The sequence below is a fragment of the Toxotes jaculatrix genome, chromosome 16, assembly GCF_017976425.1.
Source record: "Toxotes jaculatrix isolate fToxJac2 chromosome 16, fToxJac2.pri, whole genome shotgun sequence".
Classification (NCBI taxonomy): domain Eukaryota; kingdom Metazoa; phylum Chordata; class Actinopteri; family Toxotidae; genus Toxotes; species Toxotes jaculatrix.
In genome coordinates, this window is record NC_054409.1 from 12,598,762 (window position 1) to 12,720,657 (window position 121,896).

A 121,896-nucleotide genomic window follows, 5' to 3' on the forward strand; every position below is an offset into this window, starting at 1 on the left:
GAGATAAATAACTGCTGCCACTGCTGACTAAAATACTGGTTTCATAATAAAAATTGCTCCTGTTTCATCCACAACCAAACAATTTTGCTCAGAAGTTTTAATGGAGTTCCCTGCAGATCCCTGAATATGACTCACTGACAAGCATAAATGCCATGCCCAAGGTTAAACAAACATCCTAAAAGCCTCATTTAAAATAGATGAAGTCAAAGGAAGCCTGATGTTCATTAAAAATCTAAAGCTAGAAGTACTTGAACAACAAGCAATTACATTTTATTTTCTCAGTTTGAAACGTAGCACATCATGGTGGCTTAATGACAAACAAGCTTCTTCAACTGGAGGAACCAAGTTCAAGCCCCCAATATGGCAATTATCCACCCTCATGGAACGTCCTCAGCCAGACTCTGAATTCTTATTAGTTCTAGCGGCGCTGACCTGAAGACAACCCTGCACTCGGACCTGACCGTGGCTGGTGCACGTAAAAAATAGAACATTTTCCTGAAGGAATTTTAAACAGTAAAACATCATTGTTAACACTGTTGAGAAACACCACTAACTGCCTCCACAGCATCAAGGTGAATTATCCATTTAAATTTTGAATCATAATGCAGATGCGCACACAGACACACACACACACCTCGGTGCCCACCCACATGTAGGCACCCACATGCAAGCATCTTAACTATTCTGTGTCTGCTTTGATAGACAGTCTCTTTAACCTTACTGCACTGCCACTAATGATTCACAGCTCTCCGTTATTATACCACAGCCTCATGACTCGACTGCAAAGAAACGCATAATGAGTGCATGGGCACGAGCACCGACATACACAAATTAAGCTTATCCAGTTGATCTACTGCTGGAACTATTACATATCCATTTCAAATAGTTTTCTGTGTAATATTTAACAGATATATCATTATTTTTCACGGTCAGGTCTAGACAGCTGATGTGCTACGTGATGTGGCTGTTGGTGACATTAAAATCCAGGAGCCTCACAATGTGCTGGGAAACTCTTAGGTATTAATTGACACCCAATTAAATACACACACATCAGCAGGAGGTTGCTCCTTTAAGTAAAAAAAGTGCACATTTCTCTGAAATGCAAAGATTTTGTACCCCTTATTACACCACTGTTTTCATTATAGTTAAGAAAAAGCCAAAGAGGAGGACAACATTTGCTGAACTGCAGAAATAATCTGCATGAAAACTTTACAGTGAGGAAATGTATAATACAACTAATACAGTTCCGTCAGCCTGCTCTTTGCTTCCTCTGAGGAGACATGAATGCAGTTATTAGCATATCTCATGTTAATAATTATCAGCATTCACCAAATAATCCAGAAACATTTTATGATAAATCAGCTGATTGATCAGTCAATTCACACACACAAAAAAAGCCATAAATGCATACATATTTTCTCAGCTGGTCCCATTACTTATTCCAATTCATTTCAGCAGTCATTCATCACTGGTCCAGAGGAGACAGACATGAAAAATATGTTTTTTCCTCAGCAGCTTTAAGTTCTGCTGTTTTAGTGCTGAAGGCTTACAGCTTCTCAACTTTACGGCTTCTACTCCCAGTCTGCCTTGTCGTAGCCACAACATTATGATAATTGTAGCATCTGAATATTGTGTCTCGCAGCAAGTCTACTGGCAAAAGGAGGCTTCAGTCATTCAGTTTTACATCAACGGGAGGTTAAAACATCAATTTACTCATCTTAGTCTGCTACCTGAAGTGTTCTATCATCTTCAGAATATTTCCCAGAGAAATTTAGCCCACTTTCTTTGGTCAGATATTATAATTATTGTAAAACTCATTGCCCAGTGTGGACGTGGACTGACTTGAGTTTGTTGGCTGCTATTGAAACACATGGCTGCAGACCACTTGCACTGCTGATGTTAAAAATCCTGATTAGAAGTTGTCAAATATCTTTCTATACCATCAAATCATGTCACGCCGTATCATTTAATAGTGATGCAAACACTTTTGTGTGGCTTAGTGGGATGTTGTTTGATTATGGAGACAGTGTTTGATTGTAATTGTTACTAACATAATTCATACCTAATGTATTTTGCATTCACACTGTCAGCTCTGCTTAATGGCCTTCCCCATTAGTCAAGTTAACATTGTGATGTTAAAACCCAACATAATATTCATTAATCTCTGTGTCATTGAGTGTGTGTGCCTGAGTGAGTTACACTGTTATTTGTGATATAGTGTTCATGTAAAACCTTTCATTTATTTATTTATTTAATCTTAATCTTAGCCTTATAAACCCTATAAAAGTTGAACGTCATCACTTTTCTCTTGTTGGGGACTAATTAAAATAATCGTCTACAAAGACAGCAGAGCATTGCATATCATGATCATGGTGATGTCTTACTTCACCCTCTCATGTGTGTCAACAGCTGCAGTATAATGCTTCCAAAAGTAGTTTGCACCAACAAAAGTTTTATCACTCTTTTGTTAGTATAAAGGTTTTTTTGTATTTTCAGTTAACCAAAAGCACAGGTAGCCAATGATTTCGGGGGTCGGCATGATTGAACAACATCTTTGAAAACATAAAGCAGGTTTTTCTAAATGTTGTCTCACCTTCAAGAAGTCAGAAAGACTGTCCAGTCATGTGTCAGTGTTTTTGATCTTGTCAGAAGTCATACTTTGTGAAATAACTTGTGAATATACTTAGAATCTGTGATTGTGCAGCAGTTCATACAGAGGCACTGTTGGACGAGGCTTTTATCTCAGCTTCAAGGTTGTCTCAAAATATATTTCTTCACATGCTTTCATTTCTTCAAGGCCACAATTATTTAACTAAAATAATTATTTAAATGATTATCATTCAAGTAATAAAACCATAGTGCAAAAATTGGCAGATGAAAGTGCAACAGACTGACATAAGAGATAATTTTCTGCATGCACATTCACATCTTAGAATAGAATAAGAAACAGTAAGTAAACATCATGTATAAAAACACCTTACAGTACAATACACCACGATTTAATCCACTTCGCTTGCATAAACACTGGCGCAGTTCTTCGATCACGCTGTGAAAAGGCCTCCCTTCAACACGTCATTCACTGAGTTTCCATAACACTTCACTATTGACAAGAAACTCACCTCAGATCTCCTGGCATAAAATACCATGTCAGTCATATGTGAGTGCCTCGAGGGTCAAAGCAAATATAAAACAGTCGTTTTGTTTGTTTGATTTTTATTTGTTTATTTATACGGATGGAAAACAGGATTTATTAAAAGGCTTTCCCCACACTGATCCTCAGAAACCAAGTCATGTTGTCTAAACTTTATTCAATTTTTATCTTTTCCAAAACACTGTACTTTTTTTTTTTTCCACATTCACTCTTGTGCAGCGGCACAGAGAAAATACACATTGTTCTTACAGAAAAGAGTTTTCTTCAGTTGTTTAAAATGCAGTTTTGTCCTGTCCTCTATAAAACTTTACAAAAAGAGCACAGGGCATTAGAAAAAATAAAACTCCAGCTATTCATCCCAGCATGCATTGGGCAGAATGCAGAAAAACACCATGGAGAGGTCACTGGTCTACTGTAGGTCAAAGGAAATTCAGTTTTGATAAATGCAAAGCCAACATTTGTCACCCTGGGGAAGTTTGACTTAGGAAAAGTCTACTTTGTCTGCCATTTTGCAAATGCATTTATATATAATGTTTAGATTTTACTTTTCACCTTCAACTTGAAGTTCTTCTGAATCAATGATAGCAATAAATATGTGATAACTGCTACATGGATAAAGAGCCAGCCAGTAAATCAGTGTCTGTTGGCCAAGGACTGATGTTGTATGTGCTGAGAGTGTATTTGTACGACTTCCAGTTCACAGTACTTGTTGTCCGTTGTCAAAAAAAACTGCTCTATTCAGACAGAAAAGCTGAAATTACGCAGAGCAAGAGAAGTGCCACTTCACTATGTTGAGTGCTGTACTCCTCTTAAAGCAAGGGCCTCATTTTAAAAGCCCCTCCAGAGCTGCGTTCCACCACGAGATTGTTTTACATGTGTTACAGTGATGAGAGTGTGTATTTATGTGTGTCTCCTCGCAACAAGAACCTGAGCTACACCGAACTGCTGCTGCTGCCGTACATCCATTACCATAATGATAAAGCATTATCCTTATTCTTACCACCAGGATAAAAGCTATCAGTTTGGGTATTCACCTGTATCCTTGTCCCCTGCAAATACCAGGGAGGTATCCATTCAAGATTTCAAGTCCTACAGGAGGGTCATTTTTTAAAATCTCCCCTTGTGGGATCAATAAAGTTTATGTTATATTTTATAGGGGACAAGCCTGCCAGATTTTCTTATGACCCCAACACAAAGACACTTTGATTGATACCTGCTCCTGCTCCTGCTCCAAAGACATAGACCAAACAGGAATCAGAGTCAGAAGAACTTTTGCCTGTTGAAATACAGATTTTAGTTTAGTTCAGTTATTCTGCAAATTCCCTCATATAATGGCATGAAATGGATTTTTTAAAGATTAAGTCAGTTAAAGGAAAAGACTGGTGGGAAAACAGCTTCAGAGTCAGTGTTCCCTGCTTCCTGTCTTTATGCCAAGCCAAGCTAACTGTCTTCAGTGCTAACAGCTGATTTCAGTGGAAACTCGCTTAAAAATATGATGTGAGATAACATCTCTTGCTAATTTGCACTTCTGTATAATACCATCATTTAACTATTTATATACAGTACATAAAATGAAAACAAAAAAATAAGTCAAGCCAAACTAAACAGATTCTGACGAGCTTCATCATTAGCTCTGATCCCTTTTCATGTTACTATCATAAATCTATCTCTAATTTCAAAGTCTTTTCATAAAGGTTGTTGTGTAGACTGTGGACTGGGGTGTCTTAAATAGAGATGCTGGAATAACCTCTCTCTTTTAAACTCTTGTAAAGTCTGTGTATTGTGAGGAAACAGCCAAGTTAAATCATTTAAAAATGGTCAACTGAATGTGCTGCCTCTCTCCCTGCACTCACTAAACAGTCTTTTTTGAAAAGAAGTTGCTAAAGTGAAAGTTGATAAGTTGGCAACAATGACCGTCTCCTGGGCCTGGCTTCATATTTATATATGAGGGTGGTATCAATCTTCTCATCTAACTCTTGGCAAGAAAGCAAATAAACATATTTCGCAAATTGTCAAACTATTCCTTTAAGTACTTCTATTAAAAATCTACACATACTGACACATAAGTTACATTACAAACAACTTCAAGACTTGCAACAGATGATACATTGCAAAAAAAAAAAAAGGAAGTAATCACTCACCATGTAAGGATAATGTAGTGTAAGAGAAAGAGGGGAGGAAATATCAGAGGTGTGTTTGTGAGAGAGGCTTGTATCAATGAGTTTCCGTCCTTGTCCTCTAAAGATGAGGTCTATGACTGTCGGTGTTACAGTGGCTGAAGCAGGGAAAGCAGCCCCACACTTTCTCCCACCTCGCTACAGTGACTGCTTTAATAGAAAACATGGTCTGTGTTAAGAACACGTTCGTCTCATTGGTGGGACCTCAGCGTGAGCCATCAGTGAGAGTCATCAATGATTTAGATCAACAGCACTCTCTCCTCGCTCCTTAACAGGATCCGCAGGTGTGCCGGAGCTATCATTCATCACTGAAACGTTATCAGTTCTCGTCCAGTTTCCTACGGTGGCACCACAAGCAACGGTCCTTCACTCCTCTCTGCTTCCCTAACAATGTGTAACATCTTTTTATCAATCAGACTCACTGCCTGGTAAACTATTGTGCTGAGGGAAATGTAATTAATGAGCTGTAATAAAAAAAAAAGGATTTTTCTCCCGACAATAAGCCTTTCGGTTCGATTCTTGTCAGATTCCACCCTGGGTGCTGGAGGTAGCTGCTTAGCAAAACAAAGTCCTCATTCTTAAAGCCAGCTTGGGTGACCGTGTCTTCAACTGGCGGAAGCAGCTGTCAGCAGGCACAGCGCTCCATCTATTTGAATCAATGAACAAATCTGACATGTGGGTGCCAAGCCAGAGGTCTGGAACAATGGCCAGAACTGAGAGAGGTGTGGCAGAAGTGAAACAAACATCTGAAAAGTTTGCAGACAAAGTAAACCTAAGGTACACACACAGCACCAGCTGCTCTTGCGGGACAACAAGGGCAAGTGGGATGCAGTTGTTCAGCCTGACTTCCAGTACATCCTGTACAGTGACAGTCAATTAAGAATTGCTACCCTCTTAACCTTTGCTGAGAAGTTGCTAGGGTCCAGAGTGATGTGTCCAGTAAGTGTCACGAGTCAAATATTGGGGTTTAGTTTTGCTGCTGAGGATACAGTTAACAGTTTTTGCCTTTGACTGCTTTGAAATGGCACTTGTGCAGTGCAACTCCAGTTCTCTGAAAAGACAGGTGGACCCCCTCTAAACAGCTTCCCTGCTGTTCCATGAGCCAAGAGAGACTAGCATTTGGTCAGAGGGGCTAATCCCCTATGGCAGAGCATGCACATGCAAATTTTCACTATGCAGAGATGAAGAGATGAGTGGCCAAGCCGTAACAGGCCTGTAAAAGCGTGATCATTGAACTAATCTTACAGTCTGTGCCTATATTATTTTGCTTTCATGACATGCATATTGATCACAGAATGCATTTCCATTTGTTGTTAGTGGCAACAGTGTGATTACACGCTTGATTAAATCTGTGGCTACAGCCCAGTTGTAGCACAGCGTAATGAAATTTGACATCCTGGCTAAAAGGGGTCTGAATGCAGACTCTGCTGCTGCGAAAAAAAAAAAAAAGATGAATGTCCAAAGTTTAACATCTACCGCCTCCTTCCTCTCTGTTCTCTTGAGTCTGAATGAACGCCAGCAGGAAAGGGATACTTAAATGAGAGAGGTCAAAAGGTCGTAGATCTAAAGGTTGTAGATATACATATTTCATCTTTCCATATCAATGAGCCTGTAGCGCAGTTCTGATGGATACTTGTGCCCAGCAGGTCTGTGATAGTGATTTACTGTAAGTAATTCTAACTGTATACAGCAACAAACTCATGTGTTTGTTTATTCAGGACTTTGCCCTTTAGTTTTCCATTACAAGGATTTATAATAACCTAAACTTTTATAAAGTTGTGGTTCTCCTTTGTGCTTCAAGTCTATTTTACAAAATGGGGCAAATATGAGCTGAGTGGTTTTCCAACATGGCAAGAAGTGCATCAAGTCACTTTTAAGTGATAAAATGTGTGCATTGTAATGCATTGCTCTTTTGTACACCTTCTAATGTTTGACAGCCTATTTACACCATGTTATGTTATGTTAATATGGCATGTTTGCATTAATTGGAGAGACTGTATCAGACTTCAAACTGCATAGCACTTGCTCGCTTCTCTGTGTATATGTGAAGGTGCTGGGTGGTCTATTAAGTTTCATTTATTAAACATTATTAAGTGTTAACACAGGGAGGGCTAGTTAGCTTTACTTTCTTTCCCTCAGTTCAACAGTGCTATGTCTCTGACAGGTAAACAGCTGCACCATAGGGCATGCGGCAAAGCAATGCATCAGTGAAGCAGTGGTCTAGTCACCCTGCCCTCCTTCTTTTCTGCATTCTCCTTTCATCTGCTCCTCACGCTTCCTGATATTCCATCGCCCATGTCATTCCCACAATTGGTATTTGTCAGTGTAAGCTGCTTGCCTTTGAAGGCCCGCTGTGTCTCGCCTGCAAGACAATAAAAAACATTGACAACTGGTGTTTAGCAAGTAGAGCAGTTCAAAGAAAACATCAATCCTACCTCATTTGCATAGTCTCTGTATGTGAGACAGTACCTAAGTGCCGCAAGGTTACAAACCGTACTGCAACCAAAGGAGTTCTGAAAAAGTCCTGGAAAGTACTCAGATGAACAAAAATAATTTCTTGCAGGAGTAACCACTTAAAAGACACAGGAAAAAATGTATGGAAAAGAAAACAAAACCTTGTGTTTTAAAGAGACAAGCACAGAACAAAACACATCGTCCCCTAAAAGGCTTGCTTATAATTCATCATGGTACATGGGCTCTCTACACTGAAGTGCTTTCTCGCTTTCTATGGAACAGACAGAATTAGGGCATGGAAACACCCTAAGGAGTCCAATTAAAGGCTCTAATATTAGCAAGTAACAGTAAAAACAGTGGGATTAATAGCTATTTAGTTATCCAGCTTAATTACCAGCCTGCAGCTTATTGCGAGTCCTTCAGAGCCCAGGTTTGCTCAGTGGCATGTTGAAAGACCTGCGATTCCATCAAGTCCATTTTCTCTTCTTTCTCTGGACATGTAATGCAGGAGGTGCAGATTTGGTCAAATATTACACTGTCTACTCTCCAAATAGTTTATTAACTTCCTTTATTTATTTATTTATTTATTATTTTGGTGGAAGGGAAACAATGTGACACAATGAGAAAACAGAGTGTAATGACAAATGGAGAGCAAGCAGGAAAGAGAATGAGACAGAGATTGTTTTAAAGAGTGCCCATAAGGCACTGCCCATTACTTACTCAGAGGACTTTACAATGCCAAAAGTTTTGGCTCTGACAGTTTTGCAGGCTGTGTTAAAGGCTTGAAACGTCCTCCGGGAGTTTTGCAAACGCTGATAAGGGAAAAAGATACCAGGAGGTTCTGACTGGGCTGTACTGGCTGCCAGCACCTTGCTACTCTATTTGTCCAAAATCTGCGAGGGCTGGAGGAATGACATCCTTGAAGGGTAATAGTACCATACCCCACCACAATAAAATGCCTAAAGAAAGGGTGATGAAAAAGCTTGCCTCTGTGTTGTAGTCATGAAAGTCATCACTCTGCCCAGCTCATTTTGGGCATATAAACAACAGCAGCATAGTGAAAAAAGCACCTGTGTCATCTCAGTTTAATGAATCAGTTCATCAAGTACAGCCCATAACCCTCTACTCAGCTTACATATACTATCTTTATGATGTGTGACATAGAATTATTACTTTACTGAATAAAGCTTGTAGACATTGAGTGCAAATACAAGTGTGCTGATGAGGCTTTGAGGCCCTTGTACAGTGAAATTCTGAACCAAATTCATGAATGTTAAACCTGCTGTGACCTTCTCCCACCTGAATATCAACTAATTACTAACTAATTGAAAGACAGCCAGTGACTCACAATGTGGTAATCACAAGGTAAAATTTGCATGACAAGATCTCTTTGCTCTTGACTTGTAAAAGAAAGTATCACAAAAAAAAAAACAGAAGACATTCCACAAAGTCAAGTCTAGAAATGTCATCCAAGGGTCTGATACAGTGAAATATGATATTTAATGAGCTTTAAAAGTTACTTACTCCATTGCACTGTGCAGGACCTCTTTGCCTCTTGGTTTCAGCTTTACATTTTTACTGCAGACCTCTTCTTTCACTCCAATCTGTAGGTTCTGTGTTGGCTGAGACTTGAAGCCTTTTCAGGTCACTGCAGCATCTTGAAGTGATGAATACTTTGCGACATGGTGCATGACTCTGCTAGAAGCATCCTAAAGGAACACTGTGACCATGAAGGGATAAGCCTAGTCTACAGTGCAGCTGAGGCACACTGTGGCATTCAAACGATCCTCACCAGGTGTTAAAGAGTCCAGGATGCCAAGAACCACTCCCACACCATCACAAGGAAAGATGGATTCTTTTTTTTTTTTTTTTTTTTTTTGTTTGCTCATGCCACATTCTGAACCTGCAAAACGTGAATTTTTTCAGGCAAGGTTCTTCAGCTGCCAAGAGTGGGGTGTATGTTCTGCTGCTGCTGTGGCAAATCCACTTCAGATTTCACTGAGTAATGTATGCTGAGTTGCATGGATCACACATCCGGCCCCATGTAATATTTAGTCAAATTAAAAGGCTGTATTTTTGCATGTTGTGACACATTCTTTAAAGTAAATTTGGCTGGAACTCTGCACTAATTAGCTAGATTATTTAAATGAGACCTCACTGATTTTGTAATTTCAGGCTGCTGTTATTTGAGTCTGAAAATGTTTCCTTGTTTACAGAGACCTGTACTTAAAGTTATTCCCTTTATTACATTAAAAACGAGTGTGTGTCAGCAGCAGGGTTCACACACATTGTCAGGATTGGTACAAAAATATTTATTCTGGAGTTTTAAATTAAAACCCTGCTTTAACCTTTTCACTAATAACACAGTGATAAGAAAAAGTTACACACGTTTATGAAAAAGACATGCTCATTGGAGATACAAGGCACTCTCCGAACAACACCGGATCTTATTATTGATACGATTGTCACTTAAGAAATCTGTCAGTCTGGTCTTTGAGATTCATCCCATGCACACAAGAATAACCTATCTTAACCTTTTCCCTGATTACTTATTCATATGAACACAGTTCAGATAAATGTGCCCTGCTCTGGGCTTTCTAAAATATTCCATTTCCTCTTTTGATTTCTCCCTTAAATTAACATTAATGGAATCATCAGAGTGCAAGTAAACAGAGTGCAGCGTTTCTGTGCTGCTTGAGTGCACACGGATCTGTTCCCGGTCTTTCTGCTGTTTATCCATCATCTTAGCATCCACTGTGTTTTTAAGCTTTAAACAACTAACTTTATTTGATGAGCCTTTATGATTTTTCTTTTCTTTCCGACACAGGGATATTGACTGGCCATCCACTCAGCTCCTCATTTTGAAATTCCATTTGGCTTGATAAATAAATAATGTTATTCTCCACCCCATCCTCATCTCCCCCAAGTCCAGCTTATAAATTCTGCTTATTAATGTGTTTGTGTGCCTGTTCAATGGATGTGAGTGTTTGTTTCAGCCTGCTCAAGGGAATAAATAAAGAGAAAAGAAGTAATACTTTTGGCTGTTTCAGTCAGTTGTTGCATGAGAGAAATCATCCTGGAGCTTAGAAAGACTGCTTTGTGGGTTTAGTGGTTCAACAGCATCAACCACATCCACTGAAACTTTTGAAAATATTCAGATCCTTTAACCTTTTTCCATACTTTGAAGTGTTCACACAGTTGTTCCTCTTTAACTCTGTCAGAGGGGGCTGTGGATGTGAGGGCTTTAACAGCCCCACTCAAGGACATTCAGAGACTTGTCCCTAAGCCAGTCCAGCATTGTTGTTGTTGTGCTTAAGGGCACTCCATTAGACGATTTTAGAGCAGGTTCTCCTCCCTCTTTAAGGGCCTGTGGGTCTGTCATACATCCAACATAGAGACTGCACCATTCAGGGGAAGCATGGTCCATGATGTACTGCTTGGCAATCGAGCCAAAAAAAAAAAACATTTCCCTCATGGTCCAGGTCCTAAAGTGCCTTGCAAATCCCAGTTGTGCAGCCATGTGCCATTGAGTGCCCCTCTACCGCAATTTCTTGATTGATGCAGTGTTGCAGAGGAGCCCAGATGCGCTGTTTGAGTGGCTGTTGGTTTCTTCTCTGGCCAACACTCTTCTTATCTTGTCAGAACTAGAAAGACAGTTTTAGCAATAATTCAAAGTTTCAGACTTTTTACATGTTTGTGATCATTACAATAATGAAGTTCTCCATGCTCCTGGCAGCCTTCTGTGCTGTAGCAGTTTCTCTATTCACTTTGGTTGTGATGATCTCTGGACTAACAAGAATTCCTTGTACTTCAAGACACGTTTTAACTCTGAAATGAACTTTGCTTTTGTTTAGATACATTAATACTTTCTAAATCATATCCTGTCAACTCAATATACCTTTTTTTTAAAACAATGAATATCATGTGCAGATTGATGGAAAATAATGCATTTCTGATTAGATCTAAAATATGTTGAACTGCAATAGGAGTAAAGAGGCTGAATAAAATTTGAAGTCAATATTTATATATCCACAATCAGCCACCCAAACTGAATGGCAAATTCTGTGGCAAATTCTGTGATGATAACCCACAAAAGAAAACATTTCGAAGAGCTGCCTTTTTAAGAGGCTCCCATTATTACCTGACCTGAGATACAAAAGCACGGTGGGCCCCACAATAGCATGTGATGCATTTAGAAAGATAAATGTATCCTTCAGCAGGGTCAGACCTTCAAAATGTCTTAGATTTAGTAAAAAATAACCCACTGGCAATCTTTAAGCAGCTTCTCTGGGAAGTTTTTGTTCCCCACAAATCCAGAGAATGTCCTTTGTGCTTTCTTTGAGGCACACTCAGTTGGTGACTACATTTAGAAAGCCATAGGTTCCTGTTGAGATATATATCACCTTCAGCTGCCTATATCATTCTTATCATTCAGAAATCTCAAATAGTATTTCCTTTTTAGGATGATGGGACAATTTATAATGATTTTATAACAGTACCAGATGTTGCCAGTGTCACAGAGGAAAAGATCTGTACATTTAATCCATCAGATACATTTGTTGTGGTTTTGTATACACATTTAATGCATACCTAATATTTGCCTCAGTTTACTAGCATACATTTGAACAGCCACAAATAGCCAGTGGGCTGACTATAGAGACCTAGAGGATGCATCAACCAGTTAGAGCTAATTTCTGCTTAGCTACTAGTTGGCATACTATACACTGACCGGACCAATCTCAGAGCTTACTAGAAACACCAGTTCTTTCTGTCCCTTGCCTCTGGGATCTCTCCTTTTTCCTCATCTCTCTATATTCATGAAGTAGAGTCCTATAGCTGCAGGACAGGCTTAAATGTTTCGTCGACATGTCTTAGCTTCAGCCCTTTGTGCTTAGGGTGAACTTGCATCTTTTCATGCACATTAGTGTTTTTCTCTTGATTGCATGGGCAGGCACATCACCTCAAAAATTACTTTACATTTGCCCTAAACATTTTTACAAAAGGAGCCAGCAAATGTACCACATACCTCAGTGATTAAAACAAAACGAATCCATCAGATTCATTTTGAGAACTGAGAATTCTTGTAACTGCACAAAGTGGCTCCTACAATTGCAATAGTTTGAATAAACAAGTTTACCATTAGTTCAAAACAAGTTTTACTTTGGCAACTTTTAAATTTCCCACAGTCATATCCTAACCCCAACAAAGGCAAAAACTGTATGCTGAATACAAGTACATTGAAAGCAAATTGGTGACACTGGTTCTGCCCCCAATTACGCTTTCCCCAATAAACTGATTTAGTCCAAAATTGGTGACACAAAACAGACAAATACACACACAAACACGCACACACAGTCTGTCCTCCTGTCTGTCCCGGTGACACTCAATTTTACTGTTCCATTAAACACTGGAGGGCCTACAAAATGTAATGATTTATTTAAGGCCAAGCATCACTGAAGCACACTTAAAGCCCTGCTACACAAATACAAGCCTATTTTGTAGAATGTACAGCCTGAAAGAAATGTTCATTTGTGCATCAAAGGGCAGCGAGAAGTATTTCAGCAGGGCAGCACTGAGGGAAGTATTATCCTCAGTCAATCCTAATCATATAAACTATCTGGCTGCATGAATGTAAGAAAGGATTAATTACAGGATGAACGAGGATCCATAGACATTCCCATTTTTCAATTTAACTGGATTATCATCATCTTCTTTAGCTCCATGAAATTGCCTAAGCTGCCCAGACTCTGATACATATTTGCCCAGACACTTATGTGCCCTTCAGTGAGCAACAGAGGAGAGGCAAGCCATTATCCTCCACAAGAAGATCCCACATCCATATTCCCCTTCCTTCCTTCTGTCTCACTTTTAATCTTCCTCTGCCGCCTACCTGTTTTCACTTTTTCTTTCTGTCTCTTTCTCCCATGAGCTTGTCCTCCTCCCTTGCCATTTCTTGTCATTGCTCTTTATTTTTCTCTTTCCCCATTTCTCTCTTCCTCTCGAGTCTCTTCACTGTCCCACACCGCTGTCTATCATTCTCTTCACCCATCTCATCCTCCCTTTCCCTCTTTGCTGTCATGGTTTCTGTCCCCGCTGCCTTCATCCATCCTTCCACGTTCATCCAATCTCTCAAATTAATCTGGTTAATGGGCCCAGTCATTGTGCAACCAAGCACAGCAAGTGCCACAAAGATGAGCATGTACTAACCTGCAAAACAAACAAACAAAAGCAGAAAAAAGAAAGCAAAAACATGCACCTTTGCACCAACACATGCATACATACACGCATATGTGTGTATGGAAATAGAAATGTTCCCGTAACACACTCCCAGGAACATTCAAACACATGTAAGTAACCAAGTAAACTAATTCAACATTATTTATCTCTTTGCTGTTTCTCTGATGATATTGCCAGTATCCCATAGGAAAAGGGCTTTGATTTATGTGTCCAGTGATTTGATTGGGTAACCCTTTCATGGCACTTTATTAATTAGCAGCTAGAAACAAGTAAATGGCAGGGCGGAGCGTACCAGAAAGGATTTGTGGGGGGTTGGGGCTTTTCCCTTAATTACCCAACTAAATCTGGCATCTGAGGAGACAGGAGGGGCATCAAAGAGCATGTGTAATAAAGTCCATAACCTACACAACCTAAGCAGCAGGCAGAGAATTTCACCATCCTTGCAACTTTTCTGCAGATACTGTATCTCTCTATGTTGCAGAGGCTCCTGTACTTTGACTCAGTTTACATGGGAATGGTAGACCTAGGTAGAAAAATCATCAAAGGTGAAAATTACAGTACATTACTTTTAGTCCTCTAGCAGAATCTGAGTGTTCCTGCTGTGTGCTCAAAGCTTTTTGAATAATTCCTTGTCTTTCAGTTTGCTTTTTCCTGTTGTGCATTTCCTATGAGCCACTACACACTTAATTTGCCCCACACAGGAAACATTGGGGGGTAATTGAGGGGAAAAAACAAAGCTCTATGGGACTGCTGAGAGCTTTCCAGAATAAGAAAGAAAAGGTGAAGGAAAGACTTCCTGTCCATTGATTTTCTGCTGCTTATCTGGGACAAGGTAGTGGTGGCAGAAGGCTAGGTAAGGTAGTCCAGTTCTCCCTCTTCCCAAGCAACAGCCTCCTGCTCCTCCTTAAGGTTTTCCCAAGCAAGATACCAAGAAACCCAAAGCCACACTTATCAGACGCCTGAATCACCTTGGTTCCTTTGGATGTGAAGGAGCAGCAGTCTCTATGGGTGAGCCCAGCCACCCTTTGGAAAAACAACTTATTTTGGCCCTTTCTATTCACAAATGTATTTTTTCAGTCACAAAACTCATGACCGTAAGGTGAACATATATCAACCAGTAAACTGAGAACACGTTCCCGCTCATCTCCTCTTTCAGATCTATTGTATGTCTTGGACACTCAGGTGAAGAAAATCAACTGATCCTCCCCTGGTGTTGAGTCGGTGGGTAAACTCAAATGTGTACTGAGGGTGGACTGGGAACATCTGGGAGTGGCTGTTGTCCACAACGTCTTTCACACTCACCTCCAGGGGAGTTTGTCATAAATCCCTGGGGAAGTTGGGACATGGAATCAGAGTGGTAAAACGCTTGAATTACTGCTGATTTCACACTGATCTACTTGCCAACCTCATTCTCCAGTTCCTGGGAGTCCCTGGGATACTTCTTCACTAGGGGGCAGAAACTCATTTGCAACCAAGAGGGAGCAATCCACGATTTTCCAGCAGAAAATCATGACCTTAGACTTGGAGGTACTGGCCCTGATCCCGACCGCTTCCCAGTCACCACACTAAGCTGTCAGTCAGATATCACTGGATCCGACCACTTGCAGACAGAGAATACCCTCTTGCTCACTGGAGAGAACCATATCCACTTGTTGCCTCTCACTGTGGGCAGCTAGGGAAAAGGAGAGTCCATCCCCTCTCCTGTAGCTTGTTTCAGACCCAATACTATCCTTAGAGGTGAGCTCAACTACCTCTAGTTGATACACCTCTTGCACTAGCTTTAGGCTCCATGTCCCTAGAACCAGAAAGACTCATCCTCCCTCCAAACAGATAAGGTATGGAAGCCACCAAATATCACAATACTCTTGTGTGCGATAAACTCTCTGAAAATCAGGAGGTTCTGCATATGAAGTACTTCCAAACAGAGTAGGCTTACATTAGCCACACATTCCACATAGCCAGCACCACACAATTATCCATCCTATATGTAGCATAGAAATAAAACATATAAATGAAAATATTTTGAAACCTGTGCTCATGCCACACCCACAAACCTCAGCACAACCCCACCGAACATGAACCGATCTGCCAGTACAATTTTCTCTAAATCAATTCCAGACCCAGCCACATCTGAAAAGCTTGAAGTTTTTTTTTTTTTTTCCAGCCAAATAGCCAGAGGCTTCAACCTCAGCGCCTGAACTTTCAAAATCATCTGCTGAAGTATTGCCCCAGACAGGAATCCTCTGAGGGAGTCCGGCCACAGTCATGGAAAACAAAGCAAACATGAAAAAAAAAAAGATCACTATGCTATGCTGTCATAAGAACATTACTGTATGTGACCGTTTGCAGACACTTTGACCTGTGGTTTTGCTGCAGTCCAGTTTTTCTAGGTCTCCTCCTTTTGGATTCGTAAGATAGTGGAGTTAAACTCCAAGCACCAGAGTTTATGTGTGAGCTCCTACCACAGCATTCAGATTAATTATGTTGTCACTGTTGATGCTTTCCAATTTAATTCTGTGTATAGAATATAACTATGTAGTATGTAACACTTCTGCTCACGGTGTCAAAAATGAGATTTTTGGGTTTTCAGGGCATCCTAGGTGTTAATTAACACTCCCTGTATTCTGCACACTGGACAGCCCTGCTGTCACCCAGGACCTCTACCAATTAAAATACAGACTCCCAATTCTCAGTTTGTTAAGACGGAAGTATTGTGAATAGGATGTGATTAAGACCTTGTTTACAGGCAGTTGCTATCTTTTCATACGATAAAGATTAATTCCAGTATTTACACTCATTTTTTAAACCTTTTAATAGAGCGCAATGTTATTTACTATCAGTTTGTGACAATTGAATTAGTTTGTGGCACATAATACATCATGTAGTAGATAAATATCTCATTGGTAATGAAAGTTTCAGGTTTATCTCTGAGTCTGTGAGATTTGTATCACCATTCACTAGCTGCTTAATCTAAATGTTACAGATCAAGCATATCATTGATCATAAGGATTTTACCAATGAATTTATCTAATCACCTTCATACTTTCCATTGTCAACGAATGATGATTTATATCATCCTACAGGAGGGTGTTGGCGAGCATTAGTAAAATGGAAGCTAAGCAAAACAAGGTCTGGAAAGGAAAACACACAATGTACTGTATGTTTACATCGGATTAATAAATTATCTGTTGCTGACTTTAATCTGAATATCTTCTGTAGGTGCTTGTGTGTATGCCTTGGTTTGTTTATAACATGACTAAGAAATGTAACCCAAGGATTACCTTACAGATCATGATCGTCTCTAAGTTTATAAAATTGCTTACAACAAGAAGCATTATGTTTCTGTAACATCTGCTCACCCCCAAATTAAATTTTCTGAGTTAACATCCTCAGAATGTAACAAATGAAATTTACATTTACAAATGGTTCACGTTGATCACTTATCATTCATAAGATGTCTTCAAATTGAATTCATCATTGCTGAAAAAAAACAACAACAAGGGAGTTTTGCAAACAATCCTGCTCTGATGTGGAGAAACTATGCACCAGAAGATTATTCAGGCATATGGCAAAACAAGACAGTGCCTCTGCGAATGGCTACATCTTTGTGTATCCGTCCCTCCCATTCTCTGTTATATAGTGGTGTGGATGAGTTTCGTGGCAACCCTGCTGCGTTACTGAAAGCTCAAGTCAGATCACAACTAAACAACTAAACTTGCATCATCAGTCCCCAGTTTGATCACTGTCTAATGAGCCTGGAAACAGCTGTTAACACATGGTTTTTTGAATAATAGATGTGATGGGCCGGTGGCTCCACCACCAGTGTAGCATCACTGGCCATGTGTGCAATGAATCTGAGATACAATAACAACTACATGAGGCATCTGCTGAGAACAAAAGCAGAGAGGAAGCCATCGTTGCTCCACAGATGCTCCAAGAATCCGCACTTATCTGGTCTTAGTCAAGATATTAAGGCGATGTCAGGTCTGTGGCGTGATGCAGCCACACACTGTAAGCAGACATATAGAGATCACGCTGTCTTGTGTGTACACACTCACAATCTTTGATTCCTCAAGCCCTTAATCCCAAGATGAGTTGTAGTTTGGTTCACTGGACAAGTGCCTTGATTTGTAGCATGTGTCATTTCGTGCCTGAGTGCATGTGTACCCTATTACCGCGACTTTATCTGAAAATAAGCAAGTTCATGATTGCATCTGTGCTTTCCTCTTGGAAGGATCAGCGGCCCCCAGGCTCTACGAGGAATACATCATCCTTTATCCCATTCCCTGGTGCTGGTGTCTGCTGGAAGAACACAGTCACTCCATATCCCACTCATCTAGTCCCTGTGATTAAGTGTCTTTTTGTACACTTTGTACAGGAGTTCTTTTTCCTGCTGAGGGGAAAAATGGAAATCCCTTATAGGTGAGAAGTTGTTAAATGAAGCCCTGTCAATTATGTACCCGTGGAGCAAAAATACATTTCTTTGTAATAATCGACTCGTGGGGGAATTTAGTGTTCCTGTGCTGCACATATTCAGGTTCAACTGGCAGAACAGAGGAGTGCTCATTTGGCTTATGAATGTGTCATCTTTCAAAATGTATGTCAAAAAGTTGTCAAAATGTTCTCCTGCCTTTAAAATTCTTATTTAGTTCATCATTTATTTCTTTTTTAATTCATTTCCTGGGTAATTTGTGCCATGGTGAACAATATCAGGTTAATAAAATGACAGGAAATAATTAAAATCTCAGAGAATCACATTTTGTTCTGTTTAGACCAGAATGAGCCATAAATATGTATTGGAGAATGAACATTACATAGAAATAACTCAACTCATACCTAAACATTACATATGACCACTAACTCTTCACGAGTGCCTTCTAATCTGCCACTTCTAAGGGACAAAAAAAAAAGACTTGATTAAAGCGAATGACAGTGTTTGTGTGTATAATTATCCCCCCACCTATACAGAGCATTTTAGCATCTTTCAGTCATGTTTTTATGACTGCAGCTTTGACTTGTTTGCTTGTTTTCACTGCTCTCACTGCTCTCATAGAGTTGTTTCCAACTGCAGCGTGATGCTATTTACAGCGAAACGCTCTAAAAGCCCACTGTACTCCACCTGTCCAGCAGAGCAACCAGTGGCTGAATAAAGTGAAACAATGAGCAGCTAAAGAACTTCATATTTCCCTCAGGAGTTGGTGGAGTGAATATTGGACTTACTAGGTAGCCAAACACACAACTCCAAATGAATGCTAATGTTGCTACATACTGTATCTTTTGGGTGTGTAAATAAACAGCTGATTCCTAACACATTTGAAATTTCAACTTTTTAATGTGGTAATGTCAGTGCTATCTTTACAGTTTGTTGCAATGCTCCCAAGTCTCAGAAATGTCCATACTTGTCTTCCACATTTGTCCTCTGGTATATATATATATATAGAAATACATCTTGTCTCACACACTCGTCTATCTTTTTCTAGAGCTACACCATCTGTTTAACAGGAGAAATCACAATCAAACACCTTCAAGCTCCATATACTCTCCTGCTTTTTGTTACAATCTAACCAAATCACCATGAATGTCAACAAGCAGCACCTCGAAATCAACAAATAACAGCACCAACTCCCTCAGCCCCACGCAAAACAGCCATGCCTTTATACCAACGTGTTATTAGTGAGCTCATTCATCTGTAACTCAGCGCCAGCTTCAATTGGGATCTGGCTAAATAGAGTATGTGTTTCACTTCAATAGCAGTAAACATAGAACACTTATTCACCTATTTCATTTTCTAAAATGTATCGATCCCTTGATTCCCACGAGCCCATGCGAGCAATCCATCAGAAGTCATCGAGGTTATTCAGCCCAAATTACAATTGATCTTTGAAAAGTTGACTGCGAGACACCAGGGAGTAAAGGACATCTTTTCCAGCTCAAGGAGAGCTGCTTAAGAGAGTAATATAGGACGAACTCATGCTCTGTCAAGTGAGCACCTCCTCAATTAGAGTTAAGCTTAGACATCAATGGGATCAGAGGAGAGGATTTGACTGCTCTTCTCCCTTCTCTCCATTCTAGCGGGATGATCTTGCGACAGCCAACTTCTGCATGCAGCCCTGTTTCACAGAGGAGATAAAAGCTATTGTAGTAGAGGCTGGCCACTGGTCTTATGCATCTGCAGAGACCTTCCAAAGACTATTTATATAAAGATGCACTTATCTGTCTGCATTAAAACCAAGGTATTCATCTCTGCCCAAGGATTTGCACTTAACATTCTGAAACACCTGTTTAAGAGACATCACATGTTTTAACTGAGGCACGGTTCTTAAAGCAAACTGCTTCCTGTTCTCACAAAACCTGCTTGTGGAGTATAAAAATAACTGCATTTTTATTCTAAGCGTGCTGTTAAACCAATGTTTGAAATTCAGATTGATTCATACAAAGACGTGCAATGCTTTCATTATCTTTTGATTACATTTCCATTTAGAATTGAAAATGATTATCCCCTTTTGCCTGCCAGCAACCACGACAGAAGCCAGATCTGAGGTAGTTCCTTCAAGCCAGGCAACATGATGCAGTCTTGTCCATGGACACTGATCTCTGGTAAAAACAAGCAGCTTTGGTTATTGTACTAAACACTGTTGTTTTTGTGGTGGGATGACAATATCAAGAGAGATATAAATTCCACGTTAACAATGTTTTTAAGTCAGGAATGGCAACATCGGACTGCATACACTCTGTCCACCACTTTGATGAAGACCGAAATATCTCATCAACTACTCAATGAAATTTTTAAAAAGGCGTTCCCCGTAGCCAGAGAAAGAATCCTAATTACTATGGTGATCCCCTGACTTTTCCTCTAGCGCCACCATGAGGTTGACCTTTGTGGCTTTGACTGAAATGTATCAACAACTATAGGATGGATTGATGCATTTTTTTAAATTACTAATCAATGAATAGTCCACTGTGAGAAAACTATAACACCGTTTCTTTCATCAGTTTTAAAAGGATAATCTACTTCATCCTGTCAGACTGGATGTCAGAAACGTCTTGGGTGTATTATGTATTCATTTCTTCATTTCTAATGCATCAACTTCCCTTCCAATCTTGTTGTTACAACCATTACAATCACTCCACATTAAGGAGGTGGCACATCATCTCTGCTACTCAGAGATGATAAAGGAGGCTTTTCTTTAATCCTTTTCACACAGGTTCAGAAAGGTAAAGTGAGCAGAAATACAGTCTTGTGAAAAGAACATTTTTAAATCAGACATCTTAAATTGCACCATGAATTTTAGGCATACTATTATAAAACAACAACACTTGACCTCAGTTGACTTGATGAGCAATATTTTTCTTCACAACGCACATCCTGCATCCCGCCCACTCAACCTACCTAAAAAAAATAATAAATAAAATAATAAAGAATAATTTTGTGTGTGACATTTTGATTGCAGTAATAGCTTGAGAAATCGGAATCATGCCATCTCAGATTTTCAAATCCCTGCTCTCATCTCTTTTATTATCACTTGTCAAAATTTTAACTCTCAAGTGTGAAAAACTGCTGCTCTTCCCAGCTGTTAATGCCCCCTGAGGCTTCCTGCCGCTGAGGCTTTCCACCCTCCAGCTTCTTCTTACCTGACTTCTTACCTGGACAAGCACAAAGGTGGTCAACCGCCCCATCTCCATTAAACAGCAGTCCACAGCCTTCCCTGAGATTTTCTATGGAACCATCTGGTTTGTCTCCCATGCACTGGAAGAGACAGAATGAGGCTATATGTCGAAATATAAATATTTATTTGTGACCATTTTAAAGAATTACCTCTTCAATAGGCACAAATAGTCTTAGGGCTGAGCGCTACAGATAAGGTGGGGAAATTAGGTTTTGAGAGACGGACTAATGCATTGTTTGTTTGGGTCTTTTCGAGCAATTTGTTGACAGTAAAAAATATATAGAATAATACCTACTTTATCGTAAAAAATCTCTATTTGAATGTGTTGACTCAGCCCTTTCCATTCCTCAAGAACACTGCAGAATGTCAGTCTGTTCTCCCCCCGTGTCTCTACTACATCCCCTCTCCACTGGCTGCTTGTGTCAACTTTAGACCTCTGGTACTGGCACGTATTCCCAAAACCTCCAGGCTATAGTGAAGTCTTAAACACCAGCACTCTGCCACTGTCAGCCACTTGTATATCTCTTCTCTGCAATGAACTGATCAGTCGGCCCTGGTTGTTCTTCCTCCTGGCTCCCCTGTGAAGGCGTGACCTTTTTTACTCTATTCACAGAAGCATGGTCACTCCTCATTTTCACAGTATACTGAAAATATTTCAAGTTCTACAAATTCCTCTTCCTCTACTCAATCAAATAAACTTTTTTTCCAAAATCTAATCGCTGTAAAAAAACGGTCTCTGTGTCTCTCTGTAGCTAATTAATTTTACCCCATAGCTCTGACATTATCGTTCTATAATTGTGACCATTGAACTCCCATAAACTAATTAAAATGTTGGTATTCTCAGTTTAAGCAGTTTAAACTTATTCCACAGTTTCACCTATTTAAAGTTTCTCTACCTGAGAGAATAATCTGGATGCTAAAGAGAGAGATTCATAAAAAATGTATGGGTATAACCCAGCAGTTATGTTCTAAAATGCCCACCTGTCAGTCAAGAATCCAAAATGAATTAAATCAGCTAAGAGCAATCCATAGAGGGTATTCGTGCTAAGTCCTGCGAGGAATGTCATTCAAGTCATTAGTCAGTTGGGACTTAATTAATTAAGTTTTTTTTTTTTTTGGCAGACAAAATGCCCCATATGAGCTTAACACAAATTAGGAACATCAGGTTTCAGGCTGGAAAAATGTTCAAAACCTCAAAATGTCCATAGAACTGGCATCAATGCTAAAAGAGAATTTAGACATAGATAGATATAGGATCTGACTGAGCCTTTCTCTGTTTGACAATTAACCATGAATAAAACAACATCCATACCAACTGGTATGGTTTTGGAAGAGAACCAAGATGACAATGCATCCCAGATTAAAGTTTTACGATTCTTTGTCTGGGTTTGTCTGGTGGATCCGACTGACTGCGCAGGCTCGATCCGGCTGGCAAAATAAAACACCCCAGGGAAGGTAGAAAGGGATCAGCCAAGAGTAACAGGACAGCGGGTCATTACACACAACAATTGTCTTGTGGGCCGTGGAGCTATAGTGGAGAAGTGCTCTCAGAGAGGTAAACGTGTGTGTGTGTCTGTGTAGCATTGTCACTCTTTAGCAAAAATATGTGCATCATCGTGGCTTGTTAGCACATTTTTTTTTGTCATTGCCCAAAACTAATGAACTCTGCCCTTGAAACAGACTGTGCTGCTAACAAAACACACTTTTTCATGCATAAATTTGCCACTGTAAACACATATTGTGGGCTGTTTATTCTGAGTTAGTGGAAACAGAAAGTAGTTTGCTGTTCATATCATGCAAGTGAAAAGTGAGTGCTCAGACACTGGCACGCTGGTTATGAGCCCTTGCCTTTAACACCACAAGTGCAAAAATTTCATGTCCAATCGTTTCACAAAAGCTATTTGTGAGCAGTGCTTACACACAGATCACATTTGGTGGCAGTGCCATGTTTCACAAAGGAAACATGCTTGCAAATTGCAGATTAATTCGCAAGTCCCACAGGACCCTTGCTTGCTTGTGCAAGGAACACAAGTATGGTGTCTGCTTTTATTAAGAAAACATATCATAATGTTGCAGTAGTGTATTTTACTCAAAATGTAAAAACAGAAAAATATACCACCTGTGCTTGAAGTGTATTTATAATTAACCTCTGAGCTGTATCTGCTCTCATTCAGAGCGTAATTAGTCATGGAGTTCAGATTAAGCTGCTCAATCCTCTTTTATTGAAAAGAGACACTTTAGACATGCATAATGTTCTTGACTCAATCAACAGACAGAAACATCAGGCTTAAAAATAATATTTAGGTAATGAGCAGTATGTGAATCCTCTGACGTCTACAGATTCAAAAATTCAGAAAACCACTGTGTAACGATAATGATATTTGTCTCACATCATCATCATCAATTCCCTACTCAATTCAGGCAGATGTAATCTCAGCCCAGTGAATAATAAGACATGCGACCAATAGACATTTACCTCAGCCAAACTCAGGAAACATGCACGGGAAACTTCATCATCCCGGTCTGACCCACTGGCCTCCAGACAGTCTGCGAAGTGAGCTTGTGGCCTTCAGCATGTTTAACAAGGAACATGAGCTGTTTCCTTTGGTCTGGCTCTCTAATTAAGCACTGACACGGCTGTTATACTCTCACAGGTCCTGTCTGCTTGAAACCACAGCTGGTTGCAGAAAGACTCTTGCTGTCGGACGCTGATTTTTTGCTGTCACCGACACCGCAGATCTGTGCATTTGTCAAGAGGAGATATTACAACCATAATATTTTAACTGTGGACAATGGGCTGTATTTATACAATAATTATAACAGGAGAGCAACAGGAGAACGAGTCAACACAGCTGTCGTCAGATTGAAAAAAAAAAAAAAAAACACACCAAAAAAACCCAGAAAATCCATACTCTGTAGAAAACTCAGAGGGACTCAGTGTCACAGCTCTATTATTGCTTAGCTGTTACATAGGTGGCAGAGGTGTTGCTGTTATAGACACACTCATGGCTGGTTGGTCAAAAGCCAGATCAAACGCACACTACTAAAATTAAGAGGAAACCCAGCAGGGCCATCACGCCTGCCAGTCAGAGTGAAGCTCAGACAGGTTGCGACCTCACTCTTTGTTGAGCGTGGAGCGGCTGGCGTGTAATATCACAGCAAGCAGGAGACCACTGCTGCTCTGCTGTGAAAGTAAGAGGCTTGAATGCAGAGAGGAAGAAATTCTCTTACAAAGTAGGAGAAAGGTTAGTGTCTCGCTCCAATCGTTTGGCAGCCAAGACAAAGTTTATGGGATGACACAATATTTAGGGTCAGAGGTCAACAGGAGACATGAACACACGGCACCCATAGGCTCTCTAGTGCTCCCTCAGGAGTAATAATGCGCCTAATTGAGAGGCATTCCCCTTCCACCTCTCCAACAAGTTTGAGCTGAATAGTACTCCCTGCAGAAGAAAGCAACTACTCTCCTTTTATTAGGAGATATTAGATGTGACTGGGCTGTTCCGCTGACGGGAAGCTCATTATCAAAAAAACTGCATTACCTCAGCAAGCTGTCCTTAACCACGTCTATTCATGGTGAGGGGAGAGAATTAGAAAAGGAATTTAAAAAAAGGCTTTGATGGGGAAAAAATAAAAAAATAAAAAAGGATTTGCCTACACGTTCCAAGAAAGGTAGTTAGGATGCACAGAGAGGCACAGTGAACAGATCAGTGAATAGGAGTGTAGCCTTTAGTGTGAATGCAAATCAGGCAAGACCAAAGGATAGGATGTGCACTGTGGGAATGACCCACTCTCCCAAATGAATATTCTCACAGTAAATCCTCACATGCAAGCAGACATGCACAGACAATGCCAAAATGGTCCCGTCCAAAGCCTTCAGAGGAGGAAGACAATACAAACTCCCAGGCTTCTGGCTCGGTGGCCCATGGTCAAGCATTCAGCCTCGCTCATTAGAGGTCTTTTCCAATTACAGTGGAACTGTCTGCACATCCAGCGTCACGGTTATTCAGGGGCCTTTGTTTAGAGAGCTCTGACCATGCTCCAGAGTTGGGAGCCTGAGAGGATGGATGAGAAAGAGTTTATGCTTTATTGGGACAATGGCTGGTCTGCACAGAGCGGGGTCCAGAGAAGCAGGACTGTTTGTCTGTGAGAACACGCCAGGAGACTGGAACAGACACCTGGAGCAGATAGTGGACTAAAGACAGGAACAGAACCGTTGTTGCTGCTGCGTCTGCTGATGTCCTCGCACTCAGGCAATAACCCAAGTTGTTACTTCTCCCTGTGTTCTCCCACAGCTTGATTGGTCCTCTCGCATGAGACGGGAAAGAGGGGGATGAGGAAGACAACAATAGCCACCCAAAAATAGGATACATAGCAAGATCATATCTAGCTGAAACCATTAAGAAAAATTGCTCTCGGATAAAAACACACTGCAGCCATCCAGAATCACATTTGGATCGGGCTGTATCTTTCTTTAGAATACAATGGAGTGAAGACACAAACAGGGAGGGTGGGGAGAGAAAACAGGAAATACAAAGACAGACAAAATGCCGCAGAGAGACAAATTGTCAGAGGCAGAGAGGCGAAGGTGCTGAACATGATAAGACAAAGAAAAGTTCATTTATAATGAGAGATAAAAGAGCCTATGTGAAGGACTAAAACTAATGGCTGCCAAAGTTCTACACTTGTGTGTACAGAGTGCACAAGTTGGTAAGTGGTTTTAAAAGCACTAGGGGAGAAGTCTCCCTGCTGTGTTACTGCACTAAGAGGAGTGAAACAATTGAAGCATGCACTTGAAGGCACTCAGACATTTTCAGCTGACTGTAAAGTACATGCTGAAGATAAAGAAAAAGAAACAGGACATAAAGCTTGTGTCCATACCTGCACATGTATGTGTGTATGTGCAACAGAGTTTGTGTGTCTATGTTTGGTATATTTATGACAGAATCTCAGAGGCATGAGTGTCTCGAGTGTACTGTGTTTTCCCCCATGAGAATATGATGTACAGTGACATACAGGCAGTGAACAAAAGCCCAGCAGTGCACTGTATGATACACAGGTTCAACATGAGCCCAAATGAGGCTAAAATAACATTTCAAAATATGATGGCACAGTAAAAAAAACAAAAAAAAAACAAACCTTGGTCATGCTTATGCACTTATAGCACTTGGTTGAGGTTAGTGAAAGATCATGGTCTGGTTTAATGCAGTCACATCAGACACAATGTGTTTATTGAAGATTAACCAAAACCATGATCTTTTCCTAACCTTAGCCAGAGTTGTTGCCTAAACCTAAAAACACACAGGACTCTAGATGCAAACCCTGGTCTCTAGTGTGAGATTCATGTGGTTTGTATTCTCACCATCCACTCCAAATACTTCCTTGATACTGTTACTGATACTGTTGATGCTTATCAGTGTAGCGCTTCATTCATTCAAAAAATAGGTTTCCAATTGAAACAGATCAGTTTTAAAGTCATGCTGAGAGTCAAGAAAGAAACGGAAAATTTAAATCCATGTACATGAATCAATACATAAAATTTTGTACCTATTTCACAAAATGCAGTGTGAGTGGGCTGTCTAATTCAGCTGTCTTTCAGACCCTCAGGTCTCAGTGTGAGGTCCTTTGCCTGCCCGTCCTCATTGTGTTTTAGACCTTGCCTGTATTTTTCTTCTTGTCTTTTTTGCCTTAGTCTTCTACTTTGTATCCCTGCTCTGATTTTTGTATGATTGTTTTTTTTTTTAAAGTAAAGACTCTTTACTTTTACATCTGCCTCCTGAGTCGTGATCTTGGGTCCCTTTTCTGCGAACCGTGACACTATAGTATATTTACACAGAAGTCTGGCATTTCAGCAGGCAGCTGTGTCAACACCTTTATAACATCAATACGTTAGCTGGGATTTCTTAGCGGTAATTTGGCAATATGTGGAGGAGAGGGAAAACAGCAGAGGTGTTTCAGATAGAGGGCAGGTAAAGATGCCAAGCCTTGGCAAGGGTCTAAAGAAAAAAAAGGAAGGGCAGGTGAGACTTGTGTCCTGGCAGATTGGCTTGCATTATTCTGTAAGACGTTTGTTGTGTCCTTACTACATAACCCTGCTCCTTCCTCCCTGGAAGCCTAGCACATCACTGGCGTCATGATTAATGTCTCTGCTGCAGTGACATCAAGACAAATTACTGTACATTTGCTGGACGTTCAGCTGATTCTGACTAATAAGGTACTGTACATGAGCCAAATGGACCACTAATACCACTAATGAGGGACATATTTTCTTTATGAATGTCTTTCTCCCATATCTGGAAAATGTCTCTCCATGTCTTGCATAGCCCTCCTTCCCAACCTTCCTTTCTCCTCTCTTTCTTTCTCCTTCTCTCCTATTTTTTTCCCTCTGTCATTACATGTAGCTAAAGAAAGGAAAATCAATGCCAAAACACAATGCTATGCATTCTCAGGTGAAATAGGTGCCACTGTGGATTGCAATCAGCAGTCCTTTCTGAAGTCTGGATGAAAATTGGTAGGGGAATGCAGCTCACCCACACTCTTATACAGTGTTGTTGAAAATGATTGTTCTGTGCATGTATATTATGTATGCAAGTATGTGTACATGTGTCTGGGTAAGAGATTGAGGAAGAGAGATGCGACAATGAGAGAGGATAGCTTTGATTTAGTGGGATTAATGGCTTACATCAGATATTCCTACTATAGGAATAATGTTTTCTGTAGAGACTTGGGTCACTGAGACGCTTTATGAAACATATATCTAGAAGTCTGAACAAAACACTTGCCTACTTAGACTCAGCCCACAAGCCAACACTGGAGTCAATCAACTGATCGAGCTGGAGCTGGAAACAGGAAACACTAAAACAAAACAGATGTTTCACCAAAATAACCTTAAAGAACGCTCCTAGTAGGCTCTTTAAAAAGTTAAAAAAGGAATGTAAGAATGGGAGTTCACTGGATGAGAATCATACTGTCACAATTGCGCCGACTTTCAAAGAAACCACCGACTAAAGCAGATGATATAACAAAATCCATACCATAATTTCAGTGAGCCACAGCGAGAAAATAAGAAACTGACCAACCTCAAACCTCTTTTATTGTGCTATCTTCAGCTTCCAAATAGTAGGCTACTATATATTCATTGACAGAGCTCTCAGCAGCGAGAGTAGACTCGAATTCGCTTCATCTTCTCCCTACAAGCATCATTACGAACACCAAATATTCTCCACGGTAAACACTAGAATTCTTTCTGACTTCTGTGTAAGTGCCTTTCAGCAATGAATGGGACTGAAATTCTCTTTGATGTCTCTCTACAAGTTTCAATTTTTCTGTGGCAGATGGGGATTGAGCGTTGGTCAGCAGAGAGAAACCGTCTGCCTTGTATCTTTGAATTGTCTCACATATGGAGGCATGGCTGGTCAACAAGGATAGCGTGTCTGAAAGGGATACTCCTTTGCAGGCTTAAATTAAACCACAAAAGGTCAAACACTGGCTGAATAAAATGAATCCTGCGCTTGTTTTCCTGCTGGCTGTCAATAAAATGTACGCAGAAACCAGAAGAAGTAAATCTCCAGTGTTCTCCCTGCTCATCGACTCTGAACAGTGTCTCACCTCTCTGAAACTAGGACCTGTGCCAAACCCATTGAAATGTAAATTTGGCCCAGAAAACAAAAAGCTGTTGACCGGCTCAGCCTTTTGAAAATTCAGTTTGCTAAAAGTCAGATTTCTCATTACTCTTCTTTTTTCCTTTCAGACTCGCACAATGACCCAGAGTAAACTGGCTCCATAACACTGCTACCGACGCAGATTTTACAAAGATTTGATGCTGTGCAGTTTTGGTATGAAATGTTTCTGTTGTGACGATTACTATGTGATTACTATGGAGTTATTTTAGGATTACTTAAATCTCTGTAAAAGTTAGATGACAAAACAGTCTCACCTCAAAGGCAATTTAGCAGTTGTTCAAGAGCTTTTAATTGTATAACACAACCTTCCTCAGCAGATTTTATATATATATATATATATATATATATATATATATATATATATATATATATATATATATATATACATATTTGATATGTATACATCCTTGCTTAAAACTCGATATTTTCTGGCCTTTCTGGTAAAATGGCCTGTCACAGTCAGTTTTCAAAACATCGTGCAGCAGTATAACAAACTGCATTGACTGCATTCCTACAATCATCCTCTGACAATGTGTTTTGGAGGGTGTTCAATCAAAAAGTTCATTTTGGAAGAGTTTGTTCATCATTGTCAATTATCTGTTGCAACTCTTAAAGCCCCTTTACACTGAACGTCAGGGTATATGCACATGCCCCTGTCAGGCTTCGAAGGTGTTTTCAGGTGAACAGAAGATTACATCATACTATTCGCTACGAGCTGACGTCGAGGTGACGACATCAGTGTGTTGGGTGAAGCTATTGATATTGGCTCAGTGCATTTTGGTCAAAGTGTTGTCCACATACCAGTACCAGATGTCAGTTTGAGTAGAAGCTGCTTGTCAGGGTAGAATATTTTGTTTAGATAGGGTTTTTTTTCTTTTTTATTTATTTTTTACAGCCTCAGTTTGAACCGACCGTAGCTGGAACATTTTGAACAGATTGTCCTGACAGGCTTTCTACCCTACCTGACATCTGGTACTGGTAGGTGGCGGACACTTTCAACAAACTGTCCTGCTCCTGTAAGGACAGATTCATCCAACACATTAATAACATCAACCCACACATCAAGTTCACAAGTGCAGGAAAAGGGTGAAACGCTGCTGTCACTCAACACCAGTGCTCATACAAAACCTGACCATAGTGTACAGGAAGCCCACTCTCAGATTTAAAGTACATCTTCAAATTATTTTCAAATTTCCATCCTAATAGAGTATTCACATGAATATTCATGACTGTGTATTAGTTTCAGTCAATTTTTAGTTATGAGATTATTTTTTTTTGTGTGTGTGTTTGTGTGTCAGGCAAATTGCTGCCATGCATTCTTAATTGTGTCTTCTAAGCATTTTGAGGCCACAGCTGTTGCCATCTTGTATACATGATAACTGATAACTGCATACAGTTGGTCACAGGTGTTGTTCTCACTTATAGCGAGGTTATTGGAAAAGGCACAGTTTACTTGTTCCCACACACAGGCTCTCCTCAGTAAATCCAGTTATCATTTCCAAACTCCGGCTGTTTGAATAGAAATGCCATCTCTCTCTCTCTCTCTCTCTCTCTCTCTCTGTCGTTCCTGCTCACCCAGCATTATCACAGCTACCTGTTCTCATCACTGCAGAGCAGCTTGTCATTCAGAAGTCAAACCATCCAACCAACACATTCAGATTTCCCCTCTCTCAAAAGCTAGTTAGTGAAGGTAAAAGCTTAAATGATTTAGTGATACATTTATTTTCATAATATATTTCTTCATAGATTTTAAGACGGATTTGTTTTTGTATATAACATTATGGAATAAAAAAAAAATGCTAATTCAAATTTCCAGAGCCAAAGATTTGCGAAAAAAAAAAGGATACAAAAAAAAATTGTACACTGTATGTCTGATCACCCGCTTCCAAAACTATGCATTTCTTCATTTCTGCTCTAACCTGTCTACTGAAATCACACACTGGAAAAAAAAAAAGGCTTCTGCTTGCAAGTCTGATATCTGACACAAACCCATAACCTTGTGATGAAGGAAAGGATGCATGGTTATGAAGTGTTTTGAAAAGTACAGCAATTTCTGTACTCCCTTCTTCCTCCACTTCTGAAGGGAAGGATATGATATTCTGAATTTCCACATAAACACCATCATTCAACTTTGCAAAACAGTCCCTTTATCTCTCACAGAGGCTACAGCTTTTTGCTGGTTTAAACCAGCCCTCCATGCACCATTCTCCCGTGCACTACTGTTTCATCTGGTGCGTGATTTTGTGCAGAAATGAAGGCACTTTTCCCATCATCAGTTGTCTCCGTCACCCTGCCATTATCCACAACAGTTGTATCTTGACATTCTGTAAAACTCTTTACCCTTGGGTTATTTGTCAATTCCAAACAGAGCTCCTTCACTTCCTCACTTAGTGCATATCTTTTGGTGAAATATGGCAATGCTTTGTGTGCAACAGGAGTTTGTTCACAATCTGCAGAGCTACACACTTTGTTCTGAGAACCAAGTTTCAACAAACCATCATTTGCATTTTCAAACACAAATGCTGAATGTACCCAGAGTGGCCCCCACAATTTCCCTGACTTGGCAAGGTGAGTTAGCAAGTGTACACTGAATGTCATAGATGCTTCCCCAATCAGCAACTGAAGACTTGCCGCAAATTTGAACAGCACAGCATCTGCTTTGTTGATGTCTTAGAAGGTGATGTTCACTGCCAACACCTGGGTGCTTCAGATCGCATGGTTCAGAACTAGGAAACTGTAAAACATGAGTCATGCTCTCCACCTGGAGGCTCTCCGGTACTTCTAGTACTCCATTTGGGATCTGGGTAGCTGTGTTATTGGGCGTGTTGGCTTTATGGCCTTAATCCTGTTTTATAGCACCCTCATAGTTTTGGGACTTCCAGTGCAGTAGGGTTGATCACCGTTGCTCAAAAGCTGTCTGATGACACCAAGTAAGGCAGCGTGCAAATAATCAATACTAAACAAAGCCCCATGTTACATTGAAATACGGTAGTTTATGAGTGGTGATGGACCTTTCTCTCCTCTGACACTTCCGTTTTGTGCTACTGCTCGCTCGGTTACTGCTGCCAGCATTTTCTTGGCCTCTCTCTCAGGATATTCCCTGGCAGTCACAGCATATTTCACCTGTTTCTCTACTAGAGCACCAGGATGTAAACAGAAGCCACAACCAAAGTAGCCATTAAACTGTGTGGTGTTTTGCATGGCTGGTCTTGCCTTTGTGTCTACTCAGCAACAGAGTTTTGATACATTTCACCTTCATGGGACTACTTTCTCAGACACTTGGACCCCACTGTATGTCACAGATAACATGTTCATTCTGTGACCTTTTTGTGGCATCTGTAGCTCATGGCATTTTGAATCTGAGGGTTTTCAAGCACTGCCTGCAATTGGTATGATAAAAAAAAAAAAGCTTGCACTCTTCAAAGAGCTGATTTCAATGGGAGCACTACACACTGTACACTTTACAGTGTTTTTTTGCCTTTTATGTCTTTTTGTGTGCCAATGTATATTTAACTGGCTCTGCAGTAGAAGTGGAACTCCACTGTATCTGAGTTGTCTTTAAAGCCCTTAGTAACAACTCTTTGCCAAACAGAGTTTCTACGAGCTTTAACAAATAATCAAGTTGCGTTTCTCTTACATTATGCCTTGCTGCATGACTCATTACTTTGAGCATTGTCTCAGCCCTTGTTATTGTACCGGCTTTCATCAGTAGTTAATAGATGTCTATGTCAGAGCTTATCTGTCAGAACAGATCACCTTCTGGAAGAGCTTCAATTTCTGAATCGACTCCACAGACACTGCCTTCAGGCGAGGAATCACAATCAGGCTGCTGGCTGATGTCACTTGGTTTCAGCTCGGAATTAAGGAGAAAGTGACCAGATGAAGAGAGGAGCTGCAAAAAATACAAAGAACACACATTCATGAGTGCATGTGTCTACATACACAATGACAGTGACCCCAGAAATGCATGACTAACTGGTGTCACACAATAGGCTGTGCCCTGCCCTCACCTCAACATTTGCACAGCTTGAACCTGATCTGACTTCACTGTCATTTTCTCTGCAGATGTCAGTAAGAGGCTGCACCTGAAAGGCATGGAGAGACATTTAGAAAACAATCGTAACAACAGCGTGCAACAAACAAACAAGTGAAGGCTCAGAAAAGCAGGCCATGTTGTGAACAAACTGACTAGGATTAAGTTGTTTTGTTACATTAACTTAGAACTAATATGATCTGACTAATTAATTAATTGGGTTTTGTTTGTCTCATTCATGCGTACAAGGATGCACATGCACAACCCAACACCCAAGTGCCCTTGGGAGAGACACTGAACCCTTAGTTGCTCCTGATGCACAGACCAGCGCCTTGCGTGATAGCTTTGTCACCACTGGTGTGTGAATGGGTGAATGAGAGTTTGTCTGTTGAAAAAGAAAAGAGACATACCATGTAAATGCTGCCCTTTTACCATTTTGTGATAAAACAATTGTTACCTGTTCAGAAACTGACATTTGAGCCAAGAAATAACAAAAACAGAACATTCAAATTCAAGGAACAGCAGCTATAGACAGAGCAAATCCAAATCTCAGCACACTCAAGATTGGGGATTGGGGAAGCCTATGAGTCTTGTTAGGAATGCTGCAGCTGTGATCTTAGAACAAAGTTTGCAATGCATGATCTTTGTTGTCATGTTTTCCATCACCTCTCATATTTGTGATTTGCTTGTTTTCTCTGTCGCTGTCAAAGATCCTGTATCCCTGAGCCCAAAGAAGACTTTACAAAAGTAAGTGCAACAAAAACATTGCTCACATATTCTTGAAAATTACTGTCTATGTCTGTAACAAGTAACAAGGGGAACAGTCTGCATTCAGGGTGACTGTGGTCTTTAATGATGCTGCTGGTGGAAGATATCGTGAATGGCCAGGTGTATGTTAGTGTGCCACCTACACCACTCTCTGTACTGATTTTTAGCTGTGGGCAGAGCAGTTCCTGTACCTAACTGTGATGGATGCCTTCAGCGAGCTCTCAGTGGTGCACCTGTAGAAGTTCGTGGGGATGCTGCCATTCACGCCAAACTTCCACAGTCTCCTCAGGTAATAGAGCCCCTGGCAAGTGACAGGAAGAAAAGCTGGCATTATACGATGCTATGATAGCTAGGTACCTATTTACCATGTTAGATATGCTCTGTCCAATGCTACTTGCATGCAATGAAAACCAGTACATCATAATTTGAGGCAGTAGCATAAACGTGGATGATGACTTGTAGTCGGAGACAGCTCCAGTTTGCATTCAGCCTGCTGAGAAGACAGACAAGTGAGCTGTAATGATAACAGTTGTCACCGCGGACAATAGCCGCTAACTGTACAGCATCGGTGGAGCCAAGATTAGATCACAGGATTCAGGACACAATTCAAGTTATAGTAATTATGCTGTACAATCAAGTGTGTCAGTGATGACAGTCCTCCAAATCCCCTATTCAAAGATAACAATGGTTTTTGACTTAGATTCTTGATTCATTTTTTTCTCCTCTACATTGGTTTTTTTTTTCTATTTTCTGACTCTTCAGTCTGAAAGAAAAAGAAAAGATCTGTTGACTTTCCGATCCCAGGGGATATTATCCTGTTGTCGTTACAGGGAGACAGGGATGTGATGTGACTAAATATAAATGGAATAACGACAGGTGTGTTTGTGAATGTCGCACTGTTTGTCACATTGCTGGCAGTGAAATACGTAATCTGCACAAATGTCTGCAGCTCTGCAAATCTTTGAGTGAACGATTCCTAACAAATGTTATTTTGTTTCTGACAAATACAACACTAAATGGTCAATGCAGTGTTGTGCATAAAAACACAAATGCACACTCGAGGCTCATTTGACAAATGGTCTTTCTCTATTTCTTATCAAGACAACAAAACGTTTTCTTTACACTAACCTTCACAGAGAGAGGAATTGCCATTAATATCGCGGATCTGTGGTTCACACTGAAGAACCACAGATCACAGGATGGGTAATGGGCCTGTTACTTTCCAGTCCCAAAGCTAAACTTTGGCAGTAGCTGTTGGCCAGAAAATCTGGCTGTGGAAAGCAAAATGCAACTTCAGATGTTTCAAACAACTATTTTGACTGAAAGGAATATTACACAGTACTCTGTCATTTGTCAATTTAAACACCACAGCCGAAGCAACAATATTCTGAGGGCCCTACAATCAGAAATGGTTTAATTCGACACATAGTGGCTTTCTTTTTTCACAAAAACTTCAATTGCTTCAATTCAAACAGGAAGACAACTGTCAGCCAGCCTTATTTTGAAATGAGAGGCCCACCTCTCCACAATTAACCAATAATTTCCACTGTGTTCTTTCCCATCATCTACTTAATCATTTTAGCTGAAGAACATTTAAACCACCTTGCCTAAGCTGTTCCTCTCTGCTGTCATTGCAGTCTATACTGCTTACATCTTCATCTCTCCACCATCCCACCCCAACCAGTGGGGGATCCCTGATTGGCTGCTCTTCACAGGCTCCTATTCCTATATGTCTCCCATATTCGACAGGGTCAACACCAGCGTCTTTATTAAATAAAGTTTCTGCATTCATGTTAATCTGTGTCTTCCCTGATTTGACTATATTTAAAATGAAAGAATTGAATTTGCTACATCAACAGCCAACTGCATCCTAAGATCCCCAAACTCAGGTCACTTCAGGTCAACTGGCTGCAGCCTCTTGGACCCTAATATAGATACTGACACGCAGCAGGAGGATTTAAAGGCAGGAGGGTAAAAATCAGCACGCAGGCTGGACATTAAAATCAAATCAGGAAAAAAAAAAACAGGTGTCAGACAAGCAACAGGTAGCAGACAGGAATGGCTAAAATGTTGAGAGTGTATAACACAGACCCTCTACTGGGAGGCTGATGAAGAAATGTGGGAAGGCTGAATGGGCGAGTGACTGGGTTAGGTCAATAACACATTGTAAGGTATTTTGCCTGAAGTTACATATGTCACTTGTAATTTAGATCTTAACCGTTTGCACAGTGAAGAAGCAGTTAAGAACACACAATTACACATTACAAGAAAGTGTTTGTTTGCAGATTGACATGCTTGTTAAAAAAAAAATGGATGGATGGATAAATGTTTTGGTACAGGTGTGATCTCTCATTCAACAAAAGAAGACCTGCTACTTAGTAGAAAAATGAATAAGAGAAAAACTGAAAGAAAAATAAAGAGACAGAAAGAGAGAAAGAGAAAAGAGAAAAGGTGAGTAAACAAACAAAGCTAAGCTGAAACTGAAAGAAGATGGCAGGCGGGGGATTTAGTCAGGCCAGACCACAAACAACTCTGGTAATGAGTGTCCAATCACATTGATGACATGGCTGCCAAAGTGAAGCAAGCAGTGTTTTGCAAGCATAGTAACTTCTGATAAACACATACACATGACACAGATGGCAGCACTCTGGAGCAGTGCATCTTATAACATGAAAGTTTGTGTAAACCCACAGACGCAGACACTGTAGACTACACACACACACACAAAGAAGGTATTGTTTGCTTAAAACACAGACCTTGTATGTGTCCTCCAGACTTCATTGTTTTTAAAACAGTTAAACTCACAGTTAGGTGGAGTTTAATAAACCTCTGTGGTAAAATGTTGACACCATGAAGCAGGTCAACACACATTAAATAAAATGGCCCTTTCAGCTCAGCCTATCGTGGAAGAATATCCAGGGCACAGCGCTGAATGCAGGAAGAGCATTAAGGACAGTAATCACATTAACCGGGTCTGACAGGGGCCATGAAGCAGATCGTCTCCTCTGGTGAGTGTGACTGGGACACGGCCACGAACTATAGCTGCTGCATGAAGTGAGGAGTGAGGGCACCTTGTCCCAGACAGACAGACAGAGACAGACAGACAGACAGACAGGCAGACAGACAGGCAGGCAGACAGACAGGCAGACAGGCAGACAGACAGAGAGACAGACAGAGAGACAGACAGATAGATAGACAGATTGACAAACACTGGGGAAATCTCTACATCTGTCTCATCTTAGACTTTGTTTACCATTGGGACTTGTACCGGTCTGCTCTCTTCCGTCTTGCCACGTCTTAATTAGACCACTGTGTCTCTGTCTGAGCCTGTGGCCAAGGTGCCCTGAGTCCTCACCCCATGTGCAGTAGCTGCTGTAGTTGGCGGTCAGAGCACATCTGTCAAAGCCAATACGGCGCCCGGCGAAATATATTGGAGCCGTGAACCGTGATTACACTTAGGTACAGCCGTATTTCTTCTAAATGAAACATCAAATGGACAAATGCCGGGGAGATCATATGGTAGATCAACATCATGTCAGATGCTATTACGGATGTGTCACTTGAATTAAATGTGTCACTTGGATTAAACCCACTTTGCAGCGTAAGCTCAGTACTTCCTCACAGATGCATTAGCCCGAGGACTGAATCATCTTAATGTTGGGCTGTAAAGTCATGAAAATAGAGCATTATTATTTTTAATAAACATGAATTGTGTTTTGGAATGCAACCCTTCCTCTTTATCACCTAATTCTTTTACCCACCCCCCGCCATCTCCTTGCATGTCTCACTGAATTACGATGCATTCAGGTCCCGTAAAACAAACAAATCACTCCCCTGCCCTCATGTTTCTCTCTAACTACTTTCCTGAGTCACTTTCCCCTGCCCTGTGCACTCTCCCATTCTGCTTTCAATGTCTTACTCACACATACACAATCTGCCCCTGCCAGCACGAGTTAATGAAATTACAAATGCCAGGCAGCAATTTAGTCTAGAATCAATCACTGCAGATGTGATGAGCTTGATTTGATTACATGTAAAATTTAATGTTTAGCTTGGGCCTTGTGGTTAATATAGTCACTACTGACAGCGGTAAGAACATGCAAGTGGCTATTCACATGACTTATATGTTGGATGGGCTACTGGCACTATGTGCCAGGGTAACAAGTACTGTATGTAGTATTTAAACATTGTGAATCTAAAGACTTTGGGAAGTACGTTACTGTCTTCTAAATATGTAAGATGTTAAAAACAATGAACTCAGTTCAGTTCATCATGTTCCAGCAACTGTTTCAGACAGGTCTTGGTTTTCTGTGTTTGTATGTATTCCTGTCAAAGGGCTCAGACTGATCTCTCTGAATCTCTGGTTTCTGAATGAACTTTAGCTGTTAGAGAGAGAGAGATGGCCATTTTGATGTTTCCCCAAGTTTTTATGGCTGTCAGGATCAAATGAATTGCAGTAACTGGTTCAGTTCTATTTGATGTATGCCTTTAGTATTTTTGTTAGTGAATACCTGGGAAGGTGTCCGGATGTAGAATGTGGACAAGGGAAAGATGAACCCAGTATTTTCTACATGAGAGTGATCTTAGGTCTTAAGTTTCTGTATTTTTTTTTTTTTTTTTTTTTTTGGACATCTGTCAAAAGACTATTTCTGAATGAACTTTTAGCTGTAGGGGAGGATCACCACTTTGATGTTTTTGATGAACAGTGAGAAAAAGGTAAAGTTGCTGGCCGAAAACAAAAAAAATGAGCTGAAAGACGCAGAAACCCATGGAGCTCGGGGGTGAAGCTCTATGGGGTGCTCAGTGGTGCTGGCTTGGGTGATAATTTCCTGTGGGTTTATCACCATCACAAAAAGTGAACAACACAGGTCAGGATGACCTTGTTTGTCCATTGCTAAGAGATACTCCAATCAGTTTCTACAGCTTTCTGCCAGCATATCACAATTAATTCTACAAGCGTGTTTTAACCTTGTGGGCCATTATCCCTGATTTATAGTGACAGTTACAACAGAATAATCAGCACTGTGCCATTTGCCAACAATGATGCTAAACGTATAAAATGAGTAAGGGGGTAAGATGTGCTGAGGCAAACTGTAGCCTACTGTAGCAGCGACCTTTTCCTCGTCTCCTTTTAACATCTGGAATATGGGTCAAAGAGCTGAATGTTGCACAAACTTCATATGTGCTTAGAAGGAGTATGAGACTATCTGCTTTGGTAATAAAGGGATACAGGCTCATCCCTCACATAAATCTCCCTCACTAGACTCTGTTTGACTCATACTTATCTATTCCACAGTGGTAGCGCACAATTACCCCTTGAAAAATGCTGCATAAGGCATCAGTCCCCTGCCTTATCAAAGCCAGTGCAGCTGTACAGATAGATAAAGGGGCGAAAATAATAAAATAAGTGTCTCTTCACAGACTCTGGATTGGCCAGATGAACTGCTTGCTGAATTTTTGACCCATATGTCGAACAGTATCAAGGCAAGACACTCGCTGATTGGAGGAATGCCAAAAATCTGCTTTATTTTCTTCATCAGCTCATAAACTCATGATGAAGGTTCTAAGTTTGGTGCAGTCATACACCAAAAAAACTTGTCATGCATGAGCAGGAACACAGTGCATATGCTCCAGTTGTCTGTCCACCTTCCCTAAGCTGTACAGTTGACTTGATTTGAACTAATCTGCTGTAAAACTCGACTAACTTCAGACACTGTGGCTGAGTTTGACATTTATAAATTAATCCAATAATGGCTCACAGATTCCTTATTTGTGTGCACCTTTTTGATATTCATAGAACAGTTCTTCATTTCTGTAAAACACTGAAGATTAAAACTGATGTCTTTTCATCTGTATATTGTACCGAGAATTATATAAAAACATTATATTATTCATGGTCTTTGCTCAAAGATGATAAAATGATCGGTCTGTGAAAATGCGAGCACACCCCTAAAAAATAAAGGACGTTTTAAAGGATAATAAAGGATGTTAACCTAAAGGAGTTCTTCATAGTCATAGGGGATCCTTAAAAATAAAAGTCTTGGGCTTCAGAGAACAGTTAATTAAATGCGATAAAGAAGAGATAAACTACATCAGATCACACACTGCAAAAAAGAGTGTTGCTGCACTATTTTCTACTGAAACATTCTAGGATGTACCGTAGTGACTGGTATAAAAGCAAATGTTTTGTTTATGACAGCTGGTGGATAACAGCTGGTTATGGAATTCTTTTAAGAACTTGGTACAAAGCTGTCTTTGAACCAATGGGCTGGCTAAAGGTTTCTTGTAGCATTTAAAAACAATTGCTTCCTATCAAAGACCACTTTTTTAAAGAGTGTGAATAACACAGCAGGCAGGATATTGAAAAGAAACAAAACCTGCGGTGTGTAATGTGTAATGGTTTTCTTCTGGTTTTATAGTCATTATGTTTTAGGAATCACACGTCTGTTATCTTATAGGTTGATTTTAGCAGCCATGCCTGCGTTCACAATTTTTCGATACATTTCCCACTGAATTTTGTCATTGTGAGTAAAATCTTTATGTGTAAGAACTGTAACCTCCTGGTGGGTGAATACATGGTACCTCATACATTTTTTTTTATTCCAAGACTTTGTGCATGAAGAGGCTATGACTTGACCTGTGACTTGCCCTCAAGGAAAGTTCAAGTGGATGACTTGGACCTGTTTCAAATGACTCGTTACTTCACTTGGACCTGCTCTAAAATACTTAAAACAGCTCTGCAGTTATCTGTCAGTCCAGTGTGAAATCAATAAAGAATCTTTCAACCTGCCTTGAAGAACCCTTGCGCAAAGGAACATTTCTGGCAAATGTAAGACTGTTGTTGGCTTGTGCCAGTATGGCTGTACCTCGCTTTGACCTTTTCTCTGAAATGCTCAGCTCCCTCACTTAAAAGTGAAGAAAAACAGGAAGAAAAGTACAGTGAGGAATCTAAAATTACCAGCAGAACTAAAATGTCACTGTGGTACAGTACATGTATGGCACCTCAGCGGGGCAAGCACACCACTACGTGGCACCCAGCCTTCAGGTGCTGTTGCCTGGTGGGAGGCAAAGATCTCTCCCTTCACCATGAAGTTTTTCATCCTTCACACACATGAAGTTTTTCATCCTTCTCACACACACACATGCACCAGTGCATGTGTGTGTGTGAGAAGGTGAAAAAGTGTGTTGACTGTGTGTGACTGACTGTGAGAGTTTTGGTCTTGACAATAGTGATCAGCAGATGTATTGCAAGACAACACAGTGGTGATGTTGCCTGTCAAATGAACATAGAAGGATTTTAATGCTTGAATTTCTTAAATTTTTTTAAACTTATTTTTGATACAAGCTTGACTGTGCAAACCTTTTGGTCTTCGCAACAGCAAAAGGTTGCTATATCTAAAGCTTATCTCATTATAAAATATTTGTTACATAATTGGATAAAATGACCTTCGTAGAGTACCCATTTTCTTCCAATTCATTTCGCCTCATTAAAATTTTTGTTGCAAGTGTTTTGGTCCAAGACACACTCGTTATTTTTATTAAATTCAGCTGATCAGTGACTGAGTTTTGGCCTTTTTTTTAGCCCCATTCATAAAGAAAGTTCTTTTGTATCTCTCTACGCCAAACGTCTTTCTATATAACTGCATTAATTTTCCTCTATTTCATTATTTCATTGCTGTAAATTAGGAGACTTGCTGCAGACCTAGTGCAATACTAATATGACAAATGCTTCCTCTAGCAACCACTGCAAAACTGCTCTGGCAGGTTTTGGGTCATAGCTGAGTGATCATCATGTTTGCAAATTTACTTTAGTTATGTATTTGAATGGGTTTACTGCATATTAATTATTTAAATGCTACATATGTATAATAGTGCCAATGTCAATTTTGGTCATTATCAAACAAACAAAAACATAAAATGCTTCTTGTTAAGTTTATACAATTTTTATGATAAACTACAAGAAAACATCTTTGTGGAATTTATCATGTTGTAGTGTTTCTGATAAGTATTATACAATCTAATACAAGACGTCAATCAACAACTCTCAAGACATATTCTCAAACAAAATTCAACTCATTATATTTGTCTGGTGTTCATGCTGTGTCCATTGCTGTAGTTGCCAGAGGAGACAAGGAAGTTAAGCAGATTTAACAGAAACCAATCAAGCCCAGTTTTCCACTCTGTCAAACACTCTTCGGATAAAGCACTAAAATCTGAATGAATACACACTTATATTCTTGAGGATGGTTGGTAGTGTGAGTGGGAAGGATGGACAAGTTTGCAAGCATTGGTTTTCCAGACTAAAAAAATATATATCTATTAAGACTGGGTTTGTTTAGGGTCCTCTGCAGACAATTTGTGGGAAAAACCTTCACAGCACACAAAACACTGGCCTTCCTCTATTTTCCTGGAGAGTGAAAAATGGACCAACCAGTTTGCTGGTTAACCACCATGTCATCTGCTGTCTGTGGCCAATTAGCGAGGATCTCTCAAATTAGTGCCACTTTGACCCAGGTGGCATCGATCTCCCATTATTTGGAGATAAATGATAATCAGTTCTAATTTAACAAAAATATTAATCAATTTTACTCTCTCAGGGGGCCATAATCAAAACACACTTACTGTTAGTAAAGTTGATAAACAAGTAAACCCTTCTTAAGCCCTTCTTTGGAGCTGATTAACATTTCAGCAGAAAAAAATTAATCCAGAAAGACATTTTTAAAGGGGAGGAGCACTCCTTCTTCTAAAAGGGTCAGGCAGATCAGGGAATTAAAGTCCCCTTACAGAAAAGCCTGCGTGAGCAGAAAAACTGAACACTAGAGAAAAAGCATTTCTATGGGAGGACTCACGGCTTGATTAAGAGCTGAATTTAATTACTGCAACAGGAAGCAAATTTAGGGCTGTTAGTGGCAGAATCGAGTTCAGGTTTTGTTTACTGCTGGATGAAGTGTACATAAAACAATGATATTTTAACTTGCCAAATATATTACCAACAATACTAAGTCAAAAGAGTGTGGGAAAATAATGCAGAAAAAAAAACATCAGCTGCAAACTGTGTTTGTGTCAGCTGTTTTGTTTGTCAGGAGGGAGGGAAAATTCAGCATTCTCATGGCCTGAGGCTTGAAGCAGCTCTTTACTTTGTTGGTGTGTTTCCTAATATTCTTGTAGACTTTTCCTGATGGTAGAGGGGCGAATTGACTATTGTTGTAGTGAGAGGTCTGAACTGCCCTCTGTAGAAGCTCCAGGTCAACAAAGCACTTGGGATGTTTTTGATGGTGTATGAAAGGTGGTGAGGGCAGGAGAGCACTGCCTTTTCATAGAATGAATAGTAGTTGGTGAGCATTATTTACTACTATCAATCAGTTCATCTATGAGAGAGACCAAAAGCAGTCACTGACAGTCAGCTTGACTTCCTCTTTTCTGTTTGTCTTTATGTTAACTTCCTTTTTACTCAAAATAAACTTATTTTAAGTAACAACTCCTTTGTCCAGCTTTGAGCTGGGTTGAGGTTAAATGGTGTCTTGTCGGGATTTGAACCTGAGACCTCTTGCATCCTCAGTACCTTTTGGTATTCTGTAGTGACTGATAAACTTAGTTTTACTGACACTGGCGCAGAGATTGCTGTCAAAGAGCTGGTAAAACAACAATGAATGGGTTGGTTTTATCTCACCCCAGTGCTGTTTTGCACTATTTACCAGTCTTAACCAAAATCAGGACATCAGTCTGTTCTGGATGCTGCAGCAAAACTTTAAATGGGAGTGAAGAGAAGGGACCATTTTGCACCTTTTAAGTGTCTTTTCAGCGGTTACCTGTTTGTCTCCTAAATGATTTTGACATTTTATTGATTACATTAAGGTTCTTCATGGCCTTAAAATGGCTATCTTTCTGAACATTTAATCCCTTATAAGCTGTACTCTGCCTGGGGTCATGAGGCAGGAATCTACTAATAATTTCGGTACCTTGGTTTAACTGTGCACTGGGTCACTGTGCACTGCCATCTCAACAGCAGTAGCAGACACCCTGAGGATATCAGCCGATCAACTGTTATGTTTGTTGGGTTTATCAGCAATGCTGCTGTGACGCTAAACTCGGTACAGTAAATAGAGGTGAAAGTTTGGGGGCAGTAAACATAATTTTTTTCCATCTTATCAGTGTACCCCAAATGAAGGATGCTGAAGAGAAGGACTGGGGAGGTGAGGGGTTGATTCTGTTGTCAATACTTGAACTCCGGCAAACACAGGTGTCCATCACGATGAAGACGATCAAGAAAACTGAGCCTAAAAAAAAAAACAAAAACAAAAAAACAAAGGGAGTAAAAGCCACAAGAAAATCATAACTGAAACTTTATTGACACTTTGGATTAGAAAGTAGTTCTGCATTAAATTCATTACAGTACAAACCAGGAACAGAAATAGAAGGCCACAAACTAGAGCTGAGGGACAGAGTAAAAAATTAAAACAGCTTCTCAGGTAGATGGGTGAGGTGCTGGAGAGAAAAGAAAAAAGACAGCTGGGGGAGGAAATAAGTGGGAAAACAACAGCCGAGAACAGCAGATGAGGGAGGAGTGAAATGAAATTATCAAAACAACGCAACCCTTCATAGAAGGAGAGAATACAGACCTCCAGCAGCTTTAGGTAATGCTGCAAAGAATGACTGTCAACATGTGGGGGAAAAGTACAGTGTCTTAAAACAGGATGCAAAATAACATGGATTACTTCCACGTTTAAATCTCCCTGCACCAAAATGTGTCAACTGCCGACGTGCTCTCCCAGCTGATGAAGCGTTTTCTCAGGTGCCATGTGAAACCAGTTATTTTTCAGTGTAACGAGTGCCTTTACCTCACTCTGACAATGTCGCAGAAGACGTAACGTAGCCAAACTGAATCTGTTGATGCTCAAATCACGATGAAGAAATAAATCAAGGAAAACACAGGGAAACAGATCCAGACTGGATAGATCTCCAGGAAATCGGAGAATGCCGCTCGCCTATTGGCCGAGGTTGTCGAGACTGACAGAAAGCCATACCCTCTTTAGGAATTGGGAGGTTGGAAGGTCTTGGAGGTGGCAAGCATGGCTCGCACTTTGGCCATCAGATCCTGAAAACAGGACAGAGAGATGAGTTTAATGTATGACACATCTCTAGACATTCTACTGCCAATGGATAATTGAGAATGAACTTAAAACATAACGTAGCACATTTGGATCCATGCATCATGGGTATGAGGAACGTGGGTGTATGAACTGACAAGACTGACAAGTTGTTATCCACCTGAGGGTATGACAATACCACTGACTGGGCTATAACAGCGGCTGCCAACATGATGAGGGCCTGAGGGATATTTACATCAGACTGTGTGTGTTGCTGAAGCCAGCAGTGACTCTAAATCCTGCCCAACCTGATGATGATTCCCTATGTTTTGGTTTAGCTTAAACCCATCTATTGATTCCTCTCCAACATAAATGAAGAGCTGCTACGAAAAAGTCCAGTTTATCTAGAATCAACAACACAGTGCACAGAAATTAATGAGGGAAAAGCAGTGAGCGGGTGATCTTATTTTGAAATACCTGATAAATGGGATGAAATTGATCTGATAATACTCTGCTATCCTCTTATTCCCAGTGTATTACAGCTCCTCAATTAAGAAACATTTCCGTTATTAAATCAAATCATCCATGTAGTGTCAAAGAGCTGTTAGTACTGCTGCTCTGACTAGGAATCAAGTTTCCAGTCTGCAGTTCTGTTCAGCCACTAGATGCTTTTAGTTTGTTGTTTTGTTTTGGATGCTGTTGTGCTTTCCCCTGTCTCTATGGTTAAAACACAGACCACCACCTTTAAATACGTGACATATCTTAAGTACAGAATGATTACCATTAACAACACAAATTACCTCTTCCCCAAAATTCTTGTATCTACAGGCAGCTAATCCTCAATTTCAGTAGCCGACCTGCTCGGTGGCCAACAGAAAAAGTAATATGTAAATAAGTCAACGATAGGAAAAAGTGTCATTTGTAGAAAAGCACAGTTAGAAAAATGATTAGAGCTCAGCAAAGAAATACTAGGGAGTGTGGATTAAGGGGATTTCAAAATGCAATTTATAGTTTTCTCTTTCCTTTCCCTCCCTCTTCAGGTGGAAATGTAAATTCTTTTGACCAGGGGGCAAATGCTTGCATCACAGAATGGGAGGTGTTAATTTGCATCGCCGGAGTGATTCATACACGCATGGACAAATATCCACCCTTGAGCTCTCCTGACAGATGAGACAAATTAATAGCTGTAATCGCAGAGGGAAGGAACTGTCATATCAAATCACTCAAAAGGTTGTTTCTCTCTAAACCCTGGTGTATCTGAACACACACACACACACAAACACACGAGGAAGCGTTCCCAAAATGTGACAAACAATGCTCCAAATTATTATCAACTGAGTGGAAAGTAGCTCAAATACAGCAAAATTCTTGTCAGCTTCAAGTGTCTTGACAAATCAAAGTACAGCAAAAATCATATCACATTAATAGATCATCACATGTTAAATTACAGCTGTCACACATGGGGTTGCCAACTCTGGTTACATAATAATACTCAATAGGATGGAGCCCATTTACAATAGAGAATTCCTATAAAGAATAAATAGGATGTTAACCTAATTATTCTCTATATCGTTCTATGTTCTATAAAACATAAATAAAGATTATATTTGAAAACAACCCGCCGCTGACTGCTCCGAATACTCCACACAGATGTGTTACACAGCAAGTCAGCTGTGGCATATTTAAATCTGATGTAGTGCATTTTACCCGCAGAGGTCGTGTAATTGGAATGTTTACTTACTATGTCATTAATTCAAGGGAACACTCAAATTACAGACCCTGTCTCAGAAATGAATAGACCTCACTGAAGAGCTGGAGGTGAAAGACAACAAGCAGTCAAACCTGATTCTTCTCTGCAGTTTCACCTTTTGCAACTTTTGTGTTTTTACATCTGCGATGGTGTCACTCAAGAGATGATTCGCTGGATTTCACAATTTAAAAAAAAAAAAAAAAGATGTAGAAATCTCCCAGCCATTCTTTAAAAGATTTTAATGAAATCACTCCCTGTGTTGATACGATTTATGGCCAGCATGTATTCACATCCTGTAAATATCTTTCTGTACAACAGTTTTCATTGTTAGTGACAGAGCCCATTCCAAGATTCAAATTATCCACCTACCGACAGGGTATTCACTGGATACAATTCATGCATGTAATCCAGCATTATGGTTTGTAATTTTTTTTTATTTCACTGACATCGGCTTCACTGTTTACTCCGCTAAACATGTATCAGAGCTGTAATGAAGTTACTGCACCCAGTTTGCATCACTGGCAAAGCACAGGGTGGCTTTTATTGTGAAGCAGTCACAGGAAACGCAGTGTACCTGTCGCCGGCCTTCGGCCATTTTTCTAACAGCGCATCAATTTTAAGTTAATCAGGGACTAATGGGTGAAGAAGGAGTAGCCACAGTGAGACGTAAGAGCTGCAACATGAAATCATATTGTGATCACTTACATGGTCAAACAAAGCTACACTGTGTGGGAAAGACTTATCTCTCCACAAGAAAAAAAAAAACACTTTACACATTGTTGTGGGAAAACTTCAGTAAAAAGGAAGGACTTATCATGGAAACCCAGGCACCAGTAATGGCCTGAGAAGGAAACACAATTAACCTCATGAGTAATTTGCTCAGTTTCTACCCTACCTCTAACACTTAGAGGACTTAAGTAGTCTTAGTCCAGGCTAAAATTACAGAAGTTTTAAAATCCTAACCAGTTTGAAAGCAAGTTGCATCAAACACTTGGGAAGAAATTTCACAGATTTGCTACTAATTGCAAATATACCCACACAGCAATGTGAAACAATTACACCATTATATACTGTCTGGAACATCCCGAGTGAGCTATGCAACACCTTGAGCTTTCTATCCACTTAACACACACGCATGTGTTCACACGCTTGCTTCCTTTACTGTTCTTTTTTTAGACCCATTGCAAGTCGAAACAAAGTGTGTATCAAACAGAGTAAAACACATCAAACATGTAACACAGAGGGAGAGGGGGGCAGAAGACAGAGGAACAAAGGCAAACATTAGGAAAATGAGAGACGGGATGAGGCAAATAGCAACCAGGCACCCTCAGCAAAGAAGAGACCATTAGGCAGATGAGGATGTGCTGAATTATTCAAGATGTGTTTGTAAAACATCACAGATGGGGTATAAGTAGTTAGTGCTTGTGAATCTGTGCATGTTGCAACAGCAGCGAACAGCTTGTTTTCATGAGCCAGCTTATGTTGGTGCGTTGAGATGAAGGCAGGAGAAGAGCTCGTGTTTGTTTGTATGAGATAATGAGAAAGAGAAAGAAAAGATGTTTTTTTTTTTTTTTTTGGTTGATGAAAGAGAAGCATCGAGAGATGCGTGGTTTTGTATCTGTGGTGCATCCAGTCAGTAAACACTGGAAACCCATTCGGAGACACACTGTCACTCTCACTCTCTCACACAACACACACTGGCACATGACCAGAAGAGAGAATACGATCCAAATTCTGTGTATCACACCAAAGGTTGTACCAATCTTCACAGAACAGCTAGTGCTGCCTCTCCATTCACAGTCTGTTGACCTCCATTAGCTCACATCTCAATGCTTTTTAGACTGTGGTGTGCACGGCAGCCTCTTTACATTCAGTGTAACACCTGTTTTATTGTAGGTATAACTGCACCCACACTACATGTAAATAATTTACTTAAAAGATAATACTTACATTTACTGTGTATACCTACATACTTGGCCCTACACTCCTGTTTAATACATGTAGTTGCACACTGGTTGCGTGAGAATCAATACATACAAATATTGCATCACTTCATGCAATGTAGTGACAAGTAGAAATGAAACTATGGATATTTCAGAATTGTTGAAATATTAACGTTGATTGAAACTGAAAATGCAAAGAAACAGACAATTTGAGACACAGCTGCAGAAATGTCTTTCATCTTAGAGTTAATTTAAGGCTTTTGCAAAAATCAGTGTATTTCATCTTGAAATTTGTTTCTCCATGTTTCCACAGCAGCCAAAATTCAGTATATGTATATCACAGTATTACTGATGGCAAGTTAGACAAACAGAAATAATAAAAAACAACAAACTGAACAGTGTGTGATTTTTTTTCCCTAATAATGACTGACCGAACTGAATGTTGGCTTGCAGCTCACATTAGTATTGATAGTCTTTGGAGCCTTTTTGCTCATTTAACAACAGGCGACTCCTTTAAAGAAAAATAAAGCCAAGGAGTTCTTATGAATCTAGAGATCTTTGCAGTTTTTTTTCTTCTCCTTTCAATCCATTTGGTTTATAGCTTTTCAGCAATCATGCAGCATTTCCTTCCTGAACCGGTACGTGTGCATGCATTTGATTGTGGTGCATTTGTGAAAGCAGCAATAAATTGGACATTGCGATTATAACCGGGGTGGAGCAGAGAGAATGTGTTCCGGGGTCAGGATTTATTGGCGAGGTGTGTGTGAGGTTAAACTGAGACTAATGAGTGTGTGCCACTAATTCAGATACAGTATTCCTTTTATTGTGAGCTCTAAACACTTGAATGGGGAACACAGTGTTCCATGGTTAAACAAAACACACACAGTCCACCACTTAGATACACTTAACTTGCCACATGCAACCCCAGTCATTATATTACAATTCACTATGTGGCCAAAAGTATGTGGACACACATATACTTTTTGTGTGTGTTTTAGTCTGGGGATATTTTTCATGGTTTGGACCAGACCCCTTAGATCCAATTAAGGGAAAACCCTAATGCTACAACACACAGTGATACTGTGTGCTTCCTACCCGATGCCAATAGTTTGTTTCTTACTAGCATTTTCATTTGAAGAAATTCTAGCAGCCACTGTCTTGTGTAGAAAAGTACAGGATGGCTACCTTGTTCCAAGTCTGTTCCACCTCAACAAGACTGACTGTCAGAAATAATACAAAAAGCCTCTTATGCAAGTGTTACATTGAATTACTGTTAAATGCAGGTGCACAGCAGGACACTGATGTGACAAGTATAATGCATGGGGCATTGTCAATCTGACAGATGGTATAGACAACTTTCAGAAAGTGGTTGCAAGCATAGTCTAGGGTATGATGGCATCTGCGGGTAGAAGCGTTTAGGGGAAATATTTAACTCTGTTGCTGCTAAATGCTTCACTATGTTCACCAGCCAGTCGCTAATTATGGCTGTCTGCTGTTGGTTGATGAGCAGGTAGTGTTTTTATAGTTTTTTTTTTTTTTTGCTGAAAGCAGCTGCCGGCTGTGGCCAAAACCAAATATGAGAACAATGGAACAATGACAATGAATCAAAACTTGTGAAGTTACTATCTGGTCAACAAAACAATGAGTTGAATTTTGCTATAAAGCTCAGTAAAGTTGAGGAGAGTCCCAGATTAAGGTAACGATTCTCTTTAGGTTCATCACAACAAGTGACCCCTTTTACATTGTCATTTGATATTTGATAAACTGATTTTTTTTTATTATACAAATATCAGTTATAGACACTTTAAGGTCTGAAAACAGTCTGACTGAAACCTAAAAAAAACCTTTTCAAACTGGTCAACATTTGCTGATTTGTCAACTAAATATAAATAAACTGATGTGACTAACCTTCTGTGAAGAGGAGGGGTTGACCTTATAAATTTTAATGTTTGAACAAAGATCTAATTAAAACTAACCTGAACCAGAAGCAGTAACTCCCCTTCTTGTCTGAATTTGCTGGAGTTTACATAAGCTCTGCATCCTTCCACAGCAGAGAGGTGAAATCACAAGAGATAGCTTTTGTAGTCAGGGGCAAGTACGTCACGGCCTTCACTTTCGCCTGCGGCCCAACTGGCATCAAACAATATTTAGCTTCTCTCCTCCAAAATTTTTGGCTATGTTCCCAGAAAGAACGCAGAGGGTGGAAGTGCAATTTCAGCCAGGATGAGCTGCTGCAGTTGTTTGCATGCAAACTTTTGTTAGTGTGTCAGAATAGCAGAATATGGCTAATATAGCACTGACATCACATGTAACCCTGCAGTGGAAGACAAAACACCAGGAATCCCTTCAATAATGCTATTCAACACAGCACCGCCAGAGCTACAACCTATCACAGAGACTTTTGACAAAACAATTGTAACTCCAGGTCGACTTGCTCGCTTGTTCTGAAGCTTTTGACCTAATAACACAACCTCCATCAGACTGTTCTCCCAGCTACTGTTTCTAAGGTCAAGAGTGAAACATCAAGCTCAACTTTTAAGTTCATATCAATGGCAAGTACAAGAGGTGCGCGAAATCATGGAAAGTTGGAGGAGCTACAGTTCTGTGGCAAGAGAGCAAAATGCAATCTGCTGATGAGGACAGTGTGAGATTTGAATAGCTCTAAAACAAGCGGGTAAGTAAGTAAGTGGACCCTGAGGCGAGGTCATTTTTGTCAACAAGTTCAATGATGAACAATCGAGCTAAAACTCACAGAGGCAGTTTTTCTGCAGTTGTGACGTATTAGATTGTGTTATACTCATACTGAATACAGAATGTGACTTTATACACACACAAGTGGACACACACACACACTATGTTACAAAGAAACACACCCAAATGAATGTGTGCACATCCAACCACTCTGTGTGAGGCATTCAAAGAAAATGATTCTGACACACACACACATATATACACACTCACACAGACACTTCAATGACTTCCGCCTGTGCAGCAGAAAATGACTTCAGGTAACAAGTTAGCTGATGCAGATGAGAAATGTACACAGCTACATCAATTCACTGAGATCTAAGAATCACACTTGCATCTGAAGTTAAGACAGAAGCTTTTTTGGTTCTGACAAACTATGTGTGATAACATATAATATACAGAAGTATTGTACAAATGTACAGTAGATAAAGGCAGAATATGTAGTTGGAATAAAAAAATAATTCAAGTAACATTTCTCAAGAAAAGTTACTTAAGAAGGCTATATTTAACTAGGCTATATTTTTGTGTGAGAAAATGAACAGCACTTTCCGTCCTTCCCATTTGCATGGTGGAAACAGAACACCACTCAGCGCTCGCACTGAGTAGGCTGTAAAGTTCAGCAGAGGACGTATCTGAGATAAAAGCAAAGAACAATACCTGAGTTATTTTGGACTGAACAGAGGATACTATGGATGAGGACACTGCCTTGTCTTTCTCCTGAGAACCACCCCTGTGGAGAGAAGAAAGAGGTGCGGGGGGGCAAAAAAGAAGACAGAGAGAAAGGCAGAAAACCAATCATGTTAACAGGAGAGCATATACAATATTCATGATATCTTCTGAAATGTTGAAAGTTGGACAGTTGTATTGAGAGCAGAAGAAGACAGAGGCGAGGGAACAAACACAGAGGTAAGAGAGAAATGAGACCTGTAAAAACTAAAATACCCAAACCAAACCAAAACTACCACGTCGACACTGTCAAATGCAGCCAAGTGTATAATTATGCAGACAAACAGCAAAAGTGCCAAAATCGCAGGCCGCAAATTCAACTTCATAACTCTGTCCAAAGCTTTTAATCTCTCTTTCTTCTAACATTTCATAATTTATCAAGGAGGATTTTTAAAATAGAAAAAGGCATATGCATCAAGTTGATTGAACACAGGTCACAAGAAACTCCAGAACAAACTGCTGCTGAGTTTTCAGGTTTTCAGTCCAAAGGGGAAATGTGTGCCTGTGTATGACAGTCGGTCTTGGGTATTACACCTCTTCACATATGTAATTTGGAATTATTAGGGTATGCAGCTCTACCTTCATCCCTAGCAGAAAATAAACAGCAAAGCCCAAACTGACACAAACCAGCTCCATCCATTTACACAGAGTTTATTGGTAATCTGCCTACGCGGGCGATGTAGAACTTCTGATAAGAAAATAAATTGACAAACAAGTTAATCTCCTCCAGGAATGATTCTGCTTATGTGGCTGCTCTAATAACTCCAAATCTCTGAAAAGACAGAGCAATTACTTCACACGAGCAACAAAAAGCCTAAAAAAACCCTTCTCTGTTAAAAACAAAAGCTTTCTCACCTATAACAGGAGGCATCGGCATGCTGTGCTAATGGTGAGGCATTTAAAAACAATGTGTTTCAAGGCATGAAACTGTGGGTTATGAAATACAGTAGTTACATTATAAGCAAACAGCCTGTCCCTACACAAAAAGTCTCTTGTAAAAGAAAAGCAACAAAAATAGTGAAATCACATTACATTTTTAGGGCAAACAGGAGAGTTGTTTCAAGGTTATGCTCGGTTACACAAACGATAATGTATTGATATTGATTTACAACGTGGATGGAACGGCCTCCAACTCTAACGCCTGTATATAGAAACTTCTGTACAGAATCATGGATGTATAGAGGCTGGTTTCAGAATATAATTAATAATAAGCATAAATAAAAACTTAGTAAAACCTTTTGCAGTTTCTTTCACATTGTGTCCTTTTATTCATGATCTTTCCAGAGTTATCTCCCTCATATGGAAAGTGAAAGCTCATACACATGACCTCTGCAATTTGATGTAAAATAACTGGGAATGGTGGAGAAAACTAGTCCCATGTTGGAAAAGAATGGGATTTTCCTTGTATAAGAAATAGCTGGGCTAGTGAATTGCCCTGAATTGAGCCTTATGTGTATCTCTGTCTGTGGTCATTCAGTGTAATTCAGTGTAATGTTAATGCATCACATACTAATAATAGTCAAGCTCCTACAAATCGATTTTACTGATATGCATTTCCAATCTCACATCTGACCCTGCTGCTCTGGAGAAGTTAATTGCTTCAATACGTATAAAGATTTGAGAGCTGAATAAATTAACGTTGACATCTGCGTGCAGTAATATGACCCCATGCAACACCAAGGAGATCATTTCTGTGTTCCTTTCCGTCGCTGACCTCAAAGCCAGCCAGCTTTGTCATGTTCTTTGCTGGATTGATGGCAAGCTCTGCTCTTCATCTCCTTTGTCCACTGACTATCCCTAATACTACAAAAACTCTCAGCACATAGGTTCTTTCTTCAAAACCCGCTATTAGGGAAAAAAAAATGAGCTCAAGCCAAATGTGAATTTGACTCAAAAGGAATTAATTACACCTAATCTGCTTCAGTAAAACAGGTACTATTTTGCATGTCATGTTTTCACACATGACAGTGATTTCTTTGTTGTTACACACAAAAGAAATGTTCTGCTTGTATTCATAACGGTCTGGTGGTGCAAATGGCTTGTCCTACTTTAGGCACTGTGGTACAATGGAGGTACATTTTGTGTGGGGACACACAGGGAGGGGTGGGTGGGGAATGGTTTAGCCTTGAGTTCATTCTGTTGTCCATGTGGCTCTACATTTTGCCCTCTAGCATACAAAAGTTAATGTATACAGCTTTAATTGATTCTTTGTTGGTTATATTTAAAACAGCAAACCAACAACCCCCGGACATCAGAGGAGATTATGTCCACTGCCACGAATGCCTCTGTGCCTTAAGACCTTGAAGCTGGGAGATGTTGGCTCTAAGCCATCATATCACTGGCTCTTTAGATTTAATGCCTCAAGTATCTTCCATGCATACTGGATTTAGAATTCTTCGGACACCATGGACAAGACCCAAGCTTTGTTTTACCCACTTTCATATTCACAAAGCTGGTGTTACAGTTTTTTTTCTACACATCTCTTGGATGATGCTACAGTTTATAATGATATCACATTACATATAAATAAAAATGACAAGACCACTGCCTCTCTGGCTCTAATTTTTCCAGCTAACCTGTTTTAAAAGGCAAATCCTTCAAAGGGGTTTTAAATATGATGGCCAAATACTAAATATCATGCAGACAGAAAAAAGACCGTTTGGCTTCTTAGCTTGTTCTTGGACAAGGTTCGACTGAGGTTAGATTTACACTTTATTGTTTATATTTTAAAACAGTATGTTACTTTAAGGTTGAATGTGTTTGGTGGATGTTACCTCAGGTAAAAACTTACTGGAGTGTAAAATTCCCCAAATCCAATTAAGAGCAGGACAGAGTTGCTTTGTTAGCTCATACTCTGATATGGCAGCATCAAGGACTGTTTCACACCGAGTGGGGCCATAATGCATGGTGAATGTGTTATTATGAACAGGACAATTTTCTTCTAATGAAAACTGTAGCCCCACAAAATGCAGTCAGCTAATGAAATGCTTCTTGGCCTCGGAAATAATGCTAGGTTATGTTAATATAAAGGTAAGTATAAGCTTGTTAGCTGGCATGGTGATGTTTGCAGCTAAAGTAAGAGCAGAAAAACACACAGTTTAAACTTTTCTTTACACTTTTGCTGACCCTGGTTTTTGGAAAGGCTACATAAAGAGACACCCACTTAAAACTTTTTAAATGCTTGGTTAATAGAGCCTCAAGAACACATGGAAAATGTGAGGAGAAATCCAGAGCTTGACAGGCCTGCCGTGCCTTGCTACGGTTGCTAAGGTATCACTGGACAGTTGCTCTTTGGTGGAGGGGTTTAGCAAACGTTCAGTTCTTTCCATGAGATGACATGATGAAATAACAGCAGAAACATGTTTTGAGCAAGAGTTAATGCTTGTCAAAAGCCTTCAAAGAGAGGAGATTAACTGGACATCATTTTCAGTTCGTCCTCTGTGTGAATCACCACAGTTTTGAAAGGCTGTTATAATAGCTAACTGCTGAAGTACTGAGCTATTAAATGCAGTTGTATATTATAGGTTCTTTTTGGTTAATGAGAGACACAAGCTTCACAGGCCTGGAGGCAGCAATCTATTGGCCTAAAAAATTGCAAATTGTATAAACATTCTTATTTGTCAACTTTACACCCAAGTTCTAACAGTGACCCTTTGTTTCTTAAGTGAAGAGACCTTCAGTTACACTTGGGAAAGCGATCTAAATGCTTAACTCATTGATTGACAGGCTTGTAGAGGATTACCTGGAGTGGGCCAGGCTGGAGGCAGGGCTAGCTGACGGGGACAAAACTCTACCCGGTGAGGAATTTGGAGAGAGAGAGGAGCCCACAGTTTGCATCTGTCCTGAGGATGACAAGGAGCTCCTTTTTTCAGGAGGGGACCTGGGAGACAAAAGCGAGAAGGGAATAGCAGGAGTTAAAACATTTCAGATTCAGACTGTAACACCACACAATACACAATATATCAAGGGGCTGGACAACTTTCTGGAAGCAGATCTTTATTCAGCAAAGCCCTAATTTAAATTCATGCAAGTGGGAACTGTCCATTGCAACTTCCTTCAGTGGTAATTTGGGAATTAAGTGTCTTTCTCTCATATTAGTTTACTAAATTTTAAGATATCCCATTATTTTAGTAATAAATGTTTGGTATTTTACATTGGTTTAAGACTCAACACCCATCTGTGAAAGTGGTGATGCCCCTTTCTTGCCTTGACAGGTGTGATAATCAATATTTTCAGTGTTAAGATAAACACAGCTGTATGTGAAGACCCATGACTCTTCCTCTCACCACAGACTGATGACACCTGCTGTTAAGATTTACCTGGATCTTGAATGCCCCCTGGGCAGGCTGGAGCTGCTGCTGGGATGATAGCGCTCCCGCTCTCTCTCTTCACGTCTCCTCTCCGATGAGTTGCCCCTCCTGTCCCTTCTCCCCGGGGAGTGTGAACGGGATCTGGCCGGACAAGGAGGACAAAGACAGTGCGAGATGGGAAGAAGTCATTAAATTACAGAAGACACAGCTTGGAAGATGAGCTGATGCATTTGAAATGAAGAACAAGAACAGAAAAATGGATGAAAAGAGACAGATGAGATGACGACAGAGGCAACGTGCAAGAGAAAGAGTAACCAAGAGTACTTCCAAATAACTTAAAACCAAGAATAGCCAAAGAGGGCTTGTACAAGGTGAATGTGACACAAGTTACACTGAGGCAGAAAAGATAATCTAAGTACAGTGCAACTGGGCCAAGAGACAACATGAACTATAATTCTGTGAATTACTTTAATAAACATTATATCACACGGACTCCCAGTATGTAAATACTGTTTTTCTAAACAAGCCTGAAAAGAAAACAGTATTAAATATTAAAGGATAGTATAAGAGATTAATGCACTTCTCAGATTTCTTTCCACAAAGGGCACAGCTAAATTCATTTTCTCCCACTGGCTTGTATGCAGAGCATGGACGCCATTTACAAACATGAAATAGCCAGGATTAGAAAAGGAAATTATACCCCTTTTTTTCTAAAAACAAACCCAGATAGGAAAAGGCCAGCCAAGGTAATGTCAGCCTGTGCTGGGGTGGCAAAACAAAGCTGTCTGGTCAATACTGTTCACTTTAGCCTGACAGATAAACGGCACAAACAAAGCCGCCCAATCTCTACCTCTGATCACTTCCTCTCAACCCTTAACCTTTGCTTTAATTCTTTCTTCAGATGTTCTTTCTTATAAATCCTTTTATTCCTCCCTTTTTCCCTTTTCCTCATCTTTAGTACTACATTTCTTGCATTCAGATGGCAAATAGGGAAACAAGTGAAGGGACAGAAGGTTTTTGTTCATGCGGGTGCAGTGCACTATGCACTAAAGGTTCAGCTAAAGTGGAAAATAAAGCTGAGGATGATTAATCGTTATGTTCTCAGCCTGTCACATTACATGTCTCATACTTTAAACAGCTGCTGTACCAACCACAGATTACATCACTTTTTCATGATGGATGTAAATAACTATGCTATTGTGAATGTGGTCATACGGGACATCAAAAATGTGGGAGACAGCCTGTCAGCACTTTCCGCTGAAAGTTGTGAATGAGTACATGGCTGTGTCCACAATGTCTTACCGGGACCTGCGGGCTCTCCTGTAGGCACTGGGAAGGGAGTGTCTGCTCTTTGACCTTGACCTTGACCTCCTCTTGTGTTTTTTCTTCTTTTTCTCTTTGTCCCTGCCTTTGTTCCTGTCTCTATCTCTGTCTCTATCTCTATCTCTATCTCTGTCTCTGTCTCTATCTCTATCTCTATCTCTATCTCTGTCTCTGTCTCTGTCTCTATCTCTATCTCTATCTCTATCTCTATCTCTGTCTCTGTCTCTGTCTCTATCTCTGTCTCTGTCTCTGTCTCTGTCCCTGTCCCTGTCTCGGTCTCTGTCTTTTTCTCTGTCTCGGTCTGCTCCTCTGGAGGTAATGTGGGACGATGAGGAGGACGAACAGGACGGGGTTTCCCTGCTGCGATAGGCTCCTTGGCTCTCCATGGGGGGCCTTTGATCCTGAGGATATGCAGGTGGGGCACAGGACACTGGAGATGGCGCAAGGTCTGACAGAGCAGAAAGGGCTTCTTGCATCTAGAGACAATGGTAGAGAGGAGAAGACAAAAAGCAAAAACATCAGTGAAGGCACTGTTTTTATAAACACATGCTGGACCTTCTCTTTTTAATTGGTTTAAAGATAAAAAGAAAAGCAATAATGTATTGATTGAATTAAACAGCCAGTCTCGTTCTTTGACATTAGGGACATTGCACAAATCCCCAAACGCTTAATCGCTCTGTACATATGTGGACAATCAATATGGGGGCCTGTCCACTTAAGGAGATGCAGGGGATGCAGAAGGTTGACTGTATATGGAGATTAGAGTGTGGTGATTTCTGCAAAAAAAAAACCAAAAAAACATGCCCATCCTCATTATGTTACAGAATAATGCAACTCAGAAGATAATGAACACACAGTTTGCTCGATAACTCGATAATCACCATGTGATTTCTATTAGCCTGACAGTAACAGACAACACACTGACTCAGGTGCTCCCTGTATTTGACAAATATAAATATTTATCATCACATATTTCCAAACTTTGGTATGGATCATTTAACATAAATTAATCATTATCTATGCTTGATTTCTTCTCAATACAGCGTAGTAAACATGTAGCTAGAATAACAGAAGGTGGTGGAAAACATGTACATCAGAAGATTTTTTTTTTTAACTAATCATGCATGCACTAAAAGGGGCATGGGACTGTAAGTGGATGGCTCAGGCAAAGTCAAAGTCCCTTGCTCTCTTGGGAAATTATTACTCGTATTCTTCCCTTACTCAGCTGATTAAAAGATGGTGTGGGTTACACAACACAGTGCAGCCCTCTGGCAACACACTGAGTTACAACTGTCAGCTGCAAAGTGCGTTTAATTACCCCAATGTGGGTCTGTCTGTTCATATTAGATTGGTCTGCTGCTGGATTCACACTGAAAAGATGGCTTCAGTCCATCAGTGGATTAAACATGATGCTTCTAAGGTCAGACTTCATCTTCCAGAGTCAGGCCTTATATTGCTCCTGGGGCCACCTATGTTATATATGTATACATTCAGGGTACTATAATGGTGTTTGGATAAAGACAAACATCAAATGGCATAATTTAAATGCTACTACTGACATAAATGGTATCACTGCTCAGGTGATGAGTGATGGAAGCCATGGAAGGAAAAGTTTGGTTGTGTTTGCGTGTGTCATATTCTGGCTCAAATAAAGCTGAACTGTCCTACTTCAACCTAATAAAAAGTGAACTGTTCTCTCTTGCTCACTTCAATCTCTTGGATAACTCACTCTAACCCATCTGCTAAAATTTGTACAAAATGGGTGGAGCATAAAAAGAGAGGGAGGGAGGAACAGAAGAAAATACAGAGGGAAAGTTTGATGATGAAAGAAGATGAAAGAAGGTGGCAAATGAGGTAAAGGAGTAGAGGCAGGAAAGAAATAAGAGAAAGTGCTCACGACAGACGACAATCAATAAGTATCTAAAAACTGGCAGGGAAGTAGAGAAAGGAATAATATTTATTACACCTTTCTGTTTACACACTATCTGGTGTCTGGGCTGAGGGAGAGATAATGAAATGATAGGAAACAAGGTTTGGTTTAAAATTAGGATTGACATATGGGAAGCTTATCCCAACACCGGGCCCAGAGAATGTGTGCCCTCCTCACACCTGCTCTGGCAAGATATGGAGAGGGGAGTGGGAGAGGAGGAGGCAGGAGAATTCAGGGCAATCTTGAAGCTGAAAATACAGACATTTATGTATTGTTAAGGTGGTAGCCTAAAGCCCCTTTCAGACATCCGTCTCGTTATATAAAAGGGATGTAATTTTACAGGGTTGGTCTCATGCGCCTGTGTCACTTCAATCAGCAATCTTACTGGGTCGGACTTAGTAACATTCCCGTAACACTTTCACCATGGCACAAATCTGAAGTGGGTGCCATCAGACAAACATAAAGGCTGCAGCAACACGAAGTTTAAATATATTAAACAGAGATTAAACAGACATAATTTTGACCTGATTAAAACACAGTAATAAATAAATATCTATCACTTAATAAGCATCTCCAATACTAATAGAAAAAAAATCAAATTAGTCTTATAAATTATGACTGAATGAGTCAATTTTACACTGTTAAGGAACTTCCTCTCATGTCTGATAAGTACTCTATTTTACTCTCCAGCGCTCAATATTTCCTGTTTTCTTTTAGCCAAGGACATGGAATGAAGTATCATGAAAACACTTTGCCTACAGGATGAGAGCAAACAGGAATAAATGACTTCACTTCTTTTCATTCTACGTTTGTGAGGTGTTGCACAATATAAAATAGGCCAAGCAGCAGAAATCTCTAATGAATGAGGAAATTAATGAGTAAATTTATTAGCAGATTCACTGTGAGAAACAGGTGAGCCCCCCCCCCCGCTCACAATAGTCATTAATTACGGCTTCAACTGCAAAATAAGTTTTAAAATCCATCACAGCCTGTGAAAGAACTGAGAACACGCTTTCAGACACCCTCGTATCATTACTCTGCAGTTAATTGTTCTTCTCAGCAGGCACACCGCTCCCCGCCCCAGTATTGTGGCTCTTACCGTAACTGTCCTGTCATGTCTGAATGAGCCCGAAAAAAATATTTATGTTGAAGTCACCAGTGTCTAACTGACAACAAAAACTTGCTTTTAACTATATATAAATTCAGTCGTCCATGTATGAAAAGGGATTAAACTTGTGCCAAACTGACAAACTGTTGGTCTGATGTAAACACCATGGCAGCAGTTTACAAACCCTGAGGTGCACTGGTCCTGCGCCACCTCCACCATAACACGATGAGCCACAATGTCCCAAGAAACAGCTAAGTTACAGAATCACAACACTAAAAGAATCACTTACAAAAACAAAGAGGCCTCAGCCTGTGCAGCTTATTCAGCGGGTTTTGTTTACTCATGACAGCTTACACCGGCTACCGCAGTGCTGTCGCATTAACAACACGATGAGCTCTATGGGAAACATGAAGAGCTTACATCAACAGATCCAAGGCAGCACATGGCACCAGCATTCACACCTGTCCTCAAACCCATCTAGAGTGTGGACCTGCAATATTGTTTCTTGGCCTTCTAAAGTACAGCGCTGACTTCCAGAACGCCGCTGCCTGCGTATTCACTGCAACTGGAGGTTTTAATCACCTTAAAGCCAATCTGAGCTCCCTGAGCTCCCTGCACTTGCTCCAAATTTAGGTAACATTTGGTCTTCAAAGTGATTCATCTAGTGAACAAATCATTATGCTTGCACTGTCTTATTTATCCGACTTCAACATTGATTCTGTACTCCCCCGTGCCCTCTGATAGCAGAATGCTCATTATCTTACTATCCCTAGAATCAAGGAATTAACCACTCAGCTCCCCCATATCTCAACCTGACCGCTGGAAACCTTCAGGGCAAACTCAAAAACCTACTCACTCTAGCAGTTATATGCAAAATTCTGGTACCAACAGTCAAGTGTATGTTCTATAGTGGGTCACAGATAGCACCACGTTACTGTCAACTGTGTGACCGTATACATACTGCACTCCCACCTGACCTGGAAGAGGGTCCCTTTTTAACATGGACTGTCTAGTGTCAACCTATTGACAGTGTTGATTACATTGAGATGCTTTTCTTTCCCTCACAGTGCCTTGCAGACTGAATAACCAAGTTCACAATGCAACAAAGTTCTAACTTTGAATACATTCAACTACAGCATCCATTTATTCATCAGTAGGCTAACAACCTGAATGTTGGTAGTTCCATCAGGATATGTACGCTCTCATGGCCACTACATAAGTCATCTGGAGAAGAGTGGCAGAGCTGGGGCAATAGTGACAGGAGCCTGCCCACTGCCACCTGGCCCAACGGGCAATAGGCCAGTTCACCACGCATCAGTTGGGCTGACGTGAGTAGCTGACACGCAACATCCATCAAATGAAAAGGCAATCTACACATCAAATGACCACTCAGTCTTATTTACATTATAAAGTATTTTTGTCTGTGTTTAATACGACAGAAAAAAAGCTTTTAAAATCTGTATTACTGCAGCAACCCTATGAAATTTTACAAAGGAGAATTTTAAAATGGACATGCCCTGTATTATCTCCGGGACACCAAAATAGAGAACAGGGAAGCTGGTGGATAGAAGAAAGGCATTTTTATCTTATTTGATTTTTTACTTTCATTATTAGGAGCCACATTGGTTGATTTGGTGGTTAGCTTTACACCTCCACAATGTGTGCTATGAGCATTATAGTGTATACATCAACCTTGGCTTGGTCAAATGTATAGTCTTCTTACAGTTACTGAAATGCGATAAGCATTTTCAAATCACATTAAAATATACCCTACAGACAAGACAAAAGGAGTCACTGCTGAAAGGTGTTTCCTTCAACTTTACCAGCTTGTCCAGGAGCCCAGTCCAGATGTATGATATATAGATAAATGCAGTAGCTCAAAATTGTTTTTAAATGTTGAACAGTTGCCAACTCGCAGGATCAGTCCTTCTTCTTATTTACAACACCGCATTATGGGTCAAGGAAAATATGCTAGGCTTCATTATCTGTGGCAACAGCATACAAATCCCACCTCTTTCTCATGCGATGACTGACTGACACTGCTGTCACACTCCAGCAGTAAGGCTGTCTGTACATGAAAAGCAGTCTAAATTGAGCTTGCCATTGAGTTAACAACAGAGGCAACTCAACAGCAACAGCTCAATAAAAAAAATGTGATATGGTTTATTGGCTCGATATACAAGACTTTTAAAGGGGCAATATGTTTTAGTTTAAAATGTTCAAAAAATAATTAAGATTATGAACAGAATGTGAAGATATAACAGTTCTGACATTATGTTAAAGACGTGTGTAGTGTTGCTGGTTATCTGCTAACCAGGTAGCTCCAACCAATCCTGACTCATAACACCACTTGGTACCTCAAGAGGCGACAGTGAGTCACAGTAGCATCCAGTTTGCCCTCAGTCCAACATGAGAGGATGAAGAAGTAGTGACTGCAAGTAGCCTATAAACCTGTGGTGCAGTCATCCTCTATCTGCCATAGTCCTCTGCTCTTCCCTCAAGCTCAGCCATAGATGCTGGTGCTCTCCCTCACATTCCTTGACCCCTTGTGGTTCATCCTCTACTCTTGGCACCACTACATCTTCCCTGACTGTCTGACTAAGCAGACTGGGTGTGAAATCATCGCCGTCAGTCTAACAATAACCAAAGAAAACAGCCTACTGCTTACATAATCAGATTGCAAGGTACATCAGTGTGGAAAACAAACTGGGATTCGTTCCAGTAGGCCCAACGGTCAGTGTGATTAGGCCACAAGGAAAGGGGAGGGAGGAGGAGGAGAGACCAAAGACGGGTGGACACCCCAACTTTCTGGTAATATGCTGCCCCCTGTTTGTTTGGAGTTTCACTTCTATGTTACTGACATATCTGACGATATTCCCTCAGCAACCAGATATTCATTTCTTAATGATCTCTCAATGTATTATTGTATGGTTATGATTACCTGAACTGAACTGAACTGAAGACTGCTATCAGTACAGCCACACACACATGCACGCACACACTCACGGACGCACACACACACACAGGTAACAACACAATTGTAGGTGCCTATGATTTCATTTGCACATGGTCAATAAAAAAAAAATCACAGGATTAAAAAACAATCAAGAAAACACTGCATGCCATCTGGTGTCAACATGTTTAAAATCCTCCTTTACTATAGTGTTACTGAACCAACTGTAGAAGATTTGATTTTCATTTACTGAATCTCTTTGACCAAATATTCGACCACAATTCAACTCAGGAAAAAAAAATAAGGGGCCAAAAAGAGAAAGAAGAGCTAAAAAAATCTGCCACTGACCTCAGCCCTCAGAGTGGACAGGTCTGGCCAGGAGTGTGAACTTAAAACTGTCTGATGCAGCAAGCTCTGTTCCAATTGTAATAGAGAAAACTTGTGCTTATGCTGATGCATTAATGGGTGTAATTTTCTATGTTGTATAACCCAACTCCATTAAAAAAAAAAAAGAAAAAAAAATCCCAATTCCAGCCTAATCAGTTATATTACATTCAAGGATTTTAGAACAAAATGTGGTTGAATGTAGCTGTAAAAAAGTACAGGTTTACACTGGAAAATCAGGAAGATAATGGCCCTGAGAGCCTTGACAAAAAAAAAACTTAATTATTAATGCTGGCTAAACATTAAATGGCATAAAATAACTTATTCAATAAACACAAACGAGCAATCAATTGAAGACCAGTCTACATGAAGTTAACTCAATATACACAGCAGAAAATATATGCACAACCATCTTCTCTGCTCTATAATCCAGATAATGCAGTGACATTTTCACTACAATTTGCAGCTTGGCCTAACATCTTGGAAATGCAGACCTTGCAGACACAGTATCTTTCCTCTGATACCATTTGCTAGTCTAATTTTTATTCAAACAATAAGCTGCAGTTAGGCCAGTAAAATGACTCTCAGTGACCCTTTTTGCCCCTGATTTCAGACGACAAAGTAAAACAGCAGCAAGAATGAGTCTTCCTTTACACAATATTTGTAATTTTTAGAGGTCCAAATTGATTTCACCCTTTACTGTTTACTGTCCCCAAAGTTTAATCTAGAGTGCAGCTGTTTGGTATTGTCTCAAGAGAGCATAGCGTACAACCCTTTAATGGTAGTAATGGAAATACTTATGATGTTGGACCAATATTCTGGATACAATTCTACAATAACAAACAGTGACCTTTTTTTTTTTATCAACCAATTACCTACCTCAAGCTGTGCAGATGAGTCTAGCTCAACTCTCTTGGCCTCAGGCTCGCCGGCGAAGGGGCCACGGAGGGTCTGTAGGAAGAGCGCTGCCTTCCTCTTCCTCTCAGCCTGTAGCTGTTTCTCCTTGGACTCCTTAGATGCCTGGGCCAGCTTCTCCCTGGCTGCAGCTGCTAGACGATCCTCCAGTTTCTGCTTGGCTAAGGGCAAGGAGATGAGAGTGTGTAAACAGGAGAGGGATGGTTGGATGAAGATGAAAAAAAAATCATAGTTTTTGTCCCTTTTTTGTTTTTACTGCTAGATATGTTTTTTGTTCCTATACTAAATGGCGTTCGGGGAGGAGAAAAGGACAGACAAAAGGAGGGAAAGCATAATTGTGTTTTGCTTTTCAGCTGACCGTTTTTTTCCTGGCCATGTGTAGATGGTCCTAGGAAAGAAACTAATTAAAAAGAGAAGAGAAGGTGAGGAGAGGGAGAAAAGACATATGGAAACTCAAAGAGAGAAGCATGGGGGTGTAAGAGACAAAAAAAAAAACATCACCGATACAAACAGGACAAAAATGACAAGAGTAATCTTCCACTCTTGCTGTCATTGTCTAAATGTCTAAATAAAATGATAACTGGCAGTTTTCTGAGTAGCTTTACAAAGTTCCTGGTCCAAATGATAAGGCCTGACTGAGTCTCTGGTGGTACATAATTCCATGCAATTCAAGGTTTATACAGAAAAAAGCTACGTAGGAGGGAACATGTGGGTGGAGAAGAGGAAACAGACATCTCCGTGACAATGGGGGTGGAAAATATGCACGGTTTTTGAGAGATGAGCAAAGGATATGAAGTGACGGAGATGGGCAGGGGATAGATAGGTGGGGAGAGCACAGATATGAGGTGGGGCACACAGAGCAATAGGATGAGTGAGGCAGAGAAGACAAGACAAGACAGTGAAGTATAGAGCAAATGCTCGTGGAAAACAAGTTGTTTAAGTTATGCAACCACTGGGGCTACTGTTATCTCTTCATGGTTAAAAATAGGCCGGCTGCCGAGGCAAATCATATTTGAGTACAGTGTGAACAACAGCCAAGTGGAGCAGAATCCATCTGTACCCCAGACAGTGACACAAAACACAATCCTGTACAGACTCATTTGACACAACTTATCATGAAGGACAATCTTGACGTACTTTCATGCCCAGTAGGTTTATACAGTAAACAACTTAAAGTATATATCATTTTCCATTTAATATGAAACATGTTGGAAAATATTACGTTTTACACGGCAAAAACCACTCTCTGGTTCCAGCTTCTCAAAAGTGAGAAGTTGCTGCTTTTCTCTGTTTTACATCATTGCATTTTAGTCAACTAAAGATTAAACAATTAAACAACTAAGGATAAGTCACTAAAAAACTGATAAGGAAAGTAAGAATCAGTTGCAGCCTAAAATATGGATTTACACAGCAAACAAAACTCTAATTCTTTGTAAGACCTTCAATAAATGGACTGCACTACTTTAGAGAAAGTATTATCTATATTTACTGTATATTTAACATCATCTCCACATTTAATGAAAATATAGTTTCAGTATTTTCTAGAAAGTTTTCCACCTCCACTATTAAACATCCACATCCACTGAGAAATGTTTGCAGCCTAAACGATTCATGTACTTATCACTGGAAACCACATTTAGTGTGTGTGGCTGTTTTCCAGCCCATCAATACAGATTAGTGTTCTGCTGTCTGCCACTGATTCTCCTGCTATCTGATCAAGTTAGGCTTGCTGACTGACAGCCACTTTGCCACACAGCAAAGCCAATTCAGTCAGCTATTTATTAGGCTTTTCCAGCCTCTTTCTCTGGCCGTCTATTAGCTCTGGGAGAGACCATTACACTCTAACCATCCACTGAACCTCAACGGGGACCTGTCAGGCCCCCTGATGCTGAAAAGTAGCACATTTGTCTTTGACTGTCTTGTCTGTCCATCTTTTCAGACTCTATTTAGCAGCTGTCTTTCTGGTCTAAAGTACAGAGCTACACTTTTGCTCTGTCCTTCTAGAGCTCATGAAATGGTGAATTCAGCATCTTTAAAGACCTCCAATGTCTTGAGCATATTTGGCTGAACAACTGATTGAAGGACCGGCACCTCAACCACGTGTCTCTGACAAGCAACCTTGTGCTAATTAATCAGTAGTGCAGTCTGTTAAGTAACAGGAGGAAATACCACCACCTCAAGCACAAACACTGAGATAGACATTTAACATTTAAAAGCTCTTGCAGGTTTTTGCTTACTGGAGATGGCCCTTTCAAATCCACAGCACAAAAAATAACTATTACTTGCTATAAATAATTGCAGACTTCTGACAATGTCACTTACCTTTTATGAGATCTAAGATGTGAGATTTTACGGCACCGAAAGTTTTTTTCTTTTGTGTCATTTTTTTTCTTCAAAAGTTTAAATGCAATTTGGCAAACTTAATTAGCCATCCAGCCAAACAGCCACTGACTATTGTAAGATAATTTCAGCTGCATATGGCACAATTAATTACACATATACTACATAATAAAGCATTGGCATGCTTTCTAGCAATAAAATAATACATCCCAAAGGGAGGCTTTGAGAGGCAGACATCTCAAGGCTTCCTCAAGTAATCACTGAGTCATTAGTACTGACCAATTCACAGATACATAATGATGGTTATTTTGAGAGATGACAGTACAACTCAATGCTTTTTACACATCCGATAAAAAAGGCTTTTGTGTTTGCTTAAGAAGTCTGGTCAAATGGATTATTGATATTGCCAATTATGACGGCTGGTTGTGAGCGTTTGATTGACAGAGATGTGAAAATGTCTTTTTGCAACATCAGTTTATATTTCAGCTACGCTGTGATCACTCAGAGAGGCAGGCAGGGGAAGGTGAAGCTGCCCGATTTTTTGAAGCTAAGAGGGAGCAGTTTTTGGAGCAGATTTTGGAGGGTGTAAAAGTATAATATGCAACGAATCAACCTCACGTACAACAGCTTCCAGCTTCCAGTAAAAAGGCTATTGATTTTGAAATTAATAGACAGAGATACATAAGAATATATTACGAATTTGGAGAAGTGGATCTAACCTTGAAAATGAAGTGGCATTTTTTTCAAAGTCCCTTATGCAGGAAGTACCTGTAAAAATGGTTAAGATGCTCAACTAAGATAACTTCGTTATTCGCTATCTGTTACTATTTTTAAATGGTATCATTCCTAAAAATCCTTATCAGAGGATGCAGAGAGTAAACCTCTTGCAGGATAAAGGGTGTTTTTGCGTGTGTATGCATTCTGATGTGGACAAATAAGGCTGCACACTTGTTTTTTATTGTAAAGTCACTGAGGCATTAGTTTAGGAAAAACTGAAGAGACCTATTGTGTATACTTCAATATCCAGGACTGAACAAAAGAAAGAGACAACTATATAGAGAATACATCTCCATTAGGCCTTTGGAGAGATATATGACTGTCGTTTATTGTACCACACTGCTTGTCTTTTACTGCAGGGTACACCCTGTTAAAAAAAATGTATAATTCAGACTCAGTGGATTTATTCATGCTCTGTTCCCCTTTTGTTTTTCCTCCAGTTCCAACCCTCCCAGAAAGTAACAGCGGCCAGTAGGTGTGACAGAGATGTCTTGTATGCACCTGTACTTATTTGCTGATGCTGAGATACACAGTTCAACTTTAGCCCACCCACCTTAAAGCCATGGAGAGGAAAGAAAAAAAAACAGAAGGGGCGGTTGGGACAGAGGGACAGAAATAGGCTCTGTCATAACCATCAACAGATGCAGGGGTTTATTAACATTCTGTCAATCATGCCCCTGACTGAGGCAGATGATTGCCTGAAAGTACAAACTGACAGACAGAAATAGGCCAATAAGAGTCTTAACATCACCAAATCGAGACTGTGTACTGAATTGGAAACATGATGTGATGATTGAAGTGATGATTTTTACATTTCCAAACAATCTTTTATGATAATGTTACCTTGTTTTGCCTCCAACTCCTCCAGACTGAGAGTGGGTCTCTTCTCCTCTGGTGCACTGACTGGAGGAGGCTCCTTGTCAACCATCTCAGCTCCACCCATCACAGCTTCCAGTCCTCCCTCCTCCAGCAACTTCAACCAAACACATATGATAATTTGTTAAATTCAAGGTACCAAAATACATTTCCAAGGATCAGTTTTATAGCCATACCAAATCATGTCTAGATCTATGTGCACTGAATAGAGCTGAGCTAGACCTTGTCCTCGTCTGAGTCATCGTCCAGTCGAACTCTGTTCTTCTCCAGTGGCAGCAGGTCATTTTCCTTTGCCTTGATAGCAAAACAGATGGGGGCAAATGAGGCTGTAAGAGCAAAAAAACAAAAAAATCAGGGGGTTAAATTGTGACTCATAAAGAGCAAAAGGGATTCAGAAGAGCTTGCTTTCATAACAGGTAAATAACTGCATCCTGGTTGTCTTTTGATTGACAAATTCTGAGTAAAGTGAAAAATGCGTGAGAAGCACAGGAAAAAGATCAGGACACTGAAGAAAAAAAGGCTGGAAGGGGGATTAGGAGGGGAATAGACAATGAGATGACAGAACAAGGGAGGACCAGGAAGGAGAAAATGAAAAAAAAGAGAAGAAAATGTGAGCAATAGTTTGTGAAACAAAAAAGACATATACACACACAGAAACAGGCAAACAAACAAGCCGCAGAACACAATGTAGACTGAGAAACGGTCAGACACACAGACAAACAGAGAATTGGCCACAAAGCAGCTGTTTAGATATGAAGCAGCAATGCTGTGTCATATTGATTTCTATTTTGTAATCAAATGTGTTCGCTCTAGTACAGACGCAAGAGTAGACAGTGTGTCTCATTCCGTAAAGAAATAACCTTAATATAGAACCTTGATCCTTATTGTGGAAAGCTAGATAGTTTACACCAGCTAGTTATTAGTTTTCCCAAGCCTGCTCCATGACCTGTCGCTTCCAAATAGTCTGTGTGAATGCATGCCTTCATTTGCATTTATGTGCATGTTTATGGCTCCTGCCAGTGTTGTGGTAAGCAGACTCTTTCATCTCCGCATAGACATTTCCAGCCTGATATCACCAAATGAAATTGCTAGCATAAATACCAAGACTCAAGACTCACAGGCGGTTGCGCATAAACACCAACGTGTCCAACCAATATGTCCATGCATACAAATATTTACCCAAAGGTTTTGCATCTCATTTAATGAGTGAATGAACTAAAGAAGAGGAAGTGAAAGTAGAAATGTGTTCTGTGAAATTCTGCCTGTGTTAGCGGCCTACCTTTCGTCAGCTTGGAGTCCTTGGCTGACTTGTCTGACTGAAGGTCATCTGCTGTCCCACTCTGAATGAAAGAAAACAGAGAGAGAATGAATAGAGGATATACACTGTACATTTATTTGACTTAATTTCCCAGTTCCTCTTTAAATTTTTAACAAGGAAACCAGTAACATTTTTAAGGCCATGCAATTGTGTTTTTCTATAATGTATCCACACTGTAGCTAAATCAGCAAGATTTTGACAAGATACAGATGGTGGTGAAAATGAGATTCCACAGAAATCTACTAGGCTTCATTTTTACATTGTGTACTTTTATGATGGGAAGGAAGCAGTATGTAAGTTGGTGTTAAGAAAGAAAAAAAAAAATAGCATCCAGATGTGGCTGTGTGCCGTCCTGTCAGTTAGTTAAAAAAAATGTAAAAAAATCACAGGACGGATCTAAAATATTTGGATGAGTCACTCCTTTTTCCCTTTGCATTGCTTTCCAGTGAAAGCATAACTGTTGAACTTAATTATTGTAATTACCTGCAGGGTGCTATCCACCGTTAAGGTTTACACATCTGAAGATGTCTCCCTGCTGTGCTACAGTAAATGCTGCTGTAAAGGAACTAAAAGCAACTGTGGAGAACAGAACATTCCGGCTACGACCTAATGGATATTCTTCAGTACTTTTACATTTCTGTGGCGGCGGCATGTGGAGGTGTGGAGCAGAAAAGAAAAGGTCAGGAGACAGTTAACAAAAGAAGAGGACGCTTTAGAGTTAAGCCAGTCTTATGAAATGAAAAAAATATTTTACAATCAATTAGTGTCACTGAATGGTAAGGGAAGGTTAAAAAAAAAAAAGCAAAGACCGGAATTTATTAACTTGTGTACAGCAGTAGTCGTTCAAGGCGAGCCTATATTTTTGTCTCTATTATAATGCACTTCACGTTGCCTGTGTAACACATGACTAACAGGTCTCTCCTTCACTTACACATAAACATGAACTTCTCTTACACCTGACTGGAAAAACACACTACTCACTGGACTGACATTGGTCTTTGAATTCATTGAAAAAAAAAAAAAGTACATTTAAGCAAGAAACTGGCCATGGATACAAATCTCTCTCTCTTTTTTTTTTTTGAAAAATCAGGGAAAAATTAAATAATGAGCAGTACAAAGACTGCAATTTAACAACATATTCATTTTTAAATGAATTACTTAGATATATAATTAGTACCTAAATTGTGTCCCCCCCCCCCCCCCCCCCCCATTTTTCTATTAATTTTCCAAGCTGTACTGATCACAATGTGACCTTCTTTATTAACAGCCATTACAGTGTGGCTACTTCTGTTTTCACCTTGTCAGCCTGTGTGTGTGTGTGTGCATGTACCATCATGGTAAAATGTGGTCCTGGAGACAACTAGTGCATCAGGAACTACCTCAGAGCCAGCTTTGAGTAAGTTTGCAGGTGTTTGTATGTCCGTCTGCCTGTGGACAGATTTCGCCACCTCGACAGCATCACAACCGTACAAGATACATTCACAAAATCTTACAGCTGTGTAACTGAGATAACAATGAAGCCCCCGCTTGAAGATGGGTGTGGTCCAACCCATGAGTACTGAGTACTCATGTAATGACTACACATGGGTTGGAACATCGACATGTTTACAGGTGTTGCAGCTGATCCCATTGCAAGATGGTCTCTAGTAGTAAAATGTGATGAACACATGAACATGAGTTTTCTGCTGCGTACAACAGGAAATCCATGTCAACATCCTTTAGAAAAATATCTTGATAAATCTAAAATAAGGAGCCTTGGCCATGGATTAGCAGAGAGATGCTCTCATGTTTACAACACCTGGGTTTAACAGTTGTTAATATACAGCATCAAGAGGTTATTCGCGTAAACTTCTTACTCTCCTCTCTTTTTGCAGACGATTACTTGTCTTGAAGTATTATTAGTTGCTTAAATAGCTTTAAATATCTTAATTGGCTTTCTAATATTCCACCGTATGGTCTGTTACTCCTCACATCAAACAGTATCTTCACAGAGCCCTTATAGCTGGTTTGTGTGCACAGGCCAGATAACCAGAAACCCTCTGTAGTAATACCTGTGGACCAAGTGCTTTTAGCTACTATCCCAAATATAAACTACTGATGGAATGAGAGGGAAAAGTGGTGATGAAGCCAATGCCACAGGAGGAAAAAAAACCCTAACCTCATGAGGTTCATTTTAACATGTTTGAAGAACGCTTCAAAGGCAGGTCTCTACTATTCTGCTGTAATTGAACAGTGCTTTCAACAGTCAAAGCACTTTACAGAGGCCCCAGAGACTATAACTCCTAAAAAACTCATAAATCAAAGCTCACAGGAGAAGACGCAGGAGGAAACTCACTCTACACCATTCTGGGAAGACCTCAGCAGGAATATGGAGAAATTTGATTGCGTTCATGTACACACCTTTAGCTTTAGAGTTTGGAATCCTTAGGAATATTAACTCCCACGTGTTACCTTAACACAGCACAGTAGAGAAGGCAATAATCCTCCACTGCAAATGGGAGCATGAAGCATTTCACAGCGAGGCTGAAAACTCTGTGCTGATTAGAGATTGCGAGCTTAGCAAACCTTGGCGCCTGACCCCACCACAACCAAATTATACTGTTGGGTAAAGGATTTTTGCTTATTGTTTCATTTCACAGATTTATTCAAAAATTAGTTTTTGCCCAACCGACATTAAATTGTCAGCTCAAATCAAAGTTAAACAATAAACCATCATTGTTAGATTTTGTTTGTAAACACATTAAATAAATTTGCTCCAAAAGGAAAACTGTCAGATTATAGTAATATGTCCAACAAAATATAGAACACTGCACTTTGTTAAATTGACTCAGCGGGGATAATATGACAGCAGAGGGGATGAAAGCTTCAGCGCTATACAGTACATCCTACATAAGCTGTCAGTGCTGTGCCCAAATTCAACTGTCTTAGTGAAACTTCACACGGATAATGCCTTTTAAACTTGCCAACTCATCTCCCAGTCACAATGTTCTCTCAAATCTGTTCAGTTTTAAAGAACTGTTAGTTTTCTGTTTAAGAGAACTTTCATCTGCTCGTAGGTTCTTTTATTTTTATTTCTATTCTTTTTTTTTTTTCCTTAATTTTCTATTAGATGCCAGAGCAGATGAAAGTAAGGGTTTGATGCTTATAACTGAGAATTTGGGTGTCACATTAAACCCAGCTTATCAACATAAATCGATGACTCTCTTCATGCCTTATTAACAGAACTCTCCAAACAGGAAGGAGACAAGGCTTGTGATGATTTGGACAATTTAGAAACTGCTCCTTTTTAGATAACAGTTTCACTCATCCACTCCCAAAGTGCAGCGTTCTGAAGACTTTAGAGATTTCAGTGATACTTGTGCAGAGGAACGGCAGCCGCACACCCTGCTGCTGTCTGCTTTGACTGATTTTAGGCCCCTTTCTCACTTTTTTTCATTAACTATGAAACTATAAATAATAGCACTGACTGAGAGCAGCGATATCTGCATCCCATTACCCACAGCACAAATCACAAACACAAGGCAGGTTTCTTGATAGAAAAGCCGAGCAGCTGCTTGTTGGAGCAGCCTGAGCTGTGTCATAATGGGCCACACTCCTCTGCACTCTGACAAGCTAATGGATTTGATTTGTCAGAAGACAAATTGCCCCTTGCAAAACTTTTCTCACTCACTTTTTACTTTCCACACTCTGACACAAAGCAGACTCAACAAACCTTTAATATTTGTCAGCATATATGCACACAGTGCATTCATAAAGTATTAAGACCCTTCACTGTTTACACATTTAACGTGGCAGCCTTATGCTAAAATCGTTTAGATTCCTTGTTTGTGATATTTCAGTTTCTAAAATTCTGTTTTTTCTTTGTCATTATGGAGTATTGAGTGTGGATTAAAAAAAACAAACAATTTTAGCCTAAGGCTGCAACATAACAATGTTCAAAAAAAGTGAAGGGGTCTGACTACTTTCTGAATGCACTACATGTACACATGTATTCGGCATCTATCCATTTATCTACTCACCTAGCTAATAGACTGTTCAAATCACATATAAATCCCTTGTCTGAGAGAGATGATGGCTTGATGTGGGTTCCTGTGAACTCTGACTGTGAATATAATAGATGAACGAACACCAAAGCTCAGCTATGAAACCTTTAAACCCCCGGGGCTGAGGAGCAAAGCCCTGGCATAGTCTTATTAAAAAAGCTCATAGCGAAATTTTCCCTTAGTAAAGTTAAAAGATGTATTTGCACCTAACAAGTTGGAAAGATGAAGGCAAAATTGACATTAAGTTATTCCCACTAATCATGCCAGAGTTGTTTTTCATTATTATTAACAACAGTCTAACCCAACCACAAACCAGCTTTAACATTCAAAAAAATGACATTGGATGTCTGGATGATGCTGATTAATAACATAATAAAACTAACTAAACCTTGATGCAGCTCAGATGACTGTGATGGCATCATGAGATCATATTAAAAAAAGGGACCCTTGGCAGGAAAATAGGTTGTGCTTTGAAGGAGTTAAGCCCATTATTGCTTTCATTTTGTGCGGTATGTATGATTTATCACTAGTGCTGAGAAAATAAATGATTTATTGCTTGTCCTTTCGTAGTGTTAATTTCAAAGGATACGTTCAAATTTTTTGAAGCCTGTGTCAAAATAATACTTACACACGTATGTGCATTCAAACAAGATTCGGTTGCTGTGCTTGTTCCTACTCTCCAGTCAGACTGTGAAACTGGGCATGTGACTCCTGTTTTGAAACTGATTTGAAGAAATGTGAAACACTCCTTTATTCATGTTTCAATACATTTAATTAACTGTTTACGTTAATTCGTGTCATTAATGAGCGTATATTTATATGTTAGTGTTGGTTAAAATTATTTAGATGCATTCTAATATCATTCTCATTCTATTAAATCGATGTCGGTAATAGAAGAAATTACTTACTGGCCATGACTGAATTAATATAACTCATCATACTGTATCATATAGTGGTTCAAAAGGCCCAGGGAGAGCCTGACTCACAATAGTGGCACAGGGACCCATTCCTGTAGCCAGGTAAATGGAACTCATTGAGTATCATCTGGCGGTTGCCTCACAGATGGCAAAATTACACTGCAAGTGCCCATTTGCAAAAGATACATAGTTGAAGAAGTTTGCCATCCTGTGCAATATCCTCCAATCACCATAAGATTAGTCTGTGTGGGGGCTCCGTTATAAATCCTATATTACTGAGCAGTATATACTGAACATGTGTTTCTCTAGGGTATGTACTGAAATATATACTGAAACTACCATGATGACTGAGAGGAAATCATAAATTTCCTCACCTCAAAATTACAAACAACATTCTGCGACATTCTGGGGCACCTTAAAGCCCCTAGGGAATGTATCCCTGGAAACAATCATCCCTCCCCTAACCACAGGGAATTTGTTAGCAACAGTTACTGGTTAACCAATACACCATGCAGCATCTAAAGCATGTGCCACTGGGGAGCAAGACCAGCTAGAAGAGCCAGTGAGAGCGCTACATGTCTGTTGACACAGCTGCTAATTGGGTGGGATGCCTCATTAAGGTTCTGATATACTACGACTGGATTTCAGTTCTGGTGCTGGTGCACAGACAGTGATGGAAAGAAAGTACAGAGGCTTTGCAGCACTGGTGAGGCTGGATTAGTGAAACAACAAGAGAAAAGTCTGCAAAACAAATTGTTTAAAGGATTAGGTGGTGCAGCAATTTTTCCCTTGTTTCAAGATATGGGCACATGATCGTATAAAATTCCAGAAACAAGAGAGACTGAAATTGTGAACAGCTGAAATTATCACATTGGTGAAACTGTGAGCCTTGAATATCTTGTAGATGAAAAAGGAGACTGGCTGAGTTTTTAAGACAGAGGGGTTGAAGTGTATTGCTCTGATGCCCAGTAAGAGAACTGGATCAATCTATTGACAGTACTTTGTCATTTAATCTCTACCTTGTTCTCTGTCTCGCTCTTCATTTCAGGATACCTCTAATTTTAGCTTGGAGGGTCCAAGCATATCAGCAATAAGAAGCAACCAATTTCAAGGTTGACTGTAAGCGCAGTGAATGTTTAGACAACCGTTTTCCATGCATAAACTTTTGCTGTTAAACAGAGTTACATACAGGAGGTGAAACAGTGATGAAATGGGAGAACGGTGTTTCTCCTACACGTAAGTGTGAAGGCCATCTGTGGGGCTGAAGGATTAACCAAACGTGCTCATAGCGAGCATCTACTGAGTAACGGAAATGAAATTAAATGAATAAAACACAGAAAATAGAAAAAGGTTATTTTCCTTGTTAGATATTGGTTATGAAGAGAGTATTTCTCCAGGAAAGTTAGGTTGATTTTTAGATTGTTTACTCTATCAGGTGATTTTTAATCCTAGCACTAAATGGGGCCACAAATTCCTGCTGAGTTTGTACATTCTTGTCAGTTATCCAACAACTGTGACATCCTATTGTGCACACATGCAAGCAATTTTAAGTCTGCGGGTTGTAATGGCAGAACTGAAGTTGCTTTTGCTTGACTGATATGAGCCTAATTACACTGACCTTTCTTAAAACGTAACCGGTTTTGTAAAGAAAATTGTCTTCAGCAGCATCTATGACAGCAGTGTTATTACTTGTGTGCAACTTGGCACAGCTTTATTAAGCTCTGTAGGGCTTTATGTGGGAGTTCTTATCATTTAGGTTTCTGTAACAGATAAAACTGTAGTAATATTAACCATCAGGATTTAATATCTAAGAACCGAGAGTGCCCATATCAAATTTCATGACAAGTAGTCAACTGCATCAAATATACAAGCTAAGATCAAAGGTGTCAAGACGTGGACAGGAATGTGAAGTTGCTAAGAAAGATGAAAAGGCTCTGTCTGTCAGATTCTTTGCACAGAAATACATACACAGATATATAAGGCATACTGTACCTCTGCCAAGCCTTTTCCCTCCTTCTGCATGAAGTAATTCTTCTTAAACTCATAATAGGAGTTGTACTGATGCCAAGACTGCAGAAAGTCAAACCTACAGTAGACAGAAGGAAGAGCACATACTGTGTAAGATGAGAGGTGACAACTCATAAAAGATGAGCCAGAAGATGATGAACAGGGGCTGCAGTATCTCAAGGGAAAGTTACTGATAAGAGTTCCTAAAACTGGGACCTGACCTGAGATACAGATTTATTTCTGGTAAGAACACTTACCGTGGATCATTCTTGGCACGGACACTGGCCTCAAACTTTAGACCGTTCCGAGCAACGTACTCAGCCAGCTTGTCTATAACTGGCTGGATGTCAGGTGGTGGGGGAATGATGGCTGGTGCTGCTGGTGTGGAAACTTGAGCTTCGGCTTTTGAACTGTTTGGGGGTTGAAATTCAAGATGTTAGCCTGAGAGAAATTCAATCCAGTTCATTCATGCTTAATCGAGGTTCTCAAGAATAACTTTGAACATAAATAAATCAGATTGTTTAATTTTTAATAAAATAGTAAAATACCAAAAACACTACAATCTAATCACATTTTAAATGCCACTAAGGCTATCAAGGAGCAAATGGCTTTCTACAGTAAAGTTCATAATGTCCCACCTGGTTTCTGGGACACTTGCTGGAGCAGCAGAGCTGGTGACCTGAGAGGGGGCTGTAGCTGGTGGTGCCATGGCGATAGTTTCAGGAGGGGTGGGTGTTGTCCCCAAATGAGGCACAGCCCCGGAAGAAGTAGGTGGAGCAGCCACTACAGCTGAGGGCATACTGTTGTAGTACGAGTTTGCATCTATCCCTGGGGGTGGAGGGGCCAAGCAGAACGTTCCATCAGGAAGCATGTAGTACCCATAATACATTGCTGCTGTATTTGCTGTAAACAAATGAAGAAAAAAAAAATCATTACACAGAATACCTTTCATAAATGCTTCAATTGTGCCAGATGAAGGACAAACAGTTACGTTGCTTCATGTGAGCTATATGGATGGATACATAGTGCATCACTTTGCATCAGTAGTTGGGATGTATGGGTGAAATTGTTCCTCTTTGTTCACGGATGAATGGATGAAAAGCTTTGCTTTTGAATGTGAACACAACATATAAAATATAATTCCATCCATTTTAACAGCCATTACTGGATGATGACCTTAAATGCAACACATTGTAAAGTGTTGTTCTTGGGTCCACCCCCTGTGCACTTCAGTTGAGAAGTGGAGTAAGTACAGAAAAACAATTGTTTAGATGTAGGAGAAATTATGGTGCACTCGTAACATTTAAGAGATGATTTACTAATTCATTTTCAGAGTCTTGCCATGGTAATCTTTCTCTTTCAACCTTGGCGAAGAACATCAACGGGTCAGGGAGAAGTCACCTGCCACTGGAAGTGGAAACTGTCAAACAGGCTTGTTTAGTGAGTCTATAAATAACACAAATGCCAAATTTGTGCTCAGTCACTGTGTTGAAATTACATTCAAGGTAGGAAAAACTGGACTCAGAAATAGCCCTTTATGACCACAGCAACTCTGAGGTACGATGTTGATCCCAAACCCATGGTTCATCTCTTCATTGAAAATATAAATATGAGCTATATGTGGGTTTTTTTTTTATATGTGCTGGCATACAATCTGCAAATACACATACCGTAAGTACAAGAAGCCAGAAATTAGAATCAAACAAAGCTACTTAAGAGCTACTACATTAACTTGCTTTTAAAAGTTTCTGCTCTTAGGAATATACACAATTGTGTCACCACTAAAAGTGGAAACAAAGTATAAGCAGCTGCATTCAAAGTGCCCACAGAACAGCAGTGCATCAGTGTGGTGTACAGGTGTTCATTATATCACTGTGAAAGGCCTTCTGTTTCTAAGGCTTGCTCTGTGTTGTGGCGGCTTTATGTCCTGTGCTGTCCTGCTAAGCTTTATGTTACGTTTAAAATGTCCACCACAGCAATTCATTTCTGAAATATATTTTTTTTAATCAAAATGTGACCTTTGTCAAAAAAAAAAAAAAAAGATTAAAGCTGCAAGCAGCGATGACGGGCCCTCGCACCCCTTGCGACCCGCGGGAGTCGCAGCCGGCACAGCCATGAGTACCAGAGTCCTCCTATGTCCTCTCCTCTTCTCCCCAGTACACTTCATAGTACAAACAGGTTATTTCCTGTTACCAGCAGGGGGCGCCACGAGTAAGGCGGGCGTTTGACATATGGAGGCGTTCAGGGCAGAGCCCTCATCATGCTCATGAAGTTTGAAGATGTTTGGATAAAGTATGTGGATGTGAGAGCCATTCAAAATGTCATGGCAAATTCACCAAACGCCACCAAACTTTGGCGGGCCACAGAGGCCACACCCTGTAACTTAGAGAAAACTCTGTGATAACTTTTGATCATCATGGTCTTGAGGTGAGGTCCACCAGATATGAAGCTGATCGGGTGAAATCCCTAGCACGAGTTCATCCGCATACCAATGGTGGAAAGCATTCAAATTTGGCCGCCAAAAACAAAATGGCTGACTTCCTGCTGGGTTGAGGTCATGGTGTCAAGAGACTTTTTTGTGCGTCCCGAAGTGTTCTTTATGTGTACTGATTTTCATCTTCGTATTCCAAAAAAACCCATATGGAGAGGGGTATTTTAAATCTTCAAGGGGGCGCCGTTGAGCCATTTTGCCCCGCCCAATTACAAAAACCCCATCAGAGTCTAGGGCCAGCCCCCAAGAACGTGTGTATGAATTTTTAGGATCATAGGAGGTGGTTAAGGTCATTACAAATCCAAACGTAATTTCACGGCGAGGGATCGTCAGTTGCCGCGCCGCCAGACAGATGCCATTGCACCCAGCTTCACAGCCTTTATAATGTAGCTTCACCAAGTAGTTGGGAAGGTTGTAGAGCAGAAACCAAGCCGATGGTGTCAACTATTAAGGAGCAGTACACTTCAGAGTAAAAATAGGTCATTTCCTGTTACCAGCAGGGGACGCCACGAGTAAGGCGGGACTTTGACATATGGAGGCGTTCAGGGCAGAGCCCTGATCATGCTCATAAAGTTTGAAGATGTTTGGATAAAGTATGTGGACGTGAGAGCCATTCAAAATGTCATGGAAAATTCACCAAACGCCACCAAACTTTGGCGGGCCACAGAGGCCACGCCCTTTAACTTAGAGAAAACTCTGTGATAACTTTTGATCATCATGGTCTTGAGGTGAAGTCCACCAAATATGAAGTGGATCAGGTGAAATCCCTAGCACGAGTTCGTCCGCATACCAATGGTGTAATTCGCCAAAATCGCCAACTTCCGACCACAATGGCGGACTTCCTGTTGGGTTGAGGTCATGGTGTCAAGAGACTTTTTGGTGTGTCTCGGTATGATCAACATGTGTACCAATTTTCATGCACCTATGACAAACTAAGCCCAATGGGAGGGGGGTTTTGAAAATTTCAAGGGGGCGCTGCGGAGCCATTTTGCCCCCCCCATTTACAAGGACCACAAAATATCAAATTTTTCACCAGACCTGATGAGTGTGCAAAATTTCAGGCGTTTTAGAGCATGGGAAGGGGTTGAAAAATGCAGTTGTTTGGGAGGAATAATAATAATTAAAGCTGCAAGCAGCGATGACGGGCCCTCGCACCCCTTGCGACCCGCGGGAGTCGCAGCCGGCACAGCCATGAGTACCAGAGTCCTCCTATGTCCTCTCCTCTTCTCCCCAGTACACTTCATAGTACAAACAGGTTATTTCCTGTTACCAGCAGGGGGCGCCACGAGTAAGGCGGGCGTTTGACATATGGAGGCGTTCAGGGCAGAGCCCTCATCATGCTCATGAAGTTTGAAGATGTTTGGATAAAGTATGTGGATGTGAGAGCCATTCAAAATGTCATGGCAAATTCACCAAACGCCACCAAACTTTGGCGGGCCACAGAGGCCACACCCTGTAACTTAGAGAAAACTCTGTGATAACTTTTGATCATCATGGTCTTGAGGTGAGGTCCACCAGATATGAAGCTGATCGGGTGAAATCCCTAGCACGAGTTCATCCGCATACCAATGGTAGAAAGCATTCAAATTTGGCCGCCAAAAACAAAATGGCTGACTTCCTGCTGGGTTGAGGTCATGGTGTCAAGAGACTTTTTTGTGCATCCCGAAGTGTTCTTTATGTGTACTGATTTTCATCTTCGTATTCCAAAAAAACCCATACGGAGAGGGGTATTTTAAATCTTCAAGGGGGCGCCGTTGAGCCATTTTGCCCCGCCCAATTACAAAAACCCCATCAGAGTCTAGGGCCAGCCCCCAAGAACGTGTGTATGAATTTTTAGGATCATAGGAGGTGGTTAAGGTCATTACAAATCCAAACGTAATTTCACGGCGAGGGATCGTCAGTTGCCGCGCCGCCACACAGATGCCATTGCACCCAGCTTCACGGCCTTTATAATGTAGCTTCACCAAGTAGTTGGGAAGGTTGTAGAGCAGAAACCAAGCCGATGGTGTCAACTATTAAGGAGCAGTACACTTCAGAGTAAACATAGGTCATTTCCTGTTACCAGCAGGGGACGCCACGAGTAAGGCGGGACTTTGACATATGGAGGCATTCAGGGCAGAGCCCTGATCATGCTCATAAAGTTTGAAGATGTTTGGATAAAGTATGTGGACGTGAGAGCCATTCAAAATGTCATGGAAAATTCACCAAACGCCACCAAACTTTGGCGGGCCACAGAGGCCACGCCCTTTAACTTAGAGAAAACTCTGTGATAACTTTTGATCATCATGGTCTTGAGGTGAAGTCCACCAAATATGAAGTGGATCAGGTGAAATCCCTAGCACGAGTTCGTCCGCATACCAATGGTGTAATTCGCCAAAATCGCCAACTTCCGACCACAATGGCGGACTTCCTGTTGGGTTGAGGTCATGGTGTCAAGAGACTTTTTGGTGTGTCTCGGTATGATCAACATGTGTACCAATTTTCATGCACCTATGACAAACTAAGCCCAATGGGAGGGGGGTTTTGAAAATTTCAAGGGGGCGCTGCGGAGCCATTTTGCCCCCCCCATTTACAAGGACCACAAAATATCAAATTTTTCACCAGACCTGATGAGTGTGCAAAATTTCAGGCGTTTTAGAGCATGGGAAGGGGTTGAAAAATGCAGTTGTTTGGGAGGAATAATAATAATAATTAAAGCTGCAAGCAGCGATGACGGGCCCTCGCACCCCTTGCGACCCGCGGGAGTCGCAGCCGGCGCAGCCAAGAGTACCAGAGTCCTCCTATGTCCTCTCCTCTTCTCCCCAGTACACGTCATAGTACAAACAGGTTATTTCCTGTTACCAGCAGGGGGCGCCACGAGTAAGGCGGGAGTTTGACATATGGAGGCGTTCAGGGCAGAGCCCTCATCATGCTCATGAAGTTTGACGATGTTTGGATAAAGTATGTGGACGTGAGAGCCATTCAAAATGTCATGGCAAATTCACCAAACGCCACCGAAATTTGGCGAGCCACAGAGGCCACACCCTTTAACTTAGAGAAAAGTCTGTTATAACTTTTGATCATCATGGTCTTGAGGTCAGGTCCACCAGATATGAAGTTGATCGGGTGAAATCCCTAGCACGAGTTCATCCGCATACCAATGGTGCAAAGCACTGAAATTTGGCCGCCAAAAACAAAATGGCGGACTTCCTGCTAGGTTGAGGTCATGGTGTCAAGAGACTTTTTTGTGCATTCGGACGTGTTCTTTATGTGTACCGATTTTCATCTTCATACTCCAAAAAAACCCATATGGAGAGGGGTATTTTAAATTTTCAAGGGGGCGCAGTTGAGCCACTTTGCCCCGCCCAATTACAAAAACCCCATCAGAGTCTAGGACCAGCCCCCAAGAACGTGTGTATGAATTTTTATGATCATAGGAGGTTGTTAAGGTCATTACAAATCCAAACGTAATTTCACGGCGAGGGATCGTCAGTTGCCGCGCCGCCACACAGATGCCATTGCACCCAGCTTCACGGCCTTTATAATGTAGCTTCACCAAGTAGTTGGGAAGGTTGTAGAGCAGAAACCAAGCCGATGGTGTCAACTATTAAGGAGCAGTACACTTCAGAGTAAAAATAGGTCATTTCCTGTTACCAGCAGGGGACGCCACGAGTAAGGCGGGAGTTTGACATATGGAGGCGTTCAGGGCAGAGCCCTGATCATGCTCATAAAGTTTGAAGATGTTTGGATAAAGTATGTGGATGTGAGAGCCATTCAAAATGTCATGGCAAATTCACCAAACGCCAGCAAACTTTGGCGGGCCACAGAGGCCACGCCCTTTAACTTAGAGAAAACTCTGTGATAACTTTTGATCATCATGGTCTTGAGGTGAGGTCCACCAAATATGAAGTGGATCGGGTGAAATCCCTAGCACGAGTTCGTCCGCATACCAATGGTGTAATTCGCCAAAATCGCCAACTTCCGACCACAATGGCGGACTTCCTGTTGGGTTGAGGTCATGGTGTCAAGAGACTTTTTGGTGTGTCTCGGTATGATCAACATGTGTACCAATTTTCATGCACCTATGACAAACTAAGCCCAATGGGAGGGGGGTTTTGAAAATTTCAAGGGGGCGCTGCGGAGCCATTTTGCCCCCCCCATTTACAACGACCACAAAATATAAAATTTTTCACCAGACCTGATGAGTGTGCAAAATTTCAGGCGTTTTAGAGCATGGGAAGGGGTTGAAAAATGCAGTTGTTTGGGAGGACAAATAATAATAATAATAATAAACATTAGAATTACAATAGGGCCTTCGCACCACTCGGTGCTCGGGCCCTAATAATAATAATAATAAACATTAGAATTACAATAGGGCCTTCGCACCACTCGGTGCTCGGGCCCTAATAATAATAATTAAAGCTGCAAGCAGCGATGACGGGCCCTCGCACCCCTTGCGACCCGCGGGAGTCGCAGCCGGCGCAGCCAAGAGTACCAGAGTCCTCCTATGTCCTCTCCTCTTCTCCCCAGTACACGTCATAGTACAAACAGGTTATTTCCTGTTACCAGCAGGGGGCGCCACGAGTAAGGCGGGAGTTTGACATATGGAGCCGTTCAGGGCAGAGCCCTCATCATGCTCATGAAGTTTGAAGATGTTTGGATAAAGTATGTGGACGTGAGAGCCATTCAAAATGTCATGGCAAATTCACCAAACGCCACCGAACTTTGGCGAGCCACAGAGGCCACGCCCTTTAACTTAGAGAAAAGCCTTTGATAACTTTTGATCATCATGGTCTTGAGGTGAGGTCCACCAGATATGAAGTTGATCGGGTGAAATCCCTAGCACGAGTTCGTCCGCATACCAATGGTGGAAAGCACTGAAATTTGGCCGCCAAAAACAAAATGGCCGACTACCTGCTAGGTTGAGGTCATGGTGTCAAGAGACTTTTTTGTGCGTCAGGAAGTGTTCTTTATGTGTACCGATTTTCATCTTCGTACTCCAAAAAAACCCATATGGAGAGGGGTATTTTAAATCTTCAAGGGGGCGCCGTTGAGCCATTTTGCCCCGCCCAATTACAAAAACCCCATCAGAGTCTAGGACCAGCCCCCAAGAACGTGTGTATGAATTTTTAGGATCATAGGAGGTGGTTAAGGTCATTACAAATCCAAACGTAATTTCACGGCGAGGGATCGTCAGTTGCCGCGCCGCCACACAGATGCCATTGCACCCAGCTTCACGGCCTTTATAATGTAGCTTCACCAAGTAGTTGGGAAGGTTGTAGAGCAGAAACCAAGCCGATGGTGTCAACTATTAAGGAGCAGTACACTTCAGAGTAAAAATAGGTCATTTCCTGTTACCAGCAGGGGACGCCACGAGTAAGGCGGGAGTTTGACATATGGAGGCGTTCAGGGCAGAGCCCTGATCAAGCTCATGAAGTTTGAAGATGTTTGGATAAAGTATGTGGACGTGAGAGCCATTCAAAATGTCATGGCAAATTCACCAAACGCCACCAAACTTTGGCGGGCCACAGAGGCCACGCCCTTTAACTTAGAGAAAAGCCTTTGATAACTTTTGATCATCATAGTCTTGAGGTGAGGTCCACCAAATATGAAGTGGATCAGGTGAAATCCCTAGCACGAGTTCGTCCGCATACCAATGGTGTATTTCGCCAAAATCGCCAACTTCCGACCACAATGGCGGACTTCCTGTTGGGTTGAGGTCATGGTGTCAAGAGACTTTTTGGTGTGTCTCGGTATGATCAACATGTGTACCAATTTTCATGCACCTATGACAAACTAAGCCCAATGGGAGGGGGGTTTTGAAAATTTCAAGGGGGCGCTGCGGAGCCATTTGGCCCCCCCCATTTACAACGACCACAAAATATCAAATTTTTCACCAGACCTGATGAGTGTGCAAAATTTCAGGCGTTTTAGAGCATGGGAAGGGGTTGAAAAATGCAGTTGTTTGGGAGGAATAATAATAATAATAATAATAATAATAAACATTAGAAAAACAATAGGGCCTTCGCACCACTCGGTGCTCGGGCCCTAATAATAATAAACATTAGAAAAACAATAGGGCCTTCGCACCACTCGGTGCTCGGGCCCTAAAAAGGTCAGCTCCCTTATCAGTGAGTCTACATTACAAAAACCCTTTATTGAAAAGAGAGAGAGGGGAACAGGAGGTTGGCAGTACAGGGACAGAGACAAAATAAATGGTCAGTGTCAAAGTGTGATATCAACAGATTAGTCACTGAGCTGACTTTAACGACACATCCAATTTTCTCTAGTCAAGAAAATGGAAAACCAAAGCAGAACTTGTCATTTACAAACTTGACATGTGCCACTGTCGGGATAAAGACCTCAGATGTGTAAAGGGAAGGCCCAAAAGGAAATTCAAAATTCATTGTACTAGACTGAACTTTAAAGTTGAGGTTAGCTGGTGTTTTTGGAGCTGCCCTTATTGTTAGTTCTTTCGCTAAGGTTACACAGTATCCATTAGGGTCAGAGGCAGTGATTACATACAGTTAACAAAGGGAGGCAATCCAGTGCAAAAAAAGAGGTAATGCAGCAACTTATTACCCAAGCCCTGTATCAACATCATTGGTGGCAGAATAAAATTGTTCAAAAGGCAAGAGAAGGCTTCCTCATTCGACAGAGCCAAGTATAGATACATGCATGGACAAACTAACAGCCCCTGTTTTGAGCAACGGTGCCTATCAACAGCATTAAGCTTGGTAAGCCACAACCAATTTACTAACATTAACAGCACTATGTCTGCAGCAACGATCAGGTCAAAGGACACCCTCCAGAACTGTCTCAGAGAATGAATAAATTGCGGTAATGGACAAGTAAACTCTCATGGGTCAGCAGTGGCCAGTGACCACGGGTTGATTTAAGCAACTGTTTCAGGGGAAGATGAGCACATACAGGGATACAATTACTTAAGCGGTAGTGAGATGAATAGCGTAGAGTGGGGGTGGATGTGACTCATCGTGAACAGATACACATTTGGCCTTGTATACAGAATGCACACAAGCCAGGCTTGTGTGTAATATAAATACCATAATATAAACTGTAAAATAAAAAGAATTTCTTTATAATTTTGAATAGACATTTATTTAAAGCCACTATAGGTAGGGGCAGAGATGATGCAGAGTGAGACTATACTGGGTTTGCTTTAATTTTTGAGAGCTCCATAGTGTGAGTTTACATCACAACCTTATAAAATTGAAGACATATAAATCAAGAAATATGAACTATCCTTTTTGTAAAATGCACATTTTTAACACAATGAAACTAATTTCAAGTCAGTAATATGGTGTGTTTTGATTCCATAACTAGAAATACAGTATGTCTTGATCATGCGATCAAACTCTCTCAGCTTCTGTCAGGTCTAACCGAAATTTTGCAGACACCAAAGACACAAATCTATTTCTATTTCAAATCTATTTAAGCCTGACCCAGAACCCAGGTGGAAAAGAGAAAAAATAGACCAGACCCAACATATGATGAACTCTGTATTGGTCTTAATAAATTTCAGATGTTGTCTTTTGTTCTCAGAGCTGAAGAAAAACAAAAAACAATTTACTCACGGTCAGTAGTGTACTGTGCTGGTGTGCTGGATGCAGCTGGGTCTGTCACTTCCTCTGGTTTAGTTGCCATTGCTGAAGTCCCATTCCTTTCTTGTTGGGCTTTTCGTACGAGTGCTGCCAGAGGATGGTCTGGGTCCATTACTTTAAGAGGCTGCAAAACAACAAGGCCCGTTTGGTGAAAACAGCATTCCACACCATTATGTTATGTTTTGTTTGAGAAAAGGTCATTCTGACCTGCTACAAGCCTAACGTCACAGAGTGAGAACTGTTTTACAGTAGTATTATAATACATACGCCCCACATTCAAAGCTCTCAGAGACCATGACATCATTAGCAATCATCTGAATACAGTGCAATATTTAAGAATTACTCTGCAAGTAACGGTGTGTATTAATCGTTCTCAGTGATATGTACTTGTTGCCTGAGGGATTGACAGGCTTTGTTGTCTGTACATGAGCTGTTAGCTTGTAGTGACGTGCTGCCTCCAGGACCCTTAACCGCTCGGACTCGGAGCCCAACAGAATTTAATGGGCCAACGTCCTGTAAATTACCCCTTGTGGCTGTAGCCGCAAAAAAAACTGTACCAGAACTGGAACAGCATCGGAGAAAAGAATATAGTTCTTACAGCAGGTAACAGACATGGGCAGTGAAAACGGGATGTAAATGTAATTCACTTGACATTGCTGCATTCATACTCGAAGTTATAATGAAACCAGGTCTTGCAAAATCTGGTGATTTTTATTTTTTCAGATTAACAGAGGGACTAGATTAAGTTCCTATGCCACATAATCAGTTTTAACTACTTTGGATCACTTGAAAAATACGTTGTCTCAAAGAAACTGGAGAAAAAAAAAAACTGGGCTGTTTTTCTTAGCTCATTAAAATGTGATATTTTCAAGATGTGCGGCTTTCACAGTACAGCGCGGCAATGTAAAGTGGCAACTGTATCAAACAGGTAAGGCTCCTCATTAGGCAGCCTATTTACAATACCTTCACCAGCTCCTCAAGGCGAGAGCTCTTTTTAGGGGCAAACAGGCTGGGATGGAGGTAGCTGCCATCCCCATCCTCATCTGAATCATCAGAGTGGGACTCTAAAGCGAGACAGCAAAAAGAAAATGTAATGAATACATATCTGAACAAAAATGCTTAACATCATAATTAATACATTACAGATCTGATATTTATGCATTACTTCCAGCACATGACACTTCATTCTGCAAATTTAATGTCCGTGTGAGTAAATTACAGCTATGGATTCAGTGACTGCTTTCGTTAACTCACCCTGCGACTGCTCTTGCTTTTTGGTGGAGTCAAGGTTGTATCGACCTTCCTTCATGGCCCGCAAGATGTGTTTGTAATAAGGGTTCAGGTAGTGGTCAAAACGAAGAAAGTCAAACTGGGAGTTACCAGCCTGCTTGGTTTTCAGAACTATCTCAAACTGAGCCCCCTGCTGACACACGAAGTTGGCAGTCCTCTCGATGATATTGTGCGTCTTAATGGTTGCTGGCTAAAAAAAAAAAAGAAAGTCAAGAAATGAATACAGATGATTTCCACTGGACATCTTTAGTAGAGGAACTGATTGTGTGATTGTTTCTGGAAAAAGAAAAAAATGAATGTACAAAAACAGGAAATATTTCTCATTGAAACACTTTTCATCTCAAACTGTAATAGTGAAAAATCAGTACCACTGATAAGAGTGAGTGAACCTGTCTGTCTTTTATTCTGCACATAACATTAAGATGCAATGTACAGTTTATGAATAGCTACATCATATGGAGGAAAGGACACAATCCATTTTGTCTCTGAAGTATTTTCATGTCAAGCACTCTTATGTTCATTGTGATGACATTAATTCTGAAAATACACATAGGGTGGAAATCAGTGGAACAAGAAATGGTCCATTATTCATTCATTATTGCTCCCTTTGTGTGCTTTCAGTGATTAATCATTGTCATTACCCAGAGAGTACAGAGAAGTGCTGCAATCTCCAAAAGAACACACATATCTCATCAAGATGAAAGTCATAATAAATACTACCTTTCAAGGTATTGGCCAAAAGGATGCCAGTGTCCAAATCTAACAGACTATTATTGTGTTCTAAGCTGCCAAGGACTTCCTGACATACAGGGACCCATCTCACTCTGATTTAAGAACTTAGCCATTAGGGGAAAAGTGGGTGTGTAATACTAATTTTATGTTGATGTGATATACACACAGAAAGTGTCCTCCCCCACACCTATAAATGGACTGCACTTTCATAGCGTTTTTTCCGGTCTAATTGACCGCTCAAAGCTCTTTATACTACATGCCATTCACCCCTTCACACACACTGATGGAAATTTAGGGTTCAGTATCTTTCCCAAGGACACTTCAACATGTGGACTGGAGGACCAGGGGATTGAACCAACAACACTCCCATTAGTAGGCAACCCACTGTACCACAGCCACCCCTGTGTCCCTGTCAGATTCTGGCCAAAGACCTTTTATTCAAGTAATTCACCTGTTCTTTCCCCATCCTGTTATTCTCTACAATAATCATCAAATAAAAAGAAAAATAGAATACTCTTAAAACGCACTCCACTGAAATGTACCAAGAGAGGAGGTTATAACTTCAAAATCTAGGGAGTAGAGACTGATATAATATGCATTTCATGTGTTACAGCTATTTTATGCTCTGTATGTATGCGCAAGGGTGTTTTGGCTGTTTTATACCCAGCATGCTATACAGAGTATTCACACAGACTTTGACAATATTAAAGCTTGTCTTTCTTCTCATGCATAAGAAAGTGGCAGCTGAAGGGGGTCGTACAGTGTTGTGGCTGCGGACTAGCCTCGTCCTGAGGGAAGACTACCTGACACAAGGACACCAAACAGAACAAAGCTACAGCAAGGCATTTTAAATATTTCAGTCTATTACCTCTCGGCTGTTGTTATCATTGAGAAACGTTGCCATTCACATACAATGAATACATACGGTTTTATAGCATAGGTGGACTAACATCACAGAAACAAATGCACTTTTATGACATACACCTTTAACTTTAAAGGGAAAAAAGAAGAGGTGCTACTTCACAGAGCAATTGCTTGAACTGGTACTGATTGGACTGTAATCTACCAACTACATTAATCATGAAACGGGAGGTGTAAACGTTGCCCTGGGGCAAACCTTTCACAGGCAACCTACAGCTGCAGGCATTTCTACTAAAGCTGCAACAATTAGTCAGTTATGTGAATATTTGGTGGTTTTATTATTCTTCTCTAACAGTAAACTGAATATATCAGAGCTTTGTGCTGTCCTGTTAGGCTCGGGAAAACAATGATGGACATTCAATTTTCTGAATACATCCTCCCAGTCTACAGCTGAGATGAGAGTGATTACAAGTAGCCAATACAACAATGAGTGACACTGGCATCAGCATCTGTTTCCTCTTTATATGAACTATTACCTAACATCTAAACACAACGGGTTTCACAAAGCTAGTATTTATGATAGGCTTTTTTTTTTGGATTGTATTTGGATGTTTCTATTAATTTGCCTCAAACCAATGTAAATATGCATGTTTTGTATACAGACTCTGTATCTGAGCATGGTGGGGTGTGAACATCAGGAAGCCAGCAGGATATTTAATACTCACCAGCTCCACATCAGGAGGGATAGCCAGCCCTGGGGGAGCAACAAAGGGTTCCTCGCTCTCCTCAGGCTCTGCCTCTTCTATGCAATTGATGAGATGTTAGGACAAAACAAATGAGATCAACTCTTTGTAAGTTATTCATAAAAAAAAAAAAAAAAATACCCTGCCGGATGTATACCCAGCAGAGCAGCAACTCACAATTAATTCTGAGTTCCTAAAATATTTTAAATGGGGGAAAACCACAAGCTCTAATCCTTTCTCCCCACTACACAAATATATCACAGTACAATACTACACTCTTCATCCTGAATCTTCTGCTGTATGCAGGTCATGTGGAAACTGGATTAACAGTTTTAATGTTGCACTGTAGGGACTTTTCAGAATTTAAGACTCAGCATCTATGGGGGAAAAAAAAACCATCACGCCATTGCTACAGTTTTCACTTGCACTTGCTTTGTCATGTAATGTACACCATGCGTAAAATTTTAAAGTCAGCTATCTGGCTAAACCCAAAGGTACCCAGAGTCCATGTGTTCACTGCACCTTATGTCAAGCCTCAGTTCCAACTTAGAAATCACATGATGGTCTTCCAAACAGTGTCCCATTGTCCCACTTTTGAAAGACTTTCTAAGATATGCTCTTGATCATTATGTCAGTTACATAATGGGATTCTTGTCATGGCGGGATAACTTGTATTTGGATAATGCTGCTAATTTTAAAGTGATTGATTCCATTTATACTGACCAGGTAACTAGCTGTTTCTCTATTTCAAAGCTAAGGTGTGGCCACACATTGACTCAGCAGCTCCATACAGGTAGAAATATGTGGAATACAGGTGTTCCAGTGAAGGTGAAGTGGGTACATTTAGATAAATTAAGCCAATAGATATATTGCATGTTCAAATTAAGTTCCTTATTTTGACAGGACATGAAATTAATGGGTATAATATGAAATGACTGAATAACAATTAGTGTGGGGTTTTACTGGGAGGTTAACAATAAGACTTGACAGAGAGCAGATAATAAATCATACTGCAATTAACACTGGCTTATTTGGCTTTCACTTAGGAACTAATAATAGTGATAATCATTTGAATTTCATTGTGATCATGTGTCTGTCCGTATCCATCAGACCAAACTCTCTTTTTGAATCTATAATATGCATTTTTGTCGGAGAGGTTCATAACTTTTTCATGAATTTGTATTTGTGATAACGTCAAAGTCTTTATAGCAGGGAAGGGACAGATCTGACAACAGACAGTAGGAGGGATTCAACTAGAAGTGGCTCAAAATGTTATTGGCCAGTGTGATGTGACCCTTACTGACTTGTCTACTACTCCCCTAACAAAAAATAAAACAACAAACTGACCGGCACTGAGAGCTTTGGCAAATGTATTCATACCCATGACTCAGTTCTACAATCTCCCCTGAGAAAGGCCTCTAGTCTGCTTAACTGTTAGGCTGTTAACTGTTAGTGCTTTCGGCAATGTCAGCATCAAATATTTAAAGCTGCAAGACTGTGTGACTGTGTGAGTGTTTGTGTGTGTGTGTGTCAAGTGAGATATGAATGGGTGACAATCAGAGCTGATGCTGGTGTTCACAGGTGATCAGCAGTCTAAATGTCATACCTCCTTCCACTCATGACTAAAATTTGGAAAATCTTTTTTATGCTGCAACTCTAGAGCCTCAAACAGAAGGCTGTTATCGTGACAAAATTTGATATAATGATATTGCGTAATACTGAATTCAATATAAAATTTCAAGAATGTTGGACACGTTCAGTGTGTTCTCTGGGGACAGAAACTCAGCTTCAGCAACCCCCTGGAGGGTGTGTATCTGCAGATGGTTGTGTGGATTAGAATATTTTAAAAGAGGAGAAATGGATTAAACAGAGCTGCTGTGTTCCACATAGCAGACTGCAGCAGCCAAAAATTCAAATACAAAGTCAAGTAGCTAAAAACTGGCAAGGAGCCCACCTTAAGAAAAGTGTCAAAGACAGAAGGGAAATGTCCAGTATTTACATGCACACTATAATAACCAGAAGTCCAGTGGAATGTGGGGTAGCCTACAGGAAACACATCAGTGCCACAATGTAGGTGCAGGACAATAGAGAGACTTCCCTGAATTTTCAAAGCACCATTTTGCAAGTTCCTCTCCTTTGTTTGTGTTAGCTCTACCATTAAAAGTTGTGCTTGTTGTGTTTGTTTTGCTATCATGTGTGTGTATTTTCAAGTACATCCAACAGACTCACCGGCTCTCTAAATATGTAAGTGTTATTAACACAGCAAAGTTTGTGAGTGATGTGTCTCACCAAGTTCCTTGTTAGCATCCTCCTCCTCCGTGGGTTGAGAGGGGTCATAGTAGTCTGCGCTGTACTTGAAGGCCACTGCATTGTAGGAGCCTTCATCAGCCAGAGCCTCATTCAGACGTTTGTACTCCTCCTCTGCAACACACAACAGAGGACAATTTACTACAATGCTTTTTTTTTTAACCTTATACAGACCAGAAGACAAAACATACGGTCATCGTAGGTAAGATGAAATGCTTGACATTGTGAGATGATTTCAATCCATTCAGGGATTGTAGGAGAGTCTTTACTCAACCATTTCCTGATTATTGCTTTTTTTTGCTGTTTTTTTACTACCTGTTTGTAGTGTTTGTAATAAACAGCTGTCCTGCCCTTTCAGCCCAGTTGGCATGAAAATACTGACGATCATTTTCATCTAACTGCACAAACTATGTAGAGACTTAGATTTTTTTGTTTTGGTGTGGTTCTGGACAACTAAGAAATTTGATAAATACGTAATTTAGGATAATACTCTATAATAATACCTCTAATAACGATTGATGCTAGTTATCATATACTAATAACAATAATGTTATTGATACAATACATATTACATTAGAGATTCTAGCCTCAAGCCTTTCCTATTTTTATTTGTTTTAAATTTCTTAGAAATGTCTTTAATTCCCTTTAAAAATGTTTTTTCGTGTTCTTGTATTTTCTAGAACTGCATTTTTTATTTTTGTTATTATTATTGTTATTGTTATTATTACTACATTCCTGATATTGCAAGTGATTTTATAAGCTTTACAATTTTACAACTGAAAAGACAAAAACAGACTTACTTACTAGATGCTACACAAATAAACATGGATGCTTGGCCACAGACACCACCAATTTTCTATTGAAACTCATAGCAAACTATATCTTTATTAAAGAAGCAAGGGCAAAATTCCCACTAAAACTATCAATATTTCTAATGCCTTGCTGCTGTCCCTTCACTGGGCAGATGGGTAATAGCCTGAGTGAATGGGGTCAGGGCTCCAAATTCAAGGACAAACCAGCCTCGGGGATGAACCTTCTGCAGAGAGTGTGTGACACATATCATTAGCTGACTCATTCTATCCTGTCAGTTTGGGCATGAGACACCATATTTCACTTAAAACTGTGGGTTATTACTTCAATTACAGTCATTAAGTCTGTCTTTCAGAAGGGTGCTTTGTCATCAAAACAGCCTGTTTCATTACAATGTAAAATGACTGAGATGCAAGAATCCTAGATGAGTCGAAAGTAATTTCCATAGAAATGGCAGCTCTTAAGCTCAGAGTCAAAGCCAGTCCTTTTTTAAAGAGGCAGAAAGCTGAAAATGCCTTAGGAGTCTGTCAGTCTGGAAAATCAGATTTTGTTAAGAAGCTAAGATTAAAGTACACAGCAAATGTAAGAGTTGCCTCTTTTCTATTTGTACAGACAGCCTTGTCATATTAGCCCAAGTGTTAAAGGCAGACAGAGGCTTGAGATTAAAAATTATCTGGACACTAATTCAAACACTGACAGCCTGAAAAGAGAGTGAACACAGTCACTCTCAACCAGCAAGACATCTCTTACAAGAGCTGAAATAATGACTTGAGGAATTCAAGTAATTAGTGTAATGAGAGATCAGTAATAAAAAAAACAAAGTGACCAGATTTCAGTTAGCCATGCTACTGTTCCATGTAGACTTTGTGTTTGTAGAGACTAGCCCAGCAACCGTGGTGACAGCTGCCTAGAAGGAAGACTATATGACAGTAAAATGCAAGAGTTAGGACTGGTGCTGACGTGAATTAATATCTGTCAGTGGACGAGTGTCAAGCCATTTGTAAGTATAATTATGCCAGTAAGAAAGCAGTGACATACTATTTTAAAATTTTATATAGACAACAGTAACTGGTCAATTCATAAGGACATAACCTTTAGTTTCTCTCACATTTACTAACTTAGTTACCTGTTTTTGAATTTCTAACTCTGGTAGTAGAAGTTACATAGCCATAGGATGTATGTGGGTAATTAAGTCATTCCATGTCAATGTGTTTATGGTTGAGTCATGAGTTTGCTGTTTGATGAAGGGGTGAAAGATAGCAAAAATCCCAATAAAGCCATTTTCAAATGTGACAATAACCAGCAAATCAGGACATTATGGGCAGATTCACATTTAGATGAGTCATATGCGTGAGTGTTAAAACATTTGTTTTGATTTTAAATATCCCAATTACGCAGTGTCAGAACTGGCACCCTGCCCACCTTGTCTAGCCTCTTCTTCCAACAGGTCAGTGTGAAGAGCCAGGTACCGCTCCTCATCGCACAGCGCCTCAATCCTGGCCTCTTCCTCTGACAGCTGGTAGGATGTATTCCATGACCCGCTGTCATATTCTGAAAGATCATGTAAGTGACCGCGCCCATCGTATCTGTTGGATGATAAAAAGGATTAGCTTCAAGGAATTCAACAAAGTTTTTTATACACAACATGGACCTACTTACCAAGGAAAAGGAACCTAAAACCCAAAATTACAATATCAAAAACGCTCTACCTCTAGTCTGTCATGAGGGAGTATACTTGTAAAATACTAGAAGTTGTGAAAATTTCTCAAAATACTGACAACACAATAATGTCCTATTTAAGTCCTTGGGCTTAATAAGATACCTAGCAAGCTTTCTGCTGCTATTTCCTTCCTGGACAAGTCTTACAAACCAACAACCCTACATCAAAAGAAAAAAAAAACAAAAAACAAAAGAAAAACAAACAAAGCAACTCGCCTCTTACCTTACAGGGTTCAATTCCCCCCTGTAACACTCATCATTACGTCTACATCTGCAACGATAGTTACATTCACACAAACCCGAGCACATAAATACCTATCCGTAAGAACCCAAATGGACGACATTTTCCAGGGTTCGTCCCTCTACGCCACTTCTCAGTTGCAGTTTCTTCATGAAGACAAAGAAATGGGGTGCTGTGGTTGGCATTCGGGGTTTGGCAGGACCCCTTAGCCTACCTTGCTGGGGAAAAAACTGTGTTATGTGATAAAGACACACATACAAAAGCTGTACAAATGAAACACAAGTTTGGCCACTGCAGATCAAGGTGATTCAAAAAGACAAATGCACTATTTTAAGGTTATGTTAATTTAGTATGTGCTCTGCATGGAGTTGGCAATAAAACATTACATCACGTGCAGCAATATTTTACAGAAAGGCTAAAGTCACCTTTAAACCTTTTATTATGAAGTCAGACCTGAGCTTTACATTGACATTGTGGTATTCTGAATCACCTTAAATGCAGTAACTTTAGACTTGGTTAGAATTTGCTCTGGTCATGTGGATATCAGCACAGCATAATAAAATGTAAGGTCATTTGCTTTGTGTACACAGTGGTATTTTAGGCAAAACTCAATTTGAAAAGGACAGAAAGACTGAAACATCTTCTGTGTCATACTCCATTTTTACTGCCATATTTTTACAACTATAAAGTGTGCATGAAAGTTTCCAGAGGAAATTCTCCCAACATGCCAAGATGCAAATCCCACCTCAAAGCTAACCTGTGTTGTTTTAAGGGCCATAAAATGTAAATATCCTCGAATTTGTCTTTAAAATGCACCCAATCGCCAGTTTAAGAGTTACTAATGCAGTCTAATAAAGCAGCTCTGCAATAAATCCTATTTTCATGAAGATTGTAATGTTTCGGTTTTGTTTTGTTATATTGATAGTTCAGCATCATGGCTAATGTTAGCAAAGACTGGCTAGGACTTGCATCTTCGGCTGTTATTCTAGAAACTTCAGATACCATTTGTTGCCATTTTAGGATATCCAAAGACAAGTTAGCAGACAAGAAATTCGTCGACAGTTACAGTTATTTCCAAGCTTCTGCAAGACAAACTCCCAAGTGGTCCCTTGCATTTTGAAACAGGCTAACGGACAGGATAGATGGTTAGCATAATGTTTCAGTCTAAGTTTGTTCAACCGACCTATCAATCATGATGCTCTTGTCCCCCATCCATGGGATAAGATGTTTTCCATGTTCGTGGTAAAGAGCCCTTTCGTCGTCTCGGAACAGTTTGCAGGCATAGCCGAACACCAAGAGGTCGGCGTATTTATCACTGTCACTCACATCCTTCTTCACAGGTTTGTTGTTGTGGTCTTTCTTAGCCGCTCCGCGACGAAACATGTCCCGGTTATTCTTGAAAACAATTTAGCTTGTAAGACAGAATAGTAATGGCGACACTATGATGGTTTTGATAACCAAATAGCTTGCAGGTGGCCCAAATATTACGATAATCCTTGACGCTATCCTCAAAAACAAAATTCTACGTGCCAACAGTCGCCATGTTGGAGAGCGCGTAAATGCAGCTGTGCTTCCGGTCCGCACTTACGACAATTGCTCTTCCCGATTTAAACTTACCGCTGTGTCAATAAATTACTCTTATAAATATGAATTAAATATATCCAAACAAATGTGTATATTTCGAAATGCAGACGTTGTATGTATGTAAGTTATATTTCTCTCAATAATTCCATATGTGTCGAATGTGCTGGTGGTGGACGACGGACCTAACTTTGTGGCTGTTACAGTTAAACTGTACTAATCAAGTAACCCGCATGATAGTCAATGTAAGGCCTCATTATTTCTGTTTACCAGTAACGTGAGGAGTAGTGTGGGTATATTCACTTTTAAAATATAGTTCTATTGTCCCAGATTAAGTTAAGGTTTGTGGAAAGGAGCCGAGGGTCAAAAAAGTGTTAAATAAGATAAATTAAGCTTTGGGTTACCTCACGGACATTTTCATTCTGTTCTACATTTTTTTCTACACTGTAGTCTGAGCCTCTGATCGAACTTATTTGGCCACATTAATACGCTTTTTGCACGTTAATCATTAGGTTGTCTATGTCTAACCAGTAGTGCACTGATGAAAACAGCTTACTTGTAGGAGTCATACACATGTACATATTGTTATCCCTGCCAAGGATGTTATGTTTTCACCTGTGCCTCATGTTTCTTATTTGTCAGCAGGATTATGCAAAAAGTACTGAACCGATGTGCGCCACACCTCACCCACCCAATCCAAAATGCCCCGCCTATGGGCATGGTCCAGGGCAACAATATGGATTAGCTGGTTCACTGGTTTACCATTCTGGAGGTAGGTGCAATAGATTAGTAGTAGATTAGAATCTGCCTTTTCTTGAGGCCAAAAAACCTTGATACCCTTAATTTGAGGTCAAATCCATGAATCTGGTCAAGGCCTTGGTCAGGCACAAAGTACAGGTGAATGGGAAGTGTGACTGGAAGCGGTCTTTATATCATAAAGGGCACTCAGAAAAATCACAGGTGGGTGGATAGAGCAGCGAAGAGAGGGCTAATCAGCTCAGACTAGCACTTTCTCTGACTAATGTAGAGTGGCAAGACTGGGACCAAATGCAAAGTAAATGGATTAGAAGAGAGGAGCCGTGAGTGTACTGAGAAATAGTGACCTTAAAAACAAACACCTGTCAGTAGACTTATATCATTTTTACGATTAAGGTTGATTTCTTAATCAGAGATGGATGTCGAGAAGGTTTAGATTTGGCGAGGCTGTGATTTAGTTGTGTCCCTAATTTGGCGTAAATCACTCAGTATCATTTCCAATTATGTTTTTAGACAGGTAAACTAAGATCAATAGTGGAAAACATTTTTCAAGCCTTCCCAGTTCTGCTTCTTTTCAAGCATGCCTCTGTACCAGTAATCGCTTTCACAAACCTGAAAGGACAGATGGTGGAATGGAAGCAGCCACTGTCCATTGTTTTCTCTGATGAATGCATTGTAGCCAAAAATATTTGGGAATGAATAGCATACAGGAGAAGTGTTGTGCGGACAGGTTTCTCATGCAAGTCTGATGGAATTTCTGTTTTCTCTTGCCATGTAGGACACATGTAATTTTTCACTTTTTAAATTGTTTTTAAAATGTTTTTCATCTGTGGCAGTTCCCCTCATAGGTATCAAACCTGTGGGCCTATACAGGCAAAAGAGAGATGTGAGTGAGGAGAACTTACAAGAATATAAATGCATTTTATATACATTATCAAAACACTCAGGAATAAATGTCATGAATGAGTGAGAATGATGCGAGTTATTCTAAAAAATAAAATGTAAATTTAATATAAGGATTTTTAAAACCACCACCACTACAAATAAAATGTCCCCGTGTGTGCTGGGATGGCATGTTCATAGCTTGGTAGGAATTAAATGATGCTGCTGCAGATACACACTAACTGGCCTATTCTGAAATAGAAAATCTCTGCAGTTTTTAATTGTCTGTGGATTTGTCTCACTCTCCATTCTGGTCTGTTGTTGAAGTGACCCAGGTGCACTTACGCTCAAGGTGAACGCATACCAGCTGTCTGAGAAGAGTGGCAATTCAACTTAGCTTGCATACAGCAATACAGCAGCATAATACGCATGTCACATGTTAAAGTAGAACAATGGCTGTGCTTCCATAAAGACTCTAATTTGTTGTTGTAACGCTTCAAAAAGCATATCAGCGACAGGCAAGACACTCTCGTTCTAATGAACTGTGCACTTTCCTCGTCTAGGTCACCAGCCCACATCACATTTTCACATTCATTGTGTGAATGAATAATGGAAATTGTGGGCGAGAGAGCGCTTTAATATGTTTTCTTGTTCAGAGAAGTGGGAATATTACTCACGACATCTTCCAAATTATAAGCACTGCAGCAGCAGTTTTAAGAAGATTTCAGGTGTCAGTCAGTGTGGACGTGATCAGGAGAGTGACCTCCTTCATTCCAACAGTGACTTTTTCAGGCTTATTTTAATATAACAAAAGCTTAAAACGTAAATAGTGAAGAAATATTTAAACTGAAGTAAAATGTCCTCCAAATAGGACTAGGTTTGAGCATTTGTCCCAGCTGTTTCATTCAAAACCTATAAAATATTAAAACTATTCTACTGACTGCCACCAATCAAATGTATTTTTCATCTATGTAGCTTCAAAGCACACAGTGGATGAATAATGATCAGCATGCAAGATATAGTATGGCATTCTGTGACAATATATGGGTGTGTATGAGATAAATTCAGATGAATTTACTATAATTGAAGTTTTTATGATACACACAAACAATAGTTCTATTTAATGAATCATTCCTCACAGGAACTCCAAGTAACTGTCGTATACCATCTGAGCTGGTATACGACAGTGACACACAGGAGATAAAGCAGATTGGCTTTGTAGCCTTTGCCACAAAGCTTTTATCTCTCCCCTCTATTATTTACAACCCCTGAATGAGTTTTGTTAAAATTTGTCCATAGGTTCAGACTAACACACTCTTGAAAGCCGAGGGTGAAACAAGTAGGGCAGAGAGAGAGAAAGAGAGATGGAGAGAATTAGAGTAGTACTGCAGCGGAAGCATTTGTGCGTGTAGTACATATACATGGTGTACTGTGGTAAAGTTTCTGTTTGTCATTAAACATGCTCAAATCTATAACTAGAACATCCTGCATGCATTGTGTCCTGCATACAGTGTGTCCTGCATAAGTGAGTGTTGTGATTCTCTATTGATACTAATTGCATCTGCTCATTAATATGTGAAATTTACTTGAATAATGCATCACACACACACCAGCACAATACATGTTCATATGTTCATATGGACTAAAACAATGTAGGACATAAGAGTTGTTGTAACAAAATCAACTGGAGTTGAGAATATACATTTTCAAGTAGATTTACATGTTTATCTGTAAATTTGCCCTGTAATTAGCACCCTCAAATACCTTGAAGAGCTGTATTCACAGATGGGCAGGGAGCCAACCATGAGAGAGGCCATTTGGAAGTTGGCAGACAGATGTTAAGCAAAGCAACAAAGCGCCCCCCGCACACACCTATGGTATTAATATGGATAATTTATGCCTGTCTTCCCCTGTCCTGCATCCTTCTCTGTGCTTGTAGCATCATGTGTGGACTTCTGAGGAGGCCTGGTTGCAAACAGCTCAATGGCCAGGGCATGAATAATATTTTTTAGTAATTTGGTAACAGGAGAATTGCACATTTTCACCCTCCAACACCCACAGTTTTTTCTTTTTTTAGGGGTAGACAGTCGAAATTAAAACAAACAGACTGTTTTAATTGTCAAACAATGTGTTCAAGGATTTATGGCATTGTTGGCCAGACTGCTTTGCACTTAGGATTTCATTTTATTTATTGTTTTATTTAGCACAGTAAGTCCACAATAATAAACGCTGCTGCAAACACACCAGAGCTAGCCAAAAAAAATATTTTTCATCTACAGTCTCTGTGACATAGTCACCCTAAAAAAGAAAATTCAAATACAGGATGCTGTTATGCTGCTTTACAGCTACTAATCAAAACATGCAATACATAAAATGGGGAAGAATAAAGTCAATAGAAATATGCACAAAACAAGAGCACAGAGTGAAGCATGCAAAGCAAAAGCATAAAGAGACTTAAAAAGCCATCCAAATAGAAATCATTCTCCCACAGTAAAAGCAGGCCAAAATCAACGACCATCATGCAGGCATGTGAGCACAGACCGTCTCATGACAGCAAAAGTGACTGATTTATAGTTCTGTCAAAGCTGACTGATAATTAACAATTTCTGCAAATGATTTCTAAATAAATTATGTGTCTAGTTCTCTAATATGTTCTCTAATTTCCAGGTATAGAGTTCCACTCTTATGCAGCTTTAAGAGAGAATGCAGACTGACTAAAATCAGGTTGTATGCTCTGTTATGTATTCTACCAGTATTTACTTCTTTTTTTTCTGACAGCGCATTTTGTTTAAAAATCACCAGAAAAGACCAGAGTCTAACCTGCCGATACATACAGCTATATTACATGCTGATATTAATCTCCTTGGACTAGTAGTCCATAAAAGTTGGGAGGAGCAGTGAATGGTAAAAGGCTTAGGGAGCAGTGACAGATATCCAATCACACAGTCATTACTTCAATAGTTAGGCTGTAAGGCTCGTGGCGAGTGGTGCTGCCTGTGTGATGGTCTAACAGCACACCTCAATACCCTCTATGGTTTCTTTTTGTGGGGACATCATTCATTTGACATCTGAAATGGGCTTCTGTGTAAATGTGCACAGTGTACAGTATTATAGCACAAAGGATTACAACATCAACTCTTCAGTATTGGCACATAAAACTAAATAAGGATTTCAGCGAGGACCATTCACTTCATTCTTCACTGGAAAGGAGGTATTATGGTACAATTTCAGGATTCGGCCAAATGCCTCTTCTTTATGGACAGTCAACAGAGCCTCAGTAACACAAGGTTTTTGCCGTGTGTCCATGCAGAGAATTAAAAAATGCTTGAAAAATTGTCTGTACAGGTCTTTATATTTTTGAACTGATGCAGTCAAAAGATCGCTTTTTATTCTGTCATCGGCATACAGTCTTCTTACTAAAGACGGAAACAGGGTCCAACACAAGTCCATTATTATAACCATTAAATTTATTTAATTTATACTGAAAGACCTGCTATCTCACAGTTATACTATCATTATTATTTTAATCGTTCTGCATGATCTGAATTGTGGATTTCAAACATTTAATGCTATGTCTAAACAATGGCATTTATGTCTTGTGAGTAACATTTTACAACCTAGTAGGGAAGATGCTTTAGCTCTCAGAATCAGGGCATGAAGAAACTTTGAATGCTCTAAGTATATTCTTTGATCCTGTTGAATAGTTCTCTGAGAGGATTAAACTGTCGTATTAAATAGATTTGCTTGTGGAGTGTGTGCCTCTGTGGAGAATAATATAAATCTTCCAGTTCCCTACAGTGAGATCCATAACCTTTTGCATCAAGCGGCTGTATGTGCCAGGATGAATGAAAAATGCAAATCTCTCCACATTTAGACACTTTGTTTTTTCTTGTTATGCTTGACTCTACATGTCAGAATTCACAAGGGTGACAGGAAAGAAGAATCTACATCGCTGCATAAAAAGGTTGTATATGAAGATTGAATGTATTGTTGCAGCAAAGTGCATCCGCTGGTGTATTGAACAATTTCTTAAGACTAAGCATGGGCTGTTTTACTGTTAGCGTAGTCGACTGCTGACAGCACAGTCAGCTCATCTCTGTGTTTAACAGTCAAATGTCAGTCAACGCTGTTAGAAATGACCCTTTGAGTCTCCTTATCACCTGCTTCATGCAGTATCACATGCTCTGACATGTGACGTGTGCCTTTCATGTCAAGGTTTGTGGAATCAATCCAGGTAATTTTTTTTTTTCAGTGACTGACAGTTTGGACACGATGTGAGCCAACAAGGACAAATGTCTGTGTGCTGCAGCTGTCACTACTATTTAGGAACAAGACAAGTCAAGTTGGATTGTTACTGCAGAAGTAAGTGGATTTCTTGGGATTAGTCAGAGGCTTAATGGGACCCCATGGTTCTTATCATTATTTCACACAGAGCCAATGTTTCCAGGTGGGGTTAAACAAAGTATGAAATTAATTTATGAATATTTATGGCCCTGTCAAATGAGGCCCTGCTAATCCATCAGGATTTTTTTCTTTGAGAATTGTGTAGATGAGATATTTTGAGGGCTGTTTATCTACTTTCTTCACAATATCTGGGTGATTAATGCTGTAATTATGTCTCACCTCAGACAGATTTTAGCTTTTATTAGCCACCAGGGTTTGTCATCAAGGTGTTTATGATTTGCCCTCAAGTGATTCAGAATGTACACAAACATGAAAAATAAAGAATGTGTACATGTGCACAGACACAAACTTGCATATAATGAGATGAGAAGGTGATTGAGAGGATGTATCAGTATCTTGCTCCATAACTCAGCGTGTGCACAGTATGTGTGTGTATACAGTAAATCCAATTCTCCATGTACACAAACCTCCATACATACCTTATAAACACATTCAGCAATTCACATTTAGTGGCTACACGGGACGACATGCAGTCTGTCTGCAGCCATGAAACTGACATGAGTTTCCAGTAATGAGTAATGGGCAGACTGATGTGAAATAGGTCATCACCAAGCTGAGGCAATGCGCACTGCGCAAATCTAGTTTAATGTGTTCCATATGTGATCTCTGTTGTGATTAGGCTAATGTGGCTTGAAGGGAAAATGTAACATTTTGAATAACTCTCTTGCATGCAGTCACAAAGCAATTGTCACATTACACATAGGGCATGTGTGTATTTATTTAAAATGGTGATGGGTTAACCTTGTGTTTTATGAATTGATGAATGATTCTGTTACTGTTGGTCATGTGTTTTCTTTTTTTTTTTACTCTTTTAAACAGACTATTCCTACAATGGGCCACTGTCTTAAAGTGAATAAAAAGTGAATATGAAAAAATGAATAAAAAGTCTATTTGCCTCTAAAATTACCATAAAGTATCAATTTGTGGTAATTTTACAGGCAAATTTCAGTGGCAAGTTGTCAATTTATGGTAATAAATTGACAGCATTGTAGAATTTTCTGCCTCCTAATTGGGTCCACAGACGTGGCCCTCCTCAGTAAAGAGTGAGGTCAATGCTGAGTACTAAGACTCTGCAAGGGTACCGTTGTAATCTGGTTATTTGAAATCTGCAAACCAATATTTGCACTTCAGTTAACACATGGAAAACTGTGGCCATTAGTTTGAGCAAGGACTCTTAAAGGACTAGCTTGTAGAATTTAGTGGCATCTAGCAGTGAGGTTGGAGACCAATTAAACACCCCTCCCCTCATTCCTCCCTTTCCAAGTCAGTAGGAGAACCTATGGACCAGTGTTTGGTTTGTCCATTCTACTGCAGAGACATGGCATTGCAAAATGGTGGGCTTGGTGGAAGAGGACATGCTCACTATGTAGATTTCAAGTGCTCATTCTATGCTAACAAAAACACAACAATTCTAAGTTTACACTTGTGAAAGCATAAATAATTATGTGTATTATGTTAAATTTCTACCAACAGATCCCTCCCAGATCCTACACGCTGGTCCTTTAAGTAAGGCGCTGGCATATTTGCTTAATAGTTAAATTACACACTGAAATCAAAACAGTTATTATTTCCCTCAGGACTTCTGGCTTCTAGTTCAGAATTATCAGGCCTCATCCAGTCTCCACAGTCAAGGTCAATCAGATAAAAGGACTTAATCCACACAGGTAGATTGGCCTCTATCCTAAATCACACTAGACAGCAGGTCATAAACATGAACTCTGAAGTTTTATTTTGGGACTGATCAAAATTTATTATTATATCAATAATCAATAGAAGCTTTCTTCAAGTAAATTGACCTTTGAATGTGGCCTTTTCCAATGGATAACTGCAATGTTGTGTGACAGCAGCTCTTGGCAGGATTGAATTAGTGAGGAATAAACCTCGTTTTTATCCTGACCACTGTCTCAGAATATACAGATGCTTCTGTGAAGCCCAGACTTGGCATTTCACACACTGAGCTGCAGGTCCAAGACATTTAATCACAGGAAGTATCTGCTACTGCACAGGAGACCGAACCTCACAGGCACAGAGTAAAAGTTTGCTCTGTTCTGAGTTACAGTTGAAGTCATTTTTAATCATGCTAGTAGCATTGGTCTAGAGATGGCAAACATCAGTCAATCCATCACTGTGGTCCAGACTGAAGTATCTCAACAACTACTGGATGGATGGTCATGAAATTTTGCACAAACATTCATCGTCTTTCATTCTAAGATTATCCCTTGGATAAGATGGTATTTTTTTATTGGAGAGCTGGGTTTGGGATTGTTGGAGTTAGTGTTGTAGTCATAAAAAAAAAAGTCTTAGATCTCAAAGCAACAAACACAAGTCAGCTGCTCAACAGTGCTGCATTCGTATGCTGATTTTTTTTTCTTTTTTAGAAAATGAAACTCAGGAGACAAATAATATACACTTTAGAACGCCATCTTTTTAGACCGCGAGTTGCTGTTAAGATATAAGGATTGTTGTGACTAATTACCCCTGACTGAATATATAATCAGTCATTAGGGATAATTGGTTTTTATCCTACAGTAACTCATGTTTCAAAGATAGACACAAAGATACAGATTAGTAGAAAGAGAGCAAGAGGGGAAAACTCTCAGGTCTTGCTACATATGCCAAAAAGGAGGAAATGTAAACAGAAAATGGCTAAGACAGAGAAAGCGAGAGAGAAATAGACAGACAGACAGACAGGAAGAAGTCAAAAGGTGATCACTAGACTGGGAAAAAACAATAAATGGAAAGAGGCAAAGGAACAGCCAACAGACAGATACCGGTGAGATTTACTTCTTTTCAGATGTGACAGAGTATTTCTGGGGGTAAATCTTTGAAAACTGCAAGCCTTTCCCAGAGCCAATGATAAATAGGATGACTCAGTGAGACTGACTGGGCTGTGGTCAGTGCACAGCAAAGAGCTCATTCTTCATCTTGGCCCGGTTGGAATCTAATGGAATGGCAGCCTGACCGTCTTTGACAGAGAGAGCACCAGAGGGCAGAATGGTGGCAAATATATTGAGTACTGGACATGGCCGAGGATAATTCAGTCATTATGTTTACTTCTTAACATACGTAAGTAGTGGCAAGCATCACAGCATGCTGACCTGTTCTGCTGGTCCTCACTGTGGTGGCCGCAAAGTGGAGACATTATTGCTCAGTGGGAAAGCAAGTGCTAACCAGCTTAAAAGCCAGTTTCTCTATTAGTGTTGACATATAAAGTACATTACTGTTTGCTAAAAGGAGACAAATGTGTTGGATTCAGAGAATTTCAAGTGTCGGATGTACCTTTATCTTGAACTACATTTTTTTCTGATGATCAGTCAGAATTGCCTTTTCATTTCACTTCATTCACACGGCTTGATACTGTGTTCATCTTTGTAGATTTCTTGTAGGGAGGAGGGAAGATATTTTGTTTCGTTTTGCTTCAATCAGTCGTAGTTATCAGCAGTGAGCGATTTATCTGTCCTGCCAACGTCATATTCAGTTGACGCAGGAATGTTTTTCATATCAATCAAAGAAATATGACAATACAATTCCATTTTTCTGTTTCTATGTTTCATGAATGTAGCTAACTAGCTATGTAGGAAGATAATGTCCACCATTCTTAATCCCACCAACCAAACTCTGATTTCTTTACTTTTTCTTTTTCTTCAGTCTGTGGAAACAACCATCAACAGGCACAACACCAGACCTAACTGAAATTCTGAATAAATCTGAGATGTCGGTGACAATTCAGGTCTGGAACCAGGCTAGTGTTCTGTGAGATACAGACTAAATGTCTGGAAGGGCTGCTGTTCAGTATTTCTTCAAAAAGCATCTATTTTACAGTAAACACAGTGAATAACGGAGCATATTTTAAGTTATGCCCACTGTGAGTAACAAAAAACACTAGTAAATGTCTTTCAGATTTCCATTAACAAGCCGTGACTTCTGTTGTTAATGGACTGAGGCAGTGTAAAGCCACAGAAGGCAGTAGCATTTGGACATCATAAAAAGAGCACTATAGCCTACCTCCTCTGAGGACACACAAAGAGTGGAAGAAACAGCCTCCACCGCAAATGACTCTAGATACCTGTTGAAAGTGTCATGCAAAATGATTTATTGTCTTGCACCCACACTCTATTATATTGTTTGTATAAAGCAGTCAGCATATGGTGTCTCTGCACAGCTGCTGCTGTAGGGAATATTTAGCTGAAGAATTAATTTGCCACATTGGTTCAACTCCCTGTGACAGGCCTGAGAGCTTGCTTTGTACCAGGGTGTAAAAGATTCTAAATGGCAAATACTGAATGGCTGCAATGTATTTATGTATGTATATATTTATTTCTTCTGTTGTTCTTTTTTTTGCAAATTGATTATTACATGAGATGTAACGAGGTCCCTGCTCAGAGCCAGTCAATTGGAAGCCAGTTGCTCTGTATCCAGTGTGGCCTCATCTCCTTTTGTTTTCTTCCAATTAAATCTTGGTGTCTCTGGATAATTTATTACGCACTATGCCTCTTTCTTGTTGGCCCCGAAGATGGATTTGATAGGGGACCATGAATTAATCTGCCTTCATTCATTCCATTGTTTGTCCATCACTCACATGCCCTAAATAGATATCACTGATTAGATGAATAATCTATGGGGTTTGGCTGGCACTTTCAGTATCATTCTGACTGACCAAAGGGCATCACAGATATTGAAAAATATGTGTTCTTTAATTCTTCTATCATAAATAGCACATGGGTGCAAAAGGTACATCCCCTGCAGAGTATTTGAGCCCTACTGGCAAAGCATTGTTTTCTTTGTATTTTTCTTTTAAACATACACGTGGTGCATGTACGAGGGTGATGTGATACATATTTCCATCAACTTCAGAGGGCGTAATACCTGTCGACAGCTGATGGCAGTAATGACTCGTAAAAGGTATTTATTTGCCAATAAAAGGAGATGAAGACAACTGCCAGCTCATGTAAACGAGGCAGGTTTCAAAACAAAAAAAAAGACTTTGCAAATGTTTTATGAGGTTGGAAATGCATTCAGTGTGTTTGTTAAGCCTCAAGCATACACGCAATGTGTTTTAGTGAGAATGAAAACAAAACTTATGAACAAAACTTGAAATGTGGCTGAAAAGGAAAGAAGTGACAGACTACCAAAACTTGAAAATTTCGTAAATTGCCACTTAGCTGCTGCAAAACCTAGTTTTACTTTTTTTAATTACATGAAGTAGAACTACATTTGACTCTTTCTTTGTGTTCCTACTTTGCATTCAGTTTCACACATAATACTATTTCACTTCTTTTTTAGCAGCTTTGATGGGCACAAAAATTACATTATATGAAAAGGATCAAACCTCCAGCTCGAGTCATCCTCTCCCGTCTTCACCTTTCCTTTCTCAGCAGTTTGTGAGAAATTATCACTCGTGTGCCGCTGCGAGGCGTCATTTAGACAGGTCGGCGATGAGGATATGATTCCACGGTCCACCACCTGGGCTGGAAAAGGTTAGAGGGAGAGGAGAGGAGAAGAATAATAATGTTTGTGGGATCCTACTTCCATAGTCTCCAGGGTACGTCTGGACCCGTGGGCAACCGAAGCAACATCTGCTCTGGGCTACAAGAGATGACGAGAGCAGCTAGATTTTCCTGCATCATCTATATGCTACAAAAGGGAATATTATAAAACATACACACGCTTTTGCTATATGCTTGAAAAAGTACCTCACCAATTAGCAGTGAATTGGCATTGGACACTCCAGCGACTTTGTAAAACATCTTATTTCTCTTTGTCTACATCTAGGTATAATATATTTCTTAGTTTTAGTTTCACTGTGATAAACTGTTCGAGAGGTGAAGTATGCGCATGTAATGAGTGAGCAAACAGTGGAAATATTGTAATCACTACTGCCTACGGGGAGTCAATCACTCAGCAAATCCCGAGCCTAGCATAAGCAGCAAAAGCAGAATTAATCACCTGGAATAAAGTAAGGTCTGCATTTTCCAGTTTTCATTTGTCAAAACGACACAAAGAAAACAAGACTAACTGTGATGATTAAGCACACTGTATCTGACACCTAATAAGTCTGAGATCTGATAGATGGTCCAGAGAGAGACTAGAAAGAGAAACTGTTTCTGCCAGACTGCCCTGAGCACCCACTAATAGCCATAAAAGACATGTATGTGGAGATTACATGGTAAAAGCCATCTTCCTTAATTTTCCACCAATTTCTCCTGTTGCTTTTCACTGTCAGTTCTCTAACGACATGATGACATATACTGTATGGCAACTGATATGAAAACAAGGGTCTCTTGTGCTGTTTGTGGCACCTCTTGTCCTGTTTGTTTTTTTGTTGTATTTTATTAGCTGCCCTGCAGATAGGCATGACAGCTGGCCCCCCGCAGAAGCTGTTTTATGAGTCAATTTGTTCCTTCTGTTGTCAATAATGCATTCTTGGAAGGCACACATCTCATTACTGAGGATAGAGAGTAGAATTTAAATTTGTTTTGATTGTGTAATTAAGTCTCATAAATAGCTCAATCTTCCCATACATTATGGAAATGTAATATACATCTAATTATTTTCTATTTGTTTAGAGGAAAATCTAAAGCTACAACTAAAGATACAACAAAATGTTGAAGATGTACACTCCAAATATAAGAAAATATTTGAAAAATATCTGTATAACCACACAGACTGTATCTGATTACGATTATGTTAAGCTTATTTTGTTTACTCGTTGGAAATTTAGTATTATTAACTTGAAAAACAGCCTGTAACCATACTGGAAATAAATAAACATAGATTTTGATTTGAACTTTTAAAAGTTTTGTAAGCCCTCGAGACATACAATTTACCACATGCAGCCACATAGTCCTTAAAATGTATTTTTAAGAATTTGAACGTAGCATAAACAGAAGTGAGTGTGATTATCAGTAAAGGGAACTTGTAGTATACATGAACTATTCTTTATATATTTTTCCTCAGGCACACATTGCAGGAAGAGATATATCTACTCACCTTGAAGGTGCCTGCTGTGCTTAACATGACTTGGTGTATCGACAGTGCAACCAAGTGTTTGCCAAAGTGTCATAGAGATGAGACTTTCATCCCATTATTTCACTCTTTCTCTCTCTCTTCTGTTTCCATCATCATATCTCCGCTGTCTGTGTATCTCTGTATGTGCTACTTGTACATGAGTATTATAAATATAAATTCCTGCAACCCCCAAACATTAGCCCACAGCTTCTTTTGTATTGATGTTTCATGTTCAGTCGCACTGAACATGAACATGTTACATAATTCTAAAGAATTCATGACAACATGTCCCAAGTGTACCGGCTTGCAATACACTTACAGTATGTGTGTACAGGAGTGCGGCAACCCCAGAGGAACTGACAGTGTTTCACAAGCATTTACAAACTATTTTCAAAGGTCATTCCATTATTCCCAGTCAGGAGTAAGATTTACCTAACATTTCTTATTTTTTATTAGCTGAGACATCATTTTTTAACTGTCTGTGACACACAAAGAGAGAGACACATAGAAAAACATGAACAGTGAACCTAGCACACCCAAGTGATTTTGCTGCTCTCTAAAACTCATGAACTATAGTATTGAGGTACTGCTTTGGGGAAAAGAGAGATTTTGTAAGAGTAGTAATGGTACCAATCCCCTCACAAAGCTGATTTGGCTGATCAGCATGCCCTAACCCACTGCTGCAGTTTCCTCTCCCAGGATTTCCCAGTGTTGAGCTTTACAAGAGTCAAGAGATTTGGCTCTTACAAAGCTTGGTAGTTAAAGTTTCTGGATGGGTAATTAGGGAGCTGGTTTCAGGTATGTCCAGGTGTGTGATCTCACCAAATATCAAATTTCCTTTTTAAAACCATGTCACTGTCCCTGGTGCTGAACATCATGTGTTCAGCACAGTTTAAATGGAGCTGGCCTTGGTGCTGATTGTACAAAGTTATATTTGCTACCTATTTCAGGCCTTTGGAACATTTGGGCATTTGTATACACAGATTGAATCTTGCGATGTAGTGATTCATTGTGAGTGTGATTAGATAACCGTGTCACTCATTGTGACTCACTTTAAATCGCAGCTTCAGTAACTTTCCTAAAAATACAAATGTACATGTGAGCCGGTGTAGCACAGCATCAGCATGAGTGTGTAAGTGCGGACTTGTTAACCTATGTTTACATGCTGAGTGTTATTCTGTTTCCATTAGAAGAGCCTCGCTGAAATTTGTGACATTTCAGAATTGCCACTCTTAAATTCAAGAAGGATGCGTGGACATGCTTTCATTTACAGCATCTACCACCTCACAAAACAGTGAGAAAGCTAGATCAGTAATCCATATTTTATTTTGACATCTAATGCCCCAGGACAGTGACGTAATTAGCACTGCATTATCCCATTATGTCCATTTGGGTGTCTTTTTTTGTTTTCCGGCCTGCGACATTACTGTTTTGGCTCACTTTCACTGCTATCATCAATGAGACAGATAACATTAGTGACTGACTGACGTATAGTGGAGCATTTAGCAGATATTAGAGCAAACCAGAGCTGGAAAGAGAGTAAATATTGGACTTACATTTATAGGGTATACACAAAAAAGACTCCCAATGAATGCTAATGTTTTTTGGCATATAGGTAACCGTTTGCCAGCAAGTCCACCATATCAGCATGAAACTGAAGGCTGCTGTGGATGCATTTTGTCAATAGATATAAACTCCAGAGGCAGCAAATCATTTCTATTGGTTGCCCTCCTCAGGTCCCCCTGCTTGGCTGCATACTGTAACTCACTAGTTCCCACGAATGAACAGAAAGCTGGCTCAAGGCAGCACAAGAAAAATGATGGTTGTCAACTGATGAAAAGGTCTGAGTTCGAGTCACAGTGCAGAACAGTGGGAACCTCCGTGCAGTTTCCACATACACAAAAATGTCTCCTGGAGCCCTGCTGATGGAGGGGCACTGTGCCAACTGTGATGCATCAAGAGAGCATTAAATACAGTCTCTGTCAAACCATCAAAACCAACTCGTTTTCAAATAGCCCCCTCCACTCTTTCAGAGCAGTTCTTTTTAATGAGTTTCTGTGGAGGAACCAGTTTCAACAAGCAGGTTGTAATACATCATCCCTTTACTACTCGTAGCTGTATAGAACCAGCTTTAGGTGAATGTAAAACTTAATTGTGAGAACAAAATATGTGGTGTTGTGTTACCTGAAGAAGAAGAAAAGTGAAAACTGTGCCTTGGCCAAATGTGTCCCCTGACTCCTCTGGAGTATTTTAAAGTGGAAGGTGGCTCAACAAAACCCACCCAGCAAAGACAAGCTGAAAAGAACCATTTGTGAAGAATGACAGAAAGTCTCTCTGCAGATTTGAGGAAGACTGGTACCATCCACACCCAGGAGGATCAAGTCTGTCATCCAAAATGAAGGCAGACATAAAATCTTAAATGGGGCCAGGGGTGTACTCAGTTCTGCTGTATACTGTAAATTAAATCTCTTCAGTTAATACAAATTATCAGCTTTTTTTGGTAGTGAGGAGACATTATCACTAGCTGGATCTGCTGTGTCAAGGGTAACATAAGATGCAAAACAGGAGATGCAGTAAATGGGACATAAGTGTAAAACACACAGGGAAGGAATCCAGATGTCCTTTCAATGTCCAAATGAAAGCCATATGATAAAGTTCAAAAGAGGTAGATAATGAGTTTATCATTTCCTACTGTCTCTTTCAATTTTTCAAGGTTCCAACCGCTGCAAATGTATCTTTTTTCTTATATCATAGCTGAAACTGCAGCTCATCCAAGGAGCCAGGCCCTTGATTTCCACAGAATTTCTCAAGAGCCACTTCCTTGCTCTGTTTCACAGGAAAAACCCCCTTCATTAGGATACAGATGCACCCACCCGTGCATTTTTCCAGTGGATGCTCACAGACACATTTCTAAATATTCATGTCACTGGCAGCCTAATGTAAACCAACACTGTTAACTCTATGCTCTGCGCCACCTCTAAACCCCTTAACCCCGACTGCACAACTTCTAAATCCCGTAACCCCTGCCAATCTATACTTGATGGCAAAATGTAACCACCACCACCACTGTGATTGGAATACAAGGGAAAACGAGCTGGAGTAAGTGAGAGACAGCTGGAGAACAGCACCTGCTGGGCTCACCTCTTTAGTAAGCCTGAAGACAAAATAAGCATCTTATTTACAAGTACAAGGTGTCAAAGAAGCTGTCCCTTTGTGACAACGACTGGTGGCGGCCCCAAGTGAGATGGCCTAGAGAGTCATACGTTTGCCCCAGAGAGCGGTAAGCTCAGTCAGTTTTTGAAAAAAAAAGTTAAGACATGAAGATGGTAAAATGTTAATGTGTCTTTGACTGGGAGTTAATGTTCAGAAGCAGCGCTGTTACTTAGTAATGAAGTCAACAACCTGGAATATTGCCATCGCATGTTTAGTACTGAATAATTCACTCATGGCACAATGGGAAGTCTGACTCTCCATGTGGAGGTTTTTTTTTTTATTATTATATTTTTGGGCATTTCAGCTTTCTTTCAGCCTTTACTGATGGGACAGTGTAGAGACAGGAAAGCGGGTAAGAGAGATCCCCTCTCTTACCCATGCAGCAAACGATTTGAACCCGGGTTACGGGTGTGACCCCTTGCGTATGAGTCTACGTGAAAAAAACAAAACAGATTGAAGAACTGGTAGGATTTTTCAAATTCTGAACGCAGTTTATACATCAATCTATATGTCAACTGAACAGCCTAAAGCTCCTGCTGAGGGTCATGAGATGTTGAAGAAATCTAGAAGTATATCTTAAGTTGTTTTTCCTTTTTTTTTTTCCTTTTTGGTCAAATCATTTATATACCACTGCCTGGAACATGAAAAATACAACGCCTGAAGCACTGAATTACAATGAAGTCTCACAGGGAGAGATAACTTCAAGTGCTATTCAGGCAAATCCATACTGACCTCTGGAAACAGCCTTTTGAAATGGGTAACTGTTTCCCATTGGGTTACCGGCTGCCCACACCATTAATCAATACAGTTATGAAGGCCATGTTATGTTGTATTATGAACAGCAAAAAAATACAGCATAGGGTTAATTTAAACAGGACATATGCATTGGCTGATTGGCATCAGCTGCTTCATTCATGTTTTCCGATCATTAGCTCATTCACCGGCTGTTTGGCTACCAGCTGACAACTAACTTCCAATTAAATTCTGCTAATAGGCTCATGCCGACACCATTTGCAACTGCAGCCACACCAATGTCCACCTTATGTACTAAGTTTTTGGTGGTGCTGACTCAACTAAGATTTAACGTTGACCTAAGTTGTTAATAAGGTGGGATTAGCTTTCCCATCAGAATGCTTGTATTCTTTGAGAGCTCCTTCAAGGAGCAGAGACTCACCAAATTTAGTTTGCTGTGAAATGTTAATTCCTTGACTTTAGTGACCAAACAATAGTACAACAGTAAAGACATCGGTGGTGGTGCTTCAGTTATAGTTAAATTCCGCAATCTGTGCTGATACTGATGTTTTCACTTTTATAAAGTAACATGAAACCCAAAGTAAGGTGGCAACTGCTTCACAAGAGTTTCCGGTATTGTCTGCAGATCAGCATAGTCACATAATAACTGACACCACCAATAAGTAGCTAATAGAACTGGAGAAGCCTTTGCCAGCACTTTTCCTGAACCCACGTTGAATATGTTGTGCTGAAGGTGCTGTTCAGTATTGCTTCAGCTGCATGGTCTCTGTTGTGTTGTGATAAGCTGGTTTATATGATTATAGGATATTATAGAATGTATGTATACAGGTTGGCATGCATGGCACAAAATGTTTGTTGGCACAAAGTGCTTTTGACAAAAGACCAGATCACATGGCTGTATTTCTTTTATTGGTGATCTTTTATGTTTAGGCTTCCTTCAAACAGACCCTGTAGTAACTAAGAAAATAAGAGACTCATGTCAAACACTACTGAAACAGTTTTTTTTTTTTTTTTTAATTAAGAGGTTGCTGCTTGCTTTTCTTTTGCAGCATATTCAAAAGTTATAGTATTTGATGTTTACAAGGCAGACATACATCAGACGCCTTTATTCTCTGTTGCATTGGACTATTCACATCCTAGACAAAAAGTCTCCTTTGATTTCTTATTGCATTCAATGTAAACATGTTGGCCTGATTTTTCTTGTGGTTCTCTATGTGGAACACTGAATGCATAGTTAGAAACGCTTGACTTCAAAAGAGCATTCAAGCTGTCACCTGTCAATGGGCTGTAAGTCGGTTTTGGGTTAGATCCAGTAGTATTGATGTCCTTGCCTCCCACAGGGGATGTAAGTGTATTAGCTTGAAAGCTGCAACAGCATCAACATTCAAACATGGTTTACTTGCTTACTGGAGGATTTCAAAAAGGGTCCGATGGCCACGCTGAGCAGTGAAGTCAATATTTGTACTTAAGAAACCCAAATAGCTTCAATTTTACCTTTCAAAATGAGACAGCCTGTGTCTCATTAAAAATACAGACCACAAACTTTCCCTCGGTAAAGACATCTGAAGGTAACAGTGGGTCTTTGCCTCCTGAATGCAAACTGTAGTTTACATAGCATCTGCATCTTCCTCTGTTGTTTCCATCATGTTTTCCTCTAGTTTCCTTTGCTGACTATGCTCTCAGTGTCAGTGAAGGGTGGGAAAGAATAAAGGCAGAAAACGGACAGCCTCTGAAACAAACCTCACCCTCCAACAAACAATCCTCCATCCTAGGCAGCAGATACACCTGCCAGAAGGGAGTTATTTAGTGTGGGACGAGTGTATCTGACTGTTTTTCGTAGAATGAGGTGAAACTGGTGGCACTTCAGGCACTTGAAAGAGAAGATAATTGAGAAGGGCAAATAAAATCTTGTGTGTTCGTTCTTAGAATTTAGAAAGTCTGGCCAGCTCTATAACCTTCCATTCTGTGTGGCCAAACACCTTTACTTTTTCAGAATTTAACACTCAGAATATTTCAGAAAGTATGAAAAATCTAATTCATTAGCGGCTGTTGTTTCCTGTCAGTGCTCAGTCTTTTGCAGCTGATAAATGTACCTGTTATTTGTGTGAGATGCTGTGTGTGTGTCACTCCTCTATCAGCCTGTTTGGCACAGTTGCTTCTTTGTTGGACCTTCCTGGGTCCTTTTTTTTTTTATACTGTTTTGCTTTTTGGCCTGTGATGTTCTTTTCAAGCTTTCTTTTGCCATTTTCTGGGATTCATTAGAAGTTTCTAAAAAGAAGTTTGAGACAGGAACGAATCATAGATTCTGTCTTCAGTTTGCTGCCGGGGGCTTACTGTTTCATTGCGGTCTGATTCTGGGATCATGGTTACAAATTCAAACTTGATCTTTTTAGAAAACTGAACTGAGTTTTAAAAACATTTACAATATAAAAACATTCAACCACATTCATACAACTGTAAGGCACAATAATAGTCCACACTGCAAACTTAATGTTAAGGCACAGACTCAAGAAAGGGAGCCTACTGTAGCATAGAAAGAAATAAGAAAAAGTATAAGAAATAGTAAGAAAAAGAAAAGAAAAATTCAAAAAACTTATAATGGAAAAGCAACATTACCACATTTACACACCACATCTACAACAGTGTCTGTGCATAATTACTGTGTACATAATTACTTTTAGTGGGTGATGTTGATGCTGCTACACTTGCTGCACTGCAAGTATTAAGAAATTTCAAGCCTTTCACCTGCTAGATGTAAATGATATTGAAAAAGCTGGAAACTGCATGTCTAGATAATGTTGAGTTTATCTTCATATCGTTAACATTGGAATGTAAGCATATCTGCAGTGAATAGGCGATGCTTCACATTGCCAGTTTCACTGGTGGAAAGCTGATAAATGTAGCATAAAGTGAAGGACTGTGGCAGCTCCATCAAACACATCGGGTAGTGCTGACAGGGTGGGAAGCTGCTGAGGGGATCATGTCCTTGTCACTGCTCTAGCAACTCCTACTGGTTGGTTCCACAGAACCAACCACTTTCTTGCTGGATGATGTCAGCAAAAGTTGAGACCAGGTTCAGCTTTTGTTTTTGCCAGAGCCCCCTACATTGGTGCCCCTGCTAGGGAGCACAGTGGTAGACTGAATGCATTGGTCAAATTTTACACCAGTTATGAAAAAGTAAAAAAGTTGGACCAAAGGCAGATTGTGGAGGGAATTATGGAGCATAAAGCACATAGAGTGCTGTTCAAAGCGGTGAGTATCACACAGTTTTATTTTAGTCACCCACTGGTAGTTACTGACGGGTGACTAATGACTACAACACCCCACAGGACAAAATCCAAAAGCACAGGATGTTGAATGTGTGCACATTGTGGTGTGCAAAAAATATGCAAGCTGTCTCTTTGCTTTATTATGTGTACTTGTGGGCTCCAGCCACGTTGGTGTAATGCTGCTAATTTGGGGATATTTTTGGATGAATTCTACAGGGGCTACACTGAGGGAGGTGATTGCATATTTATAATTGGCAGGGAGTTGAATGCATAGGCAGCAAAGTGCCCATGTTGCCAAAGTACAAAAAGGGAATTACGTGGTTTAAACAAAGGGCAGGAGGGAGCACCTGGGCCTGGCTTCTTGCTACATTGGTGATTCTTGCTACAATTACCACACACTGCAACTATGTATAACAACAGTGAGTGAGCAGCTAACATGATGGCATGCAGAGAAACAGAACCCTTTTCCCTTGAGCCCTCACTCTAGGGTTTTAATGTCTCCAGACTCAGTGCAACAGAGCATTCCGCCCATCACAGGATCCAGTTGGCTTACAAGATGGCCTGGACATGGGGAAGGCAAAATTGAATTGTCAAACAGAAAACAAAGTGAAAGCACAACAATGGCCAAAAACATAGGCTTGGACAAAAACAGCCAGGGAGATCACCTGCAAACACAAGGAAATAATTAGCTCAGACTAATTTATGAATTACCTTTGGCTGGCATGCAACTATCGGGCCTACCATCAAGTGAACTGTGAAAGTGTTGAAATCCCACCCACGACTGAAGTGCAAAATCATGTTTCATCACTTCAGAGGACCGATCTTGGAATGTGTAACTGATGGTGGTATTCTGTGCCAGCAAAAGTCTGGCACAGCTTGCCTGATTATGTTTGAATAGAGGGACAGGAAGCAACAGTTAATTCCCAAGGTACAGTATGTTGTAATTATGAAAACCAAGCAATAGCACTTGGTACAATTAACAAACAAATTACCTCTAAACATGTTAGCCCCAGGTCAGCTGCAAAACTTGCTTTAAGAAACAGAAACCAAGGTATGGACCATATAGAATTGAATATAAGAATAATTATACTGGGGAAAGAATGTAGAAAGAATAATAAAACCACACTGATAACAAATAATACATATTAGAAAGCCTGCAAAAGGATAAAATATTGTACAGTATACAGGGCATTAAATGGCACCAAGGCATTTGAATAAAAAGGAATTTTAAGCAAACATTTAGCCAAAACATTATTGGAAGATGAAGACAACTCCAGGAGGCTATTCCATAAAGTGGACCCAATCATGCATTTGACTGTGGACTTCAAGTACGATGAGTAGTTCTGAGCAGAGCATAGATCAGAAACACTTTTGTTTCTGACAACTAAGCCAAAAAAGGATTAATGCGATCTGTTTCGTTTGTTTCATAGAGAAGTCAGACTGTGGAATTGTGAAGTACTTCCTTGGCCTTGTTGCTGAAAGAGGAGTACAGAGATCTGAAGGTATCATACGGAGGTGATGAAGGCCTGAATAACTTTCATATTCATGACTTAAAGCTATTTCTTAAGTGACAGAAAAAAATGAACAAGTTTTAATAGATGTCTTTGCAGTAATACAAAGACTCAAGACTACCAAAGGAATAAATATCAGCTTTATGCAGCTTTTGGAGGCTAAAACATGATGTCTGAAAATTATAACCTCAGTTTTATGATTATTAAGCTGCATGAAGTGTCTGCCAGATAATTCTCATGTGGGTCTGGCACCTCAGAACTGTTTGGATTTGAAGGTAAAGCGGGGTGTCATCAGCGTAACTGTGGAGGGAGACATTATTATTCCTAACATTAAATCCCAGAAGCAGCAAAGAAAGAGAAAATAATTAGGGAACTGCAGATGGACCCCTGGGGATTACCACAATTCAGAAATACTGAACACGAGACACAGTCTACTATTTTAACTGGAAACTTGTCATCTGCACAAAAGAACATGCAGTGTTTCCACACATAAAGAAAATTGGATGTACCTATTTAAATCTGTATATTGTTACAGCAAATAAAGATTTATCATGAAGAACTATTGTGGGCTTAGAATATGACACTGGACATAATACTCTGTATTGAACAGTGTGTGTTAAATCCAAAGGGTCCAATTAGTGGGGTAACCATTGTTTTTTATTTATAATGGACCCTTGATACTAAGGCCCTGGTGTAGTTAGAGTGCTTGCACAGGCAATTGTTCAATCCATGGATGGAAAACTTTTTGACAACATCAGTGACAGTATAATTTAAAATGCCAACACTGCAGAGGAGCTCCACATTAGTTGAAGCTCAGACAGCAAGACTTCTAAGAGTGGACTCATACTCTTTGTTTAGTGATGTCTTCATGAAGTCTGTCAAGTTAGAAAAGTCCTTTAAAAGAGCCTCCTCTGAAATCCCCTTTTTCTATAACTACTGATAGTGTTCCTGTATTTTTTAATTTTTTATTTTTTGGATCTGTGGAGAATATCTTTCTTTTCTTTTTTTTTCTTCTGTGTATGGGTAGGGTGCCAGGAAGGGTGTATTTCTTTGAAGCCAAGTCTACTGAGCAAAAGTAGGGGCTATGGACTAAACAAACTAAACATGAACCCAAATCTAGTTCTGGTTAAAATTTACATTTTTGAACTGGTGATTTTGCATCCAACTTTTAACATCAACAGAGTTTTTGTTTTATTTAGTGTTTACACAAGACTCTCAATTAAACACCAAATAGTTCCAAATCAAGTAGTAGTGGAAAATGCACTGGCGCACCAACCCCCTAGACAAGAATAGCTGTATTATACAGCACAGAAATGTCTCTGAGGACATTGAATAAGGTGCACAGTCTGGTTTTGGGATGGACTTAAAATCTTTGAAATATATAGCAGTTGTCATGTATATTAATGCAAATGTGTCACTGGCTAAAACAATGCTTTGATTTGTCTTTTAAGTCTGTCACCCAAAATAGGCTTCATAACTCTGAAATGATGAGGATTTATCTTTCATTCTAACAGGTCTACCACTTCCATCTTGCATCAAGGCCTCTATCCTCTGAAGCTTTTTACTAATAAACACTTGAGAACACAATAAAGCCAGGAACAGAAAAAGGATAACCAAGCAGGGGGTGAGAGATTGCGCTTAATCTCTGAGGGAGCCATGAAGGGGAGACAGAGGAAGAAAGAAGATGAGATAAGGCATGCAACTGGAAGACAATGTTTTGACCTCAAAGTTATGTACAGTACCACGCTGTCTGAGTGTGAGGTTGGAAACACCCAAAAGCTCAAACTAGCTACATTAGTTACATAACATAACTCCCTTTGAAACCTTGAAACACCAATTTCAAGCTACTGCAGCCTTACTCATCTGGTAAAAAGTCCATTGCATAAGCACTTCTGTTACAGCTCATTGCATGACCTTGATAATAATATTGCGTTACTCAAGGAAGAGGGCACAGACAATAAAAAAAAAACCTCTAAAAGTAAAAGTGTGTCTGTGAGTGACTATCAATTGTACATTTTGATTGTATATATGTTGCATTAT

At 40.1% G+C, this 121,896-nt stretch overlaps 1 protein-coding gene across 4 annotated transcripts; it reads right to left on the bottom strand.

The window, feature by feature from the left end:
- Window positions 1-44,499: 44,499 nt before the first annotated feature.
- LOC121195327 (splicing factor SWAP) lies at window positions 44,500-97,961 on the bottom strand. Of its 4 annotated transcripts, none has more exons than XM_041058739.1 (20): window positions 97,603-97,719; window positions 96,494-96,633; window positions 95,882-96,045; window positions 93,632-93,763; window positions 91,325-91,401; window positions 88,971-89,196; window positions 88,680-88,780; window positions 87,690-87,840; window positions 78,263-78,527; window positions 77,882-78,034; window positions 77,610-77,703; window positions 70,619-70,679; window positions 69,562-69,665; window positions 69,307-69,436; window positions 65,311-65,507; window positions 58,036-58,532; window positions 56,743-56,874; window positions 56,166-56,303; window positions 52,355-52,427; window positions 44,500-45,264 (listed from the first exon to the last, which is right to left on the bottom strand). In XM_041058739.1, exons 2-20 carry the CDS (start codon window positions 96,520-96,522, stop codon window positions 45,199-45,201), a joined length of 2,790 nt encoding a protein of 929 aa, XP_040914673.1. In that variant the 5' UTR covers window positions 96,523-96,633; window positions 97,603-97,719; the 3' UTR covers window positions 44,500-45,198. The 4 variants fall into 4 exon arrangements, with proteins under 4 accessions (XP_040914673.1, XP_040914674.1, XP_040914672.1 ...); XM_041058740.1 differs by having other exon boundaries at window positions 96,494-96,565; window positions 97,603-97,701; XM_041058738.1 differs by lacking the exon at window positions 96,494-96,633 and having other exon boundaries at window positions 78,263-78,452; window positions 97,603-97,961.
- Window positions 97,962-121,896: the final 23,935 nt, after the last annotated feature.

Coding starts and splice junctions, on each gene's coding strand:
- LOC121195327 (XM_041058737.1), bottom strand. CDS start 97,802: ATGTTTCGTCGCGGAGCGGCTAAGAAAGACCACAACAACAAACCTGTG. Junction 69,437..69,561: donor ATGACTCAGACGAGGACAAG/GTCTAGCTCAGC, acceptor GTTTGGTTGAAG/TTGCTGGAGGAGGGAGGACT. Junction 52,428..56,165: donor TCCAGCCTGGCCCACTCCAG/GTAATCCTCTAC, acceptor TTCTCTCCACAG/GGGTGGTTCTCAGGAGAAAG.